Here is a 144,179-nt window from a genome sequence, read left to right as displayed (position 1 = left end):
CGGGATGGTGTGAGAAGGCGAGTGAGTCCGCTGGTGGATGACTGAGTGGATGTGTGAATGATTGGGTTGAGGGTAGTTGATTAAGCGGGTTAGTAGATGAGCGAGCGAACGGGTGTATGTGTGAGTAAGTGGATGCATGAGTGGATGGATAGGTGGCAGGGTGAGTGAATGTATCTGTGGGTGAATAGGTGAGCGGGTGTGTGTGTGAGTGAATGAGTGGATCGGTGGCAGGTTGAGTGAGCGTATCGACGGGTGAGTTATAGGGTGAGTAGGTGAGTGAGTGAACGGGTGTTTGTGTGAGTTAATGAGTGTATGGGTGGGCTGCAGAGTGAGTGAGTGTAGAGGTGAGCGAATTGGAGTCCGAGCAGGTGAGTAGGGGAGTGAGGGGATGGGCGAGTGAGCTGGTAGGTGGTGGGTGAGTGATTGAGTGTGACGGTTCGTGAGTAATTGACCGAGTGCTTGAGTGAATAGGTGGGCGAGCGAGCCAATGGTTGAGAGAATGTGTGATTAAGCGTGTAAGAGAGCGAGCGATAGTGAGTGGGGTTGGGGGGACGCTAAAGGAGGGGGTTCGGGGCAGGGTTAGAGGGTGGCGAGGAGGAGGAGGTGGTCGCCGTAGAAGCGGTTAGATCCTTGGCAGCAACTGTCATCACACAACTCATGCTGGTGCGGCCCCGCGTAGCCTTCTATCTCTACAACAACAAAAAGATCCCCCGTATAGCCTTAACAGACTGTAGGGGCAAGTGCTGTCAGCGAGTACCTATGAAGGCCGGAACGGTAAACGAGGGATGGGTGGCCAGCACCACGCCCGACCGCCTTTGTCTCCCCAGTGGCGATGTTTACACACCGCACCAGGCACTCATTTGAGTCCGAGTCGACCTAGGGGATGCCCAGGACCGGTTCAGATAATCATCATTGGTGTTGGCCGTGAGCGGAAATCGAACCCGGTCTCTCTATTTAAGGCCTCGACACAGAGACGTGGTTTCTCTGTATGCCTATGTACGTCTCTCTCTCTCTCTATGTATCTCTGTGAAATCTGTCTCTACTTATATGTCTGTCTATATGTCTCTAGTTCTGTGTTTTATCTTTCTCTCAAATTTAGCATTCTCAGGAAGAACGTAATCAACCAGGTAGGGTGTTAACTGTTATGTAATCCGATTCTCTGTTGTATTACATTACATTTCTAAGTATACTAGATTTGTGTTTCTATTTCATTTATACCTGATGATGATTGCTTGTGTTGCAATCGAAACGTCGTATGCTCGTATTTAATTTATTATTTTTTCTTTATACTTAACTTTACCAAAAGAACCAAAGAGTAATTCCTGCAGTCACGAAAGCTCCAAATTAAGTAGAGGCGTAGCACTCACAATGCACTGTGGCGTGGCTCCGGCATGACATACACACGCGTGATTTTGTATCCAGCATGGACTTTCAATCTCACCTGATATGCTTTCAAGAAAATCCGTAACGTCACCACCCACCACTTGGTACGCTTAATATAGCCAATAAAGTTCACTCTAGCTGTCAAACCAACGAGGCCGAACTGAAATAGAGACGAAAAGCATACGCTCCGTCTTGGTCACAGCACTCTGCTCCATGCTTTATGACGATATGGAGTCGATTGCATAAAAAAAATTGAAAATTTAACATCCATTCTAGTTTACTGAAGATTAACTGTACTGTACGTGCACTTACAGTGTGTTACGCAACAGATGCAGAAACGCAGAAGCAAATCATCCAGAGTGTTGACCAATGCACAATCAACAATCATCATCTTCATAATATCATCCTGTCTCAGCATCATCATATATCGGAATCATAATCATCGCAATCGCCATCGCCTTTGTCTCCGGATATTACACATCATCATCTGGTTATCATCATCATCATCATCTTCTTTTGAAGGGGGTCACAGAGACGCGAGCCCCTCCCGTTACATCGCGACGACCCGGGGGCTCGCAGGTACTGCGTAAAATACGTGCAAATAGAAACTATTTTTTGTTATTCTAACGGGTCAGACCCACTGGGATTTTGTTCAGAAGCGACCTGGCCACAAATGATCGCTCAACGAAGTTGGGTTATCACGTGGAAATGTATTGAGGCCAAATTCTTTAAACGCGTGTTTCTCAACGTGGAGGGGAAAACCGGAGGACCTGGAGGAAAAATAAAAACCACGCGACCACGGGGAGAGAGACACGCAAACCCCAAATATACAGCAGCAGGCGTCGAACCCACGACCTCCTGTGTACCGGGCGAGGTAGTCAACATCACCCAGCCACCGTGGCGCCCATCACCCCCAGACCCCACTTTACACCGCTCCCTGCCCCCATTTCTTGACCCCCGCAATCCCAACAACTCCTCTCCATTATCGCCATCTCCCCGTGAGTGAGCGATGCGTAGCGCCTTGATGCCAAGGGGTCTGTTACCACCATGAGCGCCACGGACGGTGTGAAACTGAAAGATTCAAGCGCCCCCCTCATCATAGCCACCCAGACGATTCGATTATATAGATCGATTAGTGTGTCGCGAATCGATTCCTCAACGTCTCGTTTGTATTGTTTTGCGTTTTGTTTAATTCTCCCCCGGTATCGTTCTTAAAAGTTGTGTTCATCCCCTTTTCCGTGAGCGTAAACGTAATCGGAGCATGATCTCAAACAAACTTCAACTTCGCGCTATTAATATCACAATGTTGGGCCCCTATATGTTTTCCACGACTGATTAATTTATGTTCATAATTTCGTACATATATGAGTGTCTTTCCTAAAGCAAGCGCGATCACATTGAGATCGCGACTCCTTCATCGGGGGATAGGTTGCTGTGCTTCCTGCCCACCTCCGATTAGCACGGCTGGCTACGTACGGTGCGAAAGAAGTTCAACGTACACACACCCACGGATGTACATTACTAAGACGGATTCATTGCTCAGCCAGAGTCGTCGCCTATACACGGGAGTGTCTTATCCGCGTCAAGTCAGGGATTCATCTCTCGCGCTATCTCCCGTTCACTGGAAGACCGAGAGGAGGAAACACGTGACAATTAGCTTGCAGCCAGAGCAAGGTGCATGCTGGATGTGGTGTGCCGGGTATGGGATATTCACTTCCTGGTAGCACACCTTGACAGAGCTGGCTATGATTAAGCTCCCCCACCCCCCCCACTCCCACCACCTGCGTAAGATTATATCCAATTTAGTTTTTTTACTTTTTGACCACATTTCGCATGTTGGAGCCAAATCGTTCACGCGATGTCTCCTTTGCACGCCTTTCACTCTCTGTGCTGTAAATGCTCGACTGGCTTTAGCAATGCCAAGACACTTGTACAACGGGGTAATTACAGGCTTAGCCACCACATCGCTCGCTTAAGAAGAGAGGGGGGAGTCAATGTTTGGTTTGCACGCGTGGAGATGTCTTTACACGGCAGTGGAGAGCTCATGGCTGATGACGACGATGATGACAAGTGAGACTTGGGTAAATATACATTTTTAAATTTACAGTTTCACAACAAGTCGCCTACTCCCACGGAAAACGTGTGAATTCGGATCGGCGATGCTAACTCTCAGCGAGGTTGAAGCTCGCGCCGCCCTCCGCACCATCAACACCGACTTAGTAACCAGCACAGGCGGCCACGAGACGCGCAGAGGCCACGCGTCGGCTTCCCCGGACGCATCCATTCACGCGTCGCGAGAAACGAGTTCGCGCTCGTGCCCACCACGCACCAGAGGTCGCAACCGGGTACTCGATACCCGTACCCTACCCGATACCCGTTTGCGACCCTGGTGCGGCCGGGTACGGGTAGACCGTGAGTCACTGGTGAGTAACCGTTTGTCACTCATTTCCCAACGTCTTGTCTCTTCTCACAATTCAAGTTCCTAGAATCAACCCACCCGCGCCTACAACATGGCTTCATCCCAGAGGTCGCAATCGGGTACCCGTTTGCGACCTTGGTGCGGCCGGGTACGGGTACGAGTAAGGAATCAAAACCCGTTTGCGACCTCTGCCACGCACGCGCGCGCTAACAAACACTCGTGGCGGTGCCCAGTGCGCGAGTACGGCCCTTCGTCAGTCCACTGCTGGATTAATGATCTCCCTATGGCCGTGTCGGTCATGGGAGGGAGGGGGGGGTGTATGGAGTGGCGTGTTTGTTTGACTTCAACCGCGCTGGTCAGTAAGTTTCCAGTTTAATTGGTTGAACCAGTGGATAACTCAGGAGACCAGGATGCGTCTCATGTGCAATCCGGGGCATGAGTCCACCAATAGAGGGCAATGGATGGTATAGATATACTGAGCACTATTATGGCAATATAAACTGTGCTGTAATCCTAATCGAGCAATTCTCGCCGACACACAATGGCCTGCTTACTCCTGCGAATGACGTCGGGAGGATCTTTAACGTTGTCTGCGAAGCAGACCGCTTGCCGTACGCGCAGTAGCACCATTACGGCGATCACGCGGGCAAGTATTAATCGAGGTGGCCGTTTGGTTCCGAACCGCGAACCCCTGCAACTGACGGCGAACGCGAGGCCACGCCCCACACTCGCGCGCCCATATAGTCGGTGGCGGGTTGGTGAAGACGGGGAGCATGTATGTGGGCACGGGAGCGTCGAGGTGCTGCAACAATGGATATCGTATCCACATCGGCCAGTGGGAAGAAGAAGTACGGATTGTCCCCGGGTGAGCGTGGCGTGAGCGCGGGTTTGTTGCGCGTCTGCAGCGTCATTCAGAATCGAGCGGCTGCTCACGAGTTCTCGTTTCCCAGAGGCTCCGATGCAAGGCACCGCCTTGTGCCCTCGGACGCAGGCGCGCTGTGTGGTTATTATTAAAATGATAATTAACAAAACAATGCAGCGCATTATTGCCTTTGAAATATAATATTGGCCGTAGGGACCTCTCTCTCTCTCACACACATACACAAACAAAACAAAGATCCCCCGTGTAGCCTTAACAAACTGTTGGGGCAAGTGCTGTAAGCGAGCACCAATGAAGGTCGGCACGGCACCACGCCAGGCCGCCTTTGTCTCCCTAGTGGTGATGTTTACACACCGCACCAGGTACTCATTTGAGGCTGAGTCGCCTCAGTGGAGGCCCAGGACCGGTTCAAATTATCGTCACCGGTGTTGGCCGTGAGCGGGAGTCGAACTCGGGTGGCCAGGTTCGTAGCAGCAGCGCGCTAACCACTACACCACCGCTGCCCACCTACACTCACCCATGCACGCACACCCACGCACCCTCCCCTGTCTGCATGCTTGTGCCTCTCACACTCCCTTCTCTGTCTCTCCGTGTATCTCTCTCACACAAACAATCCTTCTATCTGTGTCTCCGTCACACGCACAGGCTTTTCCTCCTCTCCGTGTCTCTCTCTCTTCCCATTAGCGACGCGCTTTGTTGAGAAGCCTCGCCTACCCCTCTGGCATGCATCGTCCGCAAGGCCGATCAGTGAATTGATGTCTATTAACCCCTTAATTGCCAGGGACAGAGCCCTATTCAGGGGAAGTTTGTCAATCGCAGCGGAGCAGGGCGGAGGAGTATGAGGAGGAGGAGAAGGAGGAGGGAGAGAGAGAGACATAGGCTGGCTGGAGGAGTGGAGATGGAGGGAGAGTGGAGAGAGTGGTGGTGGTGGTGTGAGTGCGAGTGGTTGGGAGGGTGAGCAATTGTTCAGCTCCCAGGTTAAATCTCCCGCGGTTAATCTCCCTGGGTCCAATGGTCAAAGCTTTGGGGGGGGGGGGGGGGTTAAATGCTTAGGAGCCATCCATTGAGTAGATACGCAAAAAAATCTGTCAAAACCTGACCCCCCCCCCTCCCTGTACACACGCGTACTTTTTACACTGCCCCCCACCTGCGTGCGTACGCCTGACGCCTCCCCCCCCCCCCGAATCCTATAGAACGGCCGATATTTAATCCACGCAGAAACAATCAAGGATTAATAACATTAACGTGTTAAAGCAAACAGATAGTCCACCGCCGGACTATCTAACTCACTTGAAGGCCAATGTAGGCAAATTATTATCAAGGCTTCACCCCCCCCCCCCGCTTCCTATGCATACGTACATTGTCAGTAGACCCCCCATACGCAAGCGTACGCATTTGGGTTAACCCCCCCACCTCCCCCTCCATGCGCACGTCCTAAATGGATGGGATGTCCCCTTACTCGCATCCCCTGGCCGGGGACCCCGCGTGCAGCTCGCGAGAGGCGCTGGGACCCGGCTCCCACCCCTCCTTCACAACCCCCAGCCGCACCCGCACTCACTCAACAAACACACACAAAGATCCCCCGTATAGCCTTCACAGACTGTAGGGGCAAGTGCCGTTAGGGAGCACCCATGAAGGTCGGCACGGCACACGAGGTGGTGGGTGGTGGCCAGCACCACGCCCGGCCGCCTTTGTCTCCCTCGTGGTGAGGCCGAGTCGAGCTAGGGGAGGCCCGGGACCGGTTCAGATGACCGCTTCACTACCCCACACATACGCAACCATGCCCGACTCACACAAAGCCACACACACAGACACACACACAGACACACACACAGACACGGTTCCCAACACCCACCACCCCCTTTCACATCTCGGTCTGGCTAATCCGCCCACAGCTCTCGCTCGCTCGCCAGATTCCATGCCATTATATCATAATTGGCCAATATGGTCTGGATTCCCGTTCGTCTCTAATTGCCGATTTCACAATTAGTGGGGCGTTTATTTCAACATAAAAGCCTTCTCTTTAAACTAGACACGTATATATACACACACACACAGCCTAGCCTATGAGTTGCGCTCATTGCGTTGAACGGGCGTCCCATATTCCGTGTGGAGTGCTCTTGCCGATAATATAACATGCGGTAAGCTATCATCAGCATTTGTTTAACAGGCCTGCCCCTGCTGATGACATCCAATAATGACGCAGATTGCCCAGAGTTTGCTAGCTGAAACATATGCTGCGTGATAATATTTGTCCTTACAAGCCAATAAGCCGATGGGTGAGGAATGTGTGTTCGTGTTCACACGTGGATGCTGTAAACTCTCTTAAACGGTAGTTTCAATGTATGTCGAACTTTTTTGTCGCGACGTACGTAGCCAACCATGCTAATCGGAGTAACGAGTTCTCAATGGAGATGATTTAAAAGTGACACAGCCCCAGTAGCTTTCTCACATCGGAAGGAAGAGAGCGTTCCAGACGGCCGCAGAAGCGCATCTGAAAGCGCGAGCGACGCGGCCGATCCGTCAATCAAAGCCGTGTACATCAACACCCGCCGTTGTGACATCGCGTGATGTGCGGGGCGTTACGGGAGGACGGATCCGAGGGTTTCTCCCAAATGTTGCTGTCCAAAAGAATCCCCTTGCGCGTGTATGATCACTCCGACATTGCGTGCGCGTGCGTGTGTGTGTGCGTGTGGTGAATGCGGTTTGCGTGTACACGTGTTTCACGAACAGCATACATCCCACTGTCAGCCTCGTCTATGCAGTCTATATGTACTGTGCAGTATACAGACTGTCGGGACAAGTGCAGTGTGTATGGCACGGTTACAAGTACACTCGGCCGCCTTTGTCTCCCAAGTGCCGCCGGCAGCACTGGGCCCGAGGTATTTAGTCTGAGGCGTAGTCGACCTAAGGGGGAGCCAGCATCGGTTCAGCTACCACTCAAGTACGCGTCTCCGCGTGTGCGATGAGAGACAGTGTGTGTATGTGTGTATGTGTGTGTGAGTGTGTGAGTGAGTGTGTGAGTGTGTGAGTGTGTGTGTATATGTATGTGTGTGAGTATGTGTGTGTGAGTGTGTGTATGTGTGTGTGTATGTATGTGTGTGAGTACTGTATGTCTGCGTGAGTGTGTGTGAGTGTGTGTGAGTGTATATGTATGTGTATGAGTGTGTATGTGTGTGAGTGTGTGAGTGTGTGTGTGTATGTGAGTGTATGTGTGAGAGTGTGTGTGAGTGTGTGTGTGTGGGCGCTGGCGGTTGCAGTGATTACTGCGATGTTCCAATAACCCATCAGTAGCGAGCGGTGTCATCAAAACCGACACCGGCCATCACCAAAGTCCGCTTAGGTGCGCTGCATACAAAGACGGCCACGCGTTGTTGCGACATCCACAGCGCTCCGTCGTGCGCCGTGTCGGCCTATCAACGTCGCGGCTGCTCACGGCACGTTCCCCAACGCTCCACGCCGGGGGCCCTACAACTGCATTGGGTGACTCGTGATGAGTAGATGGCTCCAGGCGGAGGAAGGAGGAGGAGGCGTTGGCGTCCGCAGCTGCAGCGAGTCGGGGGCGAGATAAAGACCCCCCCGCCTACACCCCCCGCCACTGAGGACTCGGTACTCGGATCAGTCCCGGGGGGTGAACCGCCGCTCACTCGCGACCTTGCGCGGCCTCGTCACGCCGCCTGCTCGCGTTGTGTCCCTACGCTCGATACTCTTAGTTCTTTCCCTAAAGTCACGTAGGTAAAAAAATGAAATTAATAAAAAATAAAACAATAAAAGCACGACGTTTCGGAGGCAACACAAGCTTCCGTCTTCAGGTGAAACCGTCACAGCAATTATTAATTTTAATTTCATTTTTTACCTACGTGACTTTACCGAAAGAACTAAGAGTATGGATCCTTGCAGTCACGGAAGCTTCAAATCTAGAATCCCTACGCTCTCTTCACTGTCGTGCGCTGGAGACCGATTTTAACGCGGAATGGCTTTTTTTAAATTCCGAATTGTAAATTGCGGGAGAATAACCGCGTCGAGGGCGATTGAGGAGGAGGGGGGTGGAGGGCTTTCATCCAGCAGTGGAGTGATCATGCCGGACGGTGAATACGCAGGTAAACGATGTCGCAATGCAACATCGGGTTTTTTTTTGCTACGGATATTTACGGAGCGCAAAAGTAACAAAAAAAACGAGCGTAGAAAACCTGGCTGAGAATTCGTTTCATTTGAGTCGTACAATCAAATAATAACAAATCACCGCGGTGTGTTTGAGCGGCGACGCAGCGATGAGCGCACTGCGTCACAAACTCGGCCGTCTCGGTTCAATTCCAGGCCACGGCTAATTTCGCTCGGTGGTGAACGATATCCGAACCAGTCCTGGGTCACCCACCCCCTTCGTCAACACGCGCTGACCAGTGTGGTGAAGTATGGTCAAAACAACCCTGTGTTTGACGCGGCGTGGGGGAGGCCTTCATCCAGCAGTGGAATAACAAATATACCTTTAATTAGTATTACCATCATGCTGACTAATTTCAAATTTGTCAGTGGAACAGACAGAAATCTTCACAAATGTTCTCAATTAGCGCCGACCTCCCCCTCCCACTAAATCCTTCATGCCGCTATAAACTGAAGCTGCCGTTGTCATTTAATTAATCCCAGCGCTCGTGTCTCTGTGATTAAACGGTGCAAACTCGCAGAGCCGAGCTCGGCAAGAAGCGCAAAGAAATCCGAGTGGTAACCTCCGATCTACATTCCTGTGATGAGTTGAACACCGTTGATGAGTTGATCCATGATCGACAGTCCTGTGATGAGTCGTACACAGTTGATGAGTTGATCCATGATCGGCAGCCCTGCGATGAGTGGTCCGCACTTGATGATTTTATCTCTGATCGACATTCCTGTGATGAGTCGTACACAGTTGATGAGTTTATCCATGATCGACAGTCCTGTGATGAGTCGTACACAGTTGATGAGTTGATCCATGATCGACAGCCCTGCGATGAGTGGTCCGCACTTGATGATTTTATCTCTGATCGACATTCCTGTGATGAGTCGTACACCGTTGATGAGTTGATCCATGATCTACATTCCTGTGATGAGTCGTACACAGTTGATGAGTCGTACACAGTGCACAATTGCTCCAAGCGCTGCAGGTATTGGGCACATTATGCGTACCAGCAAGCATGCTATTCTGCGTATATATGCGTTCAGTTTTTAATTGTAATACTGGATTCAAGTACCGGTGTGTGTGTATATATATTAACGCGAGTATATATGCGCGTGTATTTATGTGAGTACTGTCGTACTGCCAATGTGTCTGTGTGAGTACATTTGTACTCGTATGCCTGCTTAACACTGCTCGATGAGTACCCTAGGCTGATGACGGACGTTATTGTATACTGCAGCAGCAGCAACTCGTTACGGGAGAGGGCAAGCGATTGTCAAGAGTTGCAGAGCGCTAAAGCCTCTATTTGATCGAGCAAAGACGGCCACTGCACCGCGCGCTTTCAGATGCGCTTCTGCGGCCGTCTGGAACGCTCTCCCTCCCGACATTAGGACGCACACTGGAGTTACGCACTTTTAAATCTAAAACGAACTCTCTGCTTGTTGAGTTTAGTTTGTTGTCCTTCCCCCGCACCTCCGATTTGTACAGTTGGCTCCGTACGGTGTGAAATAAGTTCAACATACATAACAACATCCATTTCCAAATACAATCCACAAGTTTCTTCCTGATGGAGAGCATCTGTCGCCAATGTGGAGGGGCAGAGGTGGGTGATGAAAAAACAAATATTTGTATTTATTGATCCATCCAGGAAAGCCACGCTGAGTCGGATGACTCTTTTGCAGGAGGGTCCTGGATTGGGTTTTTATTTTTTAAGTGTTTTTTTTAATCCAATTAATGGGGGGGGGGGGGGGGAGGGAGGGGGGGTATAGACTCGAGCCAGCGAACAGACCCGGGGCCACCCAGCCAACTACTGGACCACTGTCAAAAAAGAGCTTCATAGCTCATCGTATTCCTCCAGTATAAAGACATGTTCTGAGTCTGAATTGTACGTACGGCGAAGATAAAGCCACATTCCCCGTGTAGCCTTAACGCAGACTGCAGGAACAAGTGCTGTGCGCGAGGAGTACCTTTGGGCAATTTTATTATTTTATTTCAATTATTACTTTTATTAATTTTAATTTCATTTTTTACCTACGTGACTTTACCGACAAAACCTAAGAGTATGAATCCTTGCAGTCACGAAAGCTTCAAATCTAGAACCTCTGAGCAAGGCCGGCACGACACACACGAGGGGGTGGGTGGCCATCAGCGGCGACGTGAACACATCGCACCGGGCGCTCATTGGAGGTTGCGTCGACCGAGGCGAGGCTCGGGACAGGTTCAGATCATCGTCACATGTGCACACACCTATGCATTTTACATACGTACATACGAACATAACGTACGTATGTTGAACTTTTTTTTCGTAAAGTACATAGTCAAACGTGCTCATACAAATTTCGTCCCCCCCCCCAAATCCACGGCCGACGGAGGCGTGGGGGAGGTCCTCGCCCAGCAGTGCACTGACTGACGAAAGAGGCAGTCGGTGTCCACATTGTGAAATGCATCACCCACTCGAGCTGCGCGCGGCCGGGTACAACAGGGCAATGAGTAGGACACACGTGGTCATTGCTTTGGCTGCCCGACCTATGGATTTCTAAAGTTAGTGTATTCGCGATTGCCAGCACTGTGTGTGTGATGCGCTCACTCGATGTTACTGAGAAGAAGAAGAAAAAAAACACGACTCTCCATGCTTAGGACTAAGTGGATTTTTCGTCAGTGCTGTGTGTGTGTGTGCGCGCGCGCCTGTGGGGAGCGGTGGTGCAGCGGTTAGCGCTACGCTGCGTTGCGAACCCGGCGAACCGAGTTCGATTCCCGCTCACGGCCGACACCGGTGACGATTACCTAAAGGCGTTCCTGGGCCTCCCATAGGTCGACTCAGCCTCAAATGAATACCTTGTGCGGCGTGTAAACATCGCCACTAGGGAGACAAAGGCGGCCGGGCGTAGTGCTGGCCTCCCACCCCTTCGTGTGCCGTGGCGGCCTTAATAGGTGCTCGCTAACAGCACTTGCCCCTACAGCCTGTTAATGTCTATACGGGGGATCTTTGTGTTCGTGAGTGCGTTAAGTTGACGAAGTGAATTACAATAACCCCCCTGAATAACGCGACCAAGAACATGCTCTCTCTACCGCTGCATACAATACACAATCGACCTATTAATGCGTTACCATGACAAAATATACAAATATTAAACTGTGCGTATATATATATAATCTCCTCTTCCAAGACGTCTGAAAATAGAGTAACCCAAACACGATCTAATGATTATCTGGAGTTCCCTCTGTAGTAGAGGCTCTTCCGGCAGCAGTGGCGTTGGCAAAACATTTCAGGGTTGCACCTTGACCATGTTTACGAATCTAAGTTTGGACCTGCACACGAGTGCCGTTCTGTATGAGCCGGATGTCACGTTTAGTGTTAAACTTGCCCTATGTAGGTGTAGAACAGATCTCCGTCTCCCCTTTGATCGTATATCAGTAGCAGCTTGTATTGTTGTTATAGACTAACTCCAGCCATAGGAATGTGGAATTAACACCAATATCTCATAGTCGTAAGCTTGCTACGAGCGGTTTTTTTTCACGCTCATTTAACGAGCAAACCACGTGTACTATATATATACTGCAGTGTATAAAATTCATGTGCGGACGTGAATGTCTGTGTACGGCTCTCCGCCACAATCCAGAATAACCTCGGTTCAATCCACGGCCCAGGATAAAAACAAATATTTGTCATGAATTATCGGATGAAGTTCAAAGTAGTTTGAGTGAAACGTCCTCGATATTGATGTCAAATTCAGTGCAGGAAAGTCTTAAGTTACCCGTGAGCGGGAGTTTTATCGATGAGAATTGGATCAACACATTTGGCTAAGTATAAATAATGTTGTCTGTGTAAACGTGGCAATCTCGCCATGATGGTGGAGGGTTCACAGCAATATTTGTTGGTATAAAACCACTCAACACGTGTGGCCTAACCCGAATAAAACATGGATTAATAATGGCAAGTGGTATCTAACCCTGCCCTGGCTCTCCCCTAGATCGACTCAGCCTCGAGCGGGTTACCCAGTGTTTGCTCGTTGCGCTCACGATTGCGACGTGGAATCGCGTAAGAACCGATTGATTCACGAGTTACACAAAACGTGTCCGAATGTTGCATCTAGAGCTAACGGCGCCAACACGAACAATACAGACGAGCGGTAAAAACAAACGAGGCAGCGCGAATTATTGCATCGAATCGTCGCCCCTTAAACTGCGACCCCCCCCACACACACATTTAATAAACCCGCTGTGGATCAACGGCGGTGAGGATGGGTGGTGTTATCTGTATTTATTATTTGAAAAAAAATTACTTTGCTAATGCTGCCGCTGCTGCCGCTGCTGCCGCTGCTTCGTTGGCACGATGCACAATGAGACGTCGACCCAATGATCAACGGCGCCCTTTCATCGCAGCGCATGCGCCATGCGGAAGGACCGTTCCCCAAAACGTCGTCTAACCCTACACTTTATTATTTTCAAGGCCGCACGGTTGTTATTGACGAATGCGTTCAGTTGCATTGCTAATGTTTGGTATCTCGCGGCTAGGCCGCTCGTACGTTACGAGTGGAGAATGTAAAAAAAACGAACGCTACACCCCCCCCCCATAAATACGCCATCGTTTGTCTCTCTGAGCCTGTGGCATTAAAACTGCTCCCCGAGAATCACGAAACAAGCGACAGCCTCGCTCTGTAAGCCCCGGGCGTTGAGATTAAACCCTAACGATCCTAAATCTGCCTTAGTCCGCCTCTCTCTGGATTATTGCGTGAAAGGGTACGTGCGTGCGTGTGTGCGTGTGTGCGTGTGTGTGCGTGCGTGTGTGCGTGTGTGTGCGTGCGTGTGCGTGTGTGTGCGTGTGTGTGTGTGCGTGCGTGTGTGTGTGCGCGTGTGTGTGTGTGCGTGCGTGTGCGTGTGTGTGCGCGTGCGTGTGTGTGCGCGTGCGTGTGTGTGTGTGTGTGCGTGCGTGTGCGTGCGTGTGTGTGTGTGTGCATTATGGTTCCGGGGGGTGAGGTGGGTTGGGAGGGGGGTGGCGGTGGTGCAGCGGTTAGCGTACTGCGCATTGAACCGAGTGAGCTGAGTTCGATTCCCGGCCACGGATAGAAACGTCGTTGCCGAATTTAATCTCAATGTGAGCCTCTCCCAGGTCGACTCACATCGACTCACACTTTAAGCAACTAACGACTTCTTAGTCGTTGACAGACGTTCGCTTAAAATCGCTTTCCGCAGAAGTCTGTGTGGCTACACGGGGTTCGTTATGTATGGACAGTAGATGTGTATGCTATAAAGAATATACGTGCGCCCATTGACTGCGTATGTGAATCATTATTGTGAATGTATGATTACTAGTGTGACGTATGTTGGTGATAATATAAGTTAGACACGAACAGCTTCGGGGTCGTCTGTTCATCTCAGCGCTGCGCATGGAAGGCACTGATCCTTGGCCAACACTTGATTCGCTATTTAAACGCGAAATGAATGGCCAAATGCCTTTCAATATACCGACGGTGGCATTGTAAAGATAATGATGATGTCAAACGTCTTTTAAATTAGTCAGTCGGAAGATCATGAGCTTACAACTACTTGTGGTTAAGTGGTCTGCCAAAAAGGCATCTCTAGCGATCAAATCACAACCCAACCAAGCAATCGGTGCGTTATTAAACGTTTTCCCGCTCTCCAGATCAAACAACCGTTTACATTTCGGAAATTAACTCATTGTGCTGCTGCTGCCGCTGCTGCGTTAGCATTAGTGCACAAGCGCAATTAACAACAAAACTAAACACAACCGGCGACGTTTCGGGCAATGGCCCGTCTTCATAGCACATCACATTTTGAGGAACGTTGCTGCTAACTTCCATGTTTGTCGCTCATCCACGTGCAACTTGCTTTGTTTCTCGAATCACCGGCCGTATTGTGATGATGATAACGACGACGACGACAATGATGATAATAACGACGACGACGACGATGATGATGGCGATGATGATGATGATGATGGGTGTAGTTGCAATAAATTGGGCCCTCCTTTTAGCCTGGTCTGTCGGTTTCAGTGACCCGGGAACTATTTCTGCACCCGGCACACCACATTGAGTATACGTCTCGCGACGACTGTGTCAACTCTAGAGACGTGTCCATCTAAAGTCTTCTAACGATCCGGTAAAAAAAAACTAAGTGATAAATCAAGCCCCCCGTGATAATCACCTGCCCGTGACTTAATTACCCCGAATATGCCGATCCCATCACGCATTATTATCACCTATTTATTTAAGTCAAGAAATCCTCACTGAGTGTCTTGACTCGTTTTCAGGAGGGTCCTGCCATGTTTTCGCCGTAGGAGTCATTTGCGGGCGATTCTTTTCATATTTGGTAAATTTGCGTTCAGACGCCTGCAACACAATAGGCCCCGACTCTTGCGCATAACATCAGGGATCTTTAACGTCCATTGCGCAGTAGAGGGTGGGTGTTTGTACGGCCAGTACACCCACAGTAATAATCAGGGTGGCCGCTGGAATAGAACCGCGAAACCTCTAGGACAAAGCGGCGAACGCACCACCGCTGGGCAGAATCACCGACCTGGATGGCGCTTGGATGAGTGGCCACTACCACCACCACAAAAAAAAAACCACAGGTGTAGTTACGCGTCGTAGAACCCCACCTGCCAATGTCCAATCAGCAGTGATCAGCGTGCTCCACAGGTGTGTGTTCAATCGACCCCTTTTGCCAATCCAGCTGTGTATTGGCAAAAGGGGCAGTAGTCACGGTGACGAGATGCTATCTCTCTCGCCTGGTGTACAGGAGCGCATGGGTTCCATCCCGACCCTGACTCCTGCTCTATAACTGAAGTCTGCAAGTTCTCTCTCCCCGTAGTCGCGTTGATTTTCCCCTGGTCCTCCAGTTTTTCCATCCACATTTAGAATCAACATCACGCGTTTAAGGTATTTGGCTGCTGTGCATTTCCACGTGATAAGCCACTTCGCTGAGCTGTCATTTGTGATCGCCAGGTCGCTTTTCTAAAAGAGCTATAGAGCTCAGTGGGCCTTAGCTGGTCAAATAATATAGCTAAATAATTAAGTAATTCGCATGCGTATCACGTACAGCTTGGGGCGTGATGCTCACGAGTCGGCTGATCGAGTTGTGCGCATCGCAGACGATGTAGTCGTAATAATTCCGTAGTAGTTCTTTACAGCCCTTTGTTAATCCACTGCTGGATGAAGGCCTTCCTAGGGCATGTGGGCACGATGGTAGTTTGACCATACTTCAACCCCCACGTCGGCACAAGCAGGGAACAGGTTCAGATACCGCTCGCCGCCGATGCGAGGCGCGGCCCGGGAATCGAACTTGGGTTCCTAATTCAGCTTCAGATGAAATCGCGTGCAAAACTACAAACAAAACACGAAACAAAACGAAGCGAAGGCAAGGCACCTGCGTCTCGGTGAGGCTGAGGCTGCTGGCGAGTTGCTTGCGCTCGCTGCCCACCACGTAGTGGTTCTTCTCGAACGCGTGCTCCAGGCGCAGCAGCTGCGACGGCGAGAACGCCGTGCGGATGCGCTTCGGCTTGCGAGCGAACGGACCCGGAAAGAGCAGCCCTTCGTGGCCGGTCTCGGGCCCTGAGTTGTGCGCAATGCGCCGGGGAGGGAGGGAGGGGGGTGTAGGGTCGGGGTAGAGGGGTGGGGAGGCGGAAGGAGAGAGAACGAGAGTTGGTCCACGCAATGGTTATTGAATATTGCATGGACAGACATGATTCGGGCGAAGGTATAAGAACGTGAATTTGTTCCGTGTGTGTGTGAGAGAGATAGCTATCGCCTGTCCATTGCACGCACCGTTTACTTGAGTAATTCCCGTCTTACAGCGATCGATTGAGTGCTCATTCTGACCGGGAGCAATCGGTGGCCAATGGCCGACTACTCCTCAACTTCGTTCATTCCACGGCACGCGGCACTTTGGAGCTTCCTCGATCTTCCAGGCTCACCGAACAAACACACATCCCAAATGTGGGTGGGTGGGTGAGAGGTAATGCGGGGCTGGAGGCTGCTGCCGCACTGCGCGTGCACAGCCAATGGAGTGGCGAGGGCGAGAGATGGGACGTCGGGGCCTTGATCGGCCACTGCACAGCCCCGTGGGTTCGTCTATCCCGAGTTTGCGAACAGCGAGGTGAGCTCCGTTCGTATGAAGAAGTCTGAAAATACCACGGCCCACCTGTCGGGACTTCATCTGAGACGCACCGACTACGAAGCTCTGGCCTGTGGTGCCGATGATGATGATGATGAAGAAAATGACACGACCTTCGAACCTTAACCTACGTAAAAAAAAAAACCGTGACCGAATGTTTTCTACATGATAATAGTTAATGTATTTACTGTTCCAGGAAAGTCACGCTGCATCCTATAACTATTTTTTCAGGAGGGTCCTGCTTCGGATTTTTATTTTAAGATGCTTTCTTAAAATATTAATTGAGAGTGCTAATAAAAGTGAGCAGAAACCGGGGCATCCGGAGAAAATCCCACGCGCGCGAGGGGGCAACGCTCAATCCCCCGCGCAATTGTAAACAGATGGAGACGAGTCAACTTGCTGTACTGCCTTCTCCTGGAGAGCCAGGGTATGGCACCTCGATGCCCACACGAAGTCATTTTCGTGATATTATCGGGAGGGGGTTAAGGCTCAAGGAGGCTGCAAGGTCACTCGTGACATTCAGTTTGTCTGATTGTTTTTCCTCTAATTAAGGGCTGTATTTTAGAAATGTAAGTTTCGAACCGTCCGTGAGACGGTCTGGCACGAGCTAGTAAGGACGTCGGGCTGACTATACAAGCAGACGTCAACTATTACCACTCCTGGCCTGCGGGTGGGCGATGTCGGGGGATAAGTAAGACGATCTCTTGGGATCGCAAGACCATGAGAACCTTTATTGCGAATCGTTGAAGGCGTAATTGTGTAACGTTGCATAACGAGTGCGTGCACACACACGCACACACGCACACACATATTCTGTGTGACGCTGCTAAGCTGACGAAGGTTCAAGATAATTCTGATGAACGTAGGAATCGCGAAATTCGCGGAAAGGAAATGGAAGCGGCACTTACATAGAGTATAACGCATGATTTACACATACGATCGCATCCGTTTGTCTGCGTGCGTATATATGTGTGTACACATACAATTACACTACTTTTCCGATCACTAGGCTCAGTTCCAAGCCACCATAAACGACACCATTAAGATACATGAACGTGGTCTGGGCCTCCCCTAGGTCGACATAGCCGTGAACGAGGTGCGCTGATTGGCTGCGTGAACATCGACAGCAGAGAGAACATCAGACGGTCGTGTGAGCGTGACGCTGGCCACACTATCCCCTAGCGTGCATCGGTGCCCTTAATAGGTGCTCGCGAACAACACTTTCCGCAACACTCTCTAAGGCCATGTACAATTAGTCCTGCCTTTTTGTTTAATGCGTTTGCCCGTAATGCGTGCCCGTGTGTGTGGTGTGTTTGTTGTTGTGGTTGCCATTAGTAGTAGCGTGTTCCGGTGTGTATGTGCGTGTGTGTGTGTGTATTTGTTTATTTCCGTGTGCACGCGCGTTTTGGTATGTTGCGTGTGTTGCGGTGTGTACGTGTTCTTGTGGCGCGGTGTTCGTGGTGCTGGTCACCCATCGTGTACCGTTACACAGGCTTTATAGGTGCTCCCTAACAGCACTTGCCCCAGAAGCCTGTTCAAGCTATAAAGTGGAGATCTTTGGTTTTTTTATGGTAAAAGTGCGTGTTTGGTATGGGGAGCGGTGGGGAAACGGTTAGCACGTTGCGTTAATCCCGCTCACAACCAATGACAGTGGCGAATGGTTTTAACCGGTATTTTCAACGGGTTATAGATAAGCATCATTACCTATCTCATCCTCGTGCATTTGCCTGGCCGCGCATATGTGACCTCTAATTCGAGCGCATTGAGACATTTGAATGAACTGGTTGTGGTTATAATTACATTTGGTGCTAAATATATAGCTCAACTGACCCGTGCGACAGGTTTTTTTGGGGGGTTAGATCACTTAAATATAAATGTGTCGTTAAACCCTCCACCACCCGACACAGCCAATTAGTAAGGTTTGGGACGTAAATAGAACGTGGCCAATTCGTCAATAGTCCAGCACACCGGTGTGTTGGAGAGCAAATCCACAACAAGTAATGAATTGGAACGTTCTGTTTACGTGACGAACCTTACTAATTGGCTGCGTCGGGTGGTGGAGGGTTTAACGGCACATTTCAATATTTACGCGATCTAACCCCCCCCCCGAAAAAAACCTGCATTATTTATGATATTGGTCGCGAAAGCCTCCTACGCATTAAACTATACCACTGCGTTGCATGTGCGGAGCGGTGACGCAGCGATTACCAGCGATTTGATCTGAAGCTCAATCAACCCGAGTTCGATTCGTCGTCCCGGCTTGCAACGACTCGCGTGGCTGACGTGTGGTCGAACAACCCTCGGGCCTACAGGATGGCCTTCATCCAGCGGTGGATTGACATGGGGCTGTCAACAACGACCACGGTGTTATTGCGACTGCATCGTTCGAGATGCGCGGAATTCAAGCGCCCGGCTCGTAAACAACACGCACCACACTCCACGTGTCATTCACGGAAACTATTTTCACTATTTTTATTTGACCAGGTGTAGGCGCACTGATCTATTTAATATGGCGCTTTTTCATAAGCGTCCTAGCTAAAATGATAGCTCAACAAAATGTACGTATTATAAAGTGGAAATTGACAGCAGCCAAATACGCTCATATTTACTATGAATAGCGTATTAACCATCTACGATATCTTAATATTTAATACACAACAGTGTAGAATTATTACACAGCCTTCCACCTCCACGGCAAAGACAAAGAGCCCCCGAATAACCTCACTGGACTGTTGGGGCAAGTGCTGTCAGCGAGTATTTTTGAAGGCCGGCACGGCACACGCCCGGTCGCCTTTGTCTCCCCAGTGGCGGTGTTTACACACCGCACCAGGTACTCATTTGAGACTGAGTCAACCTACGAGAGGCCCAGGACCGGTTCAGATAATCGTCACCGGTGTTGGGCCGCGAGCGGGAATCGAACTCGGGTGGCCCAGGTTCGTAGCGCGGCGCGCTAACCACCGCGCCACCGCTCCCAACACAAACGCACGCGCGCGCGTGCACCCGCAGCCTGTGCTCCCCACGCAAGTGACATCGCGGGGGTCGTATTTAGCGACATTCAGACAGCAGCGGTGATTTAGACGCCGCGTGATCATCCCATCAGACCAAACGACAGTCGACGCCGAGAGGAATGACCCCCCCCCCCCCCCCATGGCACCCTTCCCAGCAGCAGCGAGCCGTCGACGCTTCGCACGACGGCCGCAAAAGGCACCTAGCCTGGCACTTGCGCCGTGGTGACGAGTGACGGATACATTGTTGTTTTCGTTGCTGCTGTTGAACACGCGTTCGCGTCCGCGTGCATTCCCGTGTGTAGCGTTGTCATATATCAGTCTGCCCGTTGTGTGCAATATAACGAAACCGTTTGCAATAAGCATCGCGGCCCCGGTTGAAATCCTGTTGTTGTTGTTGTGCCGTCGTTGCTGTTGTTGTTGTTTGCGAAGTCCTCATTCCCTATAACCGTGCGTCCACCAACTCGTACGTAGCCGTTTGCGGTGTCGAAGGAGGGTGCGTGGTAGGGAGAGGGGGAGGCAGTGGATCTCGGCTTGTGTGAAAGCAAAGCAAGCAAAGCCAGCCGAGATAACAGCAGCCGTGAGAGCCCAGGGGCGATCGGCTCGCACAGAGAGAGAGAGACAGGACAGAGATTGAAGGCGTTGATCGCCGCACGTACAGATCGACAGTTACAAACAACAATTCCACCCCCCCCCCCCCCCCCCCATATATAGAAGCTACACGGGACTGTTTGGGGCAAATGCTGCTTCGCGAGCACCTATGAAGGCTGGGACGCTGGGAGTTAGGGGGGGTGTGGGTGGCGGGTGGCCAGCACCACGCGCCAACCACGCCCGGCCGCCTTTGTCTCCCAGGGTGGCGATGTTTACACACCGCACAAGGTTGCTCGCTTGAGGCCGAGTCAACCTAGGGGGGAGACCATCGACCGGTGCATATACTCAACGTTGATGTCAACCGTGGCCGGGTTCGTAGCGCAGGGCGCTTACACCACTATTACTTGAGCTATATACACAACACACGCACTCGCTCGCTCGCTCGCGGGTCGTGCGTTCTGCTGTACGGACACCGCTGATGTGACTACGACTCAGCAACCGGTGGCGAGGTTGTTGATTTTTCTCTCTCTCTCTCTCTCTCGCGCCGTCTTTCGGCTTTAGCGTCACACTCCGCGGGAGGCGACTCAACTTGACGGCGCTGGTAACGGAGCGTTCTCGCGAGAGACTCGGAGCAACGTGGGACTTCTGGCTGAGACCGACCTACGACTTCGAGCCATCAATCTCGGAGTCGTAACTCTTGGAGGGGGAGTGGGTCAAAGGTCCAACAATGGATTAACCACGGTTGGGTTTCGGTGTGTTTGATTTTCTTCCAGTTTTACGTATGGACTCGACTGCATGTGTGACAATTGTTCAGCCTTCCGGCCATGAAGTAACTAATTTAGAAGTTGGATCACTCAACTACTCAACTCGTCACCAGTCGTGTTAGCGCGCTGGTCACGTTGTACGATGCTCATTTGTGTCTCACTGTGAGTCTGTATTTTACAGGCTCCGTCTCGTTCAGCTACCGCATCTCGTGTTGTTCTTTATTTTACGGATTCACAAACACTCGTCAATCACAGTTCCTGAATCGCTGCGCATCAAGCAAGCGTGCGGCGATCCGAGTTAGATTCCTGCTCACGACCGATAATAGCGGCGAATATTTTCAACTCTCCCTGGGCCTCCGCTAGGTCGACTCAGTCTTAAATTACGACCCGGTGCGGTGCGTCAACGTTACCACTGGAGAGACAAAGGCGTTCGGGAGTGGTTGTAGTAGGTGCTCGCGCCAGAGGCTGTTGTAGTCTTACGGGGGGGCGGGGGATCATTGCCTTGGCAATTAGAAGCGCGCGAGCTCAGATCCTGGTCTAGGAGAAGGGTCGATAAATTAGGTACTAAGTTGTTATTGTTCCGAGTCCAGTGGTAATTGTTACCACTGGACTCGGAATTTAAACTCACTCGAGCGCCAGTGGTGGGCGAACAAAATTATAAGAAGAGTCATTTTTGTTTCATCAATGTGTCACTACACTGGTCTGTGGACATGATGTTAATCTGTAGGTCTCGTGTTAGTCTCATCTGTGTGTCCCTACGCTGGTCTGTGGACACTATGTTAATCTGTAGGTAGCCGACCCCTGCTCTCACGCGAAGTCGCTTTGACTCAAGTAATGCATCTTTAACTTACATCTGAGCGAGTGCCACTCTGCGCCGATGCTGGCGTATACACCCATGCGAGCAGAACGCGGTCGTGGTGGAATAATCTGTGCACGAAGCCCCTTGCACGTGTTGTGTGTCGCACATCACACTACGAACTAATTAGTTCACAAGCTATCGTTCGAAAATATTTCATCAATAAACTCACGTATTTATTTATCTTCAGGGGCGTTCAATTAATAGCAACAATAATTATGATCATCTCGCCACTCGTGTTTAAATAATGCTGAGCCTATCGAAGAAGCGTCACTCTTTGCGAGAACCGACATTGCCCCCCCCCCCCCCGGCACGAGCCGATCGATGTCCCTTCGTTCCCCCTCCATTCGTTCGCGCGGGATCCGTCACGCCCGCGAGCGCCGTTCCCATCGCCTGGATTCGGTCGACGCTCAACGCCACCGGCAACTTTGCGGAACAGTCGTCGGTGACGCGGCGTGACGGCTTCGGCGGACGTCGTTGATACGTTGCAGTCGCTCCGTCTCGTCGTGCGCTCGTTGTGGAGAAAAAAAAAGCGGCACGCCGCGACGAAATTCCGACATTCACTCGAGGGTGTGACGCTGTCCATTATTCAAACGTGTGAAATTTAGCTGTTAAATTTCGATTTAAAGCTTTCGTGACTGCAGGGATTCATCTTCTTGGTTCTTTCGGTAAAGTCACGTAGAAGGGAAGTAATAAAATAATAAAAGTAAAACATAATAAATATTATATTATTTTATTTTCATCTTCTTGGTTCTTTCGGTAAAGTCACGTAGAAGGGAAGTAATAAAATAATAATAATAAAACATAATAAATATTATATTATTTTATCATGTTTTATTTTTATTATTTTATTACTTCCCTTCTACGTGACTTTACCGAAAGAACCAAGAAGGTGCGAGCAGCTGTGTGCATGCACGTTGAACTTATTTTGCACTGTACGTAGTCAACCGTGTCAATCGGAGGTGCGCGGGGGGGGGGACAACAAACTAAGACACAAAAGCAGTTCTACAGAAAGTGATTTCCCGTCTAGATTTAAAAGTGCACAGCTCCAGCTACTTTTTAATATCGAAAGAGAAAGCGTTCCAGACGGCCGCAGAAGCGCATCCGAAAGCGCGCGATGCAATGCCATCTCTAGCAAACAGTTACAATTCCACTGGTGGACGCGTAGCAAAATATAAACGATGATTATTATTTTAGGAGGGGCGGTGGCACAGTGGTTAGCGCACTTGCGCTCCGAACCTGCTCAACAGAGTTCGATTCCCGGAAACGATCAAATCGATGGCGCGTGGTAGCTTCCCCCGATCCCGTGAACTTTCCTAAACACTTCACACACCAACCCGCAATGACGAGCGTGGTGAAGTATGGTCAAACATGGAGAGGCCCTCATCCAGCAGTGGATTGGCAAAAGTTTTCCAATTTTTTTTAAAGCATCGTGATGTAGGGAGACGTGGTTTAAATAGTCGTGCATATATTGTTAACGCTCTATCCACATACAATACGTTGAAATACAACTTGAAAGTATAGAGCGTCGAAATACAACGTAATGCCAATAACGCTGCACATCAAGAGTGTACACGTGTATATTGTAACGAGAGAGAGAGAGAGCGAGTGAGTCGTGGGTCGGCGTAAAAAGGAAGTTTTCTGAACCTGGACTTGAACATTGGCAGGGAGTCGGCAGCACGGACTGCAGGGGAAAGGAGTTCCAGACTATGCGGGAGGGAAGAGGGGGCAGCAGAGCAGAATGGGAATAATTTGACAACAGCGCTCTGTCTAACACAAAGACAAAGATCCCCCATATAGCCTTAACAGGCTGACTTGGGGAAAGTGCTGTTAGTAAGCACTGTGAAGGCCGGTGTGGCACGCGAGCGGGTGTGATGGCCAGAGCCACGCGCGACCGTCTTTGTCTCCCCTAGCGGCGATGTGTACGCATCACACGAGGCAATCGTTTGATAACGAGTCGGCCTAAGAGAAGCATGGGACCAGTTAAGATAATCACCGCTGTTGTTGGCCGTAAGGGCGACTCGAACTCGTGACCGCTGAATTCGGAGCGCAGCGTTCCCCGAACTCTAACTAAAAAAACAAAGATCCCCCGCATAGCCTTAACAGATTGTTGGGGCAAGTGCTGTATAGCGAGCACATGTGAAGGCCAGAACGGCACACGGGGAGGGGGGGGGGTGGCCAGCACCACGCCCAGCCGCCTTTGTCTCCCTCGTGTCGATGTTTTTTACGCAGCGCACCATGTACTCGTTTGAGGCTGACTAACTCTCTCTCTCTCACACACACACAGACAGACACACGCGCACTCGGGGAGTGGAAAGTCCTGAACAACATATTCCCGTGATTGACAATTCAGAAGCAGAAAAAAGTGTCGCACACATAATTCGGCAAAGAACGCAGCGACAAACCGCTCGATGATCGACAGCTCACGCCGTCTGCAATGACTGCTCGCTGACGGACGGGCGGGCTAAGATAATTAATTAGACGCTCATTAAGAGGCACCTGCAGGTGCTCGCGAATTAGGGCGGCGAAGCTCCGGCGTTGAGGCTAAATAGCGATCATTATGCGGGCATGTCACCGGCGTGTACATTTTGACATCGCTTTGTGTAACATGCCAGGCGAGTTGCGAGAGGGAGAGAGAGGCGCGGGGTTACAGCGTGACGCGATGGAAAATTAGTGAGCGCTCCGCGAGTGGGATTTGCACGCTACACCGTGTGTCATCGCGATCGTCACCATCAACAGCAGCAGTAACCATGATCAATCCACTGCTGGATGAACTCCCCCCCTCTCTCTTCCCTCCTTCCCCCACCACACACACACACAGATCCGGGATTGCGATGTAACAATCCACCTCGGCGGAATGCCTTCCCGACCGCGCTGTCCTGCCGAACCCGCACATGACGTTTCTCTGTCACGGCGCGAACCATCGTGTTGTGCACTGCGGCCTCCTCGGGCACAGATCGAACGCGGACCGGAGTCAACACGAGGTGGCGAACCTCGCCAAGATGGGAAATACAAAATTAATATATAAAAAATAAGCGCCGAGGTCGTCCATAGACATTTAAGGAATGGTCTGAGTTTTTTTCTGTTTTGTATGCATCCGCAGGACGAATTATTGTTTTTTTTTATTAAGCGTCTCAAATAAATTGTAAATGTTCACAAAACGGCCTTCATTGATTTTGTTACTTTCATTATTATCAGTGTGGAGTGGCCTGGCCCTCGCCGCGGCAATGTGGACTTTCTGCCACTGACTCGGAGCTGATCACCACCTCAATTGCTCGTTTTTGCCTGATTTGAATGCTGCGTACAAACAGCATATACGTACCAACAGCATTTATATAATTCACTTAAACACGAAACATTTATACGTTACGCTATAAGTTCAGTTCGTAGACGATCGCGACTAACTTATATAAATGTTGATGTTGCAGAAGAGTTCTAAAACTTACAAATGGCACAAATAGGGTTGGTGTTTTAGAAGGAGTTTTAACTATATGGGATTTGGCATAGAACAGTCAAACCCTTGCGTAGCATCTAACACTCGGAATTGAGCCCATAAAAATGACAGTGCGGATTATCAATTGATTTTGATCATAGGGCAGAGTCAGAATAAAGTCCCACATTGTTACGTGTCTCGGGGCCAAACACAAATATATTAAAAATAAAACAACGCCGACCATTAGTGACGCTGAAGCAGATGAAAAGCGGTTACAGCATGCAGTTTGTATAGTACTATACATATATATAAAATCACGCACATCGTACTAGTATTTACTGTCTTAAAAATATTATCTCCACCCACTCGTACTGACCCAGCGTGGTGAAGCATGGTCAAATAAGCAGGCTGACTTTAAGACTGTACTTGTACACACACAGTACACAAACAGATGTTAAACTAGATATATAAAACATGGAGTGTTTTATACAATCTAGCAAGCAAACATGTGGTCCAATTGCCACGGCGCATTGGGGCCAAATGTGACGACGCATGCAACTCGCGCTGATTAGCCGTCTGCAGACATCATGGAGAACACTGCAGGGACACTGCGCGCGTGGCCTGCACTTGAACCTGAGATCTGTTTAATGGGATCCGGCGATTGGTCGTCGATGGGAACTGACGCAGGGAGAAAATGGGCACACAGAGACAAAGGACCTCCCGGTACAGTCTTCAACTGGCTGTGTGGCTGTTAGCGAGTAGTGGCTTTGAAGCCCGGATACGGCACACGTGGGATTATGTGGCGAGCGCCGCCTTTGTCTCCCCAGTGATGACGTTAACACGCCACACGCCGCACAAGCAACTCGTTTGAGATTGAGTTGACATGTTAGACGAGAAGGACAGAGGTTCAATTATTCGTCAACCTGTGTCGTTGGCTGTAGAGCGGGATTCGAACTCGGGTCACCGGGTTCGTAGTGCCGTGCGCGAACCGCTACACCACCCAACAACCACAAACACCCTTCACTTTCGTTGTTGTTGTTGTTAAGTATTATATACTGTATAGACTGTCGGGGCAAGTTCTGTTAGCGAGCAGCTGTTAAGGCCGGTACGGCACACGAACATATACATTTGTGTATACATATACATACGCGTATATATACACACAGTAACACAAATATACACATACACAAGTACGTGTACGCAGATACATAGAAGCTTGCATACACACAGATCCCTCATGGAGCCTTGAACAGACTGTTGGGGGCGATTGCTGTTGGCGAGCAGCTATAAGGGCCGGGCACAGCCCGCACGGAGCTGGGTGGCCAGCACCACGCCTGGCCGCCTTTGTCTCTCCAGTGCAAATATTTTAACACCCCGCACCAGGTACTCATTTGAGGCTGAGTCGACCTAGGAGAGGCCCAGGACCGGTTCAGATAATCGTCACTGCTGTTGACCGTGAGCGGGAATCGAACCCGGGTCGCAGGGTTCGTAGCGCAACGCGCTAACGGCTGCACCACCGCTCCCTACGACACATACACACACCGACGAACATAGGCCAGGGCACAAACAAGTACACAACATGCGCACCCGCGACACGCGTGTACGCACATTCACACACAAATACAGAAGTATAAAGGCACGCACCCACACACACACATCCGTATATACGCGAACAAACAACTTAGTCGACCGACCAAAATTATCAAATAAATTAAAAATTAATGTATGGACTTTCTGACCTCTCTACGTGATCATCTATGTGCTGTGAAGAAGGGCCATTGTCCGAAACGTCGATTGTTATTTTTTTATTTTTTAAGGCCCACAATGTTGTTATTTACGAATGCGTTGAGTTGTTTGCCTGTGTGTGCGTTCGTCACTGCCAACGCAGCAGGCGTCATCACCTTCACCGCGTGAACATCTGCTGACGATGAATACCGCACGCCTTTGTATCCCTCCTCCGTTCTCCACTCATGGCAAGTGCGGCGTACAAGTGTCGGCTCAACAATCCCCCCTCAATGCATCGAGAAAAAGATGTAATACAAGCACTCATCACGAAGGCCCGACAGTATTTGATCAAACACCACGGGCTTCAGAATGCCGCTGGCACGACCTCTTATGGGCGCACGCAAGCACAGACTGAAATAAATAAATAAATAGCTCTTTGCTCATATAGAATCCCCCAATTTATGAGATTTCCCCTGCGCAGCGCGCTGCACCGATGGGCGGTTTAGCTCCACCCCCCCCACCCCCCCAAATCGCATCCCAACAATTCTACAGCTGATCGTGCTCGAATCACCCGCCGATGATTTTTTTTGTAACTTTCTCCAAATTAAGTTTGTCTGGGAATGCGAAAGGCACGGGGTTCCTATTGGGTAACATTGCCAAAGTTGTGTCCGCCCCCCCCCCCCACATGACCCCCCTCGCCCGCCCCACCCCGCCCCCCCGATTGAACACGTGGCGAGTCATTCAGAAGCAGGGTTCAGACATCGACATTTTTTTATTCACAAGCGCGGCGATAAATCAACACGCGGTCACCCCCCCCCACATCAAACCAACATGATGCAAGTCCCCCTCCTCCTCCTCCTCCCGCCACCAGCACTGGGAGTGAGCGCGGCAATTGTGATGATGATGATGATGGGGGGGGGGGGGGGGGTCCGAGCAGAGGCACGCGGAGACATTTCGGATATTTTTGTTGTTGTTGCCAGAAATGTCGCGCCATACTCGTCCCATCAACCCGCGTCGCGCAATGCCGTTGCATTCGGTTACAAGCGTCCACCAGCGTGTGGATGTGTGCGCGCGTGTGCCTGTGTGTATGCGCGTCCACGCGTGTGTCTAAGTTGGATGTGTGCCTGTGCGTGTCTGAGTGTGTGCGTGCGCGTGCGTGTTTATCCGTGTCCGCGTTTCAGTGTGTGTTTGCCGTTCTTACGTGTCCGTGTGTATGTGTCCTTGCGTGTACGCGTGTCGTTGCCTATGCTGGATCTCTGCCTATGTGTGTCTGAGTGTGTGTGCGTATCCGTGTCTGTCTGTGTGTCTGTCCCTGTGTGCGTCTTTCCTGTGTGTCTCTGTGAGTGCCTATGTGTATCTGTGTACGTGAATTGTATATACTGTATATAACATCTGTCCCTGTGTGTGTGTGTGTGGCTGCGTGGGCCTTTCCTGTCTATACGTGTGTCTGAGTGTGTGTGCGTCTCCGTACGTGTGTACGTACCTCTATGCTGCGCATTTACCTGCGTCTGTGTGTGTATGCGCGTCTGGTCGTCCTCGTCTGATGCACCTGTGTAATTGCTCAGCGCTCTGTGCGACGAAACACCGCGACGCGAGTTCGATTCCCACTCACAAGCCAACATCGGTGACCAGATAAATGAACGCCTAGGTCGACTCAGCCGCAAATGAGTACCTGGTACAAGTGTGCAAACGTCGGCATTGGGTATACAAAGGCGGCCGTGCGTGGGTGCTGGCCACCCACCTCCGCGCGTCTCCGCGCGGGCCACCATAGGCGCTCGCTAAGAGCACTTACCCCAACAGTCTGCTAAACAGAAGCTATACGGGGCATCTCTGCCTTTGTGTTTGCGTGCAAGCAAATCGATGATTGGCGATGGGGAGCGGTGGCGCACCGCACTGCGAGCCAGGCGAGCCGGGTCCGAACCCTGCACCCTGCACCCCATCGCTCGTGCACAACATCGTCAGCACGCTCGATCCGCACCTGTCACGGGCCTCCCTCGGGTTGACTCGGCCTTAAATGAGCGTCCGATGCGGCCTGTGAAGTGGGAACGTCCGGCCTGTAGGCTGCGCGCAGTAGCTGCACAGGACGAACGTCGTGTGTCCGTCAGGCATCAACCACGGCGACCGCGTGGCTGTCGTCGTGGTGATAACGCGTCGCGACTTTCATGATTCGATCGCGAACTCTCGAATTCCTTGCTCGCCACGAGTCTGCCGTGATAGTCCAGCGGCCGGTGGGTTCACGCGTAGCCGACACAGCTCACACACACACGCGCAGCAACCCCCGCGACTCTGACGCTAGCGAACAGCAAGGTGCGTAACAGCACCGCATCCTCCGGAAGATATATTTTTTTCATTCCTTTAAAGTAAAACGAAAAAAACAAGATGCGTCTTATAATCCGGTGTGTGTGTGTGTGTGAGAGAGATATTTGTACAACTTTATTGGCACCGGCCACACGTTTTGCGTGTGCGTCTTACAAACGGGACCAGCTATGCCCCCCCCCGCCACCCCTCCCCCTGGTATGCTCATTAGCGGGCAGCTATGTCACACGAATTATAGCCCGAGGAGCAATCAACTTCGATTGAAAACACATTAAGCGTTCGAGTTGTGCGGCGTATGCGTTGCGCATCGTGAGCCAATTACGCAGAGGCGCATCCTACGACGGAGGAAGAAAAAAACAATCCGATTCGTCGTTGCCAGTGCTGCGCATTGTTTAGCGAGCATGACTGTGAGAACAAATCCCTTGAACTCAAACACGCGTCCACATAAATTAGCGCACAACCACAGGTGTGTGTGTGTGTGTTGTTGTTACTCTTTGGTTCTGTCGGTAAAGTCACGTAGGTATAAAATAAAATAAATTAAATCACGACGTTTCGGGCGCAACACAAGCGTCCGTCATCAGGTGGGACAACCACAGCAAGAAACAATTGCTGAAGTGGGCAAAAGGGCTGCTGCAACAAGAGGCTATCTAGATTGTGTTGTTGTTGTTGTTGTGTTTGCGTGGGGAACGGTTAGCGCGCTGAGCTACGAACCGGGGCCGGCAGAAACCCGGGTTCGATTCCCGCTCACGGCCAACACCGGCGACGATTGTCTGAAACGGTCGTGGGCCTCCCCTAGGTCGACTCAGCCGCAAATTAGTATCTGGTGCGGTGTGTAAACATCGCGACTCGGAGAGACGACGGTGGCAGGGCGTGGTGCTGGCCACCCACCCCCTCGTGTGCCGTGCCGGCCTTCATAGGTGCTACTCGCTAACAGCACTTGCTCCTATTGTCGGTTAAGGCGAAACGAGAGATTTAGTCTTCGTGTCTGCGCGTAAGGTTCGGTGTGGGTAGCGGTGGTGTAATTAATTGCTAGCGTACCGCGGTTCGAACCCGATGACCCGAGTTTTGTTCCCACATGAGATCCAACATGTGGCGAATATTTGAACCGGTCCTGGGCCTCCCTATGGGTAGACTCAGCCTCGAATGAGTAGCTGGTGCTACGTGTAAACATTTGCATTGGGGGAGACAAGGCAGCCGGGCGTGGTTATTGATCACTCACCCCCTCGAGTGCCATGCCGGCATTCATAGGTACTCGTTAACGGCCCCAAGAGACTGTTAAAGGTTATACAGGGGATCTTTGTCTTTGTTAAAGTTCGGGTGAAATCATAGAACGGCACATTGTGTCCTAACGCGCGCAACCAAATAAATTATATAATAGGCAATGTTTCAGGCAACGAGCCTTCTTCGTAGCACATTGAATAAAAATCACGAAAAATCACATAAATAATTGCCATTGCCCAAAACTCGGTTAAATCTTTTTTTTGTTTAAACTTTTGAAGGCAGTGTAATTTAGTTGTTGGTCCCCCCCCCCCCCATGGTCACATCGTTCCTGTGCGCACCGCTGCCAATGCAGCAGCATCCCCGAATGATTGCTGACACGCTCATGAAGCAAGCCTGGCTCTGCCGATGAGACACTCGGCGTCGAAGTCGGTCCAGAGTTTGCTTGCGCGCATCGATGGCTCATAAAATGATGCACTCCAAGAAGGGATGGTCTGTGTGTGTGTGCATATATACACACACGTACACGTATGCGAATGAGACGTATCGTCTGCTTATGTGTTTTGTTTCGTATTCTGTGTTAGCAACACAACTGCCAGTGGGCTGTGGGAGGAGTGCCTATCACCATTCTACAAACACAAACCAACAACGCAAAATAAACTCAGCAGTCTTCGTGATGCCAAGCGGTGTACAAAGTACAACAAGAACCCCCAGCGGATTCGCCAAAAAAAAAGACGGGAAAAACTATACATGTCACAGGCGACGTTTCGGGCAATGGCCCTTCTTCATGGCAGAGAGAATGTAACTAAATTGCCTAAAACGCGTGTCCATTAGCGTACACTACAATCCCTGCGCTCCGTGCCTCCTCGACCCGCACAGTGTGGGGAGACCTTCATTTATGTCATGCGTACATATATTTAACTACAAATGAATGTCTGTTCGTTATCCAAAAATGCAAATATCCCCTTTACAGCCTTAACAGACTGTTTGAGCAAGTGCTGTTAGCGAGCACCTATTTTAAGGCCGGAACGGCACACGAGGATGTGGGTGGCCAGCACCACGGCTGACCGTCGTTGTCTCCCTAGTCACAATGTTTACACAACCACACCAGGTATTCATTGCAGGCTGAGTTGACCTAGGCGAAGCCCAAGACCGGTTCAGACAATCGTAGCGCAGTGCGCTATCCACGGCACTACCACTCCCCACGTTCATTTTACAGCCGTTCCCGACATTGGACAGCTATGAAGGTCATTCTCTTATATATGTTACGTTTTCATTCATGGGCAGGGTCTCTAAGTTGGTCAATCGCGCTGCGCTACAATGTAATGCATGATATATGACGTACGCTGCGTTATAGGGCCATGTCCATGACGTACGCTGCGTTATAGCGCCATGTACATTACGCAACACCATGTACCTAGCGCACGCTATATACAAAACGTACGCTGCGTTCTAACGCTGTACGTATATAATGCCACGCTGCGTTGCAACGCGATGAAGCAACTATGCGTGTGCTGTATTATACTATATGTGGAGCGGTGGTGCATCGGTTAGCACACTGCGCTACGAACCCGGCGACCCGAGTTCGAATCCCGCTCACGGCCAACACCGGTGACGATTGAGGCTGAGTCGACCCTGAGTATGTACCCGGCGCAGTGCGCAAACATCGCCAGTCGGGCACGACGCTGACCACCATCACCACCACCACCCTCCACCCGGCCGCCGTGTACCGTACCGGCCTTCATGGGTGTTCGCCCACAGAACTTGCCCCGAAAGTCCGTTAAGGCTATACGGGGGATCTTTGCCTTTGTGTGTACGATGCGCAGCCGAGTTGAGCGCCGCCGTTGTGCGAGAGTGATTACAGAGCGAGAGGCACCCGCGCCTCTGGGCGCAATAGGAGGGAGCGAGGGGGCGCTAACCCCCCCCTCCCCCCCCCCTTGTATTTAGGCGCAAAAAGCCGAACAAATTAGATAATTTGTTTCATGATCGATGTGATTTCCCCGTAATTAGTTGCGAGAGGAAGGCGGTAAACAGCGACTAAATGCTCAAAACTTTATTAATTAAAATTATCTCTCATTGCGCGCGCCCAAGTGCTTTATCTAATTTGCCATCACGGTGAGCAGAAATTTTTTAATATTCCGAATATCCAGCATGCCCCCCCCACAACATCTCCCACGTTGCCCCCCCCCCCCCCCCCCGCGTTGTACGGGAGGCATAGCCTTGAGTGAAATATTTCATTTTCTCAATTACCAAGATAACATCGGGCCCAGAACTATGACTTTAATGTGCCAAGCTGCCAATTATCGCCCCGCAAAAAAGGGCTATTGCACCCACCCCGAACAAATTGTGGCGGCTTTTTTTGGTGGGGGGGGGGGGGGGAGAGGGAGGGTGGTGTTAGTTCCGTCTCTTCCCAGCAGCCCCTCCTGAATTCCGAAATCCAATTTAAATCCCAGACTTTCACCCAAGGCCCTGTACTTTGTTTAAGATTGTAATTTTCGGTCGCTACCGACCGCTTGGGCGATATACATTTGCATGTTAAGTGGCATCCCCCCCCCCCCCCATTAATCTGTCTATGACGTTCAATTGGCGATAAGCGACGCGCCCCATTGCGAACACGCACGGACGCATTTGCACATCAAACCTCCAGGTTTGCACGCTCCCTCCGTGATTCGTAATCTAGTAGCGCCCTCCCCGTATCATCAACGCGGCGTGCGCAAAAACACGGACAGATACACGGACACACTTATACATGTATATGCATTCTTTTCAACAAAAATCAATGAGAGATATCCATCAGAGGGAGTCTGATAGTTGGGGGGGGGGAAGGCGTAGTAAGGGGGGGGTAAGATTGGAGGAGGTGGAGGAGATTCTGGAGGACTCAGCCAAGAGTAGATGGAGATTTAATTAGGAGATTTTAGAATATTGAGCACTCTTGCTGTAAGGGGAATCTTTTTTTTTTTCAAATGCACACAAAATACAGATCAGCTGCGGACGCGTGCCAATAAATTGTCGTGGTCATCTTCACGTGAGCGAATGAATGGGAATCCCACTCGTGATTGATTTGTACTCAGGTGCAGTACTCACATGAGGAGGTAGTAGTCATCATGTGAGTCCTACAGGTGAGCCCTACAGGTGAGTACTACCGCAGTGAACGTGCACTGCGCTCGTATCCACGTGCGTGGGCTAGGCTTGGCACATCCGTGCGAGGTACAAAACAAACAAGACTTTGTTACCCGAGGAATTATTAATTTTTTTACGATAATAATTACCAATATTATCAGTTATCATACACATATGGGTGGGTTGTCTCGGGCACAAACACTCGGCGACGATGGGAGCTAAGTTCTGGAGCTATCGGCGTGTTGTTGATGGGGGTGCGAGTTGAGTTCACACCGCCTGTGGATTACGAGTCCCTGCATCTGCGTGCTGTGTTCATGTCCTGCGAAAATACTCACGGATGCGTAACTCAATTCGCGTGCTAAGATACAGGAGCTCGCTGAGTAAGCCGGCGTTCCCTATGTTTCACAAACAAAGTACACACTCGTATATACTAATAATAGTAATCATGACGATACACACGCTCACATTAACGTGTGTAGACAAACGCAACACGATGTATGCAACGTAAACGTTCAGCTTTCTAATACAAATGCATGACAAGAAGCTGCCTGCGATAATTCACCCTCGATTCCGTGGACAGAACGACGACGTGGCAGCAGCAGCAGCAGCAGAAAAGGAATGGAACTCGTGACCGAGACAAACGCACCACCGGTGATGAGATGGAGCGATGAAATCAGCTGCTGCCGTGTGCAGTGGGATTATTATTAACATCGCGCGGGGGGTAGCGAGAGATACGGCGGTGGGTTGGGATGAGCCCTTTAACCAGCAGTGCATTGACCATGGCTGATGATGATGATGCTGACGATGGTGCTGATGATGATGATGACGATGACTTTTGAAGACGACCCTTAGTAGCACCGTCAATGAATCCCCGTGGCACTGGCCGGTGCCACGGGGATTTACGCTTTTAGTTGCGACGTTGAGCTCTTAAAAAAAAAAAACAGAATTACGCGATTAAATTGTGGAATCATTGCAAGCGATCACATGTTTTTTTTTGTTGCCAAATGTAAACCGCGTGAGTCGCGAGCTTCTGTGCCTGTGTGTTTGACAACTCGCTTTAAACGCGGGGAGTAAGGAGGAGGAGGAGGAGGGAAGGAGGGGGGGGGTTGCACTTTTGCTTTTAGCTGCAAAAGGCCTCCTGCGAATTGTCAGTGATGAGCACAAACCACCGGGGTACATCCGTCGGTCTGGCGGTCTTCGATGACGCACAAAGACAAAGATCCCCCGCGTAGGCTGGTGCGGCAAGTGCCGTGAGCAGGCCGACTATTCTAAAAGGCCCGAACGGCACACAAGCGGGTGGGTGGGTGGCCAGAACCACGCCCGGCCGCCTTTGTCTCACCCAGTGCTGATGTTTACAGACCACGCACCGGGTATTCATTTAAGGCTAAGTCGATATACACACATGTATATATATATATATACACTCTACATACACATAAGCACGCATACTTTCACGTATATAGAGCAAAGACAAAGCGAACGATCTCCATCATAGCCTTTTGAGACACTTGAGGCAAGTGCGCTTATCGTACACATTCGTAAACAAAGACACAAACTTACACCGCCACATACACAATGCACTTACGCACACACATATATATATACAGACGAATACACGCACAAATAAATATACATACACACACACATACACACAAAACACACACACACGTGTTCTTATACATACGTACACACGCAAAAACACGCACAGTTACACACATCCAATGCACTTTTACACATGCACATATATACACCTACACATGCATGCACGCAAGTAAATTATTACTTTGCTTGATATAACGCCATTTACTCATACAAAGACACCCCGTGTAGCCGTGAGCAGACTGTTGGGGCAAGTGCTGTTAGCGAGCACCTACGAAGGCCGGAACCGACACGAGGGGGTGGGTGGCGAGGCACACACCGTCCCGTCTTTGTCTCCCCAGTGGCGATGTTTACGAATCGTATCAGGTACTCATTTTTACGCTAAGTCGACCTAGGGGAGGCCCACGACCGGTTCAGATAATCGTCACTGGTCTGGGCCGTGAGCGGGAATCGAACTCCGAGCGCCGGGTTCATAGCGCTCACTAATACACACGTACAAAGACAAAGATCCCCCGTAAATATATACATACATACACGTATACACACGTGCGCACACGCGCATAAGCGGCGTGGCGATTAAAAACATCCACATGAAGCGTGAAAGCACGAGAGTGGATCAAGCGTGGACAAGCTCACTCTCACGCACACCGAGACAAATATCGCACGTGTGGCCTCATACGCTGTTGGGGGGAAGTGCCGGTCGTGAGAACATATTGCCACTCACACATACAAACACACAAAATTGCCCCGTAGAGTCTCATCGACTGTTGGGGAAAGTGCCGGTCGTGAGAACATATTGCCACTCACACATACAAACACACAAAATTGCCCCGTAGAGTCTCATCGACTGTTGGGGAAAGTGCCGGTCGTGAGAACATATTGCCACTCACACATACAAACACACAAAATTGCCCCGTAGAGTCTCATCGACTGTTGGGGAAAGTGCCGTTAGCGAGCACAAATTTCCACTCACACAAATGACATGAGAAGACGTTTCATTGGCATTGTGTTTGTAGCCATTTCCGAAATAATTAGAATTCACATACTCTGGTTATTTCGGTAAAGTCACGTAGGTAGAAAAATAATAGATCACGACGTTTCGATCGCAACACAAGCAATCGTTATCAGGTGGGACAACCACAGCAATAAAAAAAACTGCTGAACGACCTGTCTTTTGTGTTTCATATATATACACAAATGTCATACGCGCGTGACTTTACAGAGTTAACCACGCGTAATAATTAATTCATGGACATCTGATTTGTAAACCACAGCAAAAGTCTGAGATTGTTTTTTTTCTAGACTAGCTTCCTAAACTAAACTCAACTTTATTATTTCACCAGGTAATGCTCACTGAGCTATGTAGCTCTTTTTCAGAAGCGACCTGGCCACAAATGATAGCTCAACGAAGTGGCTTATCACGTGGAACTTTTTTGCACCCAAATACTCCAAACGCGCGTTTCCCGACAGAGCACGGAGCGGTGGCGCGGTGATTGGCGCGTTGCGCTTTGAAACGCGGGCACCCACGGAGTTCGATTCCCGGTCACATTTTTCGAACAAAAAGTAACGAGCGGTGTGTGTCCCTCGCCAGCTTTCTCCACCAACCCGCAACTCACCGACGTGGCGATGTATGGCCAAACAACCGCCACGGCCAACACGGCTTGCGGGAGGGTGATTCGTTCGGCTTTCATTCACCGAGTAGTTTGACACATGGCTCTTAATGACAATTGTTGTTGTTGTACAGTACAGTACGAGAGAGATATCATCCTCGTCCATCCTCCACGATTCATCTCCGGGCTGCAGCTCGCAACGCGTTCGCGCGGCACGACTCGACGAGACGGTTTTTGTTATCACATTTCTCCACGCTGCCGGCGTTATTGAGATCCGGTTGTGATCGTCCTTGTAACACGGAGCTGCTTTAGCTCAACGGGGTACTTACCCGCAGAAAGAATATCGTCTTAAATGTAAATTGTCGTCGTTCACCCCCCCCGCCCCACGCCGATGAGCGCCGCGTTTAACGAAGGCGACATCGGCGTATCACGCAGTGACACATGTGGTGCCGACACTACTGGAGATATGTATTTGGCTCGTACGTTGAAGGAATTGCGTTCGACTCCCATTGAAGATGCAGGCATCCTTCTGTCGAACACTCACATGATGCGATATATGTTTGGTAGGTTACCACCGCGTCCTCGTGTTCATGATCGCCGTTCTCAACACGATATCGTCCTCACACGCTTCGGTGACATTCAACAAAAAAGCGAAATGTCAGTGAACGCGATGAATGTGTTGCGTGTGTGCGCGCGTGTGCGTGCGTGGAGATGCGGCGTTGTTGTTGTTTCATTCGGAGGAGCGGTACCGCAAGTCGTTTAATGCCTAATTATCCAGCTTGTATCGATAATGCGGCGTCAATGTCTTTATCGTACTCGTTGGTTCTTTCGCTAAAGTCACTTTTCCGAAGGAACCAAAGAGTATGGATTCCTGCAGTCACGAAAGCTTCAAATCAAGATTGTATTTATCGTATCCATTACATCTAACACGTGGGCATAACGTACGAAATGTGTACATTCTTAAGCGACACCCTTTACAGTATTCAAAGACACACATTCTTCCGTATGGCAAATGCTGTTATAGAGCACCTATTAAGACCGCCGTCACGGCGCACGATTGTGTGGTGTGGCCTCCACCAAGCCCGACCGCCTTTGTCTCTCCCCAGGCAGTTCTGACTTTACACACCGCAGCGGGTACACATTAGAGTCGACCTATAGCGGGGGGGGGGGAGGCCTAGGGCAGGTTTTGCTGCTCGCCACTTGCCACTGATGTTAGCCGTGGTCAGTCATCGGACGCGTCCGGTTGGTTTGTAGCACAATGTTCAAACTCGTGCGCCACCGCTCCCCCCACAATGTACATGGAGTAAAAAGTACTGCACGCGAGGCAAAGACGCACGGCACGCCGCAGATCGTGCGCGCCAGGTACGCCCGCAACTCCCGGCTAGCACGGTTGGCTACGTACGGCGCAAAAAAAGTTCCACATACATCCGTATACACACGGTATTGACGATATACGTACACGCATACAAAATGTTCACATTAAACGTTCGGCTCGGTGTGTGTGTGTGCGTGTGTATATATATATCCTTTAGAATTACACAGTGCCTCGTAGCGGACATAGTTCGTACACAGCACACAGCACACACACAGCGCATATGTCGTATGCATTGAGGATACGCATTGAGTTTATCCTATTGACACTCGCACACACGCGCACAGACTCCAACCCGACAGCACCGGCGACAATGACAGCACGTGTGCCGCACAGCGACCACGTCGTGACACCCCCCTGCACAACCCCCGGGGCCTCGGCTCTCACCTGGGTATCTGTGGCCGAGGTATCTGTGTCGATTCAGCAGCCACGGGTAGAAAGTCATGGGGTCTCGCTGCGGGGGTCCGAACAGAGGATGAGAATGCTGCAGGTGGTGGTGCGGAGGCAGCGCGGGGACTTGAAGGGGACCCCCAGCCGAGCCGGGGTGATGGCCGGGGTCCGAGTAGAGCAACTCGGCAGGGTGAGGGTAGAGTGCCCGTGCCGTGGGCTGCGGGAACGCGGGCACGAAGGCGGCGGCTGCCGCCGCGGCTGCAGCGGCCGCCGCGGCTGCCGATACGGACGCCGAGCTGTGGTGATGGTGCTGCTGATGCTGGTGATGCTGATGATTATGACTGCCGGCGAAGCTCAGGGCTGCCGGCCGTAGCGGCGCTTCGTGCTGCTGTTGTTGCTGTTGCTGCTGCTGCTGCTCTGATCGGCTGGTGGGTGCCGGACAGTCCTTCGCCACCAGAGACTCGATGGTAAAGCAGCGCTTGGTGGTCGCCGGTTGAAACATGTTGGGTGCAGGGCGAGACGGGGCTGGAGGAGGAGGAGGCGAGTCGCTCGCTGCCTCCTTTCCCTCGCCACGTCTGTCCGGCGCTGGTAGGGAGGAGGAGTAGTAGGAGGATGAGGGGGTGGTGGGGGTGATGCAAAGACGCAATACGGCCCCGGCGCAGTTTCTATCTCATGTCAACCCCGGCGAGCTTGACGATGTCTCCCTGCAGCGCGCGTGTCTCTGGCCGTGCGCGTCGTCTGCGAGCTGCGCACACATGCGTCAGCCCGACTTGAGGAGGAGGAGGAGAAGAGCCCAATCGATGAAACGCTCTTTGTGGATCGATGACACAACACTCTTCTTGTTGCTCGCGCGCTCGCTGGCGCGGCGAGCGAGCGCGCTGCCAGGTCGCCGTTCGCGACCCCTTGAGGAGTGCGGCTCCCTTTTTATAGGCAGCCGATGCAGCGTCCGCGGCTGTTGTCACTGTGAGTGTTCGAGTAGTCGCGGTCGTGATAATGTATCGGCGACTTTGCGCGTGTGCGCGTGTGTGTGCACACGTACTTTACAAGCGATGGAGTACTCGAGTGATGTGGACTGCAGCAGCAGGGAACGCGCCTGACTCCGCCTGTGTCTGTGCGTGTCTGCAAAGATCTCTGTGTGTGCGTGTGTGTCTCTACGTGCGCGCGCGTGTGTCTACGTGCGCGCGTGTGTCTCTGTGCGCCGAAGAGTGTGAGTGCATGTAATCCGCAGTATACCTTCGCGTATCTCCGTGTGAAGTATGCGCGCGTGTGTGTGTGCGTCTCTCTTCGTACGCGTATCGTTGCGTGTCGCTCTGTGTATGTGTAAGTACGTGAGCGCGTGTACCTATCTCTGCGCGTGTGCGTGTGCGCGTGTATCAGTATATGCCTGAGAGAGTGTGTGTGTGCGTGTGCGCGTGTGTGTCTTCGCGCGCGCGCGTGTGTAACGCGCACGACAAGTCCCAAGTACGCAGGCTTCGCTCACCAACCACCACCACCACCAACCACCGTCACTGCTACAAAGCACTTGAGCATTTAGTCCGACTACCGCTCGCCACAGACTCGCTGTCGAACCGCGGACCGCCCTCTCGCCGCCGGGCCTCGCACAACTGAAGCCGAGCGCGGTGGCGATTTCAGAGGGGAGCGAGCGAACCTCTTCCTTCCATATCTGCGCGGTCGCCTGTCGCCCGAGTCGGGGGGGGGGGAGAAAAGTTGCGCGCGCACAAGGCACGGAAGGCGGGTCCCTACAACCCCCCCCCCCTCTCCTCCTACTCCTTCCCCCCCTTCTCTCTCTCTCTCTCAAAGCATGATCTCATTAAGCGAGGCCAGGGCGGTGCTGAGCATAGATTAGTGCGCTGATTGGTCACTATTACGAGGGCCGGTCGTGGGAGGGAGCGTGGCGCGGGGAAGCGGAGGGGGCGGAGAGTTTTGGGGGAGGAGAGAAAGGGGATAGGAGAGACAGAGAGGGAGGGAGCGGGGGGAGGAGGAGAGGGAGGGAAGGGGAGGTGGGAGCGTGGGTAGAAGAGCAGAGAGGAAGGAGTTTGTTGGATGAAGAGAGAGGGAAGGGAGGGACTCGGAGTCGGAGTGGCTGTGTGAGGTTTGGAAGAGCGGCAGAGAGAGAGAGAGAAAGAGAGAGGAGCGGAGCGGAAAGATAAAAGTGGAGGGAGTAGAGAGTGGAGAGAGCGTTTGGAGTGGGAGGTTTTTTGGGGGAGAAAGCCGTCTCGGTCCCGAGTCGTTTCTGTGCGCACAATGAACGGACAACTTCAAAGCCGCACGATCCGTAGTTCTTGTCGCTGTTCTCCGCAACTCGGAGCAGCAGTGGTTACTTTTGTTGTTGTTGTTGTTTGTTTGTTAAATCCATTCCCGGGGTGTTTCTTTTTATTTGTATATCTTTCGCGTTGTTGTTTTTTTGGGGGGGGGGGGGGTGTTGTTTTGTTTATCCTGCACGGATGAGTGAGCAATGCCTCTTGGTTGTGCCGCTCGCTGAGTGTACGAGACCGCTCGCGGATTCCCGGGGTGTGTCCGGGGCTTTCGAAGTGAGTAACTCACACGAGTAATGCGCTCGTGGTTTTTGACCGTAACAACCATCACCACCACCACCACCCCCTCCCGCCACCGCCGCGGCGACTGCTTGCCACGGGGTCTCGCACAGCTGCGACGGGTCGCGTGACCACGTCGCGGTGAAAGCGAATCGCTGAAGTCTGATAAACAATCAGCTGTCCTCTACTCTTGTCACGCGTGCACTCAACTTGTGATTTCGTAAGTTGTCTTCTTAAGTGCGGATAAACAGGCGGGCGCATCGAAGCGGCGTCACGTCTGAGTTATTTGACGTCACGTTTACCAGGGCCCTATTCCGACACATGGCGATGCACTGCTCGCTGCTGGAATTCTGAACGGACAATTCCTTCGTATCGTGGCCGCACAAGGCCGACGGGAAAGCACGCGTGGTGCAGGCGGCGCTTGATCCCAAGCGGAGCACTCAAGGAACGCTGTTCCGCGAATCATTTTGATTCAGTGCCACATCCGTCTCGCCTCGTCGTGTTTGCGTGATGCCGCGGTGGTTTGTGTGTGTGTGTGTGGTGGTGTTTGGTGGTGTGTGTAAGGTGGTGTGTGTGTGTATGTGTAATGTGGTGTGTGTGTAAGGTGGTGTGTGTAAGGTGGTGGTGTGTGTGTGTGTGTGCAAAGTGGGGTGTGTGTGTAGTGTGTGTGTGTGTAAGGTGGTGTGTGTGTATGTGTAATGTGGTGTGTGTGTAAGGTGGTGTGTGTGTATATGTGTAATGTGGTGTGTGTGTGGTGTGTGTGTGTAAGGTGGTGTGTGTGTATATGTGTAATGTGGTTTGTGTGTGTAAGGTGGTGTGTGTGTGGTGGTGTGTGTGTAAGGTGGTGTGTGTGTGGTAGTGTGTGTGTGCGGTAGTGTGCAACAACTTGCGTGAAAAGTGCTTAGCGTTACCAGATGCCCTTAAATAAAGTTGCTCTTGTGGTATTGCCTTACCGCCGACAAGGCAACCTTAGCGGCGTTGCTGAAAGTAACTGGTGACAATTTTTTTGCGTTTCATATCGGGTGAGAAATTATTGAAAGGAAAAAAAACTAATAATAATAATTAAAACACGACGATAATAGTGACGAGCTCTTAAAAGCCCACAAGAGTTGGGATTGACGGCGCAAGGGGTGAAGTGCACAGGAGTCGATAATAATCGGACGCATCACGCGCGCTCTTCACGACTCGCTGCCGGGATTAAAGAGGTTTCCCGAGAACCCCGTAGCCCCGTAGCGGCAGCAGCAGCGGCAGCAGCAGCCGCAGCAGTAGCAGCAGCAGCCGCAGCAGCAGCAGCGGCAGCAGCAGCGGCAGCGGCAGCGGCAGCAGCAGCGGCAGCAGCAGCGGCAGTAGCGGCAGCAGCAGCGGCAGTAGCGGCAGCAGCGGCATTGGGCACGCGCGCCTCCACGCACGGGCGAAACGAAAACACAACAAATACAAAGATTCCCCCGTGTTGGCCTGAACAGACTTTTGGGGCAAGTGCGGTTAGCGAGCGCCTATGAAGGGTGGAACGGTACACGAGGGGGTGGGTTTGTTGCACTACGCCCGGTGGCCTTTGTCTCCCCAGTGGCGATGTTTGCACACCGCACCAGGTACTCAATTGAGGCCGAGTCGACCTAGGGGATGGCCATCACCGGTTCAGATAATCATCACTGGTGTTGGCGGTCGTGAGCGGGAATCGAACGCGGGTGGCCGGGCTTGCAGCGCAGAGCGCTAACCGCTGCACGACACACACACACAGAGAGAGACACACACACACACTACCCATTGTCTCTCGTTTCAAGCGGCCGCGTAATGAAGCTGTAATTTTAATGAGTGGTTATAATTAAGTGCATTCATAATGCTCCTTCCTCGTGCAATCTAATCCACAGCGGCGTCGCACACGCGGGCGCGCGCGTTTAGATATAGACGCAGAGTGGTGTGTGTCATCACGCGGGGCACAATGCGGTCCAGTAGTGTGACTTTACCTACACTCAAGTAGAACGCGAATAGGTGACGCGTTGCTGTACTGCGCGAGCAGCACTTTTGTTTGTGTGTGTGTGTCACCAGAGTTCGATTCCAGCTCACGGTCAACGCCAGTGAGGGTTATCTGAACCGATCCTGTGCCTACCAATTTGTCCACTCAAATGAGTACCTGGTAGGGTGTGTAAACATCGCAGTTGGGGAGACAAAGGCGGTCGGGCGTGGTGCTGGCCACCCACCCCCTTGTGTAGCGTGCCCGCCTTCATAGGTCCTGTCGAACAGCACTTTATCCCAAACGTTTGTTCAGGTTGTAAAGGAGATATTTGTATTATTCCTAATTCCCATATTATATATTCGAGAGGCATTGGTGTTTTGGACATAAATCACTTGCACAGCTAAATAGTACAGCGCCTCTGCGTGTGCGCGTATGTACGTGTCGAATATATCAAACGGAACTGAGCCTTCTCTAGGTCGACTCAGCCTTAAATGAATTACCTAGTACCGTGCGGAGGCATGAACAACGCTGTTCGCTCCTCGTGCGCCGCTCCGGCTCGTCACAGGTGCTCGCTAACAACACTTGGCCCCAACCGTCTGTGCGAGGCTACACGGGGGATCTTTGTGTTTGCCTCGGGAAGCTACGCGGCCTCTATTGAGCGCCGTGGTCCCTTGTTGTCAACGTGCTCGCCGAGAGCAAATATGATCACCGGCTGTGATGAGATGGTTACGTGAAATGAAATTGGCTACACGTCACCAATTGCAGGAATCCTCCTGAAAACGAGCGCTTGAAACTCGGAGAGAGGCGTTCCGAGGTGAGTTGTTATTCCACGAGGTGTAATTGTTTCGTTTTTGTTTGGATGAATAGTAAACACAACATTGCCGCTTGCGCGCGATGCGTGTCGACGCATGACATCGCGTCTGAAGAAAGTCAGCCGGCCAAAGCGTCAATATATGTATTGTCAGTAATTATACGAATCATTACGTTTAATTAACATGTATTACGTGTGTACCGAATATAAAGCGAAGCAGCAAATGCACATTTGACACGCGCGCACTCGTCGGATGTGTGTGTGGGCGCAGCTGTGTCAGACACGCGGATGAAGTCTCAAAAGACAAAGGTCCCCCGTGTAGCCTGTAACAGACTGTTGGGGCAAGTGCTGTTAGGGGGTAGCACCTATGAAGGCCGGCACGGCACACGAGGGGGTGGGTGGTCAGCACCACGCCCGGCCGCCTTTGTCTACCCAGTGGTCGATGTTTACACACCGCACCGGGTACTCGACCTCGGGGAAGGCCCAGGACCGGTTCAAATAATCGTCACTGATTTTGGCCGTGAGCTGGAATCGAACTCGGGTCGCCAGGTTCGTAGCGCAGCGCGCTAACCGTTACACTACCGCTCACACAAATACACCCTCTCACACACACTCGCACACACACACACACTTTCACACATACACACACTCACACACACGCACATACACACACTCACACACATACACACATACACACACTCACACATACAACAACAACAATCGCCACTAAGTGGCAGTGACGTCACCACGACGCTTGTGCCAGGCCATGTGCACCTTGAGGCCACACATACACTCACTCACACACACACTCACACACACTCACACACTCACACACACTCTCACACACACGCACACACTCACACGAACGCCCAGCAACCGCCTGTGTGAGAACAGTCAGATACACCGTGATTCCTCTCGACCTCTCTCGCCTCGCTATGTGCTGTGAAGAAGGGTCCGAAACGTCGCCTATTTTTTTCTCACTTTAAGGCCACGCGAATGCGTTAAGTTGTTGATGTTTTGTTTTGTTATTAGTCCTAACGACACTTTTGTTCGTCACATTATGTAATAATGAGGGTTCTGTTCCGTATTTCCATTACCTGGCTCTGGGTATGTGTAATAATTAGACTGTTGCTGCTGTTGTTGTAGTGTAGCATGTGTACTTAGCTCGGGAGCTTTAAATCAACTTGCAAAGTGATCGATTTACCAATCGTGATAGACGGCGGCTATCTTTTAATAACTCACAGCGCTCGGTATTGTTTCGGCGTGAATACTTTTTGTTCAAAGCAACTGTCAAACATCGCGCCGTGTACTTTTATCAGAGACAGATTGTATTCGCACTCGGAGATGCGTGCTGTTTCGGTGGCTGCACGAAATCGATCGGCAGCGATGAGCGAGAGATTTACGGCGCTCGGTTTAGTTTCACGGGCACTGTGGAAGATGCCCGTGACACTTCACGATTAAGACCCCCCCCCCCAGCCTCCAGCCTTCAGCTCCCAGACCCCCAAGTCTCAATTTATCCCAACAATTCATCCCAAAAGCCTTATTCACACGGCTACACAGTACTGACGTGCGCGCACAACAAAGATTTCCGTATAGCCTTAACAGACTGTTGGGGCAAGTGCTGTTAAGGAGTTGCACCTATGAAGGCCGGCACGGCACACGAGGGCGTGTGGGTGGCTAACACCACGTCCGACCGCCTTTGTCTCCCCAGTGGCGATGTTTACACACCGCACCAGGTACTCATTTGAGGCTGAGTCGACCTAGGGGAGTCTCAGAACCGGTTCAAATAATCGTCACCAGTGATGGCGGCCGTGAACGGGAATCGAACTCAGATCGCTGGAGTTCGTAGCGCAGTGCGCTAACCACTACACTACCGCTCCCCACACACACAAAACACACAACCAACAACACGCATTTTCAGACGTAGTTCATCTACTGTCTGTTTATGAAGGCCGCCTCGGTCATGATGGCTGTTTGACCATACTTCACCACACTGGTCAGTGGGGGGGAGGAGGTTGCGAATAGTCGAGTCCTGGACCAGTTCCGGTATCACACTCGCCACTGAGACGTTCCACGTGGCCACACGTGGAACTTATATCGGGAGGTGTTCAGAGTGCAATTCGTGCGGTGAAACCTCGTGAGAAGCGGCGCTTGCTATTAAACGTAACTTATTGAAACGTCAAAGGTGACTGTATACCATAGTTATATCACACTGGCATTTAACATGGAGGGTTAAGTGTGCAACCTCCAATACAACGCATACACGTACACATGTACACACATTACCAACACTACAATCGCAAATGAACACACGATACACACGTGCACGTGCATGCACACTACCACGACAAATCCGTACACTAACGTATTCGTACGTCTCTACACGTGCCCACCATTATAACAATGGCACGTGCACATCATACGCACACGCAGAGCACGATAACAAATCCGTGCATGCACTCATACACAACAAACAATGAAAAATAACTACACCCACAGAGATAAATATATAAATGTGGTCGAGAGCTAAATCTCGACGTCGAGGTCTGAGCGGCACGAGAGGGCTTCAGCAGAGAGAGAGAAAGAACGCGAGAGAGAATGTTGTCGTTTTGCTATTCCTTGCGCATTGAAGGAGTGCAGACGGCCGTGATTTACTCTCTAGCCCATATATATTATAAACGCACTTGCATACCTACATACGTGCACACGCAATGCCGTCACCGATCCGAACATATACATGAGCACGTACACAGTGGGGACTGAACAATAAAAAAGCCATAAAACACATACGTAGAAAAGACAAATGATCTTCCGTGTAGCCTGCATCGGCTGTTTGGGCAAGTGCCTTTTGCGAAGACCCATGAAGGTCTTTAGAACCGCTTCTTGCGATGAGTTTGTTGTCCTTCATCGCACCTACGATTAGCACGGTTGGATACGTACGGTGCGAAAGAAGTTAAACAAGCAAACATTACAAAGTTTTGACACCACACCCGGCCCCCTTTGTCTCCTCAGTGCATACTGCTGCACCAGGAACTCAATTGACTAATTTAAGGCTGCGTCGACCTAGTTGATGCCCAGGACCGGCCAGCACCACGTGCACATACATCCATAAATACACACACAGTACAATTACGTCTGCGTACATACACACGCAACAACAGCCGTGACGACGGCCCTTGTGCCAGGCTAGGTGCACTTGTGCCAGGCTCGGTGCACTTTGAGGCCACGTTAAAGTGTCGAAGGCTTGCGCGTTCACACACACACATATATACACACAGATAATACCCCCAACCCACGGAACATTGTGCGTTTTCACCGCGCTCTGTTCACCGTGACAGAGCTGCGCGAGAGGCAGCGTGCGAGCGTTGCCCATCCCGTGCTCGTGACACGAAAAAGAGGAGCGGTGGCGCAGTGGTTGGCACGCTGCGTCGTAATGACCTGAGTTCGATTCCCGACCCATGGGCTAACGTCTCTGAGCGGGTGCTAACCGATGGACCCGTCACATTGTTCCATTCATCGAGTCGCACTGACCACCTCGGGGAAGTATGATCAAACAACATCTCGTGTGGAGGTCTTCATGCGGCAGCATTGAAAGAAATGGCTTCTAACGATGTTATTAATGACGCCAACTATGATCGTGTGGATATAGGGGTTGAGGGTCCGAGGTGGGTGGGTGGAGGGTATGGGACATGCAATGGAATCTTGTGCAATACAGTTCATGCGAAGGGAGATCACGTAAACGCGCCACGATTTGAGCGAATAGCGGTCGCTTTCGTCCAGTTGTCTTGAATTACATAGCGCACCTTCAGCCTCTCGGCATGCGGGAACATCCAACAGATGATAGAACACGATGGCGATGTTAATCAATAGATTTAATACTCCGATATACGATTGCTATCACGCTGATGATCACAAAATATGATGATGAAGGTGACGATGATCCCTAGACGATGCTGGTGATTAGTGACTAATATCTCCGAATCATTATAATGGTAATTGACGATCGTGTTGAGTGACCTCGAGATATAATGATTCACGCTAGACATGATTATTGATGATTATGATAGCCAGACATGATGATGATGATTATAATGATTGATCATGGTGTTGAGTGACCTCGAAACACGATGATATCAATGATCCCGAGATATGATGACAACGTTGATGATGATGCTGATGAGAATCAAACATGATCATGATGTTTGGTTTTTTTACCCTGCCACGTGTGTTAAACCTGCGGTACATTTAGCAGCTAAAAAAAAACCTTCACATTTTTTTTGCGTGTGTCGAGCCACGGATCCTACGCCGTGATCTCGCGCTAAGGATGCCGACTGTAATAACCCACCATTCATCTAGAGCTACTCTCATAATTAAGCGGCCAAAGTAGCATAATAATAATAATATTTTTTTAAAAACCCAACCCGCGTCTGGCTACTTAGGCGAGGCGGCCGCGCACGTTACTGAGTTTATCTGATGTAAGCTCCTTAAATCACGGGAATTACGAATAATTTTTTTTTGCGGGACTTACGCCTTTCTCGGCTCTCGAGAGCAATCACAGGGTGTTAGAAGAATCAAGGGACGCCGTCGTGAGCTTCATGTGTCACTGCATGAGTAGAGGATTATTAAATATCATTATTATTATTATTATCGTCAGCTCAATGATGATGGTATGAAAAATAAGAAGGGGTTTTTACTCTTTCGGGCAAGAAAAAAAAACACAGGTGTTAAGATGTTCAAACAGCAAAGAGATTTATTTTGCGAAAAATCAAGTCCGCATTAACCACGCGTGATTGTGGTGAACAAGCAAACAAAACACGCTCAGATAATTATATTTGCAGTGTCTGTGAAGACTGATTGGCCTCCACCAGAGACAGACTTCGAAAGGCGTTTGAACATCTTAACACCTCCTGTTTGATTGCCAGGAAGGGTAAAAAACCTCTTCTTATTTTTCATCCTTTGATACTGCCAAAAAGGTCCCATGATGATGATGATAATGATTGTGGTGGTGTACGCGAGTTTCGATATGAGCAGTTGGTGGGCTGGCGAGTGGCCGTGCAATGCCAACGAGGATCAGTTCGTTCGACCCATCACGGTAACGCTCACCCATGATGGTTTTAGTTTTAATTCAATCCACGCCACATGATGTGACGTTATATAATTAAGCTCGCTAGCGGATGAGTATAACTGTTCGAATAAAATATGTGGAGATTGTTTTAGGTTCCCCCATCATTGCATACATGGACTCTAATTGTTTGTATGTTTGTGTGATTTTGTGTGTTCGTGTGTCGAACTTCTTTCGCACCGTACGTAGCCAACGATGCTTATGGGAGGTCTACACATCTATGTAACACGCTGTTATTAAGCTCGTCGTCGGATATTTTTCAAAGTGTAAATTATTTTCATATACAGTACCCTTGTTGTTTTTCGACGTGACTGCTTCATTGCATGCGCGATGTATGTTTGTAATGTATATATGTGTGTCGTGTGTGTAATGTATGTGTGTCGTGTGTGTGTGTAATGTATATATGTGCGTCGTGTGTGTGCGTAATGTATGTATGTGTGTCGTGTGTGTAATGTATGTGTGTCGTGTGTGTGTGTAATGTATATATGTGCGTCGTGTGTGTGCGTAATGTATGTATGTGTGTCGTGTGTGTAATGTATGTGTGTCGTGTGTGTGTGTAATGTATATATGTGTGTCGTGTGTGTGCGTAATGTATGTATGTGTGTCGTGTGTGTAATGTATGTGTGTCGTGTGTGTGTAATGTATATATGTGCGTCGTGTGTGTAATGTATGTGTGTCGTGTGTGTGCGTAATGTATATATGTGTTGTGTGTGTGTGTAATGTATATATGTGTTGTGTGTGTGTAATGTATATATGTGTTGTGTGTGTGTGTAATGTATATGGGGAGCGGTAGTGTGGTGGTTAGTGGACTGCGCTACGAATTCGATTTCCGATCACGATCAATAAAGATGATGAATATTTAAACCGGTCCTGGACCTCTCCTAGGTCGACTCAGCTATAAACGAGTACCTGGTGTGGTGCACTGGGGAGACAAAGGCAGCCGGGTGCGGTGGTGGCCATCCACCACTCATCTGCCATATCGGCCTTCATAGGTGCTCGCTAACAGCACTTGCCCTTGCAGTTTGTTAAAGGCTATACGGGTGTTATTTGTCTTTGTTGTATCATGTATGTATATGCGGTGTGACGTTTTTGTTTTTAGAAATACGACACATTATATTACGCGATAAGCGATGGCACAAATGAGAATGTGGAAACATCTCAGAAGTCACATGAACATTATCTCATTTGCGGTTATTGTACAAAATGGAGGGTGCATAAATATTTATCCTGCTTTTGAACGACGTATACGGTGCATTTAACTGTATATTTTAAATAGATACTTATGCAATATGTAGTTTGTTTTGTACTCAACAAAGCATTAAAGCTCGGGCAACTTGCCTGGAAACCAACGGTGTTGTGTATGGGTGGGGAGCGGTGGCCCAGCGGTTAGCGCATTGCCTTACGAATCCGGCGAACTCGAAATAAGTTCTCGGCCACGGCTCACGCTCGTGTCGAGTGATGCCTGGAGGTGGTTCTGAGCCTCGCCTCGGTCGACTCAGCCTCAAACGCGTAAGCCGCTGGCTGCGTCGTGTGAACATTCTGGAAGAGGCTACACGCGTTCCAGGCGACGCTCTCCGCTCGCCGTGAAGTTCCGACCTCCAACAGGAGCTCGCCAACAACGCGTCTCCCTTCACTCTCGCACGGCTAATCTCGGCCGGCAGGTACCACTTCGAACGTGCTCTGGGCGTCACCTAGGTCGACTCAGCCTCAAACGCACGCGTACCAGGTACGGTGATCGTAATGGACACAGGACAAAAAAATGCGACCGAGCATTGCGCTGCAGGTTACACCCCCCTTCCACCACCACCATCCATCCATAACTTGACCCTACAGTCTATCCACCCTACGAGGGTGATCTTGGTCTCGGTGGGTGCTGTTCCGTGTGCCGTGCCGCGTGTGTGTGCGGCTCGGGCTGTAGCCGCGTGGCCGTGCTCGCAGCGCGCCCAACCTCAGCGCTGCGCACTCGCTCAGCGAACTACAGGCGAGTCACGTGCACTTGCGAGCCCTTCCTCGATCCACTGCTGGATGGATGGTTGGTGAAGGCGGGGAGGGGGGGGGGTTCACTCGCCACTCGTGTTGACCGTGACCGGGAATGGAACTCGTAGTTGGCAAGTGCGATAACCACCTCCGCCACAGAACTAACACACACACACACATTGTAGCAGTAGTATTATTGTTGTTGCTATATCTGAGAATTGAGAAGAAGAAAAGCAAACAAGATTCGGGGCTGTAGAGGGTGAGAGAGTGGGATGAGCGATGCCGCTAGCGGCGCAGCGAGCGAGGCAACTCGTCGTTGTGACTCGCTCATCCGGCCCATACCGGGCACCTTCAGAGAAGAGCTTCATAGCTCATCGGATTCCTCCTTCGATTCTGACTCTGAGGCATGCAAGCGCCTACCTATTGAGTGACACAATCACGTGTTGTTTTGTATTATTTGTTACTGTAGTTCAGATCAACGATCGAGGCGAGACTCAGGTCCGGTTCAGATAGTCGGCTGTGACAACTGTAACAATATGCACAGACAATATATACATACACACACGTCACGTACATACATCCATACACGCATGTCCTTCACTCTCGTACGCATACATATGTGTGTACGTATGTATAGGTGCCCGCTAGCAACGCTTGCCCCAACAGTCTGTGAAAGGCTATACGGCGGATCTTTGTGTGTTTTCTTCTGCGTATATATGTGTGAGGATATATGTGCACGTCGATATGATACACTACGTGCACTCATGCGAACTTTATGAAGGCACATATACACATATGCATACACATATATACATACATACACACATATACATACACACATATACATACATGCACACATATACATATACATACACACATACACAAACTCCATACACACCAAACAACCTACACAACGACCCCCCCAGTATAGCCTTAACAGACTGTTGGGGCAAGTGATGTTTGCGAGGGCCTTTGAAGGCCGGCACGCCCCACGCCCGACCGTCTTTGTCTCCCCAGTGGCGATATTTACACACCGCACCACGGGTCGCCGGGTTCGTAGCGCAGCGCGCTAACCGCTACACGACCGCTCACACACACACACACAGGCACACACACACAGGCTCACACACACACACAGGCACACACACAACCACACACACACACAAACACCGTATTCAAGACACAGAGCGCACATGCACACCACACACACACACAGGCACACACACACAGGCACACACACACAGGCACACACACAAACACCGTATTCAAGACACAGAGCGCACATGCACACACACATGCACACCACACACACACGCGCGCAACCAATATACTGGAATGTCTGAACGGTAATAAAGTCGTGTTTATACGTTTAGAACAAAGCAGCAGTTTAGACAATCCGAGTTGTCCGCTAACTGCACCGAGCCCGAGTGATGGAGCGATAAGGGAGACCGAGTGATGGGGTGATAAGGGAACAGCAGATAAAGAGAGTTGCCCTTTTTCCTTATAAACAGCTGATAGAGAGAGAGAGAGGGAACCCATTAAGCGACCAGGTGACTCGACTGGAGAGCGAGCGCACCGCAATGAAAACGTTGCGAGTTCAATTCCCGGTTCGAGGCTTGACTTTGGCTCATCATCCCCCCAGGGGTGGATAAAATAAGAACTGCGTTGCGGGAAAGGCACCAGCGCTTGTCCTGACGCAAGGGATCGGCAAGCAGCATAACGAGAAGAGGCATTTCTTTCTTTTTTCGAATTCGGTCAAACAAACTCAATATTTCACAAGAGTCGCAATGCCCTGTGGTGAATAACGAGACGTTGGGGACCTTAATTAAAAATTAAATAATAAACTCTCACGAAGCGGTCCCTTGAAGAGCCGCATGCGGCTGCGGAGCCTCAGGTTGTCGACCCCTGTCCCAAAGCTTAGACCCGTCACGGGAACGTGGAATTTCCACCAGTGACTCGTGGTTTTAAATAGCGCTTCAACATCGCAAGGGATCGGATGTTGTTTTAATTCAGAGCCCCATTGCCCCCCCCCCCACCGCTGAGTTAAATCAATCGGAGACCTGGGAGGCGGGTGATGGATTTGTTACGCAAGCGGGATGGGACGGCCGGTATGCAACCACACAAAGACAAAGGTCCCCTGTATAGCCTTAACGGACTGTTGGGGAAAGTGCTGTTAGCGAGCACCTATGAAGACCGGAACGGTACACGAGGGGGTGGGTGGCCAGCACCACGCCCGGCCGCCTTTCTCTCCCCTATTGGCGATGTTTACACATCGCACCAGGTACTTATTTGAAGCTGAGTCAACCTAGGGGAGGCCCAGGACCGGTTCAGATAATCGTCACCGGTGGTGATGGCCGTGAGCGGGAATCGAACTCGGGTCGCCGGGTTCATAGCGCAGCACACTGACCGCTGCATTTCCGCTCCCTACAATATGCAACGGCACACCCACCACACACACACACACCACACACACACCACACACCACATACACACACCACACACACCACACACACCACACACCACACACACACACACCACACACACCACACACACACACACCACACACACCACACACACCACACACCACATACACACACCACACACGCAACACACACACTACACACACAACACCCCACACACACACCACACACACCACACACACCACACACACACCACATACACACACCACACACACACACCACACACACCACCCACACCACACACACACTACACACACCACACACACACACCACACATACACACACCACACACACACACGCCACCACACACACCACAATCCACCAGCAGAATGTTGGGGAGATAAACAAACAACACAAAATGAAATAAAACTGCTAAATATACAAAATGTGTTCGTCTTTATTTATTAACACCCACACCGACCTAATCTGGCCCAGGGGGTTGTGATGAGTGTCGGGGTGGAGGGGGGTACAATCATCGTTCACCCCCCCCCCTACAAAGCGAAAGGGACGCCCCCCCCCCCGCAGCCCCCTTTACAGTCACTCACAAAGCAACACGTGCGCACCCAGAGTCGGTCAATATGAGAGATATGAGAGGCTGAATTGGCAACGAGCGGGAACGAGTAAGCGCCAATAAATGTCTCGGCGACTAGCATTTCCGCTGCGCTGTCACCTCTCCCGTGGGGGAACGGCCGCTTTGGGCGATTAAATTGTTTTTTAATTCAACGGCGCCGTAAGTCGGTAGCCCCCTTTAGCGGGCGCGCACACGACACGTGTTCGTCGTCGTCGTGATCGCCGGCGCGCGCGTGTGAGCGACCGGTTGCTCGCACGTGGGCAAGCGATGGTGCGGTGGTCACCGCGCCGCGTCGAAGAACCCCGCCGAGCCGAGTTCGGTCCCTGCCCACGGCCAACAACAGTGACGGATATCTGCATCGGTTTCGGAGCGTTCCTCCAGGTCGACTCGGCCTTTAAAATTCGTGGCCCTGTTGGTGGCCGTGCACGAAGCAAAAGAGGGGGTACGGCCGTGCGTGATTCTACCCACACCGCCCCGTCGTAACCACCTCGGCGGCCTTGTCTGTTGACCTCCTGTCGCACCGTACGTAGCACAAACCCGTGCTCGATAGCAGCACTTGCCGCGGCAGGCTGGCACGGGCTACATGGCGGGCACTTTGTCTTTTGTGTGAGTGTACGTACGCGCGCGCATTTTCCATCGGTCTTGGGTTTCACGCGATGTGTTCGTCGTTGGCCCACTTCGGGTAGAAGAAGAAACCTGCAGGTGAAGCAGAGGAAGAGAGGGGTGGGATTGGAAGGTGAAACAACAGTCGCGATCAAACATTAATCGTGGCGGGTGGCGGGGGGTGGTGGGTTGGCTGAATGGCGTGGGGGTGTTAAATGAGGCTGCGTCGGCGATTCGTTGAGCTATTAAACTCGAGTCAGTACGAGGACGTGTGTTCCCGTCCCCCGTGTGATTATTAACCTGGCCCGTGGCTTTCTGAGTTCGGGGTTGATGATGGGTATTGATGGTGATCCCGCGACATCATGATGGTGATCATCATCATCACAATTATCACAATTCTCGTCATTACCAGTCATCGTCATTTTTATGACAATGCTCACCCCGGGAGCATCGTCATGATGACGATCCCAAAACGATGATGAGCTTGATGAGCTCGGAGACATGATGATGACGACCACCTTGTGACGTCATGGTCATGATGATCCTGAAACGATGATGACCTCGAGATTATGATTGATTGTTGACGATGCTGATGACGACGGTGATGATCCAGCGACATGACGACGACTGACAATTCGAGTCCACTCTGCCGACTCGAGCCACCTTGCAGCCCATCTCGAGTCGGATAGAAGCCACGCGCCTCAAACTGGGTCTCGGAAGCTAAGCAGTGTTCATACTCTTAGTTTTTTCGGTAAAGTCGCGTAGGTAAAAAATGAAATAAAAAATAATAAAAAATAAAATAATAATAAATCACGACGTTTCGGAGGCAACACAAGTCTCTGTCATCAGGTGGGACCGCCACAGCCAGATTTGCTGTATCAAGCAAATCTGGCTGTGACCATTTGCTGTATCAAGCAAATCTGGCTGTGACCGTCCCACCTGATGACGGAGACTTGTGTTGCCTCCGAAACGTCGTGATTTATTATTATTTTATTTTTTATTAATTTTAATTTCATTTGTTACCTACGTGACTTTACCGAAAAAACTAAGAGTATGAATCCTTGCAGTCACGAAAGCTTCACATCTAGAACTAAGCATCGTAGAGCGTGCTTGGTCCGCGCATGCTTGAATGACCACCGCGTGCAGGACCTGCCCGTGTGTTTAGGGCCTGGGGCTGCAAGGAGTGGCCAGGAGATGGCACCGATGAGTGTTGGTCGCCGCTTCCGACCAATAATCAGCGACGAAATGAATCTCGATCGGTCCTGGAAGGTCCCCGAGATCGACTCAGCCTCAAATCAGTACCTGGCGGTGGGGGTGTATAAACATTTCCACTGGGGAGACGAAGCCTGCCGGGCCTGACGAATATTGCTCACGCTCAGGATAATTGACAGGATGAGCATCATTTCCATCGTTACGACCGCTCATTGCGATGACTCAAGGTAAGACCGGAATGATGGCCCATGTAGGTCGTCGGTGTACGTTTAATATAGCTCGTGAATCATGCGTCCGCACACGTGTTTCATCACGGGGCAATTATAAAAATTGAGTGTCTTACCTGCGTGACAAGCGCCGTAGCTCATTTATAAATAGAGTTCATCTCATGGCGACGATTTGATAATGATGTCGAGCAGAGGCCCAACACGCCAGATCGGCCAGCAACAAATAGGAAGATTAAAGTTGCAACAGCCAAAGGGCGAGTTCAGTTTCTTGAATTGAGCGAGGTTACAAGAACAACTTCGGGGGGGGGGCGGGGGGGTAGAACGATGGGAGGGAATTCCAAAGTCGAGGAATGCGCGTGTGATCGTGTGCAAGTCCGCTTAATTAATAAGCGATCGTTCAAAGCAAGTGCATCAATCCTCTGCTTGATGAAGACCCGCCCACGCTGTGCTCGTCGTGTGAGTTGTTTGACCATACTTCACCACGTGGGCCAATGCGGGTTGGTGAAGGTGGGGGGGGGGGGGCGGAACCGGTTCAGATGTCACTCGCCACCAATGTTAGTCGTGGTCAGGAATCGAACTCAGGTGGCCGTATGTACGCGTGTTGAACTTCTTTCGCACCGTACATAGCCAACATAGCCAACCGTGCTAATCGTAATGTGTGTATGAGTAGTATTAGAAGTGCGTGCTTTCGTTTAATAACGTGTAGTTGTATATAAAGCATCGTACTTCGTGCAAATTGCGTCTCGCAATCGCCGAGGAACCGCGTACACGCGGGGAGGCGGAAGCCGCGCGGTGAGCCAGCGTCAACAATTTCCCAAGCTCTGCAGTCCTCTACTCATTAAGATGTTTTCAGCCAATCGATTAACGTCTGTACATGTTGGAGGAAACCGGAACACCTGGAGAAAATAGCACACATGCGACGGGGCAACGCTCTATCCCATACCGAAGATTATATTAGCCCGCAACTTTGGTACGTACCGGCTTGTCCTGAAGAAAAAAAAAAACAGGACACCGCACCTCTTCGATGCTCACGGAAAGATCTTTGCGGTGATCCATCAACCCTGGCGGCCTACACAAGTGTTGGATTACTGAAGCACGCGTGGCCGCCAACGCCATCATTACCCCCCGGACGATTCAGGACGATTCGAAAGCGGGACATCAAAAGAGCTCTGAGTACCCACGCACAAATAACTTGAATCAGCTCGTAAACACTGACCTCTCACATCAAAGTGTTCGCTCTATTGTTAGCGCGCAAGAGAGATGCTTATAATCGGTGACATTAAGTGGGCGGATTTGTTAGCAGCAGCTTGCCCATGACGACTCCCTGCTGCTGCTGCTGTTGTTGTTATTATTATTTTGTATTTTATCGCGTGCCCAATGCATCTCGTATACTGCACCATCGCACCGTGAGCACAACACGTGCCGCCAAGCGCATAAGGTCACAGCTCCAAAACCTGATCACAAGGTACTTCTTCCATGTTGTCGTAGGGTGAAATACATTTTAAATTGAGCAAACTGCAGTATTACGAAATGCTTGCAATGATAATGTGTTTTTTTATTATTGATATAAGTTTTGTAGTTTTTTTTTATTTGCCAAGACGGCCTCGCCCACCCCCCCCCCAAACCTCCCTCCCACCCGCTCGGATGAAATGGATAATTTTCCCCAACAGTCTGTTAAGGCTATACGGGGGATCTTTGTCTTTGTCTAAACACACAAAGAGTGCGCAAGTACACATGCGGACAGTACTTCGATATACAAGCACGACCACGTGTGATGTCTACGTACAGAGGAGCACGTGGCCCAGTGATGAGCGCGCTGCATTTGAAGCTGGCATCCCAGAGTTCGACACCCGGTTACAGTACTTGGGCTTCACCGAAACGATCAGTGTGATGAAGTATGGTCAAACAACTCCCACGACATCTCGAGTTTATACATTTATTCATATTTTTTTAAACGTGTACAATTAAAAAAAACTTTCACTGCGTATAACACAACCGACTAAACTTTGCACGTACTTACAATTGCCCGGGGAATGGTCAAGGCGTAATTAAGTTTCATAACGGCAAAGTAGTCATTAAGTGGACCGGTAAATCCGCTTAATGCGAATTGTTATTATATCTCGGCTCGGATATTGACATAAGTTAATATTTACACAAGACCTCTACCCGCCATGGCCAGGATCCCTCCCAGCCGCAGGGGAATGTTGCAAATGCGAAATGAAAATCCACGGGGCGGCATTAAAAATAAGGAAATTCAAACGTAGCCGCGAATAGCTCGATGCTGTGAACGGTCAGCACGCTGCACTTGGAAAACAGAGGTCGCCGTGTCTATCTCCCGGTGCGGCAGTTGTTAAATCCTCCCCACCATCGCGCCTCTGTCCACCCAGTCGTCTTAAATGGGTTCATCGATGGGCAGGTCGCGTGCGGTGGTGGTGGGGTAAAGTGTGCGTCAACATTCCCTCTAAGACTCGAGAGAGGTCTCTCTAGAGCTCCCTCGAGTGGAAGTCCTTCCTCAACTGAACTTTTTATTTTACCGGGTAAGACCCACTGAGCTATGTAGCTCTTTTTCAGAAGCGACCTGGCCACACATGATAATAGCTCAACGAAGTGGCTTATCACGTGGAAATATATAGCAGCCAAATACTCTGGACGCAATGTTTCTAAAAGTGGAGGGAAAAACCGGAGGAACCGGAGAAAAACCCACGCCATCACGAAGAGAACATGCACACTCTAAATATACAGCAGGCGTCAGTGTCGGGATCGAACCCAGGAACTCCTGCAATCCATACGAGGTAGTTAACATCTCGCCACCGTGGCGCCCTTCCATCAGCAGCGGCGTGAGAAAGCACTTGCAGAGCTGTGCCTTTAACGCGTTGCCTTTTTGTTTTGTCCGATGCACGGTCGATGCACCGTTTTCCACGGAGGGACCAGTGCGCATTTAATTTGCCGGGGAATCGAACTCGTGTGGTGAGGTTCGTTAATAATAATAATAACGCAGCGATGTAACGAGTGCGCCACCGCTCCGGCCCGCGACGATGAAGTCCCGGCGAGTGAGTGTGTGTTTTGTTCCAGAACGCTTTCCCTTCTTGGGAAAGTTTCCCACCGTCGTCTCGGTTTGGAGTTGACGCGGCGCGTAATGTATGCCGCGACACGCCGGGCACGCATTTAACGGGGCCGGGTTAAAGCCCAGCGGTCCGTATAATACAAATTCCTGCGCTTTGGCTCCCAAGATTGATCACCCAACCCGAGCCAAGCGGTGCCTTTTTAAAAAGTAATATCCGACGCTCCGCTGACTTTCACATTTACTCCCCACCTTAACTTGATTACCCAGTATTTAGTGCGCTCGGAAAGGGTTTTTAAACATTAATTCGCCCCTTTTATCCGGTAATTTGCCACTTTGAAACGTTCTCTGCCCGCACTTTGGGTGGGTTTTGAGATTTGAACCCTGGCCGTCCATTGTTTTGACTTTTTAGCTGTGCGGATGGCACGGATGAGATCACCTCTATTCCCAGATAATTATATCGGAACTGGCCCTGGTGAAGTTTGGTCAAATCACACGCACGGCGTGGGGAGGTCGTCATCCAGCGGTGAATTGGACTCGAATTTTTCAGGAACGCTGGCTTAGGCTGGGTGGGACGGGAGGGGTTTCCTTTGCCGTAAGGCACTACGACGAAGCCACAAGGCACGTATATCCACAATAATCCGACACTGTTACGGACACTATTCATAAACTCCTAAGAAAAGGTGTGTTGATAAAAAGACACATTTATTGATGCATGATATCTCACCGGTGTTGTCAAAATAAATCCGGTAACAGTGTGCAGAACTGTTCCAGCTGAAATTAAACACTGGCAGTGCACGTGCATGCCCCATCATCATTAACACTCAAGTACAGCAGAATGCAAATGCAGAGCCCTTGGCCAATCCGCTGGTGAACAAAGGGCACCGCCCCACGCCGGGTTGCACCGCGTGTTGTTCGGTATGATGTCCGACGTTGCGCCCCACGTCCTGAAGAAGCTCGTGGGAAAGCAATTATAAAATACACTCCCAATTCAGGTGAGCCAAAATAACGAATCGCCAGTATCAAAGCCCACCCAACTTAAATGTTTTGTTGCTCCAGAAGACACTCGCATCTTCGTGGAGCGAAACGTTGGACAACTGCACCATGTACTCATCTTTAAGGCTCAGTCTATCTAGGGGAGGGGCCCAGAAATAGTTAAAAAAACCCACCACTGAGGTTGGCTGTGATCGGGAATCGAATTAACGTCGCTGGATTTGCAGCGCAGTGCACGATCCACTACTTTTCCGCTGAACCAAACACACGTACAAACCCACACACTCCGTGCTGTGTGTGTGTGTGTGTGATGATCAATTCATTATAATTGCACATTTAGTTTACATCTTACACAATTAAACCAGCAATGTGTATGTACACGCCTGCTTTGTAAGGATTCTACAACACACCCGTACACACATATAAGGTAAAGATCCCTCGTGTAGCCTTAACAGACTTTTGGGACTGTTCGCGAGCACATTTGAAGGCTGAATCGCCCAAGGGGAGGCCCAGGACTGGTGCAGATAATCGTAACTAACGTTGGAATCGAACTTGGGTCGCTCGGTGATTCGTATAAAGCACAGTGCCGCGCTAACCACTGCGCCGTCGTTCCCCACTTCATCTCGAGACAAAAGGCACAGCTCCCCCGTATAACCACAACAGACGATTGGGGCAAGTGCTGAGAGCGAGGGGGTGGGGGTAGCCCGAACCCCACGTCACGCACACCTGAAACGCAGCATAATGTATATTCACGTTTCATAATTATACCGTGAATACAAAGAAAGGGATAATCGGGGTGAGGCGGCCCGGTACGAGTGCCATTCAAGGTGCTCCAGTATCAAATGTTGCCTCGCGTGCACATTGTGTTCACTTCAGTGCTGGCACAAACTTAAAGCGTTCACACAACAACACTGGGAGGCGGACGAACACACAACAAAGACCCCCCTCCCCCCACCCGCTCTTTAGCCTTCAACGGGCTATTGGGTAAATCGCTATGAGCGAACAGCTGTTCCACGAGGAACCAACAAGGCCGCCTTCATCTCCCCAGATAGAGTACTCATGTTTGTGTTTTAGTCGACCGAGGGGGGGTCGAGGGGGGTGGGGAGAGGCGACGACCCTCGACCCGTCGAGACCGGTTTAGTTTTGTTGTAAAAGATGTTGGCCGTGAGCGGGAATCGAACTCGGGTCGTCGGGTTCGTAGCGCAGCGCGCTAAACGCTACACTACCGCTCCCCACAAGACAAAGATCCCCCGTATAGCCTTAACAGACTGTAGGGGCAAGTGCTGTTAGCGAGCACCTATAATGGCCGGGACGGTACACGAGGGGGTTGGGTGGCCAGATCCCCGCCGGTCAACATGTCTCCCCAGTGTTGATGTTTACACACACACATACAACACACACACACAAACAACACACACACACACACAAACAACACACTCATACAACACACAAACAACACACCCACTCATACAACACACCCACTCATACAACACACTAACAAACAACACACTCTCAAACAACACACACACAAACAACACACACACTAATACACACACACATTCATACAACACACAAACCACACTCATACAACACACACACACAAACAACACACACACACAAACAACACACACTCTCATACAACACACACACATACAACACACACTCTCATACAACACACACTCTCATACAACACACACACTCAATCAACACACACACACAAACACACATTGTCGCATAAGCCTGCGGCTTTACGTGCGATTCTCTTTGGCTACGACTCACTCCGAGGTGTCAAATGTCATTTTCTCGTGCGTAAATGTATCAATCACTCACTCTGGAACCCATATTTTATCCAGTACGAGACATTATCTGATAAAGACTTTGTGGAGTAATTACACAATTTGCTGAAGCGAAACAAAAAGCAAACACACACACCACGCACTTAATTTTCACCTTTGTCACGCTCCACCGCATCTTCATTTTCGGAGCCCACATTGTCAAGACACGCAGTGCCATTTGTTTACGAGACCACGCCTCGCTGATGAGACTCGAAGGCAAAACCCTGCCCATCGTGGCGCCACGGTGACAAGATGTTAACTACCTCGCCTGGTCTACAGGAGATCGTGGGTTCGATCCAGACCCTGACGCCTGCTGTATATTTGGAGTTTGCATGTTCTCTATATCTCCCCGTGGTCGCGTGGATTGTTATCCCGGGTCCTCCGGGTTTTCCCTCCGCGTTTATAAACACGCGTTTAGAGTATTTGGCCGCTGTACATTTCCACGTGATGAGCCACTTCGTTGAGCTATCATTCGTGGCCAGGTCGCTTCTGAAAACCATCTAAATAGCTCAGTGGGCCTTACCGCGTGACATAAAAAAAAGTTTAATTTATAGTTTAGACAAATGCATCAGTTTAACAAACCTCAGCGCTCACTTGTTTGTATACATACATACGTGATATATTCATCATCTTTATCAGCTTTGACCAATCACTGCTGGAAGAAGTCCCCCCGCCCCTGCCCAAGCCGCCCTCTTGCGATGCTACAATCCATCACGCACGTGCACAGGAGCCGAATCGCATCGCTTCGTCTCTCCACGGTGGACGTGCCCTCCTGGGTGGGGTTGTCGTTCTCTCTTTAGTTCGTCTCGACCGCCGTGACAGTTCGGATGATGTCTCGTGAACTGGATCTCGGGCAGCTGTTGAACGCGGATCATGAATGAAAAAGCATGAAGGGCGGTTCATCAAGGTGCGAATGTAATTCCTCCACCGCGGCCGTCAGATGTGCGTCGTGATAGTCTGTGCACGTGTTATGTACCAATGGCTATGTTTCTGAGATTTGCGGTAATATTTGACACGGTTATATCAATCACATTTACGAGTTTATTTTTTTTAAGTCAAACGAAGATGAAAAATATCTCCATTCTACAATATTTGTCCTGCAGTATTTCTATTTGCTGTGTTGCGTTTTGTATTTGCCTTGTAACTCTTCCTTGAAATGGAGACCCGAGGTCTCAACGAAACCCCCTTCACCTGCTCGCGAATCGCTTTCTCTGTGTGGGCCTCGTGTTTTCGTTGCAGAATAAAAGTTGCGTCTTGGCAGAGGCACCTTGGCGACACCTGCTGGCTGGCGAGCGAGCGAGTGCGAGCGAGTGAATCGTCTCTGTCTGGCAGTGCGCCAGGCGAGACGAACCCCCCGCAACCTCGGTTCGCTGAGGAGCGGTGGCGCAGTGGTTAGCGCACCCCCCCCCCACCCCCCAATACGCCAGGATGTATAGAGGCGGTGGCGCGCAGTGGTTCGAACTCGGCTACCGACATGAGTTCGATTCCCGGCCACGGCCAACGTCAGTGGGCGAATATATCATCCGGTTCTAGACCTCGCCGGGACAGGTTCGCTGGAGAGATAAAGGCGGCCGGGCGTGTTGCTCACCACACCACCAATTGTGTGCTTTGCAGAGGCCGCGCTGACCAGCGTGAAGGATGGACAAACAAACCCCTAACAAACAGTACCCGGACCCAGTGTACGTGACGGTGGCGTTTGCGTAAGCAGCAATCTTTGGGTCGGTTCCAACTTGCTGAGTCTCATCAGCGGAGTGCGGCCTGCTAAACAAATGCGGCTCCGATGACCATTCGACATCCGTTGACCTTCTCAGTGATCTCTGTGACTGTTCTAGCGAAGCGGTTGCTTCCAAAGTCGAACTTCTTACATTAGCTGCACGCTTCTAGATCATTTCCCTCTTGAGCGTAAGCCAACACCTGACACCAGCAGTCGCTACGCTAATGTACGACCCCTTCGTCAACCTACTGCTAGACGAAGGCCTCCCTCTCCCACGCCGTGTCGGCCTCGTGCCAGTTGCTTGACCACACTCCAACGTGATGTTTTGGAGCAGGTTGGTTGGAGGCTGGCGAACGGGGGGGGGGGGGGTCCCAGGACCGGTTCGGATACCGCTCACAAACGGACGTTGGCTGCGGTCGGGAATCTGTACTCATTGGCGTCATCGAGACTCATAAATCAATGTATCATTCTTCGTTAATTTGCGCTGCGGATGACCATAACAGTCCCGTATTTGTGACCTTGTTTAAACGGGGGGGGGGGAGGCACACGCTGGATGCGGGGGATGAGGGTTAAGACAACCCAGAGGGTAGTGGTGGTGGATGGGGGGTACAACACGGTCAATGTTAAACAAACTTTTGATGTCAACGTTAAACGCTCAACGCAACGATGCCGCCTGCGTTTGTCGTTTACGCATCTGGCTCTCGCCCCCCCCCACCTCATGCTTGTGCGCCAAAGCTGTGACGCGCAACGGTGAATTGCAAAAATAAAAGATTGCGTGTGCATCTTGTCCAAATTATTTGTATGTCCAATATAATAATCATGAAACACTTCGGCTGGGAAGGGGGCTGAGTCCCCCCCCCCCCCTCCTCCTCCAGCCAGCCATTTAAATCGTATGTATGTTGAACTTCTTTCGCACCGTACGTAGCCAACCGTGCCATTGCCCCCGAAGCAACAAGGGGAACAAAAAAAAACCCCGTTAACTTTTAATAATTGCGAGTAATCAGGCCAGAGTGTGATTAGTGAAGCGGCAACTAAACTTACCACTCATTAACAGGGATGGCCAATTATGTAATGGCTCACAAAGTATCACTGATTGCCTGGCTAATGAGTTACAGGCACATCTGAGAATGCGATGGGCGATCGGCCACATTTGTCTCGACTGCGGTCAGCCGCGCCGGGCTCGCGCTTTTGCTTAATTTTTTTTATTTTCACGGTTGCCGAGCACAGGGCTCCAACACGCCAGCAACAAACAGCACTCTTAAAAGTTGTGATCGTCAAAGTGACGTCTAGCTCTCGAGTGAGCATTGAGGTTATACTCGCCCGCTATTTTACAGATCCAAGTCAGTTCTTGGAAATTATACATTCCTATGACAGGGGCGAGGCTCCCTATAGGATAATCAATTGTTGATTTCCCTATAACAGCGGTACTCACGCATGTTTACTGCTGGACCACGTGTTCCCGGATAAAGATGTAGGTAGATAATTGTTAATACATCTCTTGAATTCAGTAAGGTGATTACAGGAACTTTCGGGAAAAGACGACGTGGGAAAAAATTCCAGCAGTGCAAAGGAAGAAGACATTTCCCGCACATCCGATGAGCACGATTGGCTACGTACGGTGCGAAAGAAATTCAACATACATACATATACTATAGATAAACGTTGTGACCGGCTGTGGTAGTTGGACAGTGTGGATGAGACGAAACGGTGAGTCTGACAGATCGAGTCCGCAGCATGGAAGGATGAATTCACGAGTGGAAAGAGTAACCATGATGGCTGTTTGTAGTAGCGATAGGAGTGACGAGGAGGCGACCGACCACCGGCGTTTGAATGACAGGACTGAATCGGCGAGTGCTGGATCACCCTGGATCACTCTGAATTATATACGCGGTGCAGTGAGGTAGGAATTGGGTGCTCTGACCAAGCTCTGACAGCGATATTACCTCGACCGACTTTGTGCTGCGTACGCTGTACCGTTTTAGCGATCATTCATTTTGGAAGTTTTCTCATTAGGTGTGGTCAAATATCACCGTCGCTTTGCGTCGCTGCACCGAAGAAAAGCAACGCAGCCAGGTGCGCTCTCACACATCATCCACACACCCACGCACATCATGCACACACCCAGGCACATCATCCACACACACACGCACATCATTCGCACACCCACGCCCACGTACATTATCCAACACACATCCAAACACCCACGGTACAGCAAACACCCACGCACATCATCCAAACACGCATACATCAACGAAACCCACACACGCATCATCCATACACCCACTCACATCATCAGATATATATATACACACATACACGGGCCTTTGCCAATCCACTGCTGGATGAAGGCCTCCCATGACACGTCAATCACGGGACTGGTTCATGCTTTACCGCGCTGGTTACTGCGGGTTGCTGAAATCCTAGGACCGGTTCAGACATCACTCGCCACCGATGCTATCCATGGCCGGGGAAATCGTCCTCGGGTTTTGCGAGATTCGTAGTTTCGTGGGCTAACCACCGCGCCACCTCTCCACCCGTAAAGAGAAGCCTTCCGAGTCGAGGTACTTGGATCACGAGAAGAATGATCACCTTTGTTTTCGAGTGAACTTAACTGGCAGCTGAACTTAAACTTTCCAAGCGGTTCCAAAGTAATTATTTTAGGTCCCTTGGGGCAAAACGGTGAAGTCACGCAAGAGACAAAGATCCCCCGTAAAGCCTTAACAGACTGTTGGGGCAAGTGCTGTGAGCGAGCAGCACCTATGAAGGCCGTCACGGCACACGAGGGGGTGGGTGGCCAGCACCACGCCCGGCCACCCCGTTGTTTCCCAAGTGGCGATGTTAACACATCGCACCAGGTACTCATATGAGGCCGAGTCGATCTAGGGGAGGCCCAGGACTGTCCCAGGTGTTGGCCAAGAAGCGAATTCGGGTGGCCGGCTTCGTAGCGCAGCGCGCTAGCCGCTACACTACCGCTCCCCACTTTGTCTTTGAAGTCACGCGCACACACACTCACAGACACAATCTACTCCGTAACCAAGGCCAATTGCCTGCAGGGGAAAAAAAAACACAATCATAGAAACCTTCGGCAATCATCGACCACACACACACACACACGTCTCCCACATCCTCGCTAATGGCATTACAACAACAAAAATGCCAGCGGACAGCCCATCAGAATGATCGGTAACTACAGACGCGCCCACGGTGTGGTTCACGGGCAGTCAGTCTGGGCTTGTGACAGATTCTGGCTTTGCGAGTCCCCTTGAAGCCAAAGTGAGCAAATCACTCGGAATGTGCCCGGCCTCGTCACATCTGGGAAGCCAAGCCGTCACGAGCCTGGATCGTGCTTGGATGTGTGACCGCTGTGCACGTCACGTGAGCCGCTTTGTGGAGCAACCTTGGCGGGCAGCCGAGTGGAGTTGAGAGGAAGTCAAAAAAAATCCACCAAAGTTGTGCAGCACCTTCTACGCTCCCACATTTATACTCCTCGCCTTCACCAATCTGCACCGGCCAGTGTGGTGAACCGCGGTAAACGTAATCGCCACGACCCGCACGGCGTGGGGTTGGCTTTCATCCAGCAGTGGATTAACAAGAGGCGCTGTGCACGTGTACAGGTCAAGAAAGCCCGTGGACAGCCAGCTGCAGCCGACGGGAGTGAACTCGAGTTGATTTACAACCGGAGTTGTCTAAAACATCGCGGCATTCCGTAGATTATTCCCAAGTTACTCGAGTCATCACGTGGGCAGGTCCTCCCTTGAACGGGGAAAAAGCGCCGCTGACAACAGGCATCCACACGACACCCGCGTATTCAACGCTGTGAAACTCCCGAGCAATGCAGGATTGAAGATTCGCATACGTCACAAACCTCGTTTGTTTGTTTTTATTCCATACAGCTTCCTTCTTCACACGGCAGCGAAATGAAACAGCCACCAAGGACAGGGTGGAGAAGAGCCACTCGAGAGGCTCGTGGTAGAACGTGGCAAGCAACAGAAGTTGGCATACAATAGGTGGCACGCAATGTGACAAGCAATAGAACGTGGCAAGCAAGCTATGTCGATGTAATGAGGAAGAGGAGTTTGTGATGGACAAGGCACGTGCGTAGCAAGAGAATAGTGTACGCAACAAGGCCAATGGGAATAGGGCACGGGTGAGAAAACATTGTTCGGCACAATAAATTAGGAGGTTGCGATTGCTGGGACGCGTGTGTAGGATAGAGGGAGCAGTTGAGAGTGGCACCCAGCGGTCGGTGAACAAGGGGAAGACGATGAGACCGGAAGAGCAGACACAGAAGACTCGGCTCTAAGGAAAGCTGTCACGGGTGTGGACCAATCAACTGCAAGGACAGTGCATATATTATCAGAGTTATGTTTTTTGTTTGCATTATGGCTGCAGGTATTGTGGTCTATGCAAACATGACTCCATGTAAAAAAAGGTGTCAGTTTTGTTGCCAGAAAGAAGGGTAAAAAAAACAATTATCAGACCCAGAAGGTCAAGGTGTCAAACTTTGCAACGGCAAAGGGAATCTCGCAGAAGGAAGCGATGGCGAGCTGCGATAGCAACCGGCACTGGCCGTGATGACCTCATTGCCTACACTTGTCCATTCTGAGCAGCGAACCGAAACGCAATCTAATGATCGGATGGCCATGAGTCACTGACATCGCACTCATCCGCGCACAGCTTTTCAACCACATTTCCGCCCGCTCAATTGTGCACTGCAATAGCGTAACCACAAACACACAGGGTGACGAGGGGCAGCTATTGAACTGCACCTGACATTTGTCCCAAGTGCGGCACAGTGATTCTAAAGGAAGGTTACGGCCGACTCGGGAGTGAACAGGGCTCCCAGCGGTGCTCTCGGCATTACGCTCAAGAGACTCTTCGCAGCTAGCAGTGCAATCATCGCCTTGTGTTGGAGAATTGCCTCCGGAGATATCAAAGAACAACACCTCGAGTGAATTCCTCGCTTGCCACAATAAGCTCACACATTTAGCATACCCTGCAGCACTGTGTGTTTGTCGCGTGACATTCCAACTTGCGATTGCTTCATTCTCGTAGCTGGAACATGCCGCATTAAGTGACTAAGAATATTTAATAGGGTGTTTATTGGGTGCAGTCATTGGTGACCTGGGCTGTTAGCATCAACTCGCTGTACCCGAGAACCCGGTTTGACCACGTGTGTTCGATACCCGGACTCCAACCCAACCCAGTAGGGGGCTGGATCAATGCTCCAATACGCCCATCATGAACCTCCCCGAACCGATGGACCACTTCGGCTCCTCTGTCGGCCTGGGGGGCCGCACGAGCGAGAGCCACCACGTCGCGCGACACCAACTCCCCCGCTCCCCCACCCACGCCGAGTTTCATCGCTCCAATCGTTCCACCTCGGCCATAAAAAATATATATTACGCGGAGGGAGCAGAGGAACCATCGGCGGCAGCGGCCGTCGCCTGTGATGTGCCGTCGGAACGCTCGTGAACCGCGGCCGACTGTAAAACGCCGCCCCCCCCCCACCACCACCACTAAAATGTCAGCGGCGGGATTAGTTTTCAATGTTTGCGTTGCCGTCACCCAATGATCGGCTCGGCATATCGCGTTTCGTCATCTTGTCCCCCAGCCCGCCCGCCCGCCGCACCTCTCGATTGCATGGATGGCTACGTACGGTGCGGAATAGGTTCAACATACGTACATGTGTCTCGAGTGTAAAAAAATATATATTTTTTTAGAACCTTGGATAACGAGTTACCCGTGCAATTCATGCGAACACGACACGCCCCCCCCCCCCCCCCTTATTCGCACATGTAAATACGAACACATTATCGCGTGTGCATCCTTCGCAGGTTTACTTACGAACTGCAGACTGTGTTGAACGGAGCTCAAATTGAAGTGGCCGGGTGACTCAGGGGTCAGGGCACTTGAGCCGGTATTGCCGAGAACCCGGATTCGTCTCTAGGAGTCGGCCGCTGCCTTGTGATTAAACCGGGTCCCCTCCTCAAGTGTAGCGAGTTGATGCTTCTCAGCCCCTGGTACCAACGGCTTGACACAAACAACCCATCGTTATTAAATTTGATTTGTTACTTATTTTGGAAAAAATCCAGCTATTGGGCATTGCATTGACTTGATTGACATGGGAGAAACACTTTTTTCAGGTTATATAAAAATGTGTGCCCCTGGCGTATATGTGTAAATTCAGAGATATATGGAGACCTTTCTGAAGTGACTGCAAAAGTAAAGTCTGTGACGTCACCTTCCACGGTCATCCACTGACACGGAGCGATGCACTTCTAGCAGCAGAGCTACAAATGGGATCTTCTTCAGCTCGTTACTCAACAGTTACCAGTCGATGATACTTCAATCAAAAGGTATTTTTCACAAGTGGTCACAATTAATGAGGGTGTGCAACCCTTCCCATTTCGGAATAAAACAACCCTGACATTAGCGAAGCCGCCAGCCGTGCCAACACTGAGGGCGCCGTAAGTGATTAATGGGGCAAATATCCACCGCAAACGCACACCCTGCAATCAACGCAAATCCACGAGAAATATCATACATACGGATCGCTCAGCAACAAAAAAAAAAGTAAACATTTAATTTTCACGGCAATTACGGAAAAAATGTCTTTTCGTTGTCACACTCAATCACGGGGGGTGGGGGGAAACAATGCGTCAACAGCTTCACTGATAGAGCGACCCGACAACCTTTCGACGCGACATGGCTCCGACACTCCCGAGTAAGACAGGCAACGATAAATCGTTCCGGCAACTTCTTCAGGAACTGGAATCGCACGCTCACGTTCTCACTCGGTCGGTGCTACGGTCCCGACAACAAGCGGCAACAACCCGGACGCGCGCCGGACGGTGGGGTCTGGACAGCATGACCGCGAAAACCTGCGCCCTAAAAGTGAACAACGCAGCGCTCAATCCGGCAAAACGGTCAGCGGGCAAAATGCATCGTCGCGATTCGCCAAATCGCCAAACGGGCGGGTGAACAAGCGACGAAACTCAGTGTCCTTCACTCATTTTTAAAGGGGGGGGGGGGGGGGCGCTTTCGCCGATAAGACATCAGTGTCAGGGCCACCACCGCCCGCGTCACTTGACGTTCACGTAGGCGCTCAGCTCCCTCTCGACGCTCTGCACAAACTGGTGATTGAGGAAGAGCAGCTGTCCGAAGGGCAGCAGCGCGGCCAGCACCGCGTCCACGCGGTCCGCCTGCAGCAGCGCCTCGCAGCCCAGCGCCGCCGCCGGCGCCACGGGGGGCAGCAGGCGCTCAAGCAGGGCGCGGCGCACGTGGCGCAGCGTCGACTCGGCCAGCGTCATGTTGTCGTGCTCCTCGCACAGCAGCGTCAGGGCGAGCGCCGACGCGGCCCGCCGCTGGCGGCGCCGCCGCGGGGCCGGCGCCGCCACCGCCGCCGTCGCCGGGCAACGGCAGCCACAGCGCCGTGAGCTCCGAGTCGCAGGGGTCGCCCGCCGGCAAGCGCAGGGCGCCGACTTCGAGCGACGCCGACAACGCCGCCTCCTGCGCGGCGGTTGGCTCGACGCCCGGGAACGCCGCCGCCGCCGTCGACTGTGCCGAGGCGCTGGCGCTGCAGGGCTGGAACGCCGCCTGCACCTGCCTGGCGATGAAGGAAACGCGGAACGGGGGGCAGCCATGGATTACGTGGGTTGTGACGACCGGGAGGGGGTGTGCCGCGCTATTTTCAGGTTTTTTTTACACCACACTTCACCGTGCTGGTGAGTGCGGGTCGGTGACTGCAGCATATTTTGTCTCACCTCTCGCTCAATCGAAATTTGCAGTACGCCGTATTTAGAAATACGTATTCATAAATACGGCGTATTACACATCTTGTGGAGGTTATGAGATCGATTGGCAGCCGAAGGAGAGAACACACATTGGAGAAGATGACTGGTATGAAGACAGCAATGAGATCAGCTCATGTGCAGGAGGAGGGATTGTGGTATCTCGAAACCATGGATGGTGATATGGGAATGCCTTCATTCAGCAGTGGACTGATGTCTTATGGTGACACGCAAACTTCATTTTGATTTATGCGATGAGTGGTAAGGGCTAACAGGGCTCAGACCCCTGCCTCTGAAACCTATTCACCAGTGTTAGTATTCACCGGTACGGTAAAACCTCTCAAAGCCGGACTTGGCGAGAGAGCGCAAGGTCACCACGAGTAGAGGATGTGAACCTGTGGACTTGAGTGTGCCAGTCTGCCACGTGCTCTTGCTAGTGGTGGACTTGATTGTGCCCGTCTACCATGTGCTATGCTAGTGGCGTGATTGTGTCGTCTCGTTTTTGGACATACATTTTCAATCGTTGTTTTTATACATTTCATTAATTGCACAATAAGTAAAATTTTCTTAGAAAAATTTATTTTTATTTCTGCCTCCCAAAAAATATTTCCCCCCCCCCCGCCGCCTATTTCCAAGGGAGCGAGTGAGAAGCAAAAGATGTCATCGCAATCGCTGGCATCGGTTACGTTTCCACACCCTCTTAAACACAACGCCGTCGCACAAAAGCGCGGTACCGATACTGCTATAGTTTTCAGATTCAACGTTTGTGGCTGCCAAACAGATCAGGCTAGAATTACCAGTGCTTTGCAATTTAATAATTCATCAGGCGATTTGTCTCGTTTTTTTTAGCAGCCTCATCCGTGTACCAAGTAGAATAATTTATAGGTAATGTCAGCAATCACAAACAGTAGCTCAATCCTTTGTTAATAAAATATGACAACGCAATTCAACTTGTAAATCTATCCCCTGTTGCCACAGAGCACAACACGGACTCGCTTCAAATATCAACCACTGAGATCAACGTTTGTAGTTGGAGATGGGGCCATAGACCGGCTCATTTAGCCCCGGGCATAAACAATGCACCTCACGAATCTCACAAGTGCTCTATTATATTCAGGCAATAACCACTGAACCATCACAATCCTAAAGTTTCCCTACTCTCTGACTGAGCCTCGGGTATTTACAATGCACCGTAAAAACAAAATCCCACAGGTGCCTAAGTCAAGTTTTGACTAGGCATATTTACATGTTAGCAGTTGCGATATCCAATGGGATTTCGAGGCCAGGTTGTCCACTTACCTTCGAAGTTTAAAACGAGAGGAAAGGTGGACAAGTCAGGGAGCGGGAGACGGGAGCGGGCAGCTCAGGTGAGATGGACCCAGAATCGAGGAGAGGTTGTCACCCCCAACCATCATGCTGCGTGGATGTTTTATGATTTATGGAGTGTTCCCCCCCCCTCGCGGCACCACACCGGGCCTCCCCTTAGAACGCTGGTTACCTCTTCACCACCTCCTCTTCCCTCCCCATATTTATAAAAGCCCTCACTGCCCACCCACCCCCCCCCCCGACGGAGAATCACCACCGGTTGGGGCATGGAGCCTTCCACTCCCTGCCTAAGTATGGTTCCGAAGCGCCAACAGCCCCCCCACGCCCCCCCCAGAAACCATCGGCACCTTGTACGGGGCTCGAGGGCTTACCACAATAAATAAAACATACATAATACATAAAAGTGGTGAGTTATCTATCGCTCGCCAATGATGTTAGCCATTGTTGGGAATCAACCTCGGGCAAGTGGGGTTCACACCGCTGCACCGCCACTCCAGTGATAACGAAAAGGAAGGGGGCAGGAGAGCGAAAACTTTGTTATCCGCGTCGTGTGTATCTGTGTGTGTGTGTACGGTTCACGGTTCGTTCATTCATCCTTGGTCGTGGCACCGTCACCGGCGTGACAAACTGCCCCGGCCGGTGCTCGAGTCAAGATGCCATCTCGAACAGCTTGAGTGAGCGTTTACACTCGGTGTACTTCGCGGAGCTAGATGTCATTTTCTTGGTTCTTTCGGTAAAAAGTCACGTAGAATGGAAATAAAATAATAATAATAAAACATAATAAAATTATTCTCACGACGTTTCGGCCACAACGCAAGCAGCCGTCCTCAGGTGAAGAACAGGTCTGTCGGGAAGACAGCGTCTGGTCTGTCGGGAAGACAGCGTCCGTCTTCTCGACAGACCTGTTCTTCACCTGAGGACGGCTGCTTGCGTTGTGGCCGAAACGTCGTGAGAATTGTATTTTATTATGTTTTATTTTTATTATTTTATTATTTCCCTTCTACGTGACTTTACCGAAAGAACCAAGAAGATGAATCACTGCAGTCACGAAAGCTTTAAATCGAAATAGATGTCATTTGTCGCCATCCACTGCTGCGTGATGAAGTCCTTGCCAAGACCATCGGCCCACCGCACGGTCTCGCATTGACCGGCGTGGTGAAGTATGGTCAAACAACCCCGATGACCGACACGGCGTGGGAAGGCCTTCGTGCAGCGTGTGGATGAACACAAAGGGCCTGTGCATCGGTGTGACAATGTGGCCAGGCCGAGACGGCTGCGATGACCAACAGCACAACGCAGCACGGACAGCGTGGAGGTCACGATCACGGGCCCCACAGATGCGCGAAAAGACAAATATCGGGAACTTTCGTTTCTAACCCCATCCACGAAACCCTTTTCTCCTATCCATAACTCCCACCCATAAACCCTATACATCGAACTCTGACAAGTAATTGCTCACTGTTGGCCGAACGGCTTCCACTAGGATTCATATTCTTAGGTTTTTTCGGTAAAGTCACGTAGGTACCGCTACGTGACTTTACCGAAAAAACCTAAGAATATGAATCCTTGCAGTCACGAAAGCTTCAAATCTAGAATTCCACTAGGATATTTGGCCTCCTCTTCCACGCCAGCCACCGTCGACTGACTACCGACGGAGCACCAATTTATGCCGATGGGTTAACAGAGGCAGAGGCGTGGAGGCGGCGGGCGGGGTCCGCCTGATGAAGCTAGTTGTGATTGCTGGCGAAACGTCGTACTCAGGATTGTAAATGTGGATTTGCTCTCCAACACACAAGCGGTGCGCTGTACGAGTAACGAATTGGCCACGTTCCGTTTACGTGACAAACCTTACCAATTGGCTGCATCGGCTGGTGGCGGGTTTAACGACACATTTATATTTACGCGATCTAACCCAAAACAATCCCTGTATTATGGATGATAATGTTCGCGAAAGCCTCCTCCGTGTTAACCAGAGGGCCACCCTCTCAGGAAGTCCAGTGCGCTCCCCCCCCCCACCGCCCACCACCATCTCACACCACGACAGCAGCGAATCTCCCGCCTAGCCCGGAGTGGCCGAGGTAACTTCCCGATAATAATGAGAAAGGGAGAGAGAAAGGCCTTCTTTATACCTCGCCACCGCCGCCATCCGTTCCTTGCGGAGAAGACGCAGCCGCTCGCCCTCGCAGCCGTCGTCCTGGAGCTTCTCAGCGGCGAACACCTGCGAGTAGAGGACGCGGCAGGGGCCCGCGGAGCTCACGGTGTGAATGAGGACGGCGTAAACCATGGCGATGTGGTGATGGCGATGTGGTGGTGGCGATGTGGTGGTGGTGATGGCGATGATGATGATGGTGGTGATGGCGAGACGCGCGCGAACACAACACGCGCACGTGCTTGGCGTACTTCCGGGGTCATCAATTCCGGAATCGATGTCGTGCGTGGTCGAATTAGCGATTCGATTCATTACCCTTTGGGGTGATATCTATGGGACCTTTTTGCCAGGACGGTATCAAAAATGATGGGGGGGGGGCGGTGATATGAGTGGATTTAAGTGCGCATCTTCAGTGGCTTCCTAATATCGGAAAGAAGAGCGTCCCAGATGCCTTGCAAACATGTATCTATTTGGTGTTTGAACATCTTAACGCGAGTTTTATTGACACACGGTAAAACCTATTCTTAATTTTTCAACCTTAGGGTTGATTTTTTTCACGGGGTCAGACTAAAAGTAATGAAACACTTATAGTCCATACATTTGCAGAATGCCGTATTCCCTGGTTAGTCTGTGGGCATTCCATTTTCCCCATTGGAGCCTACAGGTACCCCCATGTTCACCTATGGGCTGTCGTTTCTTTCTCCATGTACTCTGTATTGAACTTCTTACGGGCTCTCCGTCGCCAACCGTGCTGATCGGGGGTGCGGGGGAAGGATAACTAAACAAAACGCAACAAGCAGTGCTGAAGAACGTAGTTTTCAGTCTAGAGGATTTAAAAGTGCATAACTCCAGTGACTTCCTGTCGGAAGAGCGTTCCAGACGGCCGCAGAAGCGCATCTGAAAGCACGTGATGCAGTGACCGTGTTTGTTCGATGAAGAGCTAAAGGCCGCTGCGAGGATGACCGGTCCTTGACGAGACCAGCAATGTACTTTGGTTCATTTGTGGCAAGCACTGTGTGTATTGAGTGCGACCTTCTATATTCGTTCAAAAACCAGAAATCAATGCAGTTCAGCGAGCACTGGACGGACATGGTCGGATCTCAGTCGTCAGAGGGTTCTTAAATGGAATTGTTAAATCGTGATAACTTGCAATGCCAATTTGCAATTAAATCTCGTGTTCGATTGTCCACATCCAATGTCGGGTATTGCTTCGCACGGACTTCCCAAAGCGCTTCTCGTGCCGGACAAGAACGTCCACTTGGAACAAAAATATTAAACTGCTGTATCGGTCATTAGCAGGCATATCCCAGTTTGCATCCTATACTTCGGTGCAAGGTCTGTGCATCATGCTCAAGTGTGATATGGAATATTTTGTGCAAACCTCTAGTGTATTATACTCAGATCGAGGAATGACTGCAGAGAAAAATATGCATTGTACCTCTATGCCCCTGCATCTTTCCCCACCTTCAACACGCAGACGAGGGTCGTGGTGAGGCATTAACACCATTATCTACATAGTGTGAAGCCCCTGATCATCAGTGTATTGACAAAAGGGTTGTAAACGCCAATTTTATTTTGATTTGATAGGCGCACAGATTTGCACAATAAAATACTGATACACAATTTTCACCCTGCACAACTTTTATTACAAGAGACGATGTGGTGCTCATAACACGATGCATCACCTTTATTTTGTAATCACATTGAAACGTACAAGTGCGTTGGGATACAGTATTGCCTCAATAATAGGCAGTAATGTAGCAGACACCAACAATACACTTAAAAAAATTATCTAACTCTGTACAGAGCACAGACCTACTACCAGTAAATACAAGGCCATTTAATACCCTTCTCCCTCCACTCACTTCCACATCGCCAACAGTGCCCCAATCACAAGCGCAAGCTGTAGATAAGTCCAATGATTTGCAGATATATACTATACAGCAGCCAGCATCAGTGTGTAAGCGCCTTCAAAAACTAGCGTCCTCCCTGCGCCTTCCCCCCTTGCTTTAGCCACAAAACATGCGTCGGTAAAAAAAGCCAGCAAAATAAATTATATTTCTCTTTTTTCTTCTCTGAAACGGGCCATAGAAATGACTGTGCAATCACAAATGCTGTCAATTTAAAATGAAAATAAACAGCGGAATAAGTTGCCTGCCGTGTACTTTTTTTATCATTAGTGCTGTAGTTACGCAAGCGGCTTGCGTTTCCACAACACTGTTAAGTGACCATCTGTCCCCATCTGCTCACCAACTCTCACGTAATGAATGAATCTCAAGTGGAATTATATTTTCGTAACGCTACACAACGGTGTGTGGGGGGGGGGGGTTCCGGTGTCCATAGTCAAACGCCAATATTGTAATCCGTGCGTTTGACTGGCGTTACTGCTTGTCTTCTTTCTTCTCCTCTTGGCTGCCACCGCTGCTGCCGCTGCTGCCGCCGCTGCTGCTGCCCGCTGCTGCCACCGCTGCTGCCGCCGCTGCCACTTCCTCCAGCTTCCCTCTCTGATGCCATCTGTAGCGCAAGGATTTAAACATGGTTAGTGGCCGAGCAATGGGTCAACTCTAGCGGCAATTTGATAAATTGTCAAACACCATCCAGGATAGATTTGATGAATAGATTTGTCTAATTTTTACCATCTAATTTGTCCCACTTCTTGTTCTGTATCATTTGTACAGTATTATTCTAAATGTAACATTTGCATGATGAAATTTAAATTTTTCATAAGTCGTCGATAGCTATTCTCACGCGCATAATTAGTTGCATGTACCGTGAGCATAACAAATCAGTTTCACAGCGATTGATGAATGCATCTGTTACCCAAGAAATGCATTCAAAAAGCAGCGATTGCAATATTCAACACACGGAATGTCACCACTCAAAGCGGACGAGAGGTGTGTGCGAAGCGACTTGCCTTCTTGTAGGCCATCTCGAACAGCTTGAGCGAGGACTGCTGCAGGGTGGAGGCCGCCTGCTTGATGGCCTCGCCCGTCTCGGTGTCCTTCCGCGTAAGCAGCTCCCGCACCTTTGCGATCTCCTCCTTCAGCTTGGTGCACTGGATCACGCAGAGACGTGTGGGAGACGACAGGTGTGTTAGCAAGACATACGCCATCATTTGGGAATATGGTTCTCAGTGGGGGGAGGGCAAATGCAGCTACGTCCTCCGATAATCAGGGTTGGCTACGTACGGTGAGAAAAAAGTTCAACATACGTGTTCCCCTGCAAGTTCCAGCAATGTAAGCCATGTCCAGGGAAACAAACGCTGCAGCTACCTGGCCATTTCGTTATGATCGCGGTGAACCCGTGACGACTAGTTACACATTTTTCTTGTGCATTTGCTTGTGTTGCAGTCGAAACGTCGTGAGATTTTTTATATTTTTATAATTTTATTATTTCCCTTCTACGTGACTTTACCGAAAGAACGAAGAATATAGTTACACATGTTAAACCATATTACCCAGGCCTTAGGCTCCAAAGATGTGGGGCCATCACTCCCCCGTTATTATTTTTCTTGTGTATCTGGTGCTTTGTGTGAAATTCACATGAAAAGAGTATTCACTAAACAAATAAGTGTCCAAAAAATAACTTTAGATAGAACTTTCCATGCTTTGACAAAAACCAAATCGCCCAGAATGTGGCAAATCTCTAAGGTTAAGCAGAACCAAGGCTGTACGGGTTAACCATGGTATATATTTACCGAGGTATGTTTTACAGGGATATGTTTTTGACAGCAAAGGGTTCCGAGAAAAAATGTAGATGGTGGTTGGTGCGGGGGAGACATGTCAAAGATCAGCTCAGATACACGCCACTGATGTTAGGCGTGGTCGAGAATCCAACGGACATGGCCAAATTCACAATACAGGGCACACCTCGCAACGTGCCACTACTCCACCCCACTTTACATATTGCTGAATGCACATTGCATTACTCGAAAATGTACTCTGTAGCAGGTTCAAAGTACAGGCCACCAAGGAGTGAACTCAGTTTCCTTTGTCAATGACTGCACGTGAGTATTCCCAAAAGTGACTGTCACCGCACAACTGAGCGTGCTGCAGTGACCATACGATTTTGGGATTTGCGTCCAATCTAAAGAGTGATTCAATTATTACGGTGAAAACTTAGGCAATTCAAAGCAATTAAGAAATGATACACAATACAGTATTGTGAAGAATACCTCATCAGCTGGAAGCTGATCTTTAAACTCCTCCATCTTGCTCTCGATGTCATGGACGATGCCTTCCGCCTGGTTCACGGCCTCCACACGATCCTGCAAGGACACGACGACCACACGCGCCATCACCAAGGGCAGCAGTGACATCATCGAGCACGCCACACTTGAACGAGCATCAACGGACAGGGGCACTCGCACATTTTTACGCAAGACCATCGTGATTTTTCAAGGCTGTATTGTTGTAATATAAAATCATACCCCAGTTCGCGTCAGGGATTGCCTTCCTGAAATATGCGATGACGAATATCGAAACGTCAAAGCATTTTACAGGGTAGACGACAGATACAAGAAAGGACAGATGCTGTCAGCGATGGGTGGGATTGAGGGACACAAATCGGACAGCAGAATTAATAAAGTGACGTACTTGCGAAACGATGGAAAAGGGGAAAACATAAATCTGGCTATGACTGTACATTCAAACATGATTCTAGCGTTGGGGTTTCAGGAAAACCTAAAAGTAAAAAAAACTTATTTACAAATTAGTACTCTTGGTAAGAAAACTATTTGCCTCCTCCAAAATGTTTTGGGCTGGGTGCACCACAGGCACAGGGGAACAAGACTCAGTCGAGATTAACGCTCACCATACAATTCAAAGTCTGTTGACGAAAAATATTAAACATCATTGTCGAGTTCCCAGAGCTTGAGGAGTTACGAGGTCTCGGTAAAACACTGGGCGAAATTAATTAACGCAAAAATAATCCGAATCCTTTACGCACCTTTCTCCTCCGGTCCTCTTCCGCGTACTTCTCTGCGTTCTTGACCATGTTCTCAATCTCATCCTTGCTGAGGCCACCAGATGACTGGATGACAACTGCAGGCACAACCACACATGGCAACAGTAAGGGGATTGCTATCATGAAATATTTAGCTGCTATAACTGGAAAGTGTCACATCTGTCGTTTATTTTGCTATTCTCAACGCCCATCTAAAAAGTTTCGAAATTTCTAAAACACCATAAGTTTAGCACAGTGAAAAAATATTCAGTCGTGTTATTTTTAGCTGTAGGTCAAATGTCATGGATTCTACTTAGTACATCATCACTACGATAGATCGGTTTCTTTACAGTCAAAATTAACCCACTCGACAGTTGACAAAAATGAGTGTTGTGACCGACAGACACCTCAGACTGACAAATGACCCTTCTCAGCGTAGAAGATGGCCTGTGTAAAGGTCTGCGCGTACGACCCAGTCTCCACCAACCGCCCATCACCCCACACTGTCATGGCCTCCCCCGTCTCACCGCCCCCCACGCACTGTTTAGACGGTAAACTCACTCTGCTGCTCGCGTCCCGTGCCCTTGTCCTTGGCGGATACGTGCACGATGCCGTTGGCGTCGATGTCGAAGGTCACTTCGATCTGGGGTACCCCGCGCGGGGCTGGTGGGACGCCCACCTAAGCCATCGGAAGCAAAACAAGACACGACCCATTTACTTTCCCGGTGCTATTGGGAGTCAAGTCCATTGCGTGCCCTTATATTTAAAAATAGACGATGCTATAGAAAGGCTTACTTCTCCATTGCCAAGGCAAGCGCAGCCAGAAGGAAGGAAAATAGCTGTATCAGTTACCAATGACATTTTATTATTCTGTGTCATCTGCTTAGTCAGAGGTATAATGTTCCTCCACAGAGACCTTGTAAACAAGATGCCAGCACTTCAGCAGTTGTATCTAGGGGTACTTATATGCAGTTAGCTGTGCTGGCTGCACGCCCTTGTGTCATAAACCACCCTAATGAGCAGCACACCAAATTGTATTTACCCATACTAAACAAGCCTTCAGTTTAACCATTTTATACAGAGTCCAGGAGCCAATGTACATAGGATACCTGAGATTTGCCACTCACTACTCCAAATTCAATCAGGAACGATCTCGCATTAAGAGGCATATCTTCTAGAGAAACTCAAAATGCAACCGGTTCCAAGTTATTCCAACAGAATACAATTTGTAAGAAACAAAAGCGAGAGGGGAAATCCAATCGACTTCATTTACTACATTAATATTTTTCACATTTATCTTCATTGAGTTTTTTGGGTCATCGTGTCTGTACCAGAGTGAATTGTCCCAGATTCTTGTTGTCACCGGCCATCTCGCGTTCACCCTGGAACACTTTGATCTCCACCTGGGTCTGTCCGTCGGCGGCAGTAGAGAACACCTGCAACAAAAAGGGTACGTTCCACATGAAGCTGTCACATCGACAATGCACCTCGGCAAAGATGATGCCTCTTGAGAGATCTTTTTTTTTAAGTTATGCCATAGTTTGTGCTCAGAATAACCCTGTTGGTTTTCCACATTTTTTTTCGGAATGCTGTATCGTTTAAATCATCACTGCACAAACGGCATTGCAAGCTTTGGTATATTCCTTTGCGGGGCAGACGTATTTCCGTAATTTTAGATATTTTAACATTAACCGTCTTCCGTATAGAGAAAAACGCCCCTTTAGCCACACCACTGAGGGAGACACAAAACAGTGGATTTTAATAAATGCGTTAATCTCCAAATATAACTTCTATAATATCTGCACAACAATCTCCGGTCTAATGCTAACAGGATGAGATTTACCACCGCTTTATGAAGACATCATTATCTGTGAAGATAGTGGATAGCAGGCGTTTCTATCTATTGATATTGGGGGTTTGAACAGCAAGTGCTTAAACACACATCACGATGCAAGCACGACAACTCGAAGTTTAAGTGCCATTTCTTTTGCAAACATTCACACCTGTGACTTCTTGGTGGGGATGGTCGTGTTGCGGTTGATGAGCTTGGTGAAGACGCCACCCAGGGTCTCGATGCCCAGCGAGAGGGGAGTTACGTCGAGCAGCAGCACGTCCGTGACATCGCCCGCCAAGACGCCGCCCTGGATAGCGGCGCCGATCGCCACCGCCTCGTCTGGGTTCACCGCCTTGCTGGGCGCGCGACCAAACACCTCCTGCACCGTCTGCTGGACCTGCAGCGGGGAGAATGAACGGCAAGCGAAAGGGTGGGGGGGGGGGGAGGGTGGACGTGGTGGGCAGATGCGTACGACAAACCAGCGGTTAGTGTCATCTACGTTCGCAGTCACTACACAACAATCGTCATAACGTTGCCTACTTTGCGTTGTCGTAGCGGGAATTAAACCAAGTACTTAGGGGGCTGTGTTGTGGGAAGCAAAAGGAAATGCAGGAAAAGTCTATTGTTGTACTGCTGAAATATAAACATCAAGGTAATCAAGATTTTCCCTATCATGCTTAGTGGTGTCCAATATATTTAGTTTTCGTCCGTCTATTAAGGCATATGCTCTGGCCGTTTCACCAATCCCCTGTAGTACTTTAATTGATTCTTAATGCTGTCCATGGGATACGCAAGTCTTCTCTTCAGTACTACAGTTCAAAAGCTGAGATCTTTCTTCTACGTTCTGCATTGATGACCAAGGTTTCACACACACACACATTGCAATGGGGGAAAAAAACTTTCAACTATGGTCTCACTTGTGGTTATTAATGCAAGACCCTGCAGCGGACCATACCTTGGGCATGCGGGTCATGCCACCAACAAGGATGACATCGCCGATGTCAGACTTGGCCACCTCGCCGTCCTGCAGGGCCTTCTGGCAGGGAGCGATGGTCTTGCGGATCAGATCGCCCACAATGTTCTCAAACTGCGACCGCGTCAGCTTCATGTTGAGATGCTTGGGGCCCGATGAGTCCATCGTCAGGTACGGCAGGTTGATGTCAGTCTGCGAAAGGTAGGCGGCACAAGTTTCATAAATGCAGCCGGGGATAAAAAACCTAGGCAAGTAGATGTATAAGATGCCAGTTTATTGGGTCTAACATTCATATCAATAATTACAAAGTGCTGAAAATTAGCTTATTTTGATAAAAACTTATACGAATTTGACAACACTGGATGACGGCCTCCATGCAACATAGGTGGCCGGGTTCATAGCTCACTGCGCTAACGAAAGCACCACCTCACTTCCACCCCGTTTTATATATTGTCCTGAATAGTGGTTTACTTTTGAGGGATAAAAATATATTCTGTAGCAAGTTCAAAGCACAGGCCACCGAATAGTGAACTCAGTTTCCTTTCTAGATTTGAAGCTGCAAGTGAATATTTCCAAAACTGAATGTCACCGCACAACGGAGCATGCAGCAGTGACCGTACGATTCTGGGCTTGTTGCATCCAATGTGTGAAGAGTTATTTAATTATGTGGGTGAAAACTTTGGTAAATATTCCAAAACAATTAATTAAGAAATGATTGAATTTAAGATCTCAAAATATAGCTTGTGGATGTAATCGACAAACATGCTGAACAAACCACTACATAAAAAAAATTTGAATTTCAAATGCTTTGCCATCAACTTTACTGAATTATATTTCCACTCCAAAAAAACCTGAATGAAACATTTAATATTGAACGATATCCCAGAACCATCGCTGAGAAAGCAGTCGATGAAAATAACTCTGTGATACTGGTAAAAACCACGTGGTTCCACCAGCCCGTCGTGCATCCAAAAATGGGAGGGGTGGGGCTGGGTGGGGAGGGGCTGGGTGGGGAGGGTGGGGGTGGGAGGGGTGGGGCTGGGTGGGGAGGGGCTGGTCACCCCGTGGTGCCCTTATAAAACTCAACGTTTAACCTACTCACGCCGGCTTGTGCCCGCCCTCACAGTCGGGCATATTTGCGGAACACACCACGCCGCCGTTGAACCTGGCCATTGACCGAGCAACCCAACGTTCCTACCAGCTCCCTCCGCAGGAATGTGTTCTACTGCTGCTATACATTAGGTGGTGTGATGTTTCCACCCAGTGTGCAGTACCTGCAGAGAGGAGGAGAGCTCACACTTGGCCTTCTCGGCTGCCTCCCGCACACGTTGCAGGGCCATGCTGTCTTTGGTGAGGTCCACACCAGACTGCACCGCGCACACACACACAATTCAAGACAAACAAGAAATTAAATTAATAAAATCACCGAAAGAAAATGCAGCTGCATCCCAAGACACTTGAATGAATCCTCAAGCAGAGCAGTTATCAGAATCGGGGACCCTCAAAGTATATCCCCGTACCAGGTGAGCCACATTTGAGAAAAGTCTTCATGCGTTGTGAGAGAGGAAGTTAATTCCAGATGGCAGGAGCTGACAGAAAAGCAACATTTGTCCGGTCTGGTTCGAGAGACGGACTTGACAAGGGGGCCACACCTGCCGCAGATCGGAGGTTGTGAGATGGAACGTGACCACTAGTCACAAGCCTACTCTACCAGTGACCCAAACAATATTCAGTGAGACATGAAGCAGTGACTCATAGGAACGCGTAATGAGGTGTTGATGAGGGGGGGGGGAACTCACCTCGCGTTTGAACTCCTTAACAATGTACTTGAGCAGGGCGTTGTCGAAGTCCTCACCACCCAGGAAGGTGTCTCCATTGGTCGACTTCACCTCAAACACCCCCTTCTGGATCTCCAGGATGGAGATGTCGAAGGTGCCTCCTCCCAAGTCGTACACGGCAATGCTGGAGCAGCAGAAGCGTGCAGGAGGAACTCATTAACATGACCGTGCAGGTGTTTAATCTGCCAAACGTGTGATGGCTTTGTGATTTAGTTACTTTTTTATATTTTCCATTTTACTTTTTTTCCTTGAGAGACAGGTTGCCATGTACAACATCTGAATCTTTTATATGCTATATAAATTAAAATTTCATTATATATTACAATAGAGCTGAGGATGTTTCCATATATGAAATATTAAAAATTTTCCATTTACAATCATATACGACTTTTACGTAAAACAGTACGCTATGAGACCAATAGTCCGTATTAATAGAAACCTGGTTAGAAGTTTGATTCCTACTGCTAGATTTTGCAGTTGTTCTTGTGCGTTTACACATTTAAATTAGTTTGTTATTTTGCCAGTTATATAAATGCAAGTCTCCCTTGAAGCAGAGACTTCTGGTCTCATAAGGTTATCTGTCAATCTAGAATGAGCAAACAAGTCAAGTGAGATTCCATCTCATTTCCAAGTGGCGATGTAGATTTCACAGTGACTTTGCACATATTATGGATTATAGTCATGGTTACAGAGCGTGCCAGATGCCACTTTAAGCCATCTCTGTACAACCAAGTTGTTTATAGTGTAAATGGCCTTACAACTCCACAATCCTCTGTGGCTAAACACAACCTTGCACCACACCGAGTCCTGGACAATCCCTCCTTGCCTGCGCTCAGCATTAACTGTAAATATTCCACAAAAATTGTGTTTATTTGGAATGCTGTGTCAATATATCATCATTGCACAGGCAAGGGAAAGACGTCGTTCAAAAATCGACGCGACTGTGCCTAGTTGGGAAGCGAAGAGGCCAGTGGCGTCGTCATTTTCTTACACTTTGTCATCCGCCTTGTCCAAACCGTAGGCGAGGGCAGCTGCAGTTGGCTCATTGATCACCCTCAGAACGTTCAGACCAGAGATTTGTCCAGCATCTTTTGTTGCCTGACAGACCATAACACACACCACAACACACATACAACTTTTGAGCACATGGAAAGATTTGATAACTCTCAATTATCTATGGGGGAAGTAACTGCGGTTAATTTTTTTTTACTGACAAAAGCCTACAGGCACGCTGGTTTATTCGCTGCTCTTTACTCGTTGAGGGTCAGTGACTCAATGCCCACATGACTGAAAATATGGCTGCAAGTAAATTGATTTCAGAAATAACAAAAACAATTGACAAATTCTAGGTAAACAATACATGTGGTTTATAGCTTAATTCGCACATGTTTCACATTAACCATGTTCTTGTTTTATCTGAAGAACCTCCCCACGCCACCTTCCATTACCCTGGACAATCAGGTATTGATTGTACTGTGAATTGTAGGTGCTGATAACCAAAATAACATAATAACACTTCATCGCTCACCTGCCTCTGCGAGTCATTGAAGTATGCTGGCACTGTTATCACTGCATTCTTCACGGACGTTCCCATGAAGTTTTCTGCATTGAAAAAACAAACCACAGATGGTCACATGAGCCTCAGAGAATTTGAAAGTCATGCATCTGCTATGAATTTAAGGCTAACGACATAAAACATAACTATGCCAACACACTGCATAATCAATGAACCACTGCAGCATGCACGTGTTATCGTGTAAAATGTGCACTACTAACCAGCGGTCTCTTTCATCTTCAAGAGCACAAAGGCCCCGATTTGACTGGGAGAGTACACCTTCCCGTGGGCCTCCACCCAAGCATCCCCATTGGACGCCCGTACTATCTTGTACGATAAGTTACTCCTGCAGAGCACAACCAAATAGATAACTTTCAACCTCGCACAAGGAACTAGCACTTTATTAGTTACTGCCTCTAATAAGAGACGTGTAAATAATGGTTGTGAAATTTTTTGACAATAAACCTTCAAAATCGACCCATTGCCAAAAATGCTAATTCTGTGATAAAAGCAATATTCATGATAAACGTGTCAAGTTATTTAATTTATGCCACTCTGTAAGTGCAGTGCCTCTGTGCTATGGGCAATCTTTATCTATGTGCAGTGCCTATCTTTAACTAGTTGTTCATCTAATAATCAAAAAACAAAATATCTACTGGACTAACCATTAAAGTTTCTATGCAAAGTGAAACACCTGGATGATTCTAAATTTTCCAGATAAGCAGCAAGGTGCAAACTGGCAGAAGTGTCAAAGCAAGAATGTTTCAAAGGAGAAAGAGAGGGTGTTAACCAAGAGATTACTGTGCCACCGTCACCACTCACATGTCTTTCTGCACATCGGAGTCATCGAAGCGGCGTCCGATGAGACGCTTGGTGGCATAGAAGGTGTTGTTTGGGTTGGTGACGGCCTGCCGCTTGGCGGGCATACCCACCAGTCGTTCGCCATCCGCGGTGAAGGCCACCACAGATGGTGTCGTCCGGGCGCCTTCCGCATTCTCCAGCACCTGACCCCACCAAAGCAAAGCGCTCCGTTAATTATTATTCAATAGGTTTGAGGACATCTCTAAAGAAGAATATGGCCAAAACTTTTAAGATGGTGTTGCCAAATTTCTGCAGAAGGGGAAATGTTTCTGTTTAATCCCAAGAGAGTGATTTGCAAGTACTCTTTCAACTTAGGATGTTTGGCCAATACCAATTACACTGTATATTTGTTTCAGCTGTGAGAGGAAACCAGAGAACCTGGAGACCCATGCACACCAGGGGGAGAACAAACTCCACACAAATAGGTGCCTGACTCAGGATGAAATCCAGGCCCTTTTTGCTTATGAGGCACAAGTATTACCACTGTACCACTGAATATTTTTATATTTTCTGTTGCAGTCTTAAAGTACAGGCCACTGAGGGGAGAAGCTCAGCTTTCCGTGCCAAAGTCTGCAGGTTTATATTCCCAAAATAAGTCACAACAGGATGGGGAGCACTGCTGTGATTGTACATTTGGGTTAAAAGTTGGGGAATCTGACCAGTCTATGATGTTGAACTGCACTGGAGTCAGAAAATACTACCGAGAAGGTAAACTTAACAATCATCTTCTTCTGACATTAATCATTTTATGAAATGTGGCATTGAGATTGAAAGATGGGGACATGGGGTTAGATGGGAACAAGGTCACCTGAGTCAATAACTTAAATGTGGGCAGAAAACTTGCATTATTGGTGCAGATATTTTTGTTGTAAAAAATACAATTCCACACAAAATAATCGAATTTGAAGTACATGTTCTCGTGTTTTTCATGTTAGAACCGTAAACTATGCTTTAAGAATTATCAGTGACGTTTTTCACATACTTTGTAACAAAAAGTCTGAATTATTTTCACGGACAATGAACTTCAAGTGGGTTTGTCCAGTGCAGTGAAGTTCGTACGCCCCACCTTGGCTTGCTTGCCCTCCATCACCGCCACGCAGGAGTTGGTGGTGCCCAGGTCGATGCCGATCACCGCTCCGCGGATTGCCTCCGACCTGCAAAATCCATTGCTAGTTAACAAAGCATGTTCCTGTCGACATGGAAAGCAAGGCACTCAGTGTTGATCAAACCGGATATTGTGTTTTATGTCGCAGTCTTAAAGTACAGGCCACCGAGGGGAGAAGCTCAGCTTTCCGTGCCAAAGTCTGCAGATTGATATTCCCAAGTTAAAGTCACAGCAGGATGGGGCGCGCTGATGTGACTGTACATTTGGGAGAAAAGTTGGTGAATATGACCAGTCTATGATGTTGAACTGCACTGTCGCCTAAAAATACTTCAACCGTCTTTCTCTGGTTCTGTTACATGAACCATGGTACGGAATGTGCCACTGAAATATAGGGGGGGGGGGGGGTAAATATGGGGGCATGGCACATTAGGTTGAATTAAGGCCACTTGAGCCATGGACAAAAAACGCACGTTTTAAGTCAATTTTATTAAAGTCTATTTAAATCGTGAAAATTATACTGAAATTAAGAAACTTTTTGGTGAGTTTAAAGTATTAATGTTTTTCGTGTACAAACGAAAAACTAATTTTAATTATTTCTCAGTGATGAGTGACGTTTTTAATTCAGTTCATAAGGCTCATTATATAAATCCAAAAAAGTTTAAAATATACCCTTCACGTAATACTTACGCATACTGCCTGCGTGATAATCCTTTTAGAACATCTTGGTGCATAGAACTCCATTGCCCCTAGAAAGTAACACACAAAAAATAGATCACGTCAGGAATTTTAAATGCATCACTAAGCACTCCCAAATGAAATAAATACAACTAAAATATGCTACGTCACAGTGAATGAACGACTCAAGGCCGCTGCTACACGCAGAAAGACGAGTCAGCCCCCCATTGCAGGCCTCTTACATCAGCCCCATTGTGTAATTGCGTCTTTTAGGTCTTGGCGCAGCTTATGCAACAAGGCATCAACGCCGCTCGGACGTGCGATGCACCTCGGGAGGGCTTCACCCCGTCTTTCTAGAAAGGCCCATGGGCTCGCTGACCCCCGCGAGGCCGACCTCGCCGTAAATGTGGCACACAATGGCCCAAGGTCACAGGCGAGTCCGGTCCGCACTCCCTTCCCCCGACCACGTGTGGCGGTGCGAGTTCCACGGACCTGAGGCCGCACACTAAATATATTTGACAAGAGTTTAAAGTGCAAAGGTTAAACCCCTCGCGTGGTCCTTTGCTCGCCCTCGCCACCACGTGGATCGCACGCACCCGCACAGCGAACTATCGCATTTCTCTTTAAAGCTTTCAAAAGTCGGTCTCAACAAATCTTGCAGCTCGGCGCTGCGTGGAAACGCTGCTAGGCACGCACCAACTCAAGTTATAAACCTGCCAAAAAGACTTTAAGGCGACCGATACAACACCACTGACCGCGCCAACCATGCTGTCGCTAGGCCTCAAAAAAGCCTGCCCGCCGGCTAGGCGATCACTAGGCCTCACGCAACGCAGTTACGAGTTACAACGCGAATTAAAGGCACCACGACGCGTGTTAGCATGAAAGCGTGCCTTCAGAAGACGTACGCGCTACCACCGAGACGGAACGCGAGATCATTTACGCACTTTGGCGAGGAAACCGGCGAGCCCACGGGACGCTTGCATGGCGGACGCTGCTGCTTGCGACTGGCGACGAGAGACGAAAGGGCGGGGGGGTTGTGGGGGCTCGTCACGTGATACCCGAGGGGAGGGAGAGCGGGGGAAAGAGTCACGTGGTGCTAGGAGACGGGGGAGGGGAGTGAAACGGGGGGGGGGGGGGGGGAGTCGAATTGCCTGAGAGCGTCACGTGATCGAGCAGGATAATGCAATGTGCCTGCAACAATTTATCATGCCACTTTTAATAAAGATTGGTTTATTTGAATATTTATATCAATTAAAAAATACCACTTATACATTTTAAAACTGCTTATTTTATCTATGGGACCCTTGTTGCCTTGCATTGGTATCGATTAGTGTTTGAACATCTTAACACCTGTATTATTACTCTTTGGTTCTTTCGGTAAAGTCACGTAGGTAAAACAATAAATAAAATAAAATAAATTAAAACAACTAAATTGTTTTAGCTACGTGACTTTACCGAAAAAAACAAAGAGTATGAATCCTTGCAGTCACGAAAACTTCAAATCTAGAACCTGTATTAGTTCCGGAAAGGGTATTTATTATTTTTTCATCCAAGTTGTTTTCTTATTCCCCAACGTGTAAATAAACTGACTCCAATGCTTATTATCCACTAGCTTTCAGGCTTACGTGTGCTGTGAAGAAAGTTCAACACAGTGCTATGAACGGACGCTTTTGAGATGGTTTTGTTACCTGAGCTAGTACACCACTAAATTATTTTGTTGTATAAACGCCAGGGAATGGGCGAAACCTTACACGGTATCATTAATAGTTCACTGATTTCGCACACAATTTGGTTCAGAAGCATTGAATGGAATCCAGCTGCCCCAAGGTTTTGGAAACGCCTAGTTTCGTCTGCTGGCATCTCCATTGTCATCTCTGTTTTCATTTAAACTGTGCATTAATTTTACAACATAATTGCTGTCATTATCACGTATATTTGTGTTTTTTTATTCGATCATTGTGGAAGGTCTTGATGTTGTCTGCCACCCTCAATTGATTTTACAGTACTCGGAAAATAAACTTCTGATTAATAATAAAGGTTGTTTTGGGTTAGATCGCGTAAATTTATATGCGTCGTTAAACCGTGGTGGCGATTTTATATTTAAGCGATCTAACCCCACCCACCCCCCAAAAAAACCTTTCTCATGGACATTGGTCGCGAAAGCCTTCGGGTTAAACAAACTTCTGATTTTAACTTAAACATTTCGTGATTGCAGGAATTCATATTCTTTGGTTCTTTCTGTAAAGTCACGTAGATAGCATAATATAAATAATTAAAAAATTGTGAATACAAAATATTTTCTATCTACGTGACTTTACCGAAATAACCAAAGAATATAAACTTCTAATTCTTCTTAAGTGGGCCGGGAGCGGAACATTGATGGGGGTCAGTAGTTGGGGGGGGTGGGGGCGAGAGGAGGCGGGGGGTCACGTGGCTCAGGGGTCGAGCCGAGAGCGTTCTGGACAGCTCCTCGCGCTTCTGCGTCACGTGGCCCGGACAGCCGGTGGATGGGCTGGGATGGAGACACCTTGCGTGGTTAGAGAGGGAGAGAATTGGGCTGGGATGGAGACATCTCACGTGGTTGGAGAGGTTCGAGTGGCGAGAGGGGGATAATTGTGCTGAGATGGAGACATCTCACGTGGTTGGAGAGGGGGAGAATTGGGCTGGGATGGAGACATCTCACGTGGTTGGAGAGGTTCGAGTGGTGAGAGGGGGAGAATTGGGTTGGGATGGAGACACCTCGCGTGGTTAGAGAGGTTCGAGTGGTGAGAGGGGGAGAATTGGGCTGGATGGAGACATCTCACGTGGTTGGAGAGGGGGAGAATTGGGCTGGGATGGAGACATCTCACGTGGTTGGAGAGGTTCGAGTGGTGAGAGGGGGAGAATTGGGTTGGGATGGAGACACCTCGCGTGGTTAGAGAGGGAGAGATTGGGCTGGGATGGAGACATCTCACGTGGTTGGAGAGGTTCGAGTGGCGAGAGGGGGATAATTGTGCTGAGATGGAGACATCTCACGTGGTTGGAGAGGGGGAGAATTGGGCTGGGATGGAGACATCTCACGTGGTTGGAGAGGTTCGAGTGGTGAGAGGGGGAGAATTGGGTTGGGATGGAGACACCTCGCGTGGTTAGAGAGGGAGAGAATTGGGCTGGGATGGAGACATCTCACGTGGTTGGAGAGGTTCGAGTGGCGAGAGGGGGATAATTGTGCTGAGATGGAGACATCTCACGTGGTTGGAGAGGGGAGAATTGGGCTGGGATGGAGACATCTCACGTGGTTGGAGAGGTTCGAGTGGTGAGAGGGGAGAATTGGGTTGGGATGGAGACACCTCGCGTGGTTAGAGAGGTTCGAGTGGTGAGAGGGGGAGAATTGGGCTGGGATGGAGACATCTCACGTGGTTGGAGAGGGGGAGAATTGGGCTGGGATGGAGACATCTCACGTGGTTGAAGAGGGGGAGAATTGGGTTGGAATGGAGACATCTCGCGTGGTTAGAGAGGTTCGAGTGGTGAGAGGGGGAGAATTGGGCTGGGATGGAGAAGGAGGAGGGGGGATTGGGAGGAGCGGGCGGGGTTGGAGTGGGGTGGGGGAAGTGGGCGGGGCGGGAGAGAGGTTGGGGTGAGGGAAGTAGGCGGGGCTGGAGAGGGGTGGGGGGGAGTGGGCGGGGCTGGAGAGGGGGGTTGCGGAAGGGGGGGGGTCGACGCTTCTGGAAGTTTCCGCGCGCCCATCTGTTCCTCGTCGCTGATTGGCTGAGCGGTCTTACGTGTTTAGATCGACTTAACGATTTGATTTAGATCGGAATCGATTCTCATCCATTCCAGGTTGCAGCCGCGGGTTAGCTTGCAAGCGGATACCTTCTGATTGTTGGGTAATCGTGAGCACGAATACAAACTACCTTGATTATTCTTGCCACAGTTGTATTTCATATATTTAGTAGGTAACGCGGGGAAAGCATACCTGGCAACCCCTATTTAGCGCCATCCTTGTTATAGAGAAATGTAAACCTTATTGGTCACCCCGTGCCCATATAAATATCAACATTCATCGTACAAAGTCCCATCACAAGGGAGAAACACAAAGAGACAAACTCTTAGGTTTTTTTTGGTAAAGTCACGTCGGTAAAAATAAATAATAAAAATATTCTTTTATTTCTATTATTTTTATTATTTACTTTTATTGTACCTACGTGACTTTACCTAAAAAACCTAAGAGTATGAATCCTTGCAGTCACGAAAGCTTCAAATCTAGAACAAAGAGATAAATTATGTTTTCGTTGTTGCCCATGTTGAAACGGCTGTGCGCCGTTGACACCTGAAATCTCAATTTCCCTGTGCAAGAATACGGGGTAAACCGAATGGGTTGACAGGTCTGCTGACTGAACGTGACAGCAAGCCCCCCTTTTAATTATTATTAAACGCTTTTTTTTAACTCACTTCGTCTGTTGTATCCTCAAAAAATAAATATTGTAACTCAATTTTTACACACTTTCCAATGTGCTATCGACTGCAAACTTCGTATAGGTATGTCATACTTATGACAACATGACATTCTATCATAAAAAATCCAAAACATTTTTAACATTTTTACACTTAATTAACTTACTCTGTGTTGTCGTATACAAAAATCTTGTAACTCAATTTCAACCGTATTCCCGGTGTCGTATCGACTGCAAACTTGGTATAGGTATGTCATACTGATGACAATACTATATTCTATCATTAAAAATTTAAAATATATATTTTTTTACAATATTTTTAACGGCTCTAATTGTCCAAGCTCAACTCACGTTGCCGCGATGACGGAGATCAGAAATTGGGGATATTGTTAAAGAGAAATACATTTTCATTGTCGAAGAAAAGCAATGCATGGAGCATTACATCAAGTCTAAAATGGCCCAAAATCAGATGTTTTCGTTCCGGATGACCGCTGCAACGTATGATCTTGTGTTTTAATTTCGTGTGCTGATCTTTAAAGGTGCATTTGAAAAATGTTGATACTCTGATGCTCCTGCTGTTGTGGAGTGACTCATGCAGCCAGCTATGGCTACAGGGTTTGGTGGTACATGTTGTTTTTGTCGTTTATTGTGAAATTTCGGTCACAGTTCCTATGATCACTGTTACATTGCTTTTATGGCTTTATTTTGGTGATTTCGAAAAGTTTTTTTGGTTTGGCCATGTTTGTTTGTTGTAGTACGGAGTTAGAATGATGGATTTAATCTAAGTTGTCTTGTGGTTGTTGTTATTTGACTTGCGTCCCACTGGGATTTTTGCACAGCGTTGGTGTACGGTGCTTTTTCTTCTGGAAGACTTTGCAGTTTTTTCCTGGATTTTTCTGTTTGCGCATAGTCACTTTAAGATGTTTCCTTGTTCATGTTTTTGTTTTTTGTTTGTTGCGCTTGCACCCGATTCAAGAGCCGAATGGCTCACAGGGCTATACCAAATAAATGAAACTGAAAACTGAAAAACTCTTTTGTGTTACATTGAGACAGAACCAGGAACATGGACTAGAGGACATACACAATGTTGGTTGTGAAGAAGATCAAGTGGGCTCGGTTAGTTATGTGGGACACATCGTTGGAAGGTAATTGCTAGCCGATGGCCGAGTCCAACGACAGCGGAAGAAGAAAGAACGTACGAAGGGGAGATGGAGTGATGAATGGATCTCGTGTGCAAGGAGCTGTATTAATTGCTGCACATTACATGACAGCGTGAGATACGCGATGCCTTTATCCAGCAGGGAATAGATCGTGGATGATTAGATGAATAAACTCAAATACCTACACTGTAATCTCCATAAATATCAAAGGCAAAGTTGTGATTATGTGTGTCTGTTCAAAATGTTTAGCGTACTTCCGGACATGCAACAAACTTGAAATTTGCCATGTGGGTACTTTCCAGACTGTACACCATGCAAACATTATTAAAATACACTTTTGTGGTTTTTTTTTTGGTGCGGGAGCACAATAATGCATATATTGTTTGCACAGCAAGTGATCTGTGACGTCAAATCTATCACGTGACCCGCGCACGTGGAAGCGTAACACATTGTAGTGTAGTGGGTAGTGCGCTGCGCTACGAACAGCTCGTAAATTATACAAGCAGTCCTGCAAGTGTCTGCTCACGCCACTGCTGGTGAAAAGGCCCCCACAAGGAGTTTTAGAGAGCCCCTCAAGACGATATTTGGCCTACTCTTCCACGCTGGCCAGACACTTTACCCCACCACACACGACCTGCCGGTCCACTGGTGGACCCATCAATGCTACTGCAATTGACAGAGGAGGAGTGATTTCACGTTTCCCCATTTATTCAATTGCCGTGCCGGGAAATAGACTTGAATCGGCGACCTCTGTGGATAAACATATTAAACTTAACAAATTAGTTTTTTTTTAACATTGCCTTTTTTCGTTTAGTTGTCCTTCCCCAGCACCTATCAGCACGGTTAGCTACGTACGGTGCGAAAGAATTGCACTCAATGTACAAAGATCCCCCGTGTAGCCTTAACCGACTGTAGGGGCAAGTGCTGTAAGCGAGCAGCAGCACCTGTGAAGGTCGGCACGACACACGAGGGGGTGGGTGGCCAGCTCCACGCTCGGCCACCTTTGTCTCCCTAGTGGTGATATTTACGACACACCGCACCGGGTGCTCATTTGAGGCTGAGTCGACCTATTGGGGGAGGCCCAGGACCGGTTCAAAAAATCGTTACCGGTGTTGGCAGTGAGCGGGAATCGAACTCCAATACATACATACATACAGATATTCTTTGGTTCTTTCAGTAAAGTCACGTAGATAGAAAAATAAAGTTAATAAAAAAACAGTAATGTAGACTGTAGCCTGGTTATTACCAGGGCCGGTTTCTTCATTAGGGCGATTGGGCGACGCACCACCAATATCATTCAACCACAGAGTCACGCTAGCCGTCACTGCAGCCTCTGGATATAGTCCAATCAGCGTCATGTCACGTTCTGTGGAGTACCGCCTCTTTTTGGGCGATTTCACTCCGGCTGAGAATCGCCCCGAGTGGCCCCATAGACTTACATTCAAAGATGTTTTTTTTCGACCAGGGGGCGCTCCACTGCATTCTCTACGGCTTCCGGGAGGGCTCGCACTAACGTGCTTACGTCATCATACGTGCTTACGTCATCATACGTAAGCACGTTTCATCCAACAATATAATTTGTGGCCAACTAGTGGAATCTTTAATAAAATAAACTTGAGTGGTTTGTTTTAATAGTGAGTATAGAAACAAACAAGATGTATTGTAAGAGTCACTTTATTTTTCATTAATATTAAAGAAGTGAAGTTGCCTTTACATGCTTAAGCTGTTAATTTATCCATTGCATGGGTGGACCTTATCCTTATCAATCATCCAGACATTTGCCCCCCCTTGAGAGATTTTGCAGGAGCCGCCACTGGTTATTACGTTTGGTGAGTGTACTTGCAGTCTATAATGTAGACTGTAGCCTGGTTCTTAACCTGAATGAGCGCAGCGCACTGGCAGTCTATAATGTAGACTTATTCTACCGCTCCACCCACTCAATCTACGGGTAACGTACAGCACATACAGTACCAAACACAGAATTAAAGTCCGTTTCGGGCAACGGCCCTTATTCATGCACCACGAGATCGGTGCAGCCCCCCCCCCCCCCTGCAATGCAAATACACAAAGCAATCGATTGCCGAGCGCGTGCTGAACACGTGCAGGAGTCGACTAACTCGGCGCATCGACTGCTCGGGTCTTGCCGCCCCCACCCCCATCCCCTCCGAACCACGTGATGAGGAGCCCGCGGGGCTCTGAGCGGGAAGAGGCTGACAGCTCAAAACTGCGGCGGCGCGTTTCTTTGGCCGTGCGCACTCGGAACTAACGAAGCGTTGTGTCGCGATTAATCGAATTGTTGTTCTCTTCTGTTGTGTGTTCTTCGATTTGTTTGGGCTACGACCGCAACTGAGAGGGGTTGGAGATCGCCGGTGCCACGCGTGCGCTGGCTAGCTGGCCGCATTCAGGCACGGCAGGCCTATACTGAAGGCCCGAGTTTTACAACACATGTAACCAGGGTGAGTGAGGTACATTCTCTTCTTGCTCGTCGGCGTCTTACATTTAACCGGGTGAAATGTCGCTTGAATGTCTTTTTGAGTCACGCACAGTGACAAGGCGATCAAGGTGCTGAGGTGAATGGCTGCGTTTGGCGTCCTTTCACCAGATAGCATTCGATCGGGATGCAGTCTTATCGATTCGCATCTGATCTGGTATTTAACCAAGTGAGACGCCACTGGCTTGTGTTTGACGTTGTTTATTTGTGTGTGTGTACAGTGTAGTTGAACTTATTTCGCGCCGTACGCAGCCAACCGCGTTAATCGGAGTTGCGGACAGCCCTTTTTGAGTGTTCTAGTCTCGTGTAAATTTCGTTATTTTAACCAGACGAGACCCCATTGAGAGTCATTTGATGGTGAATTACGGTTAAATTAACACCCTCCGACCCACAATTGCGTCGGGAGCTTCCTGATCCAGCGGCGTATTGACAAATATCTGTAACGCACGTGAAAGAAAGAAGTTGTCTCAGGCAATTGGCATTCAGTTTGGTCAAGAGTAGAGGATGAATAGTGTGACTGATCGTTGGTAATAGTATAACATTACAGTATTACAATGCAGTACTTTGAAACGACTGACATTTGGGGGAAATAAGTTCTAGTACTGTACTCTAGACACGGTCAACATGTAGCGATATTAATATATGGACCTTGCAAATCCATTTCTGGAAGAAGGCCCACACCGTGTTGGTGATGGGTGTTGCTTGCCTATACGTCACCACGCTGCTCAGCATGAGTTTCAGAAGGCGGGGATCATACACGTGGACACATAGAAGTACTGTTCAACTAAATTTATTTTGCTGCACCCCTCTGTCTGCGGAGTAAGTTCCGTATGCACTTGGCTAACAAATGACGTTTAGTCAAAGTTGATAAAGTATTTATTGTTATTTACGACTGTTAGTTTAAATCCGCCTCCTACCAATAACGTGTTGTTGTTAAACAGATCACTGGCAGTGCAGAATGGAGCAATCTTTCGCAGGCAGCATCAAGAGGAAAGGTGCCAAGAAGAACACTGGTAAAACAACGTGGTGCTACTTATAAGTTGTGGTTATGTTGGCACTTGTTTACCCCTGCAAAGCCTCGCTATTTGTATTACAGTGGAGATTGGCACGCGCATTTTCAAATTTGGACAATGACGCCTGAACACCGTGGCATAACACTTGCGAATGTCGTCACGGGGATCTTCATGGGCATGTCAAGCAGAGCTAGGGTTCAATTGTAGTGTTTTTCATGATCAGTTGCAATCACAGCTTGGTATTCATGGTAATTTCAGCTAATATGTAATGGTGCTGCAATTGCAGTTATAACTGACACAGGTCTGATGACCAGTCAACTCTGGTTTTGTTCTCATGACTCCCTTGCAATGGATTTTCTACCTCGGTTGCCACTAAATTACTTACAAATACTGTTGAATTATACATATTTTACATGATGATACATTGCAGGACTGGACATGTACAATTATGTTATTCATTATGCAAAGTATACACCGATACGCTAATATTTCATTTGGGTTAAGATAGCTATTATGTACACATAATACAGAACGAGAAACAATATTTACAAGATGGTAAAAATGAGACGAAATAATTGTAATTGTTAAGTGAATCACGATCCCAAATTGTGACAATTGAACCAGCATGCGAGTGAGTTGGGGGGGTATGAATTGTTACATTCCTATTGCAGTAGCGGTGATGGAAATTAAATTTTTCACCGACAGTGCTGTCATTGCTGGACGACACTGTTGGGGGAACAGACAGCCCCGTCCTGAAGGACAGCAGTCGGCACAGGTCCATCAACACGCCGGAGTCTTTCTGCAGCCCATCTGGTAAACCGCAGAAACAATTGCACAATACACATGTCATATTTAGTTCACATTTTACCTTTGTTGCGCTCTTTGTGGTTATTGTTCTTGTTGTTTAAACATAATTTGTCAACTTAATGAAGATAGCTCTTCTTCTTGGTTCTTTCGGTAAAGTCATGTAGAAGGGAAATAATCAAATAATAAAAATAAAACAATAAAATAATTCTCACGACGTTTCGGCCACAACGCAAGCAGCCGTCTTCAGGTGAAGAACAGGTCTGTCGGAAAGACAGGGTCTGAATGACGAACAGGTCTGTCGGAAAGACAGGGTCTGAATGACCCTGTCTTTCCGACAGACCTGTTCTTCACCTGAGGACGGCTGCTTGCGTTGTGGCCGAAACGTCGTGAGAAGTATTTTATTATGTTTAATTTTTATTATTTTATTATTTCCCTTCTACGTGACTTTACCGAAAAAACCAAGAAGATGAATCCCTGCAGTCACGAAAGCTTTAAATCGAAGATAGCTATTTTAACTTGATCATCCCGTGCCGACTACAAGATCTCCCCCCACATTCTTAAATATATTCTGTGGATTCTACTCTGCCTACTTTTCTATTTATTTCACTAAACTCCTAATTGTATCCCCTGCTCTTGCAGCCTTCTGTTAAACTTGTTCTTCAACCTATGCTTTGATGGGCTGCTGTGTAATCCCTGCTGTTGTTCCTACTTTCTGGAATTCCGTTTTCCTGGCCATTGCATATTGATACGCACTTCCACAATAAAATTAAACAATTCGAAATTTCCAGCAGGGATTATAATGTATTCATAAGGCTGTAAACTCTTCAAATACCCTCGATCTACAAGTTTCTTCTGTTTGTACATTGTCTATATTATAATCACATTTAGAAGATTTAGAAATCGATATTGTACTCAAATCAGGAGGTGCCTGCCTTTCAGTCTGACCCGCCAACTTGGCCATATGAAAAGGAAAGCTAGCATTTACACAGGGGCTGTCCTTGTACAACAAACATATGGTTCTCGAGTCCCAAGGGAAATGATGGACAAACATCTTTCAATAAATCAATTATAGTGGGATGATAATTCGAAAAAAAAAATTCGGGCATCTGTCAATTGGTGTCTAGTGAGCAACCTTAATCAAACAATCACTCCATAAAATATTTTACCTGCTCTGCAGGTCATGTCACACCTTCTCACAAAACACAACAGACACCATTTGGAAAGGGGACTTTTTTGCTGCTTTTTAGTGTTACAACAATTTTGGCGGCCGCTAACTCTTGTGGAGGGCTTCTCGGCGCTTCGCGCCCCCCAATGTGTACCGATACTACTGATTATTGTATTTCGGGTGTGTAAGCATATATGCTGACAAAAGAAATTCGTTTTTTTTGGGGGGGGGAGTAAAAGAAAATTGGGGGGTGTCGACAATTTTTGGAAACCTGTTGTATCAACTTTTTACTCCCACATCTGGGGGGGGGGGGGTGGTTTGCATTCTATAACTTTTTGATTCAGGCCTTCTGAAAAGCTCTTATAATTTAGTTGAGTGACAAACGGAACGCCAGGATTTCATAATATATGCTCTTCCTCGTACTACTTTTGGTTCTCGAGTATAGATTGAATGACGGACATCTGCGGAATAAATGATAGGATGATGTTACTTGATGTGTAAAACCTACTTTTGCCTGCAGTGACACTGCATGGCCATGGCACCGCTCTGCCGTTTGACATTTCCAAAATGCTGAGTCCGGTCAACACCTCATGGAGCACACCTCCGCGAAGGCAAAGCCGAACACCACTTGCCAGGAATACCAGCCTGATGAGGGTAAGCCTGTAGAACTTAACAAAACATTTCCCTAGATTTGTGTGCATGCTATTTAAGAGTCTGTATTATGCCACAGTGTCAGTAATAAGCATGTAATGATTCATCTTTTCCCATGGATTTGGTGAACTGTGATTTTCGCGGTTACCATTTGATCTCGTTTGTAGTTTGCTTTTTATCCGCCTTGTATTATTTTACTCGCTCTGTTAGTTAAATGTATGTCGCATTGTTAAAAATACATTTGCACCCGCACAATTCAATGCGTGCGCCATGAGTGTAAGCATCAATTTTAACCAATCAATAATCAACATCGTGTAGTCGTTGGTGTACTACGCCACGAACCCAGCAACCTGAGTTCGACTCCCACCCCACTCGCCTTCAACCCACGCTGGTCAACGTGGTGAAGTATAGTCAAAGCAATCCCCATGACCAACATGGCATGGGGAGGCTTTCATCAAACACATGATTGATAAAGGGCTCTAAAAAGAATATGACGGACCTTTACATGTGTAGTTGGTGAGCTCGATAAGAACTGTTATTTCCTTTCACTGCGTGTCCCACATCAGGTTTCCATGCTCAATGACAGTGAGTCAAATACGTCTGTACGGACGATCCCCTGGCGAACGACCTTCCTCACAGACGTGCTGTCCCCGGGCAACTGCACTGAGGACCTCACAGCTGGCGCTGCCATGTTGCAAGAAGATGACCCTGGAGTGGCAGGTGAGACTTGGCTGATGCACAGGCATGGATGCTTCACAATCGAACATCATCATTCATTCCCTTGCTTATCACTCTTTTATTAAATGCTACAACCGCAGTCATTATTTTCAATGTACCTCGCGTCCTTACGCCTCTGCCAATGTCACCGACTCATTCTACCAGATTGAATGTGTTCAACTATCGCTATGGGATGGAGCATTTATCCTTTGCTTGTACTGTGTGGCATTCAAACTCCCTCCTGTTGACTTTTCCAAAGCGCTTATATTCTTGCTTAATTAAAAAAATGTGTTACCTGCTGTACTGTCATGAGCGATGTCAGTCGCTCGTCTTTTGCATTATAGACCTTTTGGAGATTGTACTCATCGACTGACAAAAACACAGCAAAAACGTGTTGAGTGTGTGGAAAAAATATATACCCGATGATCTAATAAGGAATTGTTGTTTTTATTTATTCAGCTACGATGATCATGTTTTCCGATTTTCTGGACTCCTTAATCAAGCGCTCGTCCAGTGAGGTCTTTCTCCTGGTGGAAGACTACGAAACTATATGCAACAACCAGGTACAACGTGGGCTCGGTTTAAATATGAAATCAATGAGAAGTATGTATTTACAGATAAAATTTCCAGAATTGTAAGTTCAATTGTGCAATTGGCATCGATACCACGAGACAAAGAAATGTTTGTTTTGGAACTCATCAGCTAGCAGTGCATCACCCTATGGTTAAAAATGCTCGGATAACCACATCAACCGGCATAGACCTGGTAACACTCTTATCCAGCACTGGATGGACATCAGCTTTTGATATAGGAATATCATGTCACCAGGACTTAACTGTGCAGACCTTTACATGACCACTAAACAATACAATGCAGCAGCAACTTTTTAGGAATATGCACTACTTTTCGATGCAATACGGAGGATTGCTTTGTTTTGGCAGGTGTCGTTTTTGAAGAAGATCGCATCCCGCACTGGGCCGGCCCATCATAAGCTCTCAAAGACCACCAGCATCCTATGGCTGCTCAAGCAGGAGATGGTTACGTGGAGACTGCTTGCATCGCTTTACAAGTCAGTACAGCGGCGCACAGCCTGGCTATACCTACCTGCTGTCGGTGCATAACGCACAGCATTGATGTTGATGCAGGGCTTTTGTTATCTGCCAGGCATGTAACAATTCACCCTCCCACCCCCACAATTTGAGGAATTTTCTATATTCAGGATCATGTTTTTATTAAAAAAAAGAATGTCTTTTTTTGTCTTGCATGTACTGTGCATCTTGTTTGGAATATGTATTGTGTGTCCTCTATGGTCTGCACTGTCTTATCTTAATGAAATTTTTTAGCACCTTTTCCAAGGCGCTTTATAGCAATTATACAATTGTACATAGCATGATAATAATTTTAAATAAAGAATTGGGTTATTGGTGTAGTTCGTATGCTTTAAAGCAAGATAAATTGATAAGTATGGGTTTGGATAGGCCTTGTCGTAGTTGGTTGGGACGACAGTAAGTTGGGGGGCTGAAAGGTAATCGGGCAACATTGCATTGGGAAGACAAAGGGGGCAAGGGACTGGAGCCAGGAGGGAGAAGTGGGCCACCGCGATCGAGTCCCCCGCACTGCCGACGACATCCGCAATGTCCGTGCCCGCGACGAGGAAGAACGCGCAGCCTCGGCCCGGCTCGCTTGCCACGGACGTGAAGCTTCCCTCTGTGCTTGGCATGCTGATACGGCGAAGACTCCCCCGGCAGGAGCTTGACCTCCCATCCTTGGGACCGCACAAAGCCCCGATGTCCTCGGGCTGCCGATGCCTCGGCGACCACATGGCCCAAAAAAGGAGCCGTCCGACGCGGATGACAGAACGGCCCACCGGTCACGCGGGATGGCGCGGAAGTTGCACGGCGCTTGTTCGTTGGCAGCCGGGCCATGGGGGGCAACCGCCGGCAGCCGGCCCAGAGGACGCCCGGTGGGCGCGGGGCCAGGCAGGAAGACGCGGGAGGGGGGTGCAGCGCCGATTGTAAGGGGCGGCATGGAACGGGCGATAGAGCGACCCAGCGAGGAACCGCTGGCAGCCAAGCTGCCGAGAGGATGCCCATTGGGCGCAGGAGCAGGCAGAAGACGTGGTCGGGGAATAACAAATAATAGTGGTAGAGGACAGGAAGAAGGAGGAGAGATAGATACAGGGGAGGTAAAGGATGGCAGAGGGAAAATAAGTATCGAGTAGATGGCTGCTGCTGCCAGCTTGCATGGCACTGCCGCCGTGCTACTGTATGTAGTTTATCTCATGTCTTGTTGCTTGTACTCTCTCTCATTTGTTTTGTCTGATCTGTATTGGCAGTCGAGGTCCATCTCAATCTACAAAATATGCCTGTCTTGTTCAATACACTTTCACAAACTGGAAATATCGTGAGCATAAGGCGTAATTTTACTTGTTGCATGTTCACCACCTGCTTGTATTTATACATATACCTGTGTTCAACTCGAACTGCAGAGATCGCGTGCAGACAGCCCTCGAAGAGGATGAAGTGATGCCCATCGATGAATTTGTAAGTGGAACGCTCCCAGCGCCCGCACAGCAAACACGAGCGACCTTGTGCTGCCCCAGTGCAGGTTTAACTGTCGCCCCGGTCTGGCTTTTGTTCCATGCAGGTTTCGGGGCCCAGCGAGAAGAAGGTTATGGAGGCTTTATTCCGCAGAGATGTCACCACCAGGCAGAGCCAGGTACAGATACACGCAGCCGCAGCAGCAGTAGCATTCGTGATGCCTGCATCACTGGGCGTAATCCATGAAGTTATTGTTGTGTTTCCACCACCGTTGAAAATCAGACACAAACCATGCTAGGGCCATTCAAAGAGCCACCTGGCTCCATAGACTCAGCCCTTCCCACTGTTGAGTCTGCCACTTCTCCGTCCAATACCCCTGCAGCCGGAGGGGAGCAAGCGTGAATATTTAAAATTAGATTCTCACACACATTTACTTCCGCTTGAATTGTGTTATACTATTCCAAGTTTTTATGTATTTTTATATATGTATACATATTTTAACTATTACTATTTGTATGTTTACCAGGTAAGGCCCACTGAGCTATATAGCTCTTTTTCAGATGCGACCTGGCCACAAATGATAACTGAACGAAGTGGCTTATCACTTGTAAATTTATAGTAGCCAAATACTCTAAACGCGTGTTGATTCTAAATGTGGTGGGAAAAATGTCCCGGAGAAAAATTCCCTGCGTTTTTTTTTTTTACAACAATAAACACGGCCTTGAAGTGAACTAGTCAAGGGATGCCATTGACTCCCACATGTCCAGTTTCTGTGTTGATCCCAGATGCCTTGACGAGTCCTGAGGGTGGCCTGAATATAAGCAAGAAGCTTTTTTGCGAGAGCGAGCCATGCCACTCTGCTAAATTGAGCCACGCAGCGCAGGTGATCCTGGGCTGGCTAGCTAAGGCTACTGCGGGAATTTGGGCCGAGTTTACCCACTATCCCGGTTCATTGTTTATGTTGAACTTCTTTCATACCGTATGTAGCCAACCGTGCTAATCGGAGGTGCGACATAAACTGGGCTGGCGTGGTTCGCAGTGGTCATGGGGAACGTGGCAGAAATAATGTGCTCTAAATAAACCGCATGGCATGCGTTACATTTCTCTCTGCAGTGTGTTTTTACTTTTGGAAATATCTTATCGTTGTTGTAGGAGTGAAGTAATTTGCAAAGTATAATGTCCTTGGCAGTCTCTTGAGAGATTGCAAACTAGAGCAGCATGCTCCAGTAAAACCTTGCGTATTTCATGAATGAATAAACAGTTATAACTTCTCAATGTTTTATTATTTGTTGTAATCAGTTTATGTCTTGCACAATTGTTGCAATATAATCAGAGCGATTGTAGCACATGATTGAGTGGCTATATTCATGACAAACTGCTACGTATCAGTGAGTTTGGTATCTTCATTTATTCCGGTTTCATGGCAGCCGACTTAACTTTGACATACATTTCCTCCCACTAGGCACAATAATTCACCCCCTAACCCAAGCGATTTTTGAATTGCCGGCATTCATGGTCATTTTTCGATTCAAGAATATTTTTTTTTCTAATTCGCTCTGTCTGGTATGTATCTTCTCATTCATCTCTTTAGCTTGAAAGTTCATTGGCATATAATTGGCACGGACCAACTGGGCATTATAGACATGCAATGACGCTTCGATTAACAATACAATAGAATCAGCACATTAATTATATATGTGTTTAATTACACACGATAGAAGATATTATCTACAATTTATAGATATTAACGACTGTTACATGTAGGCCAATTGTTTCAAACGAGAAAATATATAAACGAGATGGGAATAATCGTACGAAAAAAATTGATTCTTGGGTCAAATCGCTACTCGAATCATGATAGCTAATGGAATCACCGTGGAGCGGTGGATCATTCAATACTTAGTAGATAATACATTGGTAAATTTCGGAAGATGTCCACCTTAATAAGCTGCACTGCGCACAGATTGTGGTTGACTGGCTTGAAAACATCGCCAAAGAGGAGATCGGTGCATTCAGCGACACCGTCCCATTCTCATCGTCCTCCGTGTGCTGGTGAGAACAACATCTCTTTAAACATCCATCAAGGGAATTAAAGTTACAATGTGGATTTATTTAGTGTCCAAATGTGGCCATATCTCAAGAAAGGTCTTATGAATCTGAACAGATGCAGGGAGTCAACAGCATGGATGGCTGTGGGAAGAAAATTTGGATTATAAGGGAAGCGGAGGAAAACGAGCATCTCCCTACTGAGTGAAGGTCGCCTGGGGGCTTTATTAGATAGCCTTTTGGTTTGAAGAACTCATGGAAGGGAGTAGAGTGAGATGAGAGACCGAAGGGGAGTAGAGGCAGATGAGAATGGAGAGGCAGGAGGTCACGGGGAGGACAGTAGAGTGAGAGGAGAGTTAGAAATGGGACCAGTTACGGTGGAGCTTGAAGACAGATTGCAGCAGCAGAGTTTGTCAGTGCTCTGCTTGACCAATAGTGATTTTCTGTTCACGCATGGCAGGGACAACACCCTGCACCTCCTGAAACAAGGAAACCTGTGCAGCGTCCTCGGCATGCGGCGACCTTTTGTCACTGAATTGGTGAGTATGGGCTGTGTCCTGTCGTTGTGCGATTGTCCCAGCTCTGAGCTGTGGCTGTAAAATGTTAGGCGCAGCTGTGGCTGTAAAATACTAGACGCAGCTGTGATGAGTGCGATGTAATACTTGTATGACACTGCGAATGCAACCAATCTCATCATATCTCGGAATTTTATTGGGGTTAAGCCTGGTTAGTAAATGGATGGGAGACTGATGGGGATATCAGGTGGTGTATGCTTGGGCTGTGACGTGTCCAGGAGATGACGGTACACCAATGGTATTATTAAATGTATCTGTAGGGAGCTTTATGTGTTATCTCCTTGTGTATGTGACCTTTCTCTGGGTACTCGGTTTCCTCCCACGTGTGCCAAACACTACTAAAATTGGCCAAACATTCCCATGTATGATCCCCTTGAAAAAACTTGGGAGGCTTTCCTGACAAAATAATGAACGGCAATATTAATATCATTGCATCATCACTACTTTAGTAAGCACTGAACATTAGAAAGTAACCTATAAATCGTTTGTGCGATATACCGATTGCATCTTAAATTCGCTTGTCTGTGATGTGGTAAATGTGACACTGTGGCGCTTTGTTGTGTACTGGCGGAATAGGACCCAGACGCCCCCATTCGACAGAAGCTGCCGCTCGCTGAGCTGGACCAGGAGGACGAGGCCAAGCTGCTGAAGCACCTCTTCTGCCTCATTCGCGCTGGCATGGTCGAGGAGGTGCGTGCGTGCGTCCAGACAGTGTGCACAGGGATGCGTTTGGGCAGATCGCCTCTTTAAGCTATTTATTAAACTATTTTACATTTTATCAGGTACGTCCCACGGAGCTATATAGCTCTTTTTCAGAAGCGACCTGGCCACAAATAAAAGCTCAACAAAGTGGCTTATCACGTGCAAATGTAGAGCAGCCAAATACTCAATGCGGAGGGAAAAACTGGAGGAGCTGGAGAAGAATCCACGCAACTACGAGGAGAAAATGCAAACTCCAAATATATCAGCATGAGGGTCGGGATAAGAACCCACGACCTGTATACAAGGCTAGGGAGTTAACATCTCGCCACTGTGGCAATCAGAATGTGTAAAGTGACGTAATAAGATGTTCTCTGTTCACTAGGCTTCTATTTCAAATGTAACAATGTTTTTCGTTGTATCCTTGTCTGTCTTACATATGCTATCGCCCCACTTGCCTAAACGGTACTTGAGAATATAATTAATTTGTAACCTGCATAAATCGGAAATAATGTCACAAGTGCAGGTTTCATTGGATGTTGCCCTAAAGATAAATTGCAATGGACAAATCAACGTGTCATTTGGTGCCTACTGTTTTCGGTGAGGGTTAGTGGCCAGTGTCTTTGGTAGAACACTATCTGGACAACATCAGACTATTATACGCACCACCTATTCGGAAACAGCCACCCCTCGATAGCAATAGCCACTGCATCACGGGTGCATGTCACTTTGGCTCACATGATCGCACATCCTAGGCTAGAACAGCGCAGCCTCCCACACTGGGGGTTGGGTTTTGTCGTTGTAGTTGCCGCTGCAGTTTGTTTAGCGGTCACTTACGACGTCATGGATTTTGCTTGGTGCGGTGACAGGCGGAGCGGCAGTGCCGGCGGTGTGGGCAGGCATGGCGGGCAGCCACCCTGGAGGGGTGGAAACTCTACCACGACCCCAACTACGACGGCGGTGAGAGCCGCCTCCAATAAATCCCCCCTCTTTTTTGTTACGCTTTCCAACTAAGGTTGAAAGCATTCGCGCATTAGATGTGATCCATTAAAACTGGAATTTTAGGCGTGTTATTATGTGCGATTCACCCTGTGCAAAACTTGGGAAATTGATGAAAGGGGTTGCCCATCGCTTTGCGAGAACACAAATGGTGCTAAATGGATCATGCGCACGCATTCCCTCCCGACTACAACACTCCATGGCTGATGGATGAGACTGGTGACGGAATGGCAGCCAAGGAAGGAGAGAATGCGCCCGACAGACGACCGTTATGGAGGCGAAGCAATGAGATGGGTCACTGCGAAGAAGTAAAATGGACCGTGGGCACCACAGGACTATGGAGGATCGCTACAGCGTGGAGGAGCGTTCATCCAGCAGCGGATAGACCACGACTCGTGTTGATGCGCGGCGTGCATTGTGTTGGTACCCTCAGTGGGCAGCGACGGGGAGCTGCAGCCTGTGGAAGGGAACCCCTACCGGGACGTATGGCGGTCGTGTTGCTGGAGAATGGCCGAGGAGGTAAGGTTTCGTGTGCCACTAGCCCTTGTCCCTTCAGAAAGCATCGAGTCTACTCGCATTCCGTACATGATAGATTTTCACAGATTGCTTTTTAACGCTTTCCAACTGAAATGTTTAAATCGTGAATGAATGCATTAGCTGTCCGTGTGTCTGGCTGTCCATCTCTATGAATCAGAATCTTTTGTTTAATTTTGGAGGAATCTGATGAGCTTTGGAGCTCTTTCTCACAGATGTCCAGTCGGGACAGGTCAGTAAGTTACAACAACTAATAATTAATACAGTAAAGGTAAGAAAGTCACTAAAATTATAAGTAAATAAAAATAAAGTATATAAGTACAAATTGCACATACATTTGTTGTGGGGTGTCACAATGACTCACTTAAAAATTAAATGTTAGTATAAAGCTGTGTTACTACTCGGGCAAAATTAATTGCCCAAAACTTGGCAATAAAACCAGTGTTAAATGGATGAACCTTTTCGACCAGTGCGATTTAATGTCACATGGCATGGGCCATGTGATATCGTGTGCAGCTCGTGAGGGCAATGTTGTCTCTTGAAATTAATGCTTCCAAGCGTTATAGAATCATTGTACATGTATGATTTTTGTTCCTTGTCTTTAAACTGAATTTCTGGGCAAGTTGACATTTATCGCACTACCCAAAATCCAAACCATCACGCATCGTAATCTTTCTTTTGCTTATCAGATGCAAAACCTTGAGACGCAGAAAGATGAGTGCATGGATCATAAAACTCACGCAAGTTAGATTCCTTCATATAGACTTGAAAAAAAAGTAATTGGGTTCGGGCAGGGCACATCGCTAGAAGTGATGATGGCCAATGCTTGAGAGAATCACGACTAAGTAAAAGCCAAAAGGAGGGATACACATGAGAGTACAAACATCGTGGAAATGTGGTGACAAAATAGACTTTTCTGCAGGTGTTAGATGGATCGTTACATCGCCAAACTGTAAGTAATGGTGACAGCTTTGGGATGACTTCATCCAGCGGTAGATTGATCATGGCTGATGATGAGTTGCTTGTGACCTCTCCGCCTAAACGTCAATTTCTTATACAGGAGCAGTTCAACAGACACGAGCGGGCCATTTACGCGGCTCTCAGCGGCAACCTCAAACAGGTGCGGTCATTTGTTGAGAATGTAAAACTGAGCATGTTTTGACAAGATGATATCTGCTAAAATTAAAGTTTATCCTTCAAACACGAGGATCGTGTAGTTAAATGTCATGGTGACGCGTATGGGGCTGGGACTGGGCACGGTCCCTCATCTTCCACACAAGATTTAACGATCGTCTTGTTACGAATTCTCTCCCCACGATGGTCTGATTTTAATTGTGAACGGGTAATTAAGAGGGTGCGGCAGCGGCGTATATAGCGCACTGCGCGATTTAAGCCAGTGGCTTGAGATTGATTCTCGGCTACGGCTTGCAGCAGTATTGAATGATACCTGAACTGGTCTTTGCCCATTCAGCAGCTTGCACTCATGAGCATGGTCAAGTATGGTCAAGCAAGCCCCACGATAGACCGCATGGGGAGGCCTCGATTCATGAGTCCATTGTTTCTGTCGAAGTGTTTATCATCCCATTTGCATTTTTATCTCGTTAGCACAAAGTACAATGTTGTTCGTGCCGTTAGCCTAAGTGTAACAGTGGTATATCATTTGTATGTGATTTATATAAATGTAGATTAACATAGAATTAGAATTTTACTGCATCTCAAGACGCTATATATCAGTGGGAATTATTATTTTATAAAGAGAAGCAGTCACGCTGAGGGTAAAGGAACAGCATTGAGCTTGCACTTGGAATGGGATGTGAAGTCAACAGAACTAATGGCTGGGGGAATGGCGTTTCAGACGATGGGAAGCACCAGAGGCGAATGAGTGACCTCACAGTAAGAAAAAGTGAAATTGGGGGCTTCGACAAAAAGTCTTGCTGCAGGAATAAAGGTGCTTTGAGGGCGCGTAGAGTCCGATGCGAGGGGGGAGAGGTAGGAGAGCACGTGGAGGGGAGAAGAAAGAGCTAATACAGGAGAGGTAATATGAGTGGTCTTGTTCCCGTGCGGGCGTGGACGCCGCCCTGTGTTGTTGTCGTGGGACCCTAGATCCTGCCGGTGTGCGAGTCGTGGGAAGACTGCGTGTGGGCATACTTCCGCGTGCTGGTGGACCAGCTCGTCGAGGCGGAGGTGCGCACGCTCGTCACTCGCCCAAGAGAGCTGGTCAACCTCCCCGCCGACGGCACCACCCTCGAGTGAGCGATGTGCCCCCTCTTCCTCCCCCCCCCACCCCGACCGTCAGGCACATCCCTGGTGCCCGTTGCGGCCGGTGGTTAGATGCTGGGCTCTTGACACAGAAGGGGGACATGGGGTGTGAAATATAAACTTTTGGTACATTTTGTAAAATAATTATTATGTGAAAATAGGTACATTTGTTTCGTTGTTTTCATACACTGATAACAGATATTATGCACTGATGTCTGTAATGCCATACGGTATATTCACTCGCTATTAATGTCGAATACATTTTTATTAGATTAATAGTTTAAAATGTTCTTGCGTTCATGACGCAAGCAAAGTAGTGCTTGTGTATTTATTATTTACTTTCATGCATATTACGTACAAATTATAATGTTGTGCATAGGTTAACGGAATAAACAAAACTGTTCAAGAAACAATTCAAATGAGATGGTAAATGAGTAAAAAAAATATTTATTCTCGACTCCGAATGGTGAAAAGTCATCAGACCACTGCTGGGGAAAATCTTTACACGATTATTATAGTCACTACTACTCGTATTTGAGCGACATAGTAGTTTAGCAATACTTAGCGCAGTTGGTAAACATCGAATTCTTGTTTAATTTACTGTCAATAAATCGCAGCGCCAGGGGCTTGGAATGTTAAAAGCGTGTCGTCTTCGCTCGGCAGTGGTGTGTTATGGGTGGCACCTGCCGTGCCAGCTGTTACGTTGAACATTAGCCAGGCTTTGTCTAATCACCCATGGGGTCATTGCTTCAACAATAGGCTGTCATTGTGCGATAACATTGGTCTATAACAAGCACCGTTTTTTTATATGTATATATATTTTAAAAAATCGCAACTGTCCTTTTCACTCATTCCAAACATCTTTATTTATAATTGAACTAACTGTTTGTGAGTGATCGACCTGATATAAATACTAATTATGTTCTAAGGGTTACAAGGTTACGTTTTGGACATGGGTAAAAGCGAGTCGTAAGCTAATTTCTACACACATTTGAAAACTAAATTGTTATATTTTGGGCCTCCTAAAATTGTGGACCAATTCTTTTAAATGTTTTGGTTTTGAAACATCGGCCCTATAAAAATGTTTTGAACAGCGGTGACTAGAAATCAAATCTTTCTCTAAATCATAGGCTCAGGTACAGTTTGAGATCATGGGGAATTAAAAGCCCCCTTACCAGTGACGAGCATTACATAATAATGGAATGCAGTGTTCTTGACAAAAAATCTATATATTATTCAACCTTGGATTTTGACCACAGTATTTCCTTTGTGTCTAAATACGTAGGAACACATTTACAAAAATGTGGGTCTGGCAGAGTGAACATAGTAGGCTTAATAAAGTTAATCTTAACGGATTGCTCATACCGTCATACCTCTGCGCCTGAGTTTGAAGTTAAATGTAAACAATTAACGCATTTTTTAACCTCCATTCTTTGTTAAACAGCCTGACGACTGAAAAGATTTTTGAAGATCTTCAGGCCACTGATAACACGGTAAGAGTGACGCAAGCACAGTGTGATAAGGGGCATGTCAGCGGCCTGCGGTTATCCAGCGTTTGACACGCGTGTTCATCCAGGTGGCTCGCCATGCATGATTCCCCAATCGTTTCACACAAGATATGAATTCCCAAGTGCCTTGCGTCGCAAACGGGTGTGAACGCAGCTCTTCAAAATCCCCAGCTATTTTAGTTGATCCTTAGATAAGAAACGGCGATGTATGAATTAATAAATCAATTGTGCATTTAATAGCATCAGTCCATTATTCTGGGTGAAATATCTTTCAGTAGTGGTGTGAAAACTGCATCCCCGTATGAATTAGTTTTTATTTGATTGAATTGTTTTTTTCTATTTAAATTAATGTGATGTGGCCTTTGTTTAATGTGCTGAGTAGAGAGTCCTGGATGAAATGAAGGAGCCATTTCACATCATACAGAAGTACATCATCCTGTCCGACATTGATGGTAAGACTTAGCACAATACTCTACATTACTTTTAAATACATATTTTATTGAATAACGTTTATATATGCATCTGAAAAATAACCTATAATGATGCGATATTTTTATTTTTAATATAATTCTGCAGAATATGGTGGATTTTGCACTATTTAATAATAAATTTCAGCCCTCTTAAACCACTGCTGGATGAAGTGGTCCCTAGCAGTGTTTGTTTATCACCATACTTCACCTCGCCTGGTCGGTGCAATCTGTGGCAGGGAATTGAACGCGGGCCAACGGGTTGATGGTCGAATGTGGTACCTGCTGTGCTACAGTTCTACCCAGCAAGAGTGCATTAAGGCTGCAATATTTAAAACGTAACATTTCAGAATGGCATTTGTACGAATGAGCCGGAATTAATGGTCAATAAAAAAACAACTCGGTGGTTAAACATGAGGCTGGTGGTGTCCCTTAACTTCCATGAGTGAGCTCACTCTATACATCTATCAACTGCAGAGTCCGTAGACCAAAACATTTGGTCTGTTGCATACAGCAGTAGAATCAACATGACTGATGTTGACAACGAAGCCGACAGTCTTCCGGCGACTCGGTACATCCTGCGCATCCTGTATCGGCGGGGCACAGCTGCCTCGAAGGCCTCACCTACGCACTTCAGCCGACGTGCTTGTGTGACGGGAGCGGTAGCGTAGCGGTTCAAGTTCATTTATTAGGTATAGCCCTGTGAGCCATTCGGCTCTTGAATCGGGTGCAACCGCAACAAACAAAAAACAAAAACATGAACAAAAAAACATCTTAAAGTGAATATGTGACTGAGTGCAAACAGAAAATCCAAGAAAAGACAGCAAAATATTGCTGCTCTATGAGCCTGGCGACCTGACTTCGATTCCCGCTCAAGGCCAACACTAGTGACGATTATCTGAACCGGCCGTGGGCCTCCCCTAGGTCGACTCGGCCTCAAATGAATACCTGGCACGGAGTGTAAACATTGCCACTATGGAGACAAAAGGCGGCTGGGCGTGGTGCTGGCCACGCACCCCTTCATGTGCCGTGCCGGCCTTCATAGGTGCTACTCGCTAACAGCATTTGCCCCAACAGTCTGTTAAGGCTATATGGGGGGATCTTTGTCTTTGTGTATCTTCAGGGCTGCTGGGTGAATTTTCTCAGTGGCTGTCGCAGACGGCCACCTTGCCCCCCCACTTGATGCGCTTCATGTCGCACCTCGTGCTGTTCTTCCGCACGCTGGGCCTGCACACAAAGGTGAGAACGAGGAAGCGAGCGACTTGACGAATACTATGGGGACCTCATTTGCCAGTAAAAATATGATAATTGGTTCTTTACCCTTCTATCTGGCAACAAAACTGACACCTTTTTGCAAGGAGTCATGTTTGCATAGACCGCAATACCTGCAGTCATAAATACAAACAAAAGACATAACTCTGATAATGTGCACTGTCCTTGAAGTTGATTGGTCCACACCCGAGACAGCTTTCCTTCGAGCCTAGTCTCATATGGGTTGGACCAGATGACGCCAAACGGCGCACGCACGACTTGACGAATGTTACGGCTGTGCTATCGGCGTCGCGTCATGAGACGGAGAATCCGTTTGGATCTCTCGCAGGGCAGTGCAGCCATCCGTGTTGGAGAGCAGTCCTCGGAAGCGGATGTTGCAGAACTAGTTGTGAGATCCCTTCGAGTGACCTCGGGTCCACACAACACACAGAAGCAATTTCGCACCTGCCCTGGTTGAGAAAATGTTACTCTTCTTGGTTCTTTCGGTAAAGTCACGTAGAAGGGAAGTAATAAAATAATAAAAATAAAACAAGCAGCCGTCCTCAGGTGAAGACCAGGTCTGTCGGGGAGACAGCGTCTGAACGTCGTGAGAGTTTTTTTATTATGTTTTATTTTTATTATTTTATTACTTCCCTTCTACGTGACTTTACCGAAAGAACCAAGAAGATGAATCCCTGCAGTCACGAAAGCTTTAATCGAAAAATGTTACTCACCTCTCATTAAAAACCTTACATTTTAATTCTCAACAGCTTGCATGTAACAAAACGAAGTGAAGAACCATGCTTCTTGCCATGGCTTTTTCCCCAGTCATCAATGACCAGGCTAAGACCTCAGAACCCCGTTTAATCACAGGTGCCTGCCTGGACCTTGTACCCACGATCTCTCGGTGGTGGTGGTTGGTGCTGTGATCTCGGAGCCAGCCACGTGGGCACCTCTTGAATGATGGCTGAATGTCTGTTTGCAAAGCTCTCACGAGTGTAAAATGACACTGGTACATTGCCAGAGGCTTAGAAAGTTAAAATTATTCTTAATACAGCGATACTGACTGGGACAATATAGAATTGCTAACAATTTATAATGAAAAAATGCATTTCATCTGTTAGAATATAGGCAGGTAACGACTCGCCCAGGCCTAACCGCAATTAGATTAATTATTTATGATTTGGGGGTCATGATTTAATTTTAGAATAATTATTGTTTTGCCTTGTGAACCTGCTGGGTTTGTGTGAACTCATCACATTGCATACATCCGTTGGAATGAATCCATTTTTAAACTCATGATTTGATGCCTATGTCATAAGTGCGGTAATAGGAATAATGCATGGATTACTTTTCACCTTCATGTTAGATGCCATTGAAGTCAAATAACTGTGTTTTTTTTATTCAGGAGGATGTGTGTGTGGATGTCCTGAAGACATACGTCGAGGTAAGCCACTCCGGTTCGTGTACTCGTGACTGAACGACTAGTAAAAGGCCCCATGACAAGTTCCCCAACAGTTACGAGCCCCCTTGAATCCATCTGGTTCTACCAGTGTTGCATCGTTCGATGAATAAAGATGACTCTAGAACACAAACAACTTTCTGCAATGAGGTGGTTTTTCCACTGTATCAATACTGCTTTTTCTGAGTTTCATGAATCAGTGTTGAATCCTAATGGTGAGTCTTGCGCTGTGCGATGAGCCTTAGGCAATACATCTAAACCCCAAGGATCCTAAAGGTGCCTTAGCCTGACTGTGTTATTGTGTTAATTGGCGCATATATGTGTATATACTGTGCATCGGCTGCTCAAGTCTGCTCACGTCTGCTCACGTCTGCACACCCATTTACGTATCCAATCTAAATAACCAAAATAATAAGTGAAAGTGTAATTATTACATCTCACATGACCTGGCAATGTCCTGTGTGTGGACGTTCTGGCGACACCCACAACTTGACTTGCATAAACTGTGAAGAAAATGTATTCATTAATCCAGACGTGACACCCACAGAGTGTGGTGTGCATGCCTCCAACTTTGAATTTGGGGCGTGTAATTACGTGCCAATGTTGTGGTGCAAATTTGCAATACATTTACGCAGTGGTTCATTTGTAATAATTTGTTGAGCTTTCACAATCTTTGTATAATGTAATAATGATCGTTTGTAAATGCCTGCATAATATAAAATGTGGATGCTGTAAAACATAGCTTAGGATATCAAGTTCTCACATTCACATGAAACTTCTCTATAATCTGAACGGTTACTTCAAGTGTCACTGTAAATGACCTGATGGTTAAACCTCTTATCACCTACAGTTGAGACAGCATTTGAACAGCACATACTCTCGCAGCTCTAGTTCCAGATTCTTCTCTTGTATGCTACATGCCAGGTTTTCTAGCTCGCTTGGCTTAATACGGAGCACATGGTACGCTAAACCATACCATGGATGGCCTGCACCCTCCCTGAAAAGCAATGCTTGCCACAAATGAACCACAATACCTTGCTGATCTCATCAAGGAACATAAATCATCACTCGAATTCCAGTCATCCTTGCAGCGGTGGCTTTTTGGTTAGCCATCGAACAAAGGTGGTCACCGCATTGCTCGCTTTCAGATGCACTTCCGCGTCCTTCTAAAACTCTCTCTTCTGATATTAGGAAGCTACTGGAGCTATGCACTTTTAAATCTAGATTGAAAACTAATTTATTTAGAACTTATAACTCTTAATTATTTCGGTAAAGTCACGTAGGTAAAAAAATTAAATAAAAATTAATAAAAATAAAATAATAAAAATCACGACGTTTCGGAGGCAACACAAGTCTCCGTCATCAGGTGGGACCGTCACAGCCAGATTTGCTGTATCAAGTTATTATTAATTATGAATTTTAATTTCATTTTTTACCTACGTGACTTTACCGAAAAAACTAAGAGTATGAATCCTTGCAGTCACGAAAGCTTCAAATCTAGAATTATTTAGAACTGCTTTTTGCGTTTAGTTTGTAGTCCTTTCCCCCGCATTTCCGATTAGCATTGTTGGATACGCACGGTGCAAAAGAAGTTCTACATACATAAATACCTACCCCCAGCTGCTGATGCGAGAGGAGCGCACGGAGCTGGTGGCGTTCTACGCGAGCCACCTCCCGCCGGAGGTCGCCGTGTCGCTCTACGCCACCTTCCTGGAGGACATCACTGGCACGGCGCTGCGCCAGCACTGCCTGCAGCTCGCCGAGAGAGCGGGTACCTACGCCCGCACTCGCGCCACTCGGGGTGGCGGTGGGGAGAGAGGGGCGCAGGTGGGGGGGGGGGGGGGGCAGTTTGGCCCAGGTCTCAGATTCGAGGGACCCTCAAAGATGGTCTCTCATCTGGCATTTTTTTCCCCAAAGCCTCTTAAAAATCTTTCGGTGTCTTGCGTGTTGGTTGTGAAATGCTTTGAGAGTGCCGGGATAACATTTGCTCAAAGTCGCACTTTTTTTTTTCGAGTGAGAAATAATTTAATTGCAGGAAGAAGAAATACAAAAATATTATAAATAAATTGCTCTTATCCAAGGTGACCCTGGCTAGAGGTTGACCCTGATTCTATCACGTGACTTACAGCTCAACAAAATCCCGACCAACTTGTGAAAAATGGGAAACTTTAAGAAAAATGCGCTCCAAACGATAAAACAAAAAGTTGTTGTCTTTCGGAATTGAGCCGAGCATATATATATATATATATCTGCTGTCGCCCTCTCCGGGCAGGACTGGACGTGGCGGCCGTGACCAAGACGATCGTGGAGAACGTGCTGTGGCCACGACTCGGGAGACTTCGCTCACCACGACTGCACGGCGCTCCTCGACGCGACCACCACTCCGGTATGCGCACACGTGCGTGCGTTGGGCGCAGACGGACGCTGTCACTCTGGCACTTGTTTTCTTTGTCCTGGGAGGTCTACGCCCCCTACGCTTGAGACCTCAAGAGGTCTTCGGTGGAATACGTGCAAGTGGCAGCGAGTATAGATAGGATTCCACCTCGTTTTCGCGTGTTTTTGTTTTACAAGAGTCCTAGGTATGCATTGACAGCACTACTGTGTAATATCGCATGTCAAGCTGTGTACACCGTAGAAGCTAAATATCAACACGGCTTGTACGAGTACATTTATGATGCTTGCAGATTCTGGTGAGTGGATTGCAAAGCGCAGCTTCTGATACAAGCCCACTTTTGGAAATAAGCACACGGTGCCTTGCCCCCAAAGTGTGTGCTAATATGCAGCTTGTTTCATCTGCAGCAGTTCCTAAGCACACACACACCACGTGTATTTCCGGATAGTAACAGCTATATAATGGATTTTTGGATGGGATCTCACAGTTTATGCTGTGCAGCGCTCGGTGGCACTGCGTCCAACTCGTGTTCGTGTGTGTCCATGTGCTCACCCACAGGAGGACAAGAAGAAGATCGATGCCATCGAGTGGTTGGTATTCGACCCGAGCCAGCGCATCGAGGCACTCCGGCAGAGCAATGCCATCATCCGGACGTTCCTGGGTACGAGTCCACGGGTCAACCTCGCAACTCCGAGCCTTACAGATGAGAACAGATGCCATGCATGCACTGCTTGTCCAACTTAACTGTCAAACAGGGCTCACGGTTATCACTTTTATGGTAAATACAAAATTAAGCAAACCCATAATGCATACTGCTTACATTTTCGATTCATTAACACTTTTTAAAGTAACAAAAAATTAACTAACGTAAATTAAAGCGTGACATAGAAATAAGTATCTGGTTACACTGCACAACTGAGCTGTGCCGGGCATGTACAGAGTAAGCCCAGCATAGCTGAGAAGGGGTCAAGTTGTTTTTCCACTGTAGAAGCCATGCCGTGCTGCCAATGTCACGTGAAATGAATGAGTCGAGTCGCACATGTAGATAGCGCGGTGACGCTGTGTCCCTGCGGTGTATTGTCTCGTGAGGCTGTGTCACGATTCGGTTCCAACTCGGCTTGGAAAATCACCAGTGGAAAAACAACCCGTACTGTGAGGGCCCAGCGTTGGCTCGGCTCCGATGTGCTCGTGGAAAAGGGGTCAACGGAAACATTTACTTTCCCCCAGCAACCAAGAAGCACGAGGCGGCCAATGCGGCGCTGGAGATAATCCCGGTGGACTCCATCGATGTGATTTATCGGCTGCACGAGGAGCCGGCCATGGAGGGAGGCGGCGGTCGCAGCATGGAGAGCAGCGCTAAGAACACCATCAGGGAGCACCTCTCTATACGCTTCTACCTGGTAATGGTCATCACGTCCGCCCCACGCAGTTGCACTTACAACAAATTCGCGCGACCTCACTATTCGATTAACTGCCACGATTCGGGGTTTTTGGTTGAATGTTTACCTTTAAACGTTGCGGCAAATGCGGTGACTTCTAATGGCAGGAGAAGGTGTCGCAAAACCCATGATGTACAGAATGTTACATACGTCCTGTTCGTCAAGCCACTGCTGGATTAGTGCCTGTCCACACCGTGTGTGTCGTAGGGGTTGTTTGACCATACTTCACCTTCCTGGTCAGTGCAGGATGGTGTAAAGGCTGACAGCGTATACAGGGGAGCATAGTACAGTATAACAGTGGATTTTGTTGTACTCTACAACTATGGAATGGATTTGAGTATTGTGGTAATAGTTAACCCCCTGCGATTCAATGAGTTGTCACGATTCGATTTTAAGAATCCATTTTTGTTATTTTATGCAGATAAAATCCAAAGTGGATGCTAGGTTTACATGAACCAATTGCGCGCAACATTTATGAATCAGAAAGTAGTAGAATATCTTAACCCACGTGATTGGATCACGAGTACAAGAATTAAACTTAAGAAATAAATCATTACGATCACATTATTCAATATCTCATGATTTCCTGAAGGGTGGCTTTTTACGATGGGAAAACTACTTCTTATCCTTTTAAATCTATTGTATTATCCTCGGACACTGATAAACTATGGAGCTAGCTCCTTGCATACCATCTACCCAGATACAATCTGTAGCAACTGGAAAACGGGAGTTTTCTTGATTTTTTTTGTTGGTTTAAATCTCTCACACTTTGATGCTATTATTAGGTGACTTGAGAGGGCATGCTGGCAGACTAGCCTCACCTCGACAACATTACCAACCCTTGAAAATAAGTTTGGAAAATGCATGCATACGCACGGATTGTGTATGCTTCACAATATGCGTTTGTCCTCTGAGGTATATTAAGCAAGCACTTTCAAAGCCATCTGATAGTTGTCAGTGTAAAATTATTGAGCATTTTTGCAAGTAGTTATGTTTGGCCTGGTTTGTGTCTGCAAGTTTTTTGGCAGCCCTTTGATAAATCAGTTTTTTAATAGGGTAATTCCCAAACAGCAACATGACGTTACACTTAGAGGTCCGTTCATATCGGATCATCTTTACGAGAATTACAGTACTCCCCTCCACCCTGTTATGGACGGGCGAGCGGACAGCTAATGCGTGCATTCTTTCCACTTTCGTTTGAAAGTGTTAAAAGCGAAACCGGGAGGGAACATTTAGTGTTGAAACAGGATAAGGTGGGGGGGCGGGGGTCATAGTTGAACGATTGCGGACTCTCCCGCTCTCTCTCTCTCGACAATCTGGTTCCCGGGCATTGTCCTTTTCCAGCAAGCACACGACTCCTTCAACGCCTGGTTCTGCCACTACAAGCAGGAGCCCAGCAAACCGATGCTGCCCACGCGACACAACTTCTGCGACAAGGTGGCGCACGAGCAACGCGAGGACCAGTACCAGGTACGCACGCCGCGGAGGGAGCAGCGGAAATAAACGGCGACGGCCGCGATTGCGACTGCGACGACGTCCGCTGCGTACGTTGTCTGTGACCCCGCGCTCGTTGCCCCCACCCCCACCACGCCAGCTTGACCTCAAAGCGTGGGAGTCCCAGCTGCGGTTCCTGACGGCCCAGGCCAAAGACCACATCCACAATGTGCTGCTGTTCGTGGAGGGCGGCTGGATGGTGGACTCGCGGGAGGTGAGCCTGGGGTCTGGAGAGCGTTACAACGGCCCCTTTGATCAAACAAGATTCGTACCGCTTCAAAAAATATCTTCGTCATTTTCTCCTTCGATCCCTTGCTCTTCATGATTGTCGGGGCACAGCTGCTCTTGCCGTAACAGTACCTGCCCACGCATTTGTTTTGTCTCCACTCGTGCCAGAGTGGGTAATCCAACACTCGTAATTTGTTTCCTTAAATCCCAACCGTTAAATTCCCACCGCTGAGGGAGGTGATGCTCTGGATTGGCTGCCAACGGACAAGGCCTCGCCAGGGTCTGAAACTATAAGCGTTGCTCTGTTTGATGGCTTATCGGAAGCGTCCTTGCATCTGCGGACGGACGCCTGCGTTTTGTTGTGGGAGAAGTGTTACATGAACTACAGCAGCAAGGGCACATTGCTTTCAAGTTTGCCACTGCTTGCATTGCAGCAGATAAGCCGTGACACCTTTTTTTCTGATTGCTTTTAGAAAAAATTGTTGTGTGTGAACATAGGGAGACAAATTTAAATTAAGGCAAGATATCACCGCGGGTCTTATCTGTGGTCGAAACATTAACTCTGGTCGATGGTTTCATAGAGCGGTGCACTCTAACCACAGCGCCACTGTTCCACCGAAATAGCTAAGATACTCTCCAGAAATTTGAGGGCAGATATTACCGGAAATTGTCACTGGCAGGTAATTGACTTCGAGCAACTCCTGACAATTTGTACATAAATTGCAAATACGGACAGAACTCTGCCAAGAGAACAAAAGAAAATACTGCTGAAAATTGCCATAGTGCAGTGTTGGCCTCTTGTTTCCCGGCAAGCCGCATTGATTCAATAACTTCTGAGATCCCTTCGAGTGAGCCCTGCTCTACTCAGGAGGGATGACTCGGTGTCCTGTATGCATGTGTTGTTGCTGTGCCCGCACGCCCCATCCCCCGTTTTTGCCTGCTCACCCCGTGCGGGGCAGGAGGGTGGCGACGAGGACGAGGATCGGGCCCGGCAGATGCGCCAGCTGCGCCACCTGTGCCTGCCGTCCATGTGCTTCCTGCTGCACTCGGTGCTGCATGGCGCCGGCCTCTACCAGGAGTGCGTGCGCCTTGCGGACATGGTCGCCGACAAGCACAACGCAATCTACGAGGCACGTGGCGCCCCCACTGCCTACCAAGACAAAGTTCCTGTCCCCCCCGTGTAGCCTTTACAGACTGTAGAGACAAGTGCTGTTAGCGAGTAGCACCTACGAAGGCTGGCACTATGGCACACGAGGGGTAGGGAGTGGCTAGCAACACGCCCGGGGGTCCGCTTTTTATCTCCCGAGAGGTGACGTTTACACGCTACACCAGGTGCTCGTTTTGAGGCCGAGTCGCCCTCGGGGAGGCCCAGGACTGGTTCAGATAATCGTCAGTGGTGCGGTTCGCATGTGCCCCAGTACTCAACAGGAGGTAGTAGTCATAACCCTAATCCTAGTCTTCTACCTTTTAAACCAGAGACATAATAAACCTGAGAAAGGACTATGCTTTGCATTGATGCGGGTTAGCGGAACATTATGATTGTCTTCCGTAAGCTTGCGACCAGTTGGTTACACCAACTGCTTTTGAATACAAGCCTGGCTTAGCGCATTTGGGCTGAGCTCGTGTTGGAAGAGCAAGCGCACACACAGGCCTGTTGTAAGTGCACAGACGTGTGCCACTGGCACACGTACCGCTTCTCGCTTGAGGAGTGAAACTGCCCCAGAAGCCCAGGCGCGTCTAAACAGGGGATCATTGTCCCTGCGCCTCTCTCTCGAGACTGCATGCACCACCACAGTTCCCAGCTTCGAGTGAGCCAAGGTCACGGACTTACAAGCCCAGTCACTGAAGGCTGCGTGCTGCAGAGCCGACTCCCAAAAGGGGTTCGAGGCTAACGTTTTCCCTTTTTAATGTTTTTATTGTTTTGACCGTGTGTATGTGTGCGCGCATGTGTGTTCCCACTGCACCCCCCTCACCCTCACCCACACACAGGTGTTCAGCAAGGAGGAGCTGCAGACCTTCCTGCAGAAGGTGTGCGAGTCGAGCCTGAAACTCCTCGACATGAATTTGGACCCTTTGGGCTACGACATTCACTCGTTCTGAGTCTGCTGGCCAACTTGTGGGGTTCTGGGTGACAATAAATAAAAACAATTGTTTGTTGTACATTGGTACATTGAGCTGGTTTATTTTTTTCTAAATTCAAATTCCCCCCCCCCCACCCACCACCTCCTATGCAGGTGATCCGTATCACTCGAGCCATTGTGAAAGTGCCAGGAAGTTTGTTGCTTGATTCATCTTTCTCGTATATGTGTAACCTGCCGTGGTGATTTAATTGGAGAACAGCAAACGCGACAGTTTGTATCACTTTCTCATTAGTGTCGGAAGAGTGCGCGCCCCTCACTGCCTTGGGAACTGTGCCGTGTCCTTGGGCAAGCCACTGCCTATGAAGCCCGTACCTACCGATACGGGAGTGTTATGCATACACATTCTAGTGATTATGCTATGTTATGGTTACAACTCCCCTCACTTATTTTGTAATATGTTTAAATCAATAAAGTTTTTTTTAAATATCGTGTTAAGTCTAATGCGTTGTCTTGTGGTTAGGTCGGCGGACTTGCCAAATGGTACGATATACGGCACTTGCATTACAAAGTGGAATTCGAAATTATTTTATTTGATTTATATTATTTAATTTTACCTACGTGACTTTATCGAAAAAACCTAAGAGTATGAATCCCTGCAGTCACGAAAGCTTCAAATCTAGAATTCGAAATAAGGTTAACTTAATTTTCAATCGAGCGTCGTAACGTAGGAGAAACGCTGTAACCCAACTTCTGAAAAGTCTACAGCCGGTGAGTCTCAAGGTCAGTGTTCGAGACAGGCACTTTGGTAGAGCTGAAACTATCAACCATCGATATTATTGATTCCTCTTGGTTCTTTCGGTAAAGTCATGTAGAAGGGAAATAATAAAACAAAATTATAATTCTCACGACGTTTCGGCCACAACGCAAGCAGCCGTCCTCAGGTGAAAGACGTCTTTCCGACAGACGCTGTCTTTCCGACAGACAGACAGCGTCTTTCCGACAGACCTGTTCTTCGCTTGAGGACGGCTGCTTGCGTTGTGGCTGAAAAGTCGTGAGAATTATTTTATTTTTATTATTTCCCTTCTACGTGACTTTACCGAAAGAACCAAGAAGATTAATCCATGCAGTCACGAAAGCTTTAAATTGAAAATTATTGATTCCTTTTACTGATTATTACTGCTTTGCAATAAGCATAGCATTTTCATATAGTGAACACAACTAATTTTCACATCCAATGTTGAGGTAGGTGGGCATTGCTCATGGTCATCGGCACATGACGCCTACGTCCGTTGCCGTGAGCTTCCAGCGTTTCGGAGATCCGATATCCTTCCGTCCGCTATTTCAAAATAAGCGGCTGATTAATCGAATACAAAATATTTATTACAATACGATTTTGATGCATGTGATGTTTAAATGCGGCCACATCTCAATGTGCTGCGCATAAACTTGGTATATATTAAAGGGTGTTTGAGGTTAGCGATTGGTCGTATTAGCTGTAGCAAATGAAAAAATACAATTACTTTACTATGTAAGTAAAAAGATTGTGTTTAATATTTACGTTTTTTTATTGTGGGTTTTTTTTAATAACATGCGACAGGCCCCGCACTAGCTTAATCCGGCACTGGTTGGCAGGGGTGAGTTCCCTGAGGGTCTTTTAAGACGGTAAATGCCACCTTAAAGTCAATGAATGATTTCATCACTGCACTTGTAATTTGCTTAAATTACTCTTGAGTTGAATGCATACCTTTTACAATTGTGCTCGCTGCAATCGGATTGTTACTTTGCAGCGTTCACAGGCCAACGTTCACCAGGTGGTTGGAGGTGCTTGCCTCTTAGCATCAAATGACACCGACAAAAACAAATAACACGTTTCTCATGGACAGCTCTTGAGAGGAATGTGAAATCTGGCCTTCCACCCAAATAGCGATGCCATTCGATATGTGAGATGAACAATCCTTAAATGCTTTAGAATTAAAGACGGACAAAAAAACGAGATTGTATTACAGAATTTAAACATGACTGTCTTCATGTTTAATGGAGAAAACCTATGCTCCATTGTTATTTATCGCGATTAAATTACTGCAAAGTGTGGGCCGATGCGAGTGGCAGCATAATACAAATGCAGTACTCGTTTTGTACGTTACCTCTTCACTCCAAGTCAAAACAGTCAACGTGAATCATTGCTCAAACGAGCATTGATGCAGTGCTTATTATCTCCCCTTTTACAGTCCTGCAGAGCCAGGTGGTGGAAGTTCCACATTCCTATGACGGCGGCGAGTCCTCACCATAGAACAGCCATTGTTGACTTCCTCACAAAGCGGTACTCATGGCAATGCCTGAGGGGTCACCCCCCCCCCCCCCAAAAAAAAAAAAACATGATTCGAACTCGCAACCTTCAGAATGCGTGCCCACTCACTCCACCACTGGCTCACCACAGTGGCGAGATGTTAACTACCTCGCCTGGTATACAGGAGGTCGTGGGTTCAACCCCGACGCTGACGCCTGCTGTATATTTGAAGTGTGCATGTTCTCTCTCTGTGGTCGCGTGGATTTGTCTTCGGGTCCTTCAAATTTTCCCTCCGCATTTAGAATCAACGTGCATTGAGTATTTAGCTGCAATACATTTGCACGTGATAGGCCACGTTGTTGAGCTATCATTCGTGGCCAGGTCGCTTCTGAAAAATAACTTTATATCTCGGTGAGCCTTACCTGGTAAAATCAAACAGTTTTGTTTTTTTGCGTCCACCACTGAGTCTCGTGTTGAGTCGCCGAGCCAACCTTTTTTGCTGTTACAACTCAAACATGGCTTCAGTTTAAAAAAAATGCTGTAACCCTACCATCAAGTCAGCGGTTACAAACTAAAAAAAACCCCGCTGGAATCATGTTCAATTGAATAGCCACGTCAAACGTTAAACAGTGATAAATGACCAACTTTGTCATGTGCCCTGCGGACATGCTTTTTAATGAATCGCCCTCGCCCTGTTGCGAGCTCCACTCCCGGCCCATGTGGCCGATCGGCTTCAGATGAGCGAGTGTGAGAGCATTTGTTGTGGTTGTAGGTGAGTGGGTGTGTGTGTCGGTGAGTGGGTGTCGGTGAGTGTGTGTGTGTCGGTGAGTGGGGAGCGGTAGTGTCGCGGTTAGCGCGCTGCGCTACGAACCTGGCGACCCGGGTTCGATTCCCGCTCACGGCCAACACCAGTGACGATTATCTGAACCGGTCCTGGGCCTCCCCTAAGTCGACTCAGCCTCAAATGAGTACCTGGTGCGGTGTGTAAACATCGCCACTGGGGAGACAAAAGCCCGCCGGGCGTGGTGCTGGCCCATCCACCCCCTCGTGTGCCGTGTCGGCCTTCATAGGTGTTCGCTAACAGCACTTGCCCCCAGCAGTCTGTGAAGTCTACACGGGGGATCTTTGTCTTTGTGTGTGCGCGCGCGCGCGCGCCCGAGTGAGCGCTGTGAGAGTGCAAATCTCTTGATCCCGGCGACGGGGGATGTGTGTTTGGACGAATGAGCGCTCACACCTGTGCGGCCGTGGCCGTGACGGGCGACGCCCGGAATGCGGCTGGAGGGAGGAAGGGAGGTGGGGGAGAAAAATGAGAGAGAGAGACAGATCCACGGGGGGCGGACAAGTCCCGACGAATGACGAAGTCCCAGGCGAGTGTCGCTTACACGGCGTGGGACGAAAAGCGATACCGCGGGCAAGCAAGCAAGCAAGCGGCAAAAGCAGCGATGGCAGCCGTGGCAGCGAGAGCACCACCTGAGCGGTCGGATTCTAATAGGGGGGGACCCAAGGCACGCGCGCACACGAAAGGAGTTGGGATTTCATTTTTTTTGCCTTTCGCGCAACATGCGTACGATGGGTAATCTCCCCGTAAAGCATACGTAATTTGACAGCGCGGGATTAGCGCTTAAAGCTGTAGTTGGGATAACTGTCACTGTCAAAGGGAAGGGGGTGGGGGGTGCGTTCGCTCTCTCTCGACGGGGTTTTTGAGAGTCGTATGAAGTAATGGGGGGGGGGGAGGAGGGGTTCCCTTTTTCTCTTTCTCTGCCCTCTCGAGAAAATTGCATCACCAATGGCATATTTGCACAAAGTAGCTTATTTTGCTGAATGTCGTGTAAAATTAGGGACACTCAATTTGGATTGTTGGGGGGATATGAAGAGCGGTGTGGAAATTGGTATCGGTGCCTGTCGAGAGAAATAAAATTTAAGCGTCGACATTTTAGTGTCATTGCCCGGAGTTCATATTTAAAACGCACGCCTAAGCCTATTTTACGTTATAAGTACTTGCCGTAGTAATTTACGTTGAGAGTGAACCGTGCGATATTTAAAAATGAGCCATTCAAAACTGAAACTTTCAATGCCATCAGCTGCTCTGAACGGTCGTGCCATGTAACAATATATCATCCAGGCACGCGAGCTGGTGCAATTTATCCATCTTCATTGACGTTTGGCGAGATGTTAACTACCTCGCCTAGCACACAGGAAGTCATGGGTTCCATCCAGACCCTGATGTCTGTTTATTTTTAGTTTGGATGTTCTCTCCGTGGATTTTTCTCCGGGTCCTCTGGTTTATTCCCTCCACATCTACAAACACGCGTTTCGAATATTTAGCTGCTGTGAATTTCCACTTGATAAGCCACTTCGTTGAACCATCATTTGTGGCCAGGTCGCTTCTGAAAATGAGCTGTTTAGCTGAGTGGGCCTTACCTGGTGAAATAAAAAAAAAACAGTTTGGTTTAGTTTTTTTGTGTTTTTGGTGTATTTCACCTTTAGCTGTCGCCGTCGTTAAACTTTAAACGTAATGGCTTTAAACATCGTGATCCCCACCCAGTATGAGCAGAGACGTAGAGATGACACGAGCTCATGTGCAGGACAGAGATGGATCGTGGCATCGTGGAACTCTTCGGGATAGCGATGGCCGTGGCATGGGGAGTCCTTCATCTATCAGTGAATAGAAGATGGCTCACGATGGTGAACGCTAGCGAACGATGGGCACTCTCCCGTGTGTGCTTGTGGCTACGAGCACCAACCCATGGGCCATCGAGCTTTAGCGCTGCCTCCGAAAAAAATAAGCGAAGGTCGTGCATCAGCAACTCACCAACTCTCAAGAAAAGCTCAATCACTACGAACTCTATACCATAATAGTTGCTCTTCGTTGACCACGTGACGAGTGCATCCTTCCCGTGAAATGTCCCTGCGTGTCTGTGTTACGAATGCAACGATGCTGAAAATGCATCGATTAGTAATGGGTTCATAAGCTCGCACAGTGCACGCTTCGAATCGCGTGTATGAACGCATGTCGTATTCATAGGTGGTGTATGTAATGGGTTTCACGCGATTACCTCCAGTAACTAAAGGCCGCTACGATTGCCACAATGTAAAATTGTAGTCGGTCGGGGTGGGGTGGGGAGAGGGGTTTGATCACAGTCACGCCAATGAGACAACACATTTCCATTGGGAATACTGCAGCTAGCAGTGCACCACCTTGTGCCAGTCGATGAACTGCCTCCGAATTCAACGTGGATGGATTTCGTCATCCGCCCTGGGGGCCATAATCTTTCTCGCGTCGCCCTGCAAACGGTCGTCGCCTGCCGACATACAAGAGCTCTCACTCACGACCGAGGCTTACTTAATTAGGAAGGAGCTAAGTGAACTCGCTCCACCTTTCAAAGGACAATTCCTGGTTCTGCCTCCGCCGGTTTACATTCTCGCTGGCTCGAACGGCAGATAACATTTTACTTTTAATTTCCCTTTCATTTTTAACTGCACCCTCCCCACTTTCCCGACACACCCCGACCCCTTCTCCTCCCCCGAGGGATGTGTCACGGTGAGTCCTTGCAGCTAGAGGGCTCCCGGAGTCTCGGAGGCGTGAAATGAAGTCGTGATAAGGTACAGCCTGCGGATTGTTTTTGCGCGGTGTGGAATGCGTGCCAGCCACGGATTGAGACCGCTACGGGACGGTTCCTTTGACGGGAAGCACTCGTGCACACCGACACAACAAAGACAAAGATCCCCCCTATAGCCTTTAACGGGCGGTTGGGGCAAGTGCTGTTAGCGGGCACCGTTGAAGACCGGCCTATTAGAGGCCCAGAACCGATTCAGATATTTTTCACCGATGTTGGCTGTGAGTGGGAATGAAACTGTCATAACCACTGCACTACCGCTCCAACAACAACAGCAGCAGCAGCAACCGCCATTCGTTACTAAGTGGCGGTGACGTCACAACGGCGCTTGTGCCAGGCTATGGGCACTTTGAGGCCACGTGGTGTGTCGAAGGCTCGCTGGTACGAGGCCACGGGGCAGACCCAGGTGCCGTGGGAGGATTGCACCACCTGTGCCCCCCACAATTACACGGATACACGCGCGTTCAGTCCGGAATAGTGTTTTAAACATTGCGTTTCACGATAAGAAAGCCTGATGTGTGATCCGTCAGCGCCAATATGTGGCATTGTTGATCACCAATAATGCCCAGTCTTATTCAAAGGTCACTCTCGCAAATTAGACTGAGGTGATCTCGTGTGGTGCCACGTGGTTAAACAAAATCAACTGTCATTATCATCGTCATCATCATCATCATCACTGATCGTGCGCGGGCCTGCGCTCACAAATAGTAGTCAGTGATCTGATTGACACGAGACGAGTGAATCATCCAGTTTCTATCCACTGGTGGATGAAGCAAATGACATCACTGAAATGGGGAAAAAATTCGCTCCCTGCCGTGAAACTTGACAACACTCCTCGTCCAAAAAAGTCTTGAGACTTGGAGAGGATTTCGTGGGCACACGAATGTTACAATAATGGCATCCCCATGCCGACCACCATCTCACACAATCCACTGCGGTTACTATCCAGCTCGCTCCACCGCTGGATGAAGTCATCCCCATGCCGACAACTATCTCACACAATCCACTGCGGCTACCATCCAGCTCGCTCCACTGCTGGATGAAGTCATCCCCATGCCGACAACCATCTCCCACAATCCACTGCGGCTTCCATCCAGCTCGCTCCACCGCTGGATGAAGTCATCCCCATGCCGAACCATAATCCACGATGCTGGATCGTGGTGGGGGTGGACCGGACCGGTTCAAATATCACTCGCCACTGATGCTAATCGATGAATCAATGCAACATTACATAACACACACACACACACGTTATATGCCATCCGATTCACTTCCAATAGTAATGAAACTTCACGTAACATTATATTACTTAACAAGGCAGTGACCAGTGACAGGACACTTGCGGTGGTGGCATACTCCGCTACAGTCCCAGCGAGCTGGTGTTCGACTCCCGGTCACGGATACACATCAGTGGCGAGTGACATCTGCACCACGTCCCGACTCTCAGGCTTGAGGCAAAGCCTACAGAGACAAAACTGCAGGCGCGCTTGGGCTGCCGTATGTACGAACAGTCACGACTAACTCACATTCTAGTCGCCCCCACACCGAACGCACGAGGGTCAATTTCTCTCGAGCCCTTGACGCCCCACACTCACTAATATTGCGTTCGGTGTCGCTTTGCATCCTGAAAATATGTTTTTAAAAAAAAAAACTAATCACGGCTTTATTTCTCACTTCGAGTTTTTTCCCCGGGTCCCTGGCATACTGGATGTCGTGTGACGGGTACGAAATTATTATTAGGTTCGCTGACCGGGACAGACCCGTCAGTCATTTGTTGGATCGAGACCCCTTCACACTACACCATGCGTGGGTTTTTCCTTACCATACTTCACCACGCTGGTCAGTGTGAGGTGGTGAAGGGCTTCGTGGGGGTGGGGGAGACACGGATCAGTTCAGATTTCACGAACCGCTGATGTTCGCCGTGGCCGCGAAACAAATTCAGGTCATCGGGTTCAGAGCGCGTGCAGCGCGATGACCAATGCGCCACCACTTAACCCCGTCGCTTTGGAAGTGGTCGTTACCTACTTATTTATTTCCCTCCTGGGTGAAGGTTTAAGAGGCGCTTTATTCTGCGCTGAGCGTGAGCTTAAGGTGCCGGCCCGTAACCATCTTGATGGCTTCCTGTTTAGTCTCCGAAAACGCCCCGAGTCGCGCCGGGCAAGCAAAGGAGAGGAAGGAGCTCGTCACTAAAAGAGAAAGAGCCACGGGGGGCAGGGAGAGCGAGAGAGAGAGACATGAGCGGTAGACGGTCACTGCATCGCGCGCTTTCGGACGCCCTTCTGCGGCCGTCTAGAACGCTCTGTCTTCCCATATTCGGAAGCCACTGGAGCTAATCACTTTTAAATCTGGATTGAAAACGAATTTTTTTAAAACTGCTTTTGTGAGCGGATGCGCTTCTGCGGCCGTCTGGAACGCTCTGCCTTCCCATATTCGGAAGCTCCTGGAGCTGATTACTTTTAAATCGAGACTGAAAACTCTTTTCTTTAAAACTGCTTTTTGTGTTTAGTTTGTTGTCCTTCTCCCGCACCTCCAATTCGCACGGATGGATACGTACTCGCTGAGCGTGGGCTGGCTGTGGGTTTCGGTAGGACGCCTTGGTGTGAGCCACATACAGACATGCTGAACACAAGCCCCGCTCTTGTCTTGGCTGATTCACCGGCGTGTCTGTCTGCCACGGCAGCAGCTGGGCTGCGTGACGCGTGCTGCAGGAATGGCTGACTCAGAAGCACGGCACCCTCATCCCGATCGGCGCAGGAGATGAGCGCGCGGCACACTCACACGATGCAGGACCGAAAAAAAACATAGACACCCCGTGTCGCCTTTTAGCAGACCGTTGGGGCAAGTGCTGTTAGCGAAGGCCGATACGGCACACAAGACGGGGGTTGTCCAGCGCCACACCCGTCCGCCTTTGTCTCCCCAATGCTGATTGTTTACAGACGGCACGAGGTACTCATTTAAGGCCGAGTCGAGCCCTAATACCGATTTATATATTCGTCATCGATGTTGGCCGTGAACGGGGATCGAACTAGATTCACCGGCCTTGTAGGGGAGTGCACTAAACCATTACGCTACAGCTCCCCGCAGAGACAAAGATCCCCCGTGTAGCCTTCACAGACTGCTGGGGCAAGTGCTGTTAGCGAGCACATATGAAGGCCGGCACGGTACACGAGAGAGTGGGTGGCCAGCACCACGCCCGACCGCATTTGTCTCCACCAGTGGCGACGGTTTTACACACCAGGTACTTATTTAAGGCTGAATCGACCTATGGGAGGCCCAGGACAGGTTCAGATAATCGTCACTGGTGTTGGTCATGAGCGGTAATCGAACTCGGATGGCAGGGTTCGTAGCGCAGCGTAACGCTAACCGCAGCTCACCCCAAAGCACATACACACGTACACACACACGCGTACACACACAGACACACGTACACACACACGTACACACATACGTACACACACACGCGTACACACACAGACACACGTACACACACAGACACACGTACACACACACGAACACACACGTACACACACAGACATACGTACACACACGTACACACGCACGTACACACACACGCGTACACACACAGACACACGCACGACTGCCCTCCTATAATTCGAGACAAGGGGCCTTTTTTATGCGGCGCACGTGTAGCGCTCGCACTCAGAGCCCACAGAGCACGCAGCCGGGTACGCGAAGTCACGAAACGCGCGCACGGACTCACGAGGTTAGGCAACTGAACGGAGTGTGTCCTCTCTGCAACCAGCGCCGGCGTTTGAAATGTCTGACTATACAATTGCCCACCGCGTGCTCTCTCTTTGTCTCGGACCCGGCAAGCAGCTCACCCGATTCGCCGATGATTGATTTGATTGTCAATCCACTGCTGGATGAATGCCTTCCTTGTCAATCTTGGACGTTATTTTGCCGTACTTCACCACATTGGTGAAGCGGGAGACGGGGAAGCCGGGGGGAGAGGGAGCAAGATCGACTCACACATCAAACGCCACTGAAGTTTTGCCGAACCTCAGATCGCACAGTGGTGGTGATGTAGCAGCGCGTGAACCACCGGGGCCCCTGCTCCAGCCACAGCCGTGAATCTGCGGCAATAAATCATAGCGGCTCCACCAGGAGATGGGCAAAGGATGGGGGGGGGGGCGGAGAGATGGTGGGAGCCGGGGGGTCCACACGATCCATTGCAGGTTCTAAATCACAACTGAAGGCAGCGGCCACGACTTTATGTTTTGTACAACGGCGCTAAAATATGTTCTGCGTTTAGGAGCCACGTGTCCCACAAAGCGGTTTAACGTTCGCTCTGTCCGCAGGCAACTCACGAGTCGAATTACTGGGCAGGAGGGGCACGCGAAGTGCGCTAGAAGGCAGCGTTAGTATGTATGTTCTATGTATGTTGTATGTATGTTGAACTTTTTTCGCAGAGTACGGAGACAACCGTGCTAATCGGGTAGAAGGACAACAAACTAAACACAAACAAGCAGTTCTACATCGACGAGTTTTCAATCTAGATCATTTAAAAGTGCATAGCTTCAGTGGCTTCCTAATATCGGAAGGAAGAGCGTTCCAGACGGCAGCAGAAGCGCATCAGAAAGCGCCGCGCGATGCGGCGGCCGTTTTTGTTCGATGTCCATCAGCCAAAAAGCCGCTGCTGCGAGGACGAACGGAGTCGGCGTGACCGTGAATGCTCCTGAGGACACGTGCAGGGCCCGACCACTCGCGTGAGACGAAGCGCACACGCACCGCCGACGTTTCGACTTCAAATGTCGAGTGGGTTTGGCGAAGATGTAGCTAACATCTTCTTGGTTCTTTCGGTAAAGTCACGTAGAAGGGAAATAATAAAATAATAAAAATAAAACATAATAAAATAATTCTCACGACGTTTCGGCCACAACGCAAGCAGCCGTCCTCAGGTGAAGAACAGGTCTGTCGGAAAGACAGCGTTTTTTTTTTCATTCAGACGCTGTCTTTCCGACAGACCTGTTCTTCACCTGAGGACGGCTGCTTGCGTTGTGGCCGAAACGTCGTGAGAATTATTATTATTAGAACAGGTCTGTCGGAAAGACCGTTTTTTTTTCATTCAGACGCTGTCTTTCCGACAGACCTGTTCTTCACCTGAGGATGGCTGCTTGCGTTGTGGCCGAAACGTCGTGAGAATTATTTTTTTATGTTTATTATTTATTATTTTATTATTTCCCTTCTACGTGACTTTACCGAAAGAACCAAGAAGATGAATCCCTGCAGTCAAGAAAGCTTTAAATCGAAATGTAGCGAACACATTCGATCAGCCGTGGAGTCATCGATTGGCAAGCCTGATATATTATGGGTATCAGCCAGCCAGGCCATGCAATTACGTCCGGTGAGGTCTTTAGAAGGCAGCAACCCAATTCACGTGGTCTGCCAAATATCTCAATGCAGGTTAATCTTGGGGGGAAAAAAGACCGAGACTGAACGATGCTTGAGATAATAATAATTATTATTATGATTTTCCACAACAAATGCTGGACTCGTGCTCAATAAAACATATCATCAATATGAAAACGAATCAAACATCCCGATTCAAGCAACATCTTCTTGAAAAAAAAGAGAAATCTTGAGATTCCTAATGGGATTCGTTGAGGCTTTCCTGGACAAATAAAGGCTATTAGCATCATCATTATTTTTAATCACCGCTATTTGCCACAACAATTCCAGATTAGTGCCGCTGATGTCTAATTTGTTTTCTAAATTGCTCTCGCCTCTGTCTCCTCCTCGGTGGGGGGGGGGGGGGTGTGGAGGGAGAGGGACCACATGACGACAAGTCGCGGGGAAACGAAGACAAACGCGTGGAACCCCGCGTAGCACAGCAGGGGACATCCCCAACCAAACAAGGGCAGTCGCCTGCTCCTCCTCCTCATCGAGTTGCTATCACGAGATGCTATCTGCCTGGCCCCCGTCCGCCGCCGCTGCTAAAGTGGGAACCTCTCGCGATGTGTTAATAGCGGCTTACAACAACAACACTCGAGAGAGAGAGAGGTCTTTAGAGAAGAGCCCACGATGACGGGATGTGAGACGCACTGTGTTCCCTCGTGTGTCTCCTGTGTGCGTTTCTGTCGTGTGTGTATGTGCTTTTGTCTCCCACGAGGGAGACAAAGGCGGCCGGGCGTGGTGCTGGCCACACACCCCCTCGTGTGCCGTGCCGGCCTTCATAGATGCTCGCTAACAGCACTTGCCCCAACCAGTCTATTGAGGCTATACGGGGGATTTTATGTCTTTAGGTTTTTTGGACCGGTCCTGGGCCTCCCGTAGGTCGACTCAGCCACAGATTATCGTCACTGATATTGGCCCGTGAGCGGGAATCGAACCCGGGTAGCTTGGGTTCGTAACGCAGCGCACTAACCATCGCGCCACCGCTCCCCACATAACACACACTCACGAACGCGGCGTGTAATTAATCGCTTTCGAGCCAACGGGACTCCGTGTCAAACGACGAACACGTGTTTGCAAAGCTACTTCCATTATGCCAATTATTTACCCACGTTTTTTTTGGTGTCTGTCCTAATTGATCTTTCCACTTCATTAACACGGAGACACGAGCGGAGCGGCACGTCACGGCCTAATAATTGCATCAGTAAGTTATGCACTTAATGGCTTAAATTATATTGCGCGTTGCACGTTATCTATCAGCCAGAGCGACCGGCTCGCGCGCAAATCTTAACGTGACTCGTGAATTGTGGGAAGGTTTGGAACTGGCGTTAGCAGCAAGGGAATAGGGAGATACAATATAACAGAAAAGGAAACAAATATAAAACCCCTTTTTCTTGGTTCTTTCGGTAAAGTCACGTAGAAGGAAAATAATAAAATAATAATTCTCACGACGTTTCGGCCACAACGCAAGCAGCCGTCCTCAGCTTGCGTTGTGGCCGAAACGTCGTGAGAATTATTTAATAAAATGTAATTTTTATTATTTAATTATTTCCCTTCTACGTGACTTTACCGAAAGAACCAAGAAGATGAATCCCTGCAGTCACGAAAGCTTTAAATTGAAATACAAAACCGTATATAAACTTCGCAACTGGGTAAAACCACGCCATTTGGGGTGTAGCACTGGTCGCTGCACTGGTTAGCGCCCTGCGCTATGAACCCAGCAGGCCACCTCAGTTCTTAAAACGAAAACTATCTCTTTTATTTAACCAGGTAAGGGCCCACTAAGCTATAATATCTCTTTTTCAGAAGCGACCCGGCCACAAATGGTAGCTCCGCGAAGTGGCTTATCACGTGGAAATTTACACGACAGCGAAATACTGTAAACGCGTGTTTCTAAATGTGGAGGGAGAAAACCGGAGGAGCCGGAGAAAAATCCACGGGACCACGGGGAGAGAGACAGAGAGACAGAGAGAGAAACGCAAAGGTCGCCGGGTTCGTAGCACAGATCGCCAACCTCGACACGACCGCTCCGCAGTGTATCCTTTAACAGACTGTCGGAGCGAGTGCTGTTAGCGAGCACCTGTGAAGGCCGGCACAGCACATAGACATACACGCAGACACACACCTATATCGGTCAAATGCGCCCCATAAAATAACTTCCATTAACTGTAGCTGTTGTCACAATGAACGGGACATTAAAGCTGGTGCTGGCCAGAGTGGTTTATGGAAGTTTGGGAAAACTGCTTTTCGTGTTTTTTTCTTCTTCAGAAACTGCTTTTTGTGTATAGTTTGTTGTCCCCCCCCCCCCGCGCACCTCCGACGAGCACGGTTGGCTACGTACGGTGTGAAAGAAGTTCAACGCGGTACCTACAGACAAAACTTTGCCGGGCGCACACGCGCGCACGCCAAAGCAACGCCTGTACCTCGACAGCGATCGAACTAAAATACAGGATCGCCACCTACTGACCTTGAGCAGTACTGCAGAAATTAACCTTCACCTGAGGACGGCTGCTTGCGTTGTGGCCGAAACATCGTGAGAATTATTTTATTTTATTATGTTTTATTTTTATTATTTTATTGCTTCCCTTCTACGTGACTTTACCGAAAGAACCAAGAAGATAAATGCGAGGCTTGGCTTCGATGATCGAACATTGAGGCAATGGGGCCCCTTTTTTTTCTTACATTTTTTTAAACTATTTTTATTTGACCAGGTAAGGCCCACTGAGCTGCATAGCTCTTTTTTTTCTCCAAAGCAACCTGGCCACAAATGATAGCCCAATGAAGTGGCTTATCACGTGTAAATGTTTATAGCAGCCGAATACTCTTAACGCGTGTTTCTGAATGTGGAGGGGAAAAAACCAGAGGACCTGGAGCAAAATCCACGCGACCACGGAGAGAAACATGCACACTCAAAATATACAAGCGTAAGGATCGGGATCGAATCCACGACCTCCTGTATACCAGGCGAGGCAGTTAACATATCACCACCACACATGTAGGCCAATCAGCTTCAAGGACAACGCATACAGCGTCAAAGAATGCTTGTTTGCATGTTGTTCCACAAGCATGATGTGTGGTTAATGCAGACATGATGCCTTGCATACGGGTTTCTATTTGTTTTTTGAACAGCTTAACACCTCCTGTATTCTTGCTGGAAAGGGCAAAACCGATTCTTTTTCATCATTCAACGTTAAGGTCTCGTTCGGAGCAGATATTTGCTGCCGTTATTGCCACGGCAATGAAGGTTGTCCAGGATGTGCCAGGTTCACTGACGTAACTATATAGAACAATTGCTGGTAGATGTCCGCATATGGCCGCATCGCTCGCAGTTAGTGCGATCCTGTCACAGAGGTAGTCTCTATGATGGTGGCGTGCACTGTGGTGCCCCTTCTCAGAGATCGCCATCAATATTAAATCCAGAACGTGGCAATGGCCAACTTACCATCATTAACAATTACACATTACCATCGTAACCATCAGCCATCATCATCATCACCATATCCATCAATGTATGCATCATCATCATCATCTGCAGGATCATTATCATCATCATCTTTTCATGCACACATACAGCGCCTTTCGAACACGTAGCAACCTTCCCGACCATGAACAGACCCCACCTTTCCGTGTTGTGACATCGTTGACGGAAAGGCATTGTCCATCAATCATCAGCGGAACGAGAGCCGACCCTGGCGAAACGCGCCGAACCTCTCCCACGCACGTGAGCGAGACGGCCATGAGCGCAGCAAACAACCGCGCTTTTTACGATCCACTTCGGCTCGCCTCTTCAATCGCGTCTCATAAGGGGCGCCGCGGTGGCGAGATGTTGACTACCTCGCCTGGTACACAGGAGGTCGTGGGTTCAATCCCGACCCTGACGCCTGTATAGTTGGAGTTTGCAGGTTCTCTCTTTTTCTCACCGTGGTCGCGTGGGGTTTTCTCCGGGTCCTCTGCGCTGTTCGCTCCACATTTATAAACACGAGTTTCGAGTATTTGGCTGCTATACATTTCCACATGATAAGCCACGTTGTTGGGCTATCGTTTGTGGCCAGGTCGCTTCTAAAAAAGAGCTACACAGCTCAGTGGGCCTTATCTGGTACAATGAAAAAAAAATTAGTTGATCGTTTTAATAGTTGACGGTTTCTATTCTGTTAGCGCGGGCTTGCCGCCTGACAGCCTCCCACCTTTGTGCGTAGCTCCTCGGCGCGATCGCGAGATGCAATTCACACGAATCGTCGGCGCTGCATTAACCTCATCACGAGATCAGTGGTGGGTTTTTCTTGTCTCCTCTCTCTCCGCGCACTCTCACATTTAGACGCAAATGCAAACCCCGAATTGCGTTCTGACGTCTCGCAAGCTGCACGATTGCAGGCAAGCCACACGCTGTGGACCGACTTGCAATCAGATGTGTCACCACAGGCAAGGAAGGACATTAACAGAGCGCTGCAATGCAAAGGATAAGATGCTGAAGTGGGGTTCCTCCGTCTTATCCGCCAATCGAGACCCGAGGCGAGCAGACGGCTTTGGTCCGCTATCTCTCTTTCTCTGTGTTAGGTGGCCGTCTGCGTCTAAGAGAAAGGAGCGGTGGCGCGGTGGTTAACGCGCTGCGCTCTGAAATACACGGCGCGACCACAGTTCGATCCCCGCCCACGGCCACCTACACCAGTGCCGATTATCTGAACCAGTTCCTGGGCCTCGTTTAGGTGGACTAAGCCTTAAATGAGGAGCTGGCGTGTCGGAGTTTAAACATCGCCACTGGGGAGACAAAGGCGGCAGCGCGTGGTGTTTGCCACCCACCCCCTCGTGCTCGCCTAACAGCACTTGCCCCAAAAGTCTGTTAGGGCGATACGGGGAATCTCTGTCTGGGTCTACATACGTTTACCTGGACCATTGGTAAGGGCAGTGCTTCTCTCTACGTGCGAGGAGGATGAATGAAGATTCACTTCAAATTCCTGCGTATCTTATAGCATGTCCGATGGGATGACGTGCCCCCTTCCATAGCAATGTGTGACTTTTCACCACGTGAATGCAAGTGAGTTTACCTATAACCATGACTGTTTGGAACTACTATGTATGGTGCGAAATAAGTTCAACATGCATACATAACCGACGGCCACGTGTTGATATAATGTCATCGTAAGTTTAGAGTGCTTTGTCACATCTGTGTGGAGTGAAAGGCTCTCCCCAACCAACCTGTGCCAGTCTCGGACGTTGCTTGACCACACTTAGAAACCCTTGATGTAGATTCTAGAAACCATTGATGTAGATGTACGATCCCTGACATCATGGTCGTCATCATCATCGTCATCAGAGGAACCGCAGTGAATTCATCTGGCATGGAGTGTGACGCTAAAGTCAATAAAAATTGGACAAATCACGCTCCACATTAGTAGTCGCGTGACAGTAAAACTCGACTCTACTGCGTATAGCATCTCCCAGTATCATCGCCCACCCTTGGAATTGCGTCTCCTTTAAAAATGTTCACGTCTTGCCGTTTGAGCAAACACTTGAAGTTATTTCAGCGGCCATAAACTTTGTACCGAATTTTACAGAACCTTTAATTTCGACCGGTTAGGCCCGAACGAGCTGAGCAGCTCTGTCGACCACACGAGCTCACGGTCGTCGGCAGTGGCAGCAGCTACCAGAGGTCGCAGGTCACGGGACATCGCAGTTACAGGACACCTACAAGGGTGGAGATTGAGTCGTTTTCGAGGCGTCACACGAGTTGAGCATCTCCGTCTCACCGACTCTTGAATTATAACAGCAGCATTTCGTTAAAAGCTAAAGTGATATTTTGCTATTGTAATAACTCTCTTGTTATGATCATCGTTTAGATAAAAGAAAGTCAAAACTTGGCCGTGCTTAAGTTAATGTTTGGTGGTTCTTATCTCTACCGGCGGCACGGAGCCAATTGTGTAAAACTCACCATTCCTATGGCAGGCAGGAATACATCCACAGTGCATTTCACAGTGAAAATAATTGGAGAAATCTGCAAGAAAGCATGGAAGTGTTTAACGTGTTTTTTTTCTCTCTCTCCTTCTAACGCCTGACGACGCATCGGCGCCGCGTGGCACATCCTGACGAAGCCCTTGCACGGCACGGAGCGCCGCTGCTCGGCGTCACGTGGGCACCGCGTGCGATGTGCGCTCCATGGAGGCCGCGCTGAGAGCGCAGCGAGAGAATCGAGCGGCGCCACGCGCTGCGGGACGCCACGGGGGATGCGCAGGGCGGCCCAAAAGTCAGGGCACATAGGCGCCGTCGTATATTTACGTTAACTCCTACGGAGGATTTCTTTCATTGGTTTTAATAAATGTTCGAAAGTGTCTTCCCGTTAACATTAGTGCGCGTGTAAATGATCTTTTTAAATTAATTGAGGGATTTTTTGTTTAAGATTGCAGATGTAATCTTTGAACATTCATCAATTATAGTTTGTCTAAATTTAGTCAATTTGCTTTCCATTCTTCTAAGTCATCGAAAAAAGCAAGAAGGAAAATGTATATGAATAATGCTAATATATACAAACTTAAAGCGTTAACAATTAAAATGTTCTAATGCCAGTGTTAAAATAAATATAATAACCCTATGTGCCCTGCTGGCCTTTTGAGCCACCCTGGACTTTTCACACCTGCCTCCTTCAGCGTCGTCTAAGACTCGCACGTCTTGTTTAGACAAGAGAGGGTGAGGGAGGGAGCAGGAGAGAGAGACAGCGAGAGGGAGAGCACTCATCCCACCCGTTGGGCATTGACAACCGCGGCCCCCGTTGGCCGCAAGGCAAAACACATCTGAGCGCTCGCGAGACGGACGAACACGTGGCCGCCGAGTGCCACGTTGAGCCGCTCTACGATTTTGATGTCATCGCCGCCGCCGTCGCCGTTATCAAAAGTTCGCTTTGATCGCGTCCGCCCGTCAGCTGTTTCACAACTCGCGGCGACGGCGCTCCTAGCCCCGGCCAGAGGAACGTCAACGTGACATTTACATGCGCGTCTCACGCCCAACGAGAGGCAGATATGGGGTGGTGTGGGGGCTTTATTATGAAATCAAAATGAGCCAAAACGAAGGGCAGGGTTGACAGGTAAGCGACCGGCACTTCAAAATAAATAAATTGATACATGTGCGACATACAAAAGAAATTATCTTTCAAAGCAAAATGTATTTTTTTAAATGGAGGGGGTGGGGGGGCCATCAGCGGTATCAAATGTCGGCCTCCCGTGTCCATCCCTCGAGAATTATAGTCCCGAGGCGCGCCTCCTCCTCCTGCGTGTCATCTGCCCCACATGCCCCGCCACGCGGCTGCCGGATTGATCGCCGTGCGAAAGAAAGCCCCGTTTGATGTGGAGCGAAACATTCAAATTGAAGCGATCTCCTCGCCGCAATTAGAGTGGAACCGCAACTTGGGCGGACGCGCAGCGCTACTGCTGCTGCTGCTACTGCTGCTGCTACCGCTGCTGCTGATGCTGCTACTGCCGCTGCTGCTGATGCTGCTACTGCCGCTGCTGCTGATGCTGCCGCTACTGATGCTGCCGCTGCTGCTGCCGCTGCTACTGCCGCTGCTGCCGCTGCTGCTGCCGCTGCTGCTGCTACCGCAGCTACTGCCGCTGCTGCTACCGCTGCTACTGCTGCTGCTGCCGCTGCTGCTGTCGCTGCCGCTGCTGCTGCCGCTGCTACTGCTACAGCTGCAGTCACCGCTCCGCGTGCCCCCCCCCCCTCTCGAACGCCCTCCGCTCCAATCATGGGGGGCCGCTGATCGGCCCGGCACGGCGATGAGGTGGTGGGGGCCGGGGGGGCGACACACCGCGTGGGCCCGATGCATCCCGCAACTTTATTTCAGCTTCCTACGTATTTTGTGTTGAACTTCGTTCGCACCGTACGTAGCCAACCGTGCTAATCGGAGGTGCGGTGGAAGGACAACAAACTAAACACGCACACACACACACAAACAAATGTCACGCGACCTGTGACTTCGTTTCACACGGGCCGCGACTTCATTGCGTGCGGCCTACGATTTCATTCCGTACAGCCTGTGGCTTAATTTCGTTCGGTCCGCGGCCACGCGGGATCTTTCATTTCGTAGGACCCGCAAACAATATCCGTCCACACATCGCAGCAAGGATCTTAGCCGCACCAATCGGGCACTGCAGGGGCGAGTTTTTAATTGGGAAAAACTTTTTTTTGTCGACCTTTTCCATGCTCAGTCAACCTGTAAAGGTGAGCCCACATATTTGTTGTATTACACCGGTCAACAAAAAAAAATTTGGCCTGGACTTTTGCAGCTGTTTTAGACTAATTTCAGGGTGCTGATTTCAAATCTGATCTCAGATTTGCTCTATCACATCATTTTTATGCTATCGGCATACCCCATTTTCATTGATTTTACCCGAAATTAACTCTGTCACTTATGATTGCAAGTTGTTGCGAGTCAGCTTTAGTGTTAAAATATGGTGCTGTATTTCTAGGATAGTGTGTTTATAATATAATTTTACGTAGATATCCACATTTGTTTAATATTTTTCTTCTGCAGTTATTGAAAATGCAATATTTGATATCTCAAAAACCTGATGTGATAGACAAAAACTGATACCAGATTTGGAATCAGCACCCCAAAATTACCTTAAACCCGTTGGAATACCTTATGCTAGAAAACGTGTGTTGACCAGTGTTATTGGATAACACTCAGGCACTAATATGTGACTGGCCGAAGGTATTTGAAAGTCCACGTCAGACCTCAGGAAGGAAAAGGTCCCAAACCACTGGCTTAGTGGATGACACAACGTGTGCTTGTGTCAGCTGTGGGATGTGAGCAATGCATTCGGAGCAATACTGAAGTGTGATCTCTGCCTGTGAATGAGCTGCGGTGTTGCTGAGCCTGTGGATTGTACTTCCTCTAGGTAGACTCAGCCTCAAAACGAGTACCCTGTATGAATGAGGCCGTCATTAGCACTGGACGTCCTCTCGTGCATGTTTTCCCTCCTTTGACTTCCACTCCGTTGTTAGTCTCGACCATCGGCCATCGTCACTTCCAGTAGCGTGTCCTGCCCACGTGCACGTGCTCATGTTAAAAGTAAACGCGTTGTCTTTCACCTGCATGTGCATGTTCTCGATTCCACGTCTTCTTCCTCCTCCTCCTCCTGTGTCTGAGTGTAGCATCACTGATCTCTCACCCTGGCTACAAATAAAGATCGCCTGCTCTGAGACGGGCGCGACCTATCTGGGACGGCCTGCCGCAGGGGCAGCACTTCGCGTTTTGCCCACACAGCTCCGTGGCCTTGGGGCGATCTTCCAAGACCGCGCCGATGTTGCCAAGTGAGAGACACACAAACACACAAACACAGCTCGAGTGAAGCGTG

At 48.9% G+C, this 144,179-nt stretch overlaps 4 protein-coding genes across 4 annotated transcripts in view; 1 reads left to right on the top strand and 3 right to left on the bottom strand.

Annotated features, from left to right (window-relative positions):
- The window catches only part of LOC133343410 (homeobox protein EMX1-like), a 51,347-nt gene extending 10,718 nt beyond the window's left edge, over nucleotides 1-40,629 (bottom strand). Inside the window, exons 1-2 of the mRNA XM_061552991.1 lie at nucleotides 38,962-40,629; nucleotides 16,219-16,403 (exon numbers count right to left, since the gene is read on the bottom strand). Coding sequence (XP_061408975.1) covers nucleotides 16,219-16,403; nucleotides 38,962-39,466 — 690 coding nt within the window. The 5' untranslated portion in view covers nucleotides 39,467-40,629. The remainder of the gene's footprint in view (nucleotides 1-16,218; nucleotides 16,404-38,961) is intronic.
- A 27,294-nt stretch (nucleotides 40,630-67,923) lies between these two features.
- AP5S1 (adaptor related protein complex 5 subunit sigma 1) lies at nucleotides 67,924-75,589 on the bottom strand. Its single transcript, XM_061552990.1, is given in 4 exon segments — nucleotides 67,924-71,420; nucleotides 71,422-71,667; nucleotides 75,307-75,468; nucleotides 75,534-75,589. Coding segments are annotated over 4 exon segments (741 nt in total). The 3' UTR covers nucleotides 67,924-71,143.
- Nucleotides 75,590-76,998: 1,409 nt separating this feature from the next.
- LOC133343407 (stress-70 protein, mitochondrial-like) lies at nucleotides 76,999-90,159 on the bottom strand. The gene is given in 18 exon segments (XM_061552989.1): nucleotides 76,999-77,782; nucleotides 77,784-77,840; nucleotides 78,241-78,381; nucleotides 79,501-79,593; nucleotides 80,274-80,368; nucleotides 80,832-80,949; nucleotides 81,602-81,706; nucleotides 82,274-82,501; nucleotides 83,060-83,269; nucleotides 84,352-84,444; nucleotides 84,877-85,039; nucleotides 85,907-86,013; nucleotides 86,444-86,517; nucleotides 86,692-86,816; nucleotides 87,293-87,474; nucleotides 88,398-88,485; nucleotides 89,124-89,182; nucleotides 90,056-90,159. Coding segments are annotated over 18 exon segments (2,052 nt in total). The 5' UTR covers nucleotides 90,095-90,159; the 3' UTR covers nucleotides 76,999-77,707.
- A 6,710-nt stretch (nucleotides 90,160-96,869) lies between these two features.
- On the top strand, nucleotides 96,870-124,006 carry NUP107 (nucleoporin 107). The gene is given in 29 exon segments (XM_061552988.1): nucleotides 96,870-97,166; nucleotides 98,134-98,205; nucleotides 98,911-99,018; nucleotides 100,698-100,831; nucleotides 101,395-101,548; nucleotides 102,005-102,108; nucleotides 102,487-102,614; nucleotides 104,034-104,088; nucleotides 104,192-104,263; nucleotides 106,049-106,137; nucleotides 106,592-106,670; nucleotides 107,283-107,396; nucleotides 108,275-108,365; nucleotides 108,838-108,923; nucleotides 109,999-110,058; nucleotides 111,042-111,187; nucleotides 112,642-112,690; nucleotides 113,088-113,157; nucleotides 114,296-114,411; nucleotides 115,832-115,870; nucleotides 117,506-117,656; nucleotides 118,158-118,204; nucleotides 118,206-118,271; nucleotides 118,836-118,938; nucleotides 119,505-119,677; nucleotides 121,061-121,186; nucleotides 121,311-121,424; nucleotides 122,398-122,568; nucleotides 123,428-124,006. Coding segments are annotated over 28 exon segments (2,811 nt in total). The 5' UTR covers nucleotides 96,870-97,166; nucleotides 98,134-98,150; the 3' UTR covers nucleotides 123,539-124,006.
- The last annotated feature ends 20,173 nt before the right edge of the window (nucleotides 124,007-144,179 follow it).

This window comes from Lethenteron reissneri, chromosome 17, assembly GCF_015708825.2.
Source record: "Lethenteron reissneri isolate LAM-NWPU_2019-01 chromosome 17, ASM1570882v1, whole genome shotgun sequence".
Classification (NCBI taxonomy): domain Eukaryota; kingdom Metazoa; phylum Chordata; class Hyperoartia; order Petromyzontiformes; family Petromyzontidae; genus Lethenteron; species Lethenteron reissneri.
The sequence above is the reverse complement of the archived record's forward strand: the minus strand, read 5'-3'. Positions and strand labels throughout refer to the sequence as shown.